This window comes from Panthera onca, chromosome A2 (genome assembly GCF_046562875.1).
Source record: "Panthera onca isolate mPanOnc1 chromosome A2, mPanOnc1 haplotype 2, whole genome shotgun sequence".
Taxonomy (NCBI): Eukaryota; Metazoa; Chordata; class Mammalia; order Carnivora; family Felidae; genus Panthera; species Panthera onca.
The window spans coordinates 14330063-14435518 of NC_138340.1; the positions used below are offsets into that span (position 1 = coordinate 14330063).

Consider the following 105456-nt stretch of genomic DNA (forward strand, 5'->3'; position numbering starts at 1 on the left):
TTTTGAATATACACCTAAGTAATAAGGGGGTGATTTGGAGGGAAGGCCTCTGCCCCCACAGCTCCAGTGTTCTCCCCTGGGCTCCTGGCCAGCCTTCCTCCAGCTGCAGGCTTCTGTGGGGAGGCATGGCTCTAGCTTATCAGTCCTTCACACCTTAGTCTGAGAAAATGGGTTTTGTCAGTGGGTGTGGCTCAGGGTCTGTTTGGACCCAGGGTGGGTAGGCATATCACTGAGGTTGGGTTCCAGGCTCTGCTCTGCCACCTGAGGTGAACCTCAACGTCCTCTCCTGAAAATGGGTTAAGTGTGTTGCTACACAGGGCCACAGCTCCCAGCAAGGCACACAGCCCCTCTCTAAGGAGTGCTTGCCATCCTTGTTGACTGACATTGAAACCAGGGCTGAGGAGGAAACTACTGCAAAGGAGGGGCCAGTATACTCAGGCAATGACCCTACTGCTGTGTGCTCAGTATAGCTGAGCTGTGGCCCAGCCTCTCTGAGCCTCTGGGAGGCTGAGTGAAACTGCCTTGAAACCAGTTGGGTTTCACTGTCAACACTGCTACATTCAGCAGGTGTCCCTCCAGCCAGAGGAGGACCCAGGGTCCTGGGTTATAAACACATCTTTGAGGGGCAAGGCCTATGAACCCCATTTTCCAGATGAGAAATAGGCTCCTTGGCATTTGAGGGGCCACAGTGGGATGAGAACCCAGCTTGGCCTGCCTCCACGCTCCTCCTCTTGCCGGCGTTGCTAACCTGACCTTGGGCAAATGGCTCTCTGGCCTCGGTTGATTAAGCCCTGTCACTATGCCCAGGCCTGGCTCACAGCCATCGTGTCAGATGATTCCTGGGATCCCCGTGAGGCAGAGGAGACTGGGGGGCAGAGAGACAGTGTCCTGCCCAGAGCCAGCCAGGCTGACACGGAAGAGTTAGGATCCCAGGCACCCTGGCCAGGCACAGCTGAAGTGCCCATAGTGGGGGTGTCAGTTGCTAATGCCAAGGGGCATTACTGGCCATTGTTGGAAGGCAGAAGGGAGGTTGGCCGGCGCCAGCATGCTGACAAGCAGACAGAAGCCAGAACCCAGGCATTGCCTTTGGCACCCTCTGGAGAGGCAGCCTAGTGCTGGGCTGCTGCCTGACCCTTGTCTCAGTTGGCATTGTACCTAGGGGTACCGTGGGACCTTCCAGGAGCTCGCTGCCTTCCTCCCAGGGCCTGACAGGTAGGTGCTGTGAGCAGGGACTCTTGTAGAATAAATATCTCCCTCTTTGGGTGGTAAACCCCACCCATAGTTGGTCTATGTCCACATTCCATGAAGCGCTATTTACAGAAAGGGAACAGGCCCCGAGAACAGTTTATCCATCACCAACACTCAGCAAGTCCTGGCTGTGGACCAATAAAGCTGTCAGTGTTTCACTTCCATTCATTTTGTTAGTGCTGCCATTAACCCTGGGAGGTAGTTGGAGAAACTGAGGCAGAGAGTTTGAGTCACTTGCTGAAGGTCTGGTAGCCAGCAAGTAAAAAAGAGCAGGGACTCAAACCCAGCCTCAGGCCCTTCCAGCAAGGAATACCTGTAATGTGAGGATCAGTTTTCTCATCTGCAAAGTGGGTGCTGTCTCCCTCCTTGCCCCCTGCCCCCAACCATCTGGAAATCAGGTCACGAGATGGTGTTAGGGAAGCACCCAGCCCAGTAAGGACCTGATACCCATTAGGTGTTCAGCAGACCTCAGAGCCCTCCTCTTATCCAGAGAGCAGAATGGAGACCAGGGTCTGGAAGTTGCTGGAAAGCAAACCACAGCTGGGAGGTATGGAGAGAGGCCCAGGTGGGAATATCATGAATCAGATGGTGGCCTCAGGCTAGTGACATCCACAGTGTGAGCCTTGATGTTTTCCCCCTCCTCCATACTAGGAGGCCTTTGTGCTGTTGTGGATTAAGCACCTAGCAGGGGGCTTGCACAGCCCTGAAATGTGAACCCTTATTAAGGCCATCCTCAGGTTTGCTCCCTCCCAGGATTCTTTGGTTATGAACTTGATCTCCACCAACTATACCCTGCACCTCGAGGAAATAAGAGCCAGTATCTGGGAACATTTATAACCCTCTCCACCCTGGCCCTGGAGATTAAGGGAGTGCACTTAGTGAGTCAGGAAACTGGGTGGGCTTGGGCGAAGTGCCAGTGACCCAATGGAGCACTGGATGGCAGGTGTCTTCTCTAACTGCTGGCGTCTATCTGCAGAGAATCCCATGAACCGCACCTCACAGAGAAGCTGAGGCCCATAGGCCAGACAGACCTGCTGAGGGTCAAATGCTTTCACCAGAATAAGACAAAGGCTGGGATAGAAGTTCTCACAGGGAAGCCACCCAAAAAAGGAAAGATTGAGGTGTAGCAATCATCGTCCCCTGAGGAAACAGATCCACAAGCACCTTGACCAAGGTTGTGTGGTGGGCGTGTAGCTGGACACGGATTCGACCCAGACCGCTCAGGCCTCTGGTGGTTCTTCTCTGATACTGCCTTACCCCACTTGCAAAGAGCAGGTTGCTCTAAATTCACCCCCAGATTTAGCCACTTGAAGCGCCGTGGGCATGGAGCTTGACCTCTCTGCCAATGGTGGCTTTGACCTCCTAGGATCAGGATTAGTTTTCAGTTAATTCACAAAAGGCTTATCCGGGAGAAGGCCTAATGGGGTATCATGAACTCAGAGAAGTCAAACACTTCCAGAAAACCACAAAGCTCGTAGGTAGGATTCCACCTGTTTCCACATCTTCACAACAACCTGGAGCTGCAGAGGACAAGCCTGAGTGACCTCAGAGAGTCTGCCCTCCGTGTCTTTAGCAGAGAAATAATGGAGAGTGAAAGAATGGAGAATTATCCCAGGAATCTTTCAACCGCGATGGCTCATGTTCACAGCCAGAGTTGGAGGTCTTGCTTCTGTGCTGTGTGGTCAGAAGGACAACCTCTTTGACGTAGCCTCAGGGGACCCTGCATGGGGCGTCCGAGGCCATCTACGGCAGCCGCCCTCCGGGCCAAACTCTGCACCTTGCACACGCCAGCCGGCTCGGAGGTGCACCGCCCACTGCCCCTGCGACCGGCCTTTGGGCCTGCCTGTCTTCGGCTTTGTAGCCAATCCTCATCGCCCTCCAGGCTACGCCCTCCGTTCTTCTCGAGCCAGCCGCGCCAGCCACTTCTCTTGCCCCCCAGGGATTGGTCGTCAGGGCTGCTCGTCTTCCGCCAGAGTTCCAATCTTCGCCCTCCTCCAGGCCCTCACCTCCCAGCACCTCGCACCCTGAGGGACCACCTCTGGGACCAAAAACCTCACCCAATAGCCCGCCTTTGCCCCTCAGTGATTGGCCCTAGGGGCTGCCTGTCTGTTTCGGGCTAACCAATCCCTGTCTTTCCAAACGCTGATTGGCCAACGCGCAGCCAATCGGAGCGTGGCGTGGACCCCTCCCGCGGCGCGCGCTGAGGGTGCGCGAGGCGGGGCCGTGGTGGCCGGAGGCGGCGGCGGCGGCGGCGGTGGTGAAGGCGACGCGTCCCAGACGGTGAGGGGGAGCAGGGGGCGCGGGGTGGCGCAAGCGTCGGAGGGTCCGCTGCCTTGGGCCGAGCGAGGGCGAGGCACGGTCCTGTCATGTGTCCTGGGGCGGGGGCGAAAGAGGCAGGGCGTGACAGCAGCGTCAAAGGGGCAGGGAGAGGTTAAACCCCCCCATCCCTGCACCCCGCATCTGGTGCTCCCTGGGGACCCTCCCAGCCGAATCTGAACCTTCACGGTCAGTCCGCGCACACCTGACACCACGTCCCTTCTTGTTGACAACCCCCCCCCCCCATACACCTGATACTGCCCACTTCTCTGACATTCCCCACACCTCTAGAGCCATGCCCCCAGGAGCTCTGCACAGTTGAGGCTTCACACCCACAGACATCTGAGTCTGTACCCCCACTGATATTCTCTCACACACACCTGACATTGCACACCCCCACATCACCGAAGATCGTCCCTCTTGGTGACATCTCCACACCCAGATCCGTGCACCCCCACCTCTGCAACAGGGCCTACATCCCCTACTATACCCATGCCTGAGCCTGTGATGCTAAACTCTGGCCCCGCACTCACACCTGGTCCGGGTCATATCCCCTCACTGACTTTGCTCACATCCAGGTCTGTGCCCTTCTCACTTGCCCCCTCCCTTCAGCAACTCGGGTCAGGGTCCTCAGGTACCCTCCCCCTACCCCTGCGTCTGCCCTGTGCCTTTACGGTTCCTCTCTCCATCACACACCCTCAGTCTGTGTGCCCACCGTACCTTCTTACAGGTGCACCCATGTTTGTGCCCCTCTCTGTAATCCTTGAACCCTTCCCCCACCCTAGGTCCTCTACCCTCCCCCACCCAAAAGAAAAGCCCACCCAGATGTTATATTTTCATTTATGAGAGTCTATAAAGTAACTTCTAGGCTTAGAATAATCCCTTTGGCCAGATGAAATTACAATTATCTCCATTTTACCAACAACAAACCTAAAGGGACTTCAGTTGGGGAGGCAGAGCCCATCCCTCCCTGAGCATTGCTGACTCTTCTCTGTAGACCTTCCCTGTTTTTGCCCATCCGTTGTGCTTATCTCTGAGGGATTGGCAGGGGAAGGGACCCCTACCTTCCCTGCAACTGTTCCTCAGGAGTCATGAGTCCAGAAAGACTGAGCTGGAAGGGGTGGCCCCTGATTGTTGCTGTAGCACGTGTCTCCGAGTCCTGGGGCTGGGTGGGGGTGGGGACCTTGCAGGAGTGGGACGTCAACACCTGGGGTGCCACCAGAGGCTAGGTCACCTGGGAGGGAGCTGCTGGCCTCCCGCCTCTGGCTCCAGCTCTTGCAGACTGAGGCCCCTCACTGACCCTCAAGACCTCCTTGGGCCCTTAAAGCTGATAAACCTGGAGAGTAAGGAAACACTCTTCAGAGTGAGGCGAGCTAATGTTACAGCCACTTAGAGCCAAACTGTAAAACTGGAGCCTGGTGTGGTGCTGGGATTAATGATTTTTCTGGAACTTTTCAAGTTCCCTGGAGTGTAATTTGCAAGTGTGCAGCGTAGAAGGAGCGGGTGGCTTTGTTGTTGAAAAGTAGTAGTGTGGTGTGGTTTCCTGTAAGGTTTGCATAGTGCCTCTTACCCCTCTTCGGTCTCTCCCTGCAAAGATGGTGCCAGAATATTCTGGAGGGTCACCTTCAGCTTCTCCTGGACAAACTGAAGCCATTGGGGTTTTCTGTCCAAATTCAAAAGGAGTCATTTAAAACGTGTGTGTTTATGTATGTGTATGTATATGCTTATAAGTAGATATACGCATGTATGTACATCACACTCACATATGCATAGACACACATTTTATAAATACAGATGTATACACATTTCTTATATGTACATACGCAAATCTATAAAATTTGACAAGGTAATTGATGTACGTGGTAAAAAACAACAACAACAAAAAGTCCAAAAGGGCATCCAGTGAAAATTAAGCACGTCTCCCCTTATCTGCACTCTGCCCTTCTAGAGGCATCCATTGTTAATTGCCCTGTTTCCTTCCAGAGATAGGCTATGGCGTGGGGGAAAGATGTATATCCCCCACCTCTTCTAAACCCCTGATACATTTGCATGAGCTTTTTATCAAATGGGTGTGCCAGTGTAATAGCCAGTCCCTCGCTGATGACTGTTCAGGTTGTCACTCGTAGCTTCTCTTGCAAACTGAGCTTCAGTGAATAGATGGAACCATGCATGAGCAAATATGGAATGAATGTGTGTGGGGCTCCAGCACAGACCCTTCGAAACCTCCCTGTCTTCCTGGAACTCCCATGCCAAAGGGCATGTCCATTTAAATGGTTAATGTTCCTCCAGAGAGGCTGTGCTGCCATCAGTTGTCTCTCGGCTGTGAAGGTGGAATTCTTGTTTTCTCTCCCAGCATCCAGAATAGATATTACCAAGTGTTTTGGTCTCTCCAGTCTGATAGGTAGAGCACAGCCTACGAGATCCTTTTGAACACCACTTCTGTGCTTTCTATCCGTCTCTTTGGCGTTCTAGCCCGGGTGGTGGTGATTAAACATTATACTTCTGTTTCTCTTCCACAGTTAGACTAACGTTCAGTCCAAGAACTATTTGAATCCCTTCTCTGTGGAGCTCTGGAGGAAACCTTGGGTGTGTGTGTGGGGCGGGGGGGGGGGGGGGGTCCCTGCAAGACAGAGACGTGGGTATTGGCCACAGTCCTGGGAGGGGAGGTCTTAAGATGTCTAAAAATTTTTTTAAGAGGTGTAAATGTTTTTTTCCCACTTGGATCCGGCAAAATCACTTGGGTGTCAGATGAAATTGAGATAAGTCAGATGTAAATCTTTTGGGGAAGCTGTCTTGAGATTCTCTCGAGTCGTCGGCTGTTGCCCACTCTTGGTGCCAGGTGGAGAGCACCTTTTGACTGAGGCCAGGCCTTTTCGCACCTGTCATCCTGTTTTTTTGTGCTTCTGTTTTGGCAATTAGACAATACAGGAATACTGAAATGGTCAGAACTTTCAGCTTGGTTAGGTTTTGCAAACCAGCTCTTTTTAAAAACACATATATTCTTTATTTTTATTGTGAAACACTTAATAAAAAGTATATGATGTGCACATGAAAAGAAAGTATAAAGGATAACGAAGCGGACACTCAGTTGAAGAAGTAGAACATTGCCTCCGGCGGCCCTTCCTTCATCACTGCACTATTTTTAAAATATGCTTGTCAACGTGTGTTTTCTTCACTGAGTACCTTTTGCTGCAGCTGAATGCTTGGATTCTAGGGTCTTAACAAAGATCAGCAGGAGCCAAGTTTTCTATCAAAGCTGTGTCAATAGGATGACCTGAGAGGTCCACGGAGGGAAGCAGTGACCTCAGGTTCATGGGCAGGTCACCAGCCAGTACCAGGAGCTTTGATCTTAGAAGACTCCTGTCTTGTTAGTGTCCTGGGCCTGCTGTGACAAATTACCACAAGCTGGGTGGCTTAAGACAAGAGAAAGTTATTCTGTCATAGCTGTGGAGAGCAGAAGGCCAAAATCAAGGTGTTGGCAGATGCTGTAGATGGAATGCTTCTGTCTCCCTAAAATTCATATTTTGACTCTTTTTTAATGTTTATTTATTTTTGAGCGCGAGTTGGGGAACGGCAGAGAGAGGGAGACACAGAATCCAAGGCAGGCTCCAGGCTCTGAGCTGTCAGCACAGAACCTGATGCGGGGCTAGAATTCATGAGCTGCAGGATCATGACCTGAGCCGAAGTCGGACGCTTAACCAACTTTGCCACCCAGGCACCCTAAAATTCATATTTTTTTTTTTTTTTTTTTTTTTTAAATTTTTTTTTTTTTCAACGTTTTTTATTTATTTTTGGGACAGAGAGAGACAGAGCATGAACGGGGGAGGGGCAGAGAGAGAGAGACACAGAATCGGAAACAGGCTCCAGGCTCCGAGCCATCAGCCCAGAGCCTGACGCGGGGCTCGAACTCACGGACCGCGAGATCGTGACCTGGCTGAAGTCGGACGCTTAACCGACTGCGCCACCCAGGCGCCCCCTAAAATTCATATTTTGAAACCTAATCCACAACGTGATGGCATTAGGAGGTGGGGCCTTAAGGAGGTGAGTAGGTCATGAGGGTGGAGGCCTCATGAATGGGATTAATGCCCTTATAAAAGAGGCCCTGCCCCTTCTGTTTTATGAGGCACAGCAATACATCAGCTGTCTGTGAACCCGGAAAAGTGCTGTCACCAGACAGTCTGCTGGCACCTTGATTCTTGGACTTTCTAGCCTCCAGAACTGTGAGAAATACATTTCTGTTGTCCATAAGCCACCCAGTTTATGGTCTTCTGTTACCAGCCCAAACAGACTGAGACAGCAGGTCGGTTTCTACTGAGGGATCTAAGGGAGAATCTTACCAGCCTCTCTCCTGGCTGTGGTAGTTGTTGATAATCTTTGGGGTTTTGGCTTGGAGCCACATCATCCCAATCTCTGCCTCCATCTCCACGCAGCCTTCTTCCCTGCGTGTGTGTCATCTTTTTTTTTTTAATGTTTATTTATTTTTAGAGTGGGGAGAGAGAGAGCGGGAGTGGAGGAGGGACAGAGAGAGAAGGAGACACAGAATCTGAAGCAGGCTCCAGGCTCTGAGCTGTCAGCACAGAGCCCGACGCAGGGCTCGAACTCACGGACCGCGAGATCATGACCTGAGCCAAAGTCAGGTGCTCAACTGATTGAGCCACCCAGGCACCCCCTGTGTGTGTGTGTGTGTGTGTGTGTGTGTGTGTGTGCGCGCGCGCGCACGCGCGTGTGTGTGTATCTTCTTACAAGGACACCCATCATTGGATTTAGGACCCACCATAAATTCAGTACGATCTCATCTCAGTGTCCTTAACTAATTTCACCTGCAGAGACCCTATTTCCAAATAGGGTCACCTTCTGAGGTTCTGGTGGGACATGAACTTTAGGGGACACCATTTAATCCCTGTAGCTGCAAAACCAGAATTTCTGTCAGGATGTTATGCAAAGAAATGCTTGTCTAGTGGCGTCTACTGCTTCAGGCAGAAGGGGGCTGGTAGGGTTGGAGCACACGGCCCCTCACTCACCTGCCTCCCTACTGGAAGGTGGAGGCATCTGCCCAGAGCTAGCAAGGACCTGGGCAAGTAAGCATGTATTTGCTAGCCCTTGGCGCATGCTTACAGGACTGTGAGCTTGGTCCTAGATCATCCCAGTTTATAGAAGGGTCATCAAGACTTAGGGGCCTTTGCCCCACCTGCAGGGAGAACAGAAGGGAAGCCAAGATGAGCCTAGGTCAGCCCAAATCCAGACCCCTGTCCTTTAAGCAGTCACCCGTGGCATGCATGCTTTCTGCCGCTGCTAGACACTGATGTCTGTAAGCTGTACTGAAACACCACAGGCAGCCTACCTCCAGGAATGGAACAAACTTGAAGCCTGACCACCCCCATTGTTTTCCAGTCTGTAAAAATCTATGCACCGGGGACAGGAACAGGTGCAGAGGAAGCAGAAATACTGGGGCTCTGAAGGGTAGGGGACACAGATGTGGATCCCCAAGTGGTTGGGGCTCTGTAGTTGATCAATTCTAGCAGAGGATTGAGGTGCTAACTCAGGGAGGGGAAGGTTCTCGGAGATCTGAAAGCCAGCAAGGAGTCAGCCAGATGGCGAAGCGTTGTAAGCAAAGGGAACAAGTGAGCCTGGATGTTGTGGGACCCAAGGCATGGAATTTGAGAGAGGATTGAGGGACCTGGTCCATGGAGCCGGTGACAGGCACAAGAGGGGACTTAACCTTGAGGCCACTTCAGGCAAGGCATCGCCAGCCTACCTTAGCTGAGAGCCTCTAGCAGCCTGTGCTTTCCCAGCCGTGAGATGAGACCACCTTGTGAGTAGTTGCAAGCCTTCCCTGATCAAATGTGCCAGTGAAGGGCTCCCAAAAGACGTCAGTGCTGTTCTGTCCGCAGGTCGCATGCCTTTGCCATGGGATGAGTTGAAAAAGCGAGTATGTATGTTTCAGTTAAGTCTTAATTAGCCACGCAGACCCAAGCCCCACCCAGGCTGCGGTATTTGTCCCGGCCCTGTCTAAGGGGTAGGCTCCCAGGAATCCTGCACAAGTGTCCTGGAGATTCTGGGACAGGTGTTCCTGGAAACACCTGGTGTAGCAGCTCAGAGCTGGAGGAAGATGCTAGACCCTGCCTCTCCCCTGTGGTGGTGGGCAGGTCCCCGCAGCCAGAAGAGGGGAGGGAGCTTGGCTTACAGCACAAAGGGGAGACAGGACCCCTTACTGGCCAGGCCTTAGCCAGTGGCTAGTCTAGCCTTGGGCTGGCAAGGCGATGTATAAGAGCCAGGCCTTGAAGAAGGGACAGGTTTGGGGGCTGTGAACAGCCCCTTTGGCCTGGAGCACACCGGTCAGAGCCAAGTGTCGGCCAGCCCTGAACGTGAGAGTCACAGACTGCCCCACCTGTTGTGCCGGACAGCGGCACCGGCGTGGTAGAGTGTTTGGACGGGGAGCACGTGCTTCCTAAACCATTGTCACCTGGTGGGCAGTGGGGGCGCCACTTTCCAACTTCTATTTAACTCTTTGGGGAGATGAACCTGGAAAAAGCGGGGAGCGGCGCTGGAGACCAGGGACCAATGCTCAACTCTTTTAGAGACCCTGGCATGGGGAATGCAGGCTGAATGGTGAGATCTAGGAACTGGTGAGGCCTGCTCAGTAGGGCCCTTAGTAGGGCCTGTGATGGGCTCCATCCCAGGTCCATCTGACTCCTTATTAGGCAGAATGATACTTACCAATACTTAACCAGTACCCATGACCCACTTGAGCAGCAGGACCCTGGAAAGATGGTGATGGATGGAAACTGAGCCCTGAGGAGGTTTAGTAACACGTCCAAGGTCACACGCTGGACCCCATCTTCCCAAAACACCAGCATGGTGTAACTGGGAGCCTGTACACGTTCCTACTTAGGGAATGAGGCGGACAGTGATAGAAAAGGTACATTTCTGCTGCCACATGAAGGATGTCTGAAGGGCAGGAAGATGGACAGAAAAACCACCTGTGTGTAGGTATATGCTTCTGACTTCTTGCTAAGCATGGACACTGAGCGCAGCCCAGGCCATTGCCTTCCACAGACACCCCCCACCCCAAGCCTAGCAGAGGAAGCTAATGGAAAGTGACCCCTCCTGGTGCAGCAGGGAACCACGGGGTGCTCAATGTAGGGCAGAGCAGCTAACTTTTGGGAGGCGAGGCTGGGACATTTAGAGAGGGCTTTGAAGGGTGCAGAGGAGTTTGCTAGGCATGGGGTGGGGAGAGTGCAGCCAAAGCAGAACTTGGTGTGTCCTGAAAGTTAATTGTCTTATCCGGCAAATAACTGAGTGGATACAAGCACTGTGCTAGGCTCCACGTGGCGAGTGAGAAAACAAGACTTTTGGGGTGAGGGCTTTACACAAGTGCACCCTCTTATTAGAGGGACCTGAGTACCACCACGTGCCTCGGTTTGTTGTAGATCACTACGGTGCAGTTGGTGACAGGTGTTGGCAACACTTTCTTGCAAGGGCCGAGGCCAGTGATTGACAATAGGATGTTCTGTATCTTTTAGGACTTGGATGCCTGAGTGTCTGACCCAGAGAGACTGCAACACAAGGTCGTGGTGACCAGTTTGTCTGAAAGGCACGAATAGAAGGGAATGCAGCAGGGAGAGATGGGCAGCAGCTGGTGGGGTCTGGGTTAACAGGGAACAGCCATTATGTAAGATGCTACCGCTCTCTTAGGCAGAAGTTAATGCCCATTAACTGGAAAAGAAAACAGCCTTTATCAACAGGCAGATAGGATGTTAATTGGCTTCCGTTTACTGAGAGATTACAGGATCTGTCCACGACTGCTTGTAAACTCCATCAGCCGAGAACCACCCCCCGGCCCTCGCTCTATGTAAACATTTCCTTGGCCCCATGGGGTGGCGCACACAAACGCTCATGAACATGAATGGTGGCCTTGGTCAGGGAGCTTCTGAGGGAATCGGGCACAAATGTGTGTGTGCAGGTGCGTGTATTAGGACGGACGCACACGTGGAGAGGCTGCTGCGTGGGGCTCATAGCCTGGGCTACCTAAGATCCCAAAGCACCTGGTTCGCATTTCCTAGACAGTGCTGTTCAGTATGTTATATTGCTGAATTGCCTCCCGACCCTGCTTTGCTTTGTTTTTTGATGAGTGGAACAGAAACATGGTACAAAAAATGAATTTTTGTTGATTGGGGCTGGTCTGTGAATGCTGCCTGCCCATGGCATGTGGGGGGTGAGCCCCATCTCACTCCACTTTTAGCAGAGACTCTGACACTTGAATCCCAGGCCGTGGGTACCTGTTAGAGGTATGCCCAGAGAACATACGGAGGCTGGGCGCACCGGGGCCGCAGGATGCCATTGTCCATGGTTGGAAATGCAGCACGGGCCCGGAAGAGTATAAGGGAAATACACAGATCAGGGCTCTGGAAGGCTGTGCAAGGGACAGAGACCCATCCCAAACTGGCTGAACTAGAAAGGGAGCTTTGTGGGCTCCAGGGTGAAAAAGTCTAAGTGCTCCTAGCACCTGCCAGGTTCTTCGTGAGCTCCCAAGTTCTTCTAGAACCATTGGGCCCCAGGGCATCCCAAGTCATGAAGACATATGTCCACCTCCCTCCCTGGCCTTGGCTCTGTCAGCTGCCCTTGGGGCCTACCTGTTTCCCCTCCTGAGAGAAAGAGGACTTCTCCGGCCCAGTGGTTCCCTCAGAAATCCCAGTCTTTGGGTCTGGTGCTCCAAACTGAGGGTCACCCTGGAGTCAAGGGGAGGGTCAGCCCCGCCTTTCTCCCAGGTGACAGAGACAGAGTGGGTGGCTGCCCAGTGTGCTGTCTCCAGAAGGGGGGCAGACATCCCTTGTACATGTGGCCTTCCTTCTAGGAGCTTAGGCATCTCCTCGGACTTTCAGTCATTGCCAAAATCATCAGCAGGCGTTCTCCACAGGTGAGGGGAAAGGTGAGCATCAGTGAGCAATGCAGATCAGCCCTCTGCTGCCATCAGAGTCCCCTCAGAGTTAAGAACACAGTACCCAGGGGCGCCTGGGTAGCTCAGTCAGTTAAGCGGCCGACTTCGGCTCAGGTCATGATCTCGCGGTCTGTGAGTTCGAGCCCCGCGTCGTTCTCTGTGCTGACAGCTCAGAGCCTGGAGCCTGTTTCAGATTCTATGTCTCCCTCTCTCTGACCCTCCCCCATTCATGCTCTGTCTCTCTCTGTCTCAAAAATAAATAAATGTTAAAAAAAAAAATTTAAAAGAACACAGTGCCCAGGTTCAGGGTCAGGTGGTCTGGGAGAGGCTGGCCACGTTTGGGGATTCTCTTCTTTAATGTTTAATTTTTTTCTTGTGGTATAACTGACACACAGGAAAGTGAGTAGCTTCTGTCCACAGCTCAAGGAAGTTTTACATGTGTGTTCACCTGTGAAATCTGATCAACATGCAGAACGTTTCAAGCCCCCCACTCTGGCTCCTCCAATGGCCCTTCCCTGTCCTACCTCCCACAGCAAACCCCATTCTGATCTTTATCACTGCTGACGCTTTATTGTCGTGCTTGATCTATTTTATTTTACTTAATTTTTATTTATTTATTTTTTTTATTTTTTTTTTAATGTTTTTATTTATTTTTGAGACAGAGAGAGACCGAGCATGAGCAGGGGAGGGGCAGAGAGAGGGGGAGACACAGAATCTGAAGCAGGCTCCAGGCTCTGAGCTGTCAGCACAGAGCCCGACGCGGGGCTCGAACTCACGGTGCGTGAGATCATGACCTGAGCTGAAGTCAGACGCTCAACCGACTGAGCCACCCAGGTGCCCCTGATTTTTTAAATTGTGATGAAATGTGTACAACTTAAAATATACTGCCCCCACCTTTGCTTTGCATATAGTTCACTGACATGAAGTGCGTCCTCATTGCCGTGCAGCCATGACCAACCAGCTCCAGAACTTTTCCATCTTCCCAAACTGAAACTCTGTCCCCATTAAACACGAACCCCCCATTCCCCTCCCTCGGCCCCTGGCACCCACCATTGTACTTTCTGCCTCTATGAATTTAGGGACTCTAGAGACCTCACAGAAGTGGATTTAAATCTTTGTCCTTTTGTGACTCTTTTATTTCACTTAGCGTGATGTCCTCAAGGTTCCTCCATCCCGTAGCCTGTGTCAGAATTTCGTTGCTCTTTAAAGCTGAATAATGTTCAGGTCACCTGGGTGGCTCAGTCGGTTAAGCAGCCGACTTCAGCTCAGGTCATGATCTTGCAGTTCGTGGGTTCCAGCTCCATGTCGGGCTCTAATCCTGACAGCTCAGAGCCTGGAGCCTCCTTCGGATTCTGTGTCTCCTCTCTCTGCCCCTCCCCTACATGTGTTCTGTCTCTCAAAATTAAATAAACATTTAAAAAAATTTTTGTAAAAGCTCAATAACATTCCACTTGTACAGAAGGCCACTTTGTGTCACTGTGCTTGGATGTGACTTAGACTCACTTGGTGCACAGTGTTTTGTGTTGGCTTCTCTTTCTCCACTGCTTTGTCTGAGATTTGTGCCTGTCAGTTGCGTGTGGCAGCAGCCGGCCCTTCTGTCTTGTCGTGTGGACCGGCTGTGTGACCCTGCCACCTGCGAGAACTTGCTCTCTTGTGGGTGGCTGTCTGGGTTGTGTTCCCAGAGGGTGCTCGTCATCACTGTGAGATATGACAGGCTACCACACAGGTGTTCGGAGCTCCCAAATGGCATCTTAGGGGCTCAAACACTGAGGAGAGGCACTGGGGGAGGGATTTGGGGGATCATCCTGGCTGGGGTCCAACAGGGATGTTGTGGGATGGGGGTGTTTTGTGCTCTCCCACTAGCAGAGCCTTCCATTGCCCGCATGCGCTCGCCTGCCTTTATTTCCCCGATCAGCCTGAGCTGGCTCCAGCCTTGGGGGAGCCCCGCTTTTTACTGCTCTGGCTACACGGGGTGCTCCTTCCCAGACCCCAGGACTTACCCTGCCCTGCACCTCTCCCACCACAGAGCCCCGCTCACCAGCACCCCTGGGGGTCCTCTGCCCACACTCCCTGCCCCCCACCACTGTGGTGCCGTTTCCCCCAGAGTGTGTACTTGGCAGGCACACAGTTAATCAGACTCAAAGGAACCCCAGAGGGGTAGTGTATATTGGACCAGAGCAGGGCAGTCCTTAAGGCTCCCCTTTCCAGGACCATCCCTTCAAGGATCAGGACAAGAGGATTCTAGAACCTTCAAGCCCCCACTCACAAGCTCCCAGACTGGCCAGGCCCTGGCCCTGCCCAGTGGCACCTTTCCTCCTTGTCTGGGTTCCTCTTACTGGGAACAAAGGAGTGAATTCCCTTTGGTGCCCACTGCCCAGCCACCGGGCAACCCAGAGGGCCCTGTGGAAAGCTGGGGTCACACGAGCCAGAGGAGCACAGTGAGCAAGTGGGGTGGAGGGAAGACATGGGAGCAGCAAGGACCAGGATGATGAGAAGCAGAGCTGGGCCTCAGACAGGAGCTTGCACCCTGCCCTGCACCACCCTGCCTCACCTCTGTATCTACAGAATCAGGCTTGGGGCCCACAGGCACACGTCAACATCTGTCCCTTGAGCACACTTAGTCCAACTCCTGCAGCTACTTTGGACCACCCCTTGTCATCTGCGTCATGTTGATCCCCCCACTGCCCTCCACCCCCACCACCCTCCTGCCAAACCTGCTCCTCCACCTCCAGTGGGTGTAAGACATCTTGGCCTGTGGCCAGCATTAGAAGATCAAAGCAGCCAATGAGTAACAGATCATCTTGTTTTAACCCAGAGCATGAAGTGGTCATCTACAAGGTCATACTGATATATATATTTTTAAATGTTTATTCATTTTTGAGAGAGAGGGAGAGAGAGAGAGACAGAGCGTGAGTGGGGGAGGGGCAGAGAGAGGGAGACCCGGAATTGGAAGCAGGCTCCAGGCTGTGAGCTGTCAGCACAGAGCCTGACGTGGGGCCCGAACCCACGAACTCTGAGATCATGACCTGAGCTGAAGTCGGACGTTTAACCAACTGAGCCACCAAGCACCCCAAGGTCATACTGATCTGAATAAATGACAGAAAAAGTAAATTAGTTGGGGAGAAGAGGCCACAGTTCCTGTGTAAGAATACCCAGTCACGTATTCTCCCCCTCCAGGAAGAGAGCTTAACTCCCCCGACCCCCAAAGGTGGGCTGGTTCCAAGGAGAAGAGTCTGGAAAAGTGTCACTCAGCAGGGGGACAGACATCTGGCAGACCCCACCTTAACCAAGTCAGTCTCACCTGGATTAAGTCTGTGTTCTCAGGTATAATGTCATGAGGAGGGCTCACCTCCAAGGTCCTCCCAAGACCACACAACCCAGGCTCATGGTGAAAAAACACATCAGACAAACCCAGATGGGCTGGGGCATGAGGGAGTGGGATTCTGGGGCAGAAAAGGGAGATTAGGGGAATAACTGGAAAGCCTGGAGTTCTGTGGACAGTCATGTTAGAACAGGAGGAGTAGTAGGCTCACTGACCTACTCCCAGGTCAGAGCCCAGGTCCTCTCTTCACGGCCAACACCTCAGGCTGGGCTCCCTTTCGTGGTCACCCTTCTCGAATCTGTGGGCTGTGACACTTGAGGGTCTCAAGAGGCCTCTGCTTCTTATTTTTCTGTTTTATCAGATACCACCATGTGTCACTGTCCACTGTCCCTAATTCACCTCTACTGCCAGGGGACCAGGGCCTCGGAGGCACTGAGCAATGTTTCATGTGGGGCCCCACGTCCGGAAGGTAGGGCAGCTGGGGTTCTTCCCAATCAGACGTTCTGTGTTTTCAAATGTCTGTGTTTCAAAATATGTTTCAGATGCCCAGCCTGCCCATGTGCCTCATTATCTTAGGTTTAAATTTTTTAAGTCAGGCAAGGCCCAGGGTATCATCTCCCAGACATGATTTCTGCTGACTTCTTCCAGGCTTGTGGGAGCCAGCAGGCCAAGGCTATCCTCCAAGTTCAAGACTGGAAGTTCTCAGGCCCCCAGACACCAGGCCTTGGTCCCTCAGGGATCTCCTCCCACACCTTCCTTCTGCCAGGTGCCAGCCCATAACAGGGACTACTTACCCAGAGCCCCACCTTGGTGATACAGACTCTGACTTCTGTCCCGGTGGCGTGCCAAGCCAGCCCTTGACTGCCTCTTCCAGGATCATGTCCTAGGGACAGAGCCTTGGGCACCTCCGATCCATCACAGCCCAGGAACCCATGGTGTCCCTTTAGCTCTGTGAACAGGTTGTTTGTGTTCTGCTGGGCTTTGCAAGTTGCCTTCAGGGGACTACTGAGTACAGCCAGATCCTCTTCCATGCTTCCCTTAAGCCGTTGTTCCTTCAGGTTAAACAAAGTCTTAAGAGGCACATGGTTCTCCAGGAGAATCATTTGGGATGAAATGGTGTTGAGGCTGGCCTAGGGGCCATGGTTTCTTGGAGAAGGATATGGCCATGACTTTTGGAGTCCTATGTCAAGGTTGGAGTTCCCTCTGCCGTTGGTCTGACCAGGTTTTTCCATGTCTCATCAGCAAAATGGAGAGAGAAACCAGTGACCGTGACACCCCTAATTGTTAGTGACAGTGATTGTCACCTTTAGTGGTCTCTAGCAGGGAACGCATGCTGCCTTAACTTCCCCATTGGTAAAGCAGCACCTATACCCAGTGGTGAAGGCTGGCCAGATGAAAGAACACAGGAACAAAGGGATTTAATAAACAATAGCTGCCATTGTGTCATTGTGTTTATCGCCTGCCTTCACTCCCAGTTCTCATCCCACACTCCCAGTTCTCATCCCACACTTAGAGCCAGAGGTGACCTTGAGCAAAGGCCGTGGCCTGGGGCCCTGCAGCTGCTGACCTCTAACACCCTGCTCCAAAGAGAGATCAGGATCAGGGGGTGCCTGGGTGGCTCAGTCGGTTAAGCGTCTGACTTCAGCTCAGGTCATGATCTCATGGTTCGTGGGTTCAAGCCCCTCGTTGGGCTCTGTGCTGACAGCTGAGTCTGGAGCCTGCTTTGGATTCTGTGTCTCCCTCTCTCTCTGCCCCTCCCCTGCTCATGTTCTGTCTGTCTCTCTCTTAAAAATAAAATAAAAACATTAAAAAAATTTTTTTAAGAGAGGCCAGGGTCAGGCTATGCCTGCCAAGAAGAGCATCGGTCTCCCCACAAACCAGGCAGCAGCCTCAATCCCTCTCACGGGGCTCCCGTGGCTGCCAGAGCCCTTCCCCAGCCCAAGATACTAAGCTGCTGACTTGGAGGCACCAACTGGACAAGGAGGGGCCAGACCAGCCAGCCAGCCCCTCAGCAGCCGCAGACCTCTGAAATTTGTTTCTCCGAAACCTCTAGCAAATCCAGAAGGTCATGGTTGCCTTAAGGCATTTTTTTTTTTTTAGCTTTTTATTTTGAAATAATTTCAGCCTTACAGAAAAGTGACAAAAAATAACCAGAGTTCTGGTAGACCCTTCATCCAGCTGCCAATGTTAGCATCATACAGGATATTAGCATCATACAGGATACAGCTGCCTGAACCAGAAAATACCATCGAGGCAACTTTGGAGCTCACCTCCAGCCTGAATTCAGATCTCCCCAGCATTTCCCCTAACATTCTCCAGCCTCCCACATTGCATTTCGTCATCCAATCTGCCTGGTCCCCCCTGATCTGTGATGTGCCCCAGTCTTTCCTCATCATCCACAAGCTCCACACCTTTTTTTTTTTTTTTTTTTTTTTTTTTGCAGTGTCCTTTGGTGTGGACTGTGTGCTGTTTACTCATGGTTAGCCTGTGGGGTCCATCTTTGGTAGGAATCTCACTGCAGCAGTGTCGTGTGTCCCTCCTATGGCATCATGTGGGGGATGCAGGCTGTCTATAGGCCCTGTCACCGGTGGTGTTGACCTTGCTCACTTAGTCAAGGTGGGCTGTGCTCATTAGTGACAGGCTGAGTGGCTTCTCCCCATGGGGATGTGAGTTACACATTCCCTCTGTCACCTCCCTCTGCGGCGCTTCCCTTCCAGGCCTTTGCTGGGACCAGCAGCTGACGGTGGCCTTAGGGCCAGTGAGTCCTCAGGCTCATGTATTGGGATAGCACACATTCCAAAGTGTTTGCCAGACCACCTGCAAAGAGGTGTGCCCCCCCGCCACCGCCCCTCCTTGTCCACCCCCATCTCCTGGCACAGTTGTAATACTTGTAAACAGCCCTTCAGTGAGGGGTCAGCCTGACTTTCTCCGTTATCGGTCTTTTTTGTTTTGTCATATATTTTTTTAAGTTATTTGTTTCTTTCCTGGTGACCTGGTGTTTCTTTGTTACTTTGCCTTTTTTTTTTTTTTTTTTCCCTTGGGCTGTTTTTTGTTTGTTTACTGATTTTATAATAGCAAGGAGCTCTTTATTTCTTAGAGAGATTAACCTTTGGCCTGAGGGACAAAATCTTGAGATCTTACCCCCTTCATTCCCCCAGGGTAAGGATCTCCTCTTCATCCCATGATCCTTGGTGAGTTGCCAGGAGGCTCTGGACCCTGGTGAACAGCTGGCAGCCTGAGACCTTTCACTCTGCTGGGGTGGGGGTGCCTGGAGCCCCCCCCCCCCCCCCGTCTCTTCCCTAAAAAGGGCTCTTAGTCTTAGTTTCCTGTGGCTGCCATAACAAATCACCACAAACTGGTGATTTTTATTCTCTCATAATTCTGGAAGTTAAAAGTTCAAAACTAAGGTGGTGACCGTGCACTCTGAAGGCTCCAGGGCAAGATCTGGTCTCTGCCAGCTTCTGGGGACTCCAGCAGTGGCCAGCTTGTGGCCACGTCATTCAAATCTCTGCCTCTGTGGTCACATGGCCTTCCTGCCTATGTGTCCTCTTCTGTCTTATCAGATCACATTGGATGTAGGGATGATCCAGGATGATCTCATCTCAAGATCCCTACCTTAATTACATCTGCAAAGACCCTTTTTCTAATCATATCACATTCACAAATTCCAGGTGGAGATGTCTCTTGGGAGCTACCCGTCAGCCCTCTGTCCCAGCATGCCTTATGACTTGCTTTGGGCGCTCTGTCACCTGCAGCGACACACTCTTATAGGTCTGCATGGGTTTGTTTCTGTCTGCATCCACCACACCCGGGCCCCTTAATGAATTCTCTGCGCTGAGTTCCTGCAGCAGGTCCTGGAGCCAGGCAACCGAGGGAAAAAAGATCCAGGGGGCTCCACGGGCCGCCCCCACCTGAGCTTGTACATCCCGTCTGTGCAGAGCACCACCTGCCTGCCTCCAAAGCAGCTATGGCAGGAGTTGGAGGGAGGGAGGACTGGAAGGAGGGTGAGGCCACAGATCAGAGCCTCATGTGGCTGGGACCAAAGGGCTGGATGCTGTCTCGGGAAGACACTTTTGCAGAATGTGTCCACACTTAACATGCCCATGCCTCGACACAGCCCTAAGAAAGGCTGCACCACCCATCCGAGTGCCCAGATGTGGGGACCATCCCCTGGAATCCGTAGCGTCAGGGATGGTGCTGAGCCACAGCCATACACGCTAGGGGGTGAGGGGACGAGACAGTCTCGGTGCACCCTATAGGCCGGTACCCCAGCAGCTGGCTTGAAAAGGTCCCTAGAGCCTAGCTTCTCGTTGTTGGTTTGGAAAAGTTTTGGATTTATATAAAAATTGGGAAAGACAACAGTTCCCCTATACCCCACACACCTAGTTTCCCCTCTTAATAACATTTTACATTACTTTGGTACATTTTTTACAAATGTATAAATACTGATAGCTTACTATTAATTAAAGGCCATAGTTTATTCACGTTTCCTCAGTTTCCCCTAATATCATTTTCTTGTCCCCAAATCTCACCTGACATCTAATCCTCACATCTCCTTAGGCTCTTCTGGGCTGAGACAGTTTTTTGGACTTTCTTGTTTTTTTGATGACCTTGACAATTAAAAAAAATTTTTTTTAATGTTTATTTATTTGAGAGAGAGAGAGAGACAGAGCATGAACGGGGGAGGGGCAGAGAGAGAGGGAGACACAGAATCAGAAGCAGGCTCCAGGCTCTGGGCCATCAGCCCAGAGCCCGACGCGGGGCTCGAACTCATGGACCGCGAGATCGTGACCTGAGCTGAAGTCGGACGCTTAACCGACTGAGCCACCCAGGCGCCCCCAGCATGACTCATTTGATATTGACCTTGATCACCTGGCTGAGGTGGGACCCGTCAGGTGTCCCGTCCTTGGAAGGAAATCACCACATGCAGCCCACACCTGAGGGGTGGGGAGCCACGCACCCATGCCCCCTCAAGAGTGGAGTTTCTGCACAAAGTATTTGCCTGGGGAATTTGTCTCTTCTTCCCATTTATTTCTGTATTCAATCATTTCTTTCTTTTTTTAATGTTTATTTATTTATTTTGAGGGAGAGAGAGCAGGGGAGGGGCAGAGAGAGAGAGAATCCCAAGCAGGCTCTGCGTTGTCAGCACAGACAACGGGCTTGATCTCACAAACCACAAGATCATGACTTGGGCTGAAATCAAGAGTCAGACACTTAACCAACTGAGCCACCCAGGTACCCCTATTTCTTTCTTTTTTTTTTTTTTTAAGATTTTCTTTTTAAGTAACCTCTACACTCAACGTGAGACTCAAACCCACAACCCCAAGATCAAGAGTCATATGCTCCATTGACTGAGCCTGCCAGGCACCCCTCATCATTTATTTCTATCTGCGGACTTGTGGATATTTAATTTATATGTTGGATGATAATCCAGTACTCGTTGCTCAGAGAGTTCGAGCTGTGGGCCACTGGGAGCTCTTTGACTCCCCTGCCTGTCTCACTGTCACACCGCCATTGGCTTTGGTTCCTCCCTGGCACCTTAGGGTGCTCTGGGCTCATTTTTATGCTTCCTGCCATCTTGGAAGCAGCCATGCTTCCTGGAGCCAGGGCCCGTTTTAGGTAGGAAACAGCAGCAGAGGACAAGTGGAGGGGAATCCTGTTTGTGCTGTCTAGGACCTTCTGCCCTGGGATTGACCTGGGAGGGCCTGGGAAGGCCTAGAGGGCAGGAGAGGCTTTAACAGTCTGCATTATTTTGTGGGAAAGTGTATTGATTTATTAGATGATTTTTTAAAATTTATTTATTTATTTTGAGAGAGAGAGAGAGGGAGAGAGAATGCGTGCGCACACACATGGGTGAGGGGCAGAGAGAGAAAACCCCAAGCAGGCTCTGCACTGTCGGTGCAGAGTCCAACGCGAGGCCTCAAACCCACGAACTGCGAGGTCATGACCTGAGCTGAAGTCAGACTCTTGACCAGCTGGGCCACTCAGGCGCCCCAATTTATTGGCTGATTTTAAAGCATGGGACCCGAGCACCCCCGCTCCCCCCCATCCCCCAAACACCAATGCACAGTCGGCATCTTGGTGGCACTAGTCTTTCCTTCTTTTTTCCTTCTGTTCCTGTCACTGTGGTTTGCTGGGCTTTGCATGCACTTCCACTCAGAGGTTAGATATAGGTTCCAGGGAGGAATCCTCAAGTATTAGGACCCTTTACTGTAAGCTTGGCCAGAAACATCAGGCAAACTTACAGTAGGAAAACGATTAATTTTCTAAGTGTTTCTGTTGATAGATACTCAGGTCCAAGCTGACAAAAGCCCAGTGGGTGCTTGGGTCCAGGCAGGTGGGACCCCCCCCCCCCCCCCTCGGCCTCCACAGCCGGCCACACCTCTGCCTCCTGCTGTGTGACCTTGCAGGGGTGGCTTAACCTCTCTGAGCCCATCTGCTGCCTGGGGTTGTTACTCGGTTCAAAAAAAAACCAGACAACTCAGAGGCTTGTTTGTGATGAGCAAATCAAAGATGAGAAGGGCTTTTGTAAATGATTAAGCCAATGCCGGGGACTGGCATTCAGATGCAGGTGCCAGAGTCCTTTCCCTGCAGGGAGACAAGCCAGGCTGCAAAGAGCACCCAGCTAGGGCAGTTCTCGCTTCAGGTGACTCAGGGATGAGTCACAGGCCTAAGGCTCGTGGGGGAGGTCTTCCTCTCACTGGGTCTCACCCTGCCTCCCTCTCCCAGGACCAAGTCTCCTGCTGCCTGGAGCTGGCCTGGAATGGGTAATGGTGTGAAGGAAAGTGCGGTGCGTGTGCGTGAGGATGCCGAGGCCGTCCTGCCCTCACCTGTTAATTCCAAGGCAAGTACCCCGCCTCCCCGATGGGCGTTTTCACGAGCTCTCTCTCTTCTGTGTTCCTGCACCCCATTACAAATCACACACACACGCACACACAGTCCTTTCAGAGCTGTGTTTTTGGGAGGCCATGAGGGGCAGGCGGTGCGGGCTGGCCACCTTCTGTTCCATTTAAAGTCCCGTTTGCCATGTGGTTCCAACCTGCCCGGACGCTTAGTAAGAAGCCAGAACCTCGCCCAGATTTGGCTAGAATGTCAGAAAGTGTCCTTTTTTCTCACTCAGATTCTAGAATTAATCACGGCCAGGGCCAGCTGTGGGGGAGGGGGCTCGCATGTGGGGTGTGCTCTCAGCTGCCAGTTTTCCTCTCTGAAGCTCATCTCGGATTCCACCCTTCAATTGAAGAAAAGGTATGTTCCCCTTTAAAGAAATTGGATCGGCTCCATCCTTGTTCACCATAGAAGCCAGTAGAAGTTCTTCCAGTGGAACCTGGAACACAGACTGCCCCAGCCCACATAGAAACCCAGCTCCAGGGCACGTGGGCCATTCTCAAAGTCCACAGCATCAAAGGCCGAAGCAGCATCCTCTGGCCCTCCCAACCTCTCCTCAAATTCTAGGTCCCCCTTGGAGCACCAGGTGGGAGGGAGGACGGCCACACTGGGGGTGGATGCAGGGAGAGTGAGGCCAGACCCCAGAGCAGGCACACCCATCCCTCGCAGGTTAGTGAACTTCCCCACAGAACAAGAGGGAGATGTCACCCCCCTGCCTCTGGCTGGCTGCCTGAATCCCACCAAGTGGACGTGCCCAGCAAAAGGACCAGCGCCCGTTGTGTGCCAAGCCACGTGCAGTGCTGGTTCTCCGTGCTAGCCAGCCACTGCCACCAGTCTTGGTTCACTTGACCAGTCAGCGGTGGGGAGCTTCCTCTGTAAAGCCGTTTCTTTGGTTAAGGAGCTGAGCATCTTCTTGTGGTGTTCGCAGCCCGTGTGCATCCTGTCTGGATTGCCCACTTTCTCTCTACTAGGCCGTCCGCCTCGTTCTTCATTCGCAGGTGTTCTCCATATGCTACATACAGAGACTGACAGCTCCCTGGTGCCTGGGCCGAGCTCTTTCAAGAATAAGCCAGGCATGGTCGTTTAAGGGTCACCGGGAGCATTGGCCACAGGCGGCAGCGGCCTCATCCGCCGAGCATGTGAACTGGGCTCCCAGCACATCCCCGGAGCACCACATCCTGAGTCAGGGCTGACAGCCGTGTGTTCCCGACGTGCAGAAGTAGCTTTATGACCGTGAGAACTGCAGGCTGCGCAGGAAGTTGCCTAGTGAAGGGCGTGGAAGGGACGCGTTGGCTCCACCTCTAGGACCAGGAGGGCACGTGGCCTGTCCACAGGGGACTCCCTCTGCTCTCAGCGGCCCGCGAGACGAACGGTCATCACACTGATTCAGAGAGGAAATTGGGAGCCACTTGGGCCTTGGAGCTGCTGCCAGGAACACCACTGAACCTCACGGCTTCTGCCGTCTACGCTTCTCAAGGTGGTGGAACCAGACCTCCAGAACCTTCTGTGTGATCCAGAAAAGGCACGGGGGCCCAGTGACAGGCTTCTGTAAAGGGAGGAGAATATGGAAGCCCACGGTGAAGCTCTGCCACAGAAACTGAGAAGGGAAAACACTGCCATGAGAGGTTGTTTCTTCAGGGAAGAGAGGGCCAAGCTGGTGGGGGAGGTACTGGGGGCATTAAGGAACAGGAGGTGAAGCCCTCCAGAGACAGGGCCAGATCACAGGGCACCACGGCCCCTGGAGGCACCCAGACCTGGCCAGGAGACAACACATCAGTGTCAGAGATGAGAAAAGGGACATCAGAAAGGCCATGGTCAGTGCAGGCAGTTAGGACAGAGCCCAGGTGCAGGCCAGGTGTGCAGACAGACTTGGAATCCAGCCCTTCACCCTTGATCTACCCACTGAGCTGAGCAAACGCGGGGAGTGACCCTGGACTCCACCATGCCCACTCAGACCCAGGCTGCCAGTTGTACCCCCCCCCCCAGATGCCTCTTATCCATCCCCTGGGCCTAGCCTCCGTCTCTCCACCCTGAGTTTCTGCAGGCGCTGTCTCCTCTCTGGTTACGGTTACAAGCAGCCCCTGTCTGCTTGCTGGGCCCCCAGGCTCCCTGGAGTCCAGCCCCCACTTGCCTTCGATCTCTTCTCCCCTCCCTGCGCCCCCTCCTTTTCCCTGTGTCGACCACCCTGCCTGTCTTGTGGTCCCTCAGGACCCCCCACTTCTCATCAGGGCCTCTGGGTGTTCCATTCCTCCCCCTGTAATACTATCTCACATACACACGCATCCCCAGTTAGCTGTGCCTCATCCTTCAACCTCAGCCCCTCACCACCCACCCCATGTTCTCCCGGGACCCTAAGCCCCCTCATCACAGCCATCCAAGATGGGTGACTCAACACATTTGTCTAAAGATTTAGTTCCTGTCTGGCTCTCCCCGTGGACTGGCAGCCCCAAGGGGAGGGGGAGCTTGTACATATCCCCCCATACGCACTGTGTGTCCCAAGGATCCTCAGGGCACCTGGTTCCTGTCAGGCTCCAGGGACTCCTGGGATCACCGAATGGCCTGCCCCTCCCCCGTCCTTCCTCATTGTGGAGCCAGGAAAGATGGGAGCACCGCCAGGCCCTAGTGCTCCCCTTGGTGGCGAGAGTTCTGTGGCCGAGTCAGCTGAGGGAATGGAGGCTCTAGCAACATGGTAAGCAGGTGACTTCTTGTGTAACTCCTCACAGGGAGCTTTGAGAAGACTCGGGAACAGTGCTGGCTCTGAGGCTAGCCGCGTGATGCAGGCCAGCACCGTCACTGTCACCCTCACCTTGGCTGGAAAAAGAACCACAAATGCTGGCCTCTGGCAGTCCTGATGGAAAGTCGTGGAAAGGGGCCACACTGACCCAGAGGGTCTGCTTGCCTCACACCACTGCCTGATCTCCAGCCCACAAGGGCCCTGGTGACTTTGCTCTAACCACTGCAGCACAGGAGCCCAGGGCACACACACGGTGGACACAGCCAGGGTTTGCACTTGGGGTGCGGTGACTCTTCTCTTTGGGGTCGGTCCTATTTTGGCTGTCTCTGAGAAGTTGGAAAGTCATGGGACAGCCCAGCCAGTGGGTCGCCTCTCACGTGGATGGTCTCTATCACCCAAAAAGTTGTCACCGTGTCCCACACAGGCTCTGTGGCCACTGGACTCATGACGGCTTGCCCTGTGCCCCACTGTGCCCAGGGCCCAGCAGGGCTGTGACACTTGGACAGCTGTGCAGGTTACAGCCCTCCACCAGGAATAGAAGGAAGATGTTCCTCCTGGGTGAGGTCCCCAGCGGAGCAGACCCCTTTCTCTCTCTCTCTCTCTCTCTCTCTCTCTCTCTCTCTCTCATGACAGACTGTGTCCATGTGTTTTCTTGCAGAGCGACCACAGGCAAGTTCTCAGCTCCCTCCTGTCTGGGGCCCTGGCTGGTGCTCTGGCCAAAACGGCGGTAGCTCCCCTGGACCGAACCAAAATCATCTTCCAAGGTAAATGCTCTCTGTCCGCCTGTCGTATACGATAGAGATGCTTCCAGGTGCTTGCCCTCCTCTGCAGCCCCCCAAACTGCACTGCAAACTGGCTTTAAAATGCCTTTTTAGGGGCACCTCAGTGACTCAGTCGGTTAAGCAGCCAACTGCTTGATTTCGGCTCTGGTCGTGATCTCACGGTTCATGGGATCAAGCCCTGCATCGGGCTCTTGTGCAGAGCCTGCTTGGGATTCTCTCCCCCTCTCCCTCTGGCCCCCTGTCCCTACTGCTCATTCTCTCTCTCTCTCTCTCTCTCTCTCTCAATAAATAAATAAATAAATAAATAAACTTAAAAAAATGCCTCTTAAAAATCCACTTAGAAACCCTGTTAGCCCCCCAGGGCTGCCATCACAAAGTACCATATACGACTCAGCTCACCCTCCAGAAGCCAGAGGTCTGGAATCAGGGTGTCATCCCCGGTCGGTTCCTTTTGTGGACTCTAGGGGAGGAGCCTTCCAGCTCCCGGGACTCCAGGCATCCTTGGCTTCTGGTCTCATCTCCCCAGACTCTGCTTTGCCCTCTGCGTCTGTGTCCGCTCCTCTCATAAGGACACTTGTCATTGGATATAGGGCCCACCCGACTCCAGTAAGCTGTCATCCTAATGTAATTACATCTGCAAAGACCCTGTTTCCAAATGAAGTCCCATTCACTTCTACTCGGCATGAGGACATGGACAGTCCTTTTGGGGAGGCCCAGTTCAAAAAACCTTCACCCTCTCCTTGGGGTCAAGCAGCCACAGGGTCCCCTGAAGAGGAGGCCTTTCCGTCCCATAGACCGTGACCAGTGCCTACAACAGGGCAGTCACAAGCGGGGACCCCTGCCCCTCAACTGTTTGGGAGGAAGGGACTGCAGAGTCAAGCCAGGTCCTCCTCGAGCTGGTCCCCGAGCCTCCCTGTGCCTCAGTTTCCTCATCCACAAAACAGGACGCTGATATCGGCCTCCTACCAAAGGAGTGAGCTGACGTGGGAAAGAGCGTGCTGTTACCTGGAGCGTAGTGCCCTGCGGGGAGCTGGGTTTAGCTCTGAGGGCCAGTAGGTGTGCACACCTGTCCGCACAGATGAGACCGTGACGGTGTCCTGGGAACACGGTAGACGCTCGGAAAGTGAGGAGAGGGAGGCTGCGAGACCCCTTGTGGCGCAGGCGCCCGAGGGCAGAGCACACTGTGGAATTGGGGAGCGAGGCGGCAGCCATCAAGGGTCGGGAGGCCGGCTGGGGTGGCCGCCTGCACCTGTGAGAAGACAGGGTCGGCTCTGGGCAGGGGACACCTCCCAGGACTTGTTCTGAGAGGACCAAGCCCCTTGGCTGCTCTGCACAGCTGGAGGCAGGGAGGCCTTTCCCAAAGGGGTTTGGTTGAATTGGAGTCCAGCTGGGTGGGCCGAGCTGTCAACCCCAAGGGGCAGAAGCCCCTGCAGAGACCCTCGCTTTTCTGGGGAGTGAGGCGGCAGCTCCCTTCCCTGGGGAAAAGTTCACAGGCAGGGGGCCCTGAGCCAGTGAGGAAGTTCCCTGGAGGAGACTGACCCTGCTCAGAGCGCTGCCCCCCCCCCCCCCGCCCCCCACCTCAGCCCTTGGCAGGGAAGCATCCTCCGGGGCTGTTCTCACTCCCCATGCTCAGACCTGAGCCCAGCAGTGGGGTCCCACAGACCGAGGTCCTGTCCTTCACATCTAATGGTCTCTATTGTGTTTTTGTTTTCTTCCAGTGTCTTCAAAAAGATTTTCTGCCAAGGTGAGCCACTGGGTCACTGACTCCTGGCTCTGGGGCCATCACCGTCTGCCCTGCTGAGCTGGCAGGAGGTGGTGGCATGTGGCCAGGGGTGAAGGAAGATGCTTTTCAAAGTGTTTTTTCCCTTTCATCTCCCCAACAAGCCAGTTCCCAGGCTGCCAGGTGACCTGAGGCCTCCCCCACCAGCCCCAGGGCCGCCTGTCCTAGTGCCCCGACCTCTGCCTGGATGCAGCCCACCCCAGGAACTGACAGGAGACACTCATCCTTGGGGCGGTGGGGAGAAGACTTGAAGTTCTAAACCCACAATTTCACACTTGATTCATTTTTAAACAGAGAGCAGGCATCACCTTTGTAATACAGGAAGAGATAAAGAACATCTTTGAAAGCTAGACTACTGGCCAGACCCTCTGTGTGGGGCTCTTATCTGCAAACCTTGTTTCCCCTGGCTCGTGACTATTCCTCGGGTCAGAGGAGTAGGGAGAGAGGGGTCCCTGCGCGGGGCCCAGAGAATGTGGGGGGTAAGGTGGGGTGGGTCCGATAATGTGGCCCCAGTCACAGTGCTGGACAAAACAGGGTGTTCTCCATGGATGGAGCACAGGGCAGGCGAGGGTGTTGACCTTGCCCCCCTCTCCAGGAGGCCTTCCGGCTCCTCTACTTCACCTACCTCAACGAGGGCTTCCTCAGCCTGTGGCGCGGGAACTCGGCCACCATGGTGCGCGTGGTGCCCTACGCCGCCATCCAGTTCAGCGCCCACGAGGAGTACAAGCGCATCCTGGGCCACTACTATGGCTTCCGCGGAGAGTGAGTGGCCGCCCCCCGCCGCCCCCAAAACCCCTCTCAACCCTGTCCTCCTGTCTCTGCACGCTCACCACGGCAGAACTCTCGTTTGCCCACGCTCCCCTCAGAACCTAAGTCCAGGGAGGGCCCCCGATCCCCACTGCGCCCCAGTGTCCGCAGGGAAGGAACACTTCATGACTGCATACAAGCAGATGCCAAGGAAAGGCAGCTGTGGGAACCTCAGAATGATGTCCGCCCAGGAGACCCATCGCTCCGCCGTAAGGCGGCCAGGCCCCGCCCATTCCTTGCTTCTCCCCCCTGGCTGAGACCTGTGGGCACCCCAAGTCTTGGGGCGGTCCTCATTTTCTCTCGTCTCCTCCCCCTCTTTCAGAGCCCTGCCCCCTTGGCCCCGCCTCCTGGCAGGCGCACTAGCTGGAACAACAGCTGCTTCGCTGACCTACCCCCTGGACCTGGTCAGAGCAAGGATGGCCGTGACCCCAAAGGAAATGTGAGTTCCTGGGCCATGTGTTCTGTTCTGCCGCTACTCTCCACACAGGCAGTAATTGGTTCTCTTAGCCGATACTAGACTAGTATTGGCTCTCGTTTGTACTTAAACGGGAAGTCTTCATTTTTATTTTTTTTTAATGTTCGTTTATTTTTGAGAGAGGAAGAGAGAGCACGAGTCGGGGAGGGGCCGAGAGAGAGAGAGAGAGAGAGACACACACACACACAATCCAAAGCAGGCTTCGAGCTGTCAGTGCAAAGCCCAACGTGGGGCTTGAACCCACGAACCGTGAGCCAAAGTCAGATGCTCAACTGACTGAGCCCCCAAGTGTCCCCCAAAGTCTCTATTTTGGATTGGCACGGTGAAAAGACAAGGGCTATGCTGGGCATAGCAGAGTGACCTGGGAGGTGAAGGTGGGGTACAGCCTTAGGCACGCATTTCCCCCTCCAATGCCAAAGCTTTTGCAATGCGGTTGTGTTCCTTAAAGAAGGAAGGCATCAACATCCAGACCCTGGCCCGCCCGTCTTCGGGAGGAGCAGAGAATTAGTCAAGGCCAGCGGCCCCTCTGCGTGCCCATAGCCCACGCACTCTGTCACCCTGTCCTGCAGGTACAGCAACATCTTTCACGTCTTCATCCGCATCTCCCGAGAAGAGGGCCTGAAGACCCTCTACCACGGGTTCACGCCCACCGTGCTGGGGGTCATTCCCTACGCCGGCCTGAGTTTCTTCACCTATGAGACGCTCAAGAGCCTGCACAGAGGTAAGGAGACGGAAGCCGGGGCAGCACCTCCCAGGGTCACACACACTCCGAGGCGGGACCCTAAGATCCCTCCCACCGGGCCCGGTCAAGGTCCGAGTCAGAACAAGACCCATATCAAGCCACCACTGAGGCTGCTAGACTCCCAGCCTTTCGTGCCGCATTTTGAGACCAGCTTTGTGAAATCCAGAGTGTCAGTGGAGCAGTGGCAGCCACTTGTGCACAGAGCATCCCGGGTACGGTCTAGACGGCAGAGGGAGTGCCCTCTCGTGTTTAGGTAATTTTGAGAAATTCAAAAAGTGCAGAAAAACAGAGAACGATATGCCACCACCCATACCTGCTACCCGCCCCCGCCCGGTGCAAACAGGTGGTGACGTCGCTCCAAGACGTTTTCTGTTAAAGAAAATGTTCCAGGTGAAGCTGAGGTCCTGTGTTCCCCACCCCCAGCCCCGCTCCCCCCTGAGGCCTCTTTACAAGAACTGCGTCCCTCACGCTGGCTGCTGATGCTTCCACACGCATTTCTATGTGTAGCAGGAGCAATACCTTGTAATGTTGTAAACAGTGACCACAGTTGAGTTACCTACACCTGCAACGAGTGCAGCTGGGCCCCAGCTCTGAGTCCATCCTGCCGGATCTGAGGCTCTGCCGTGCCTTTTAGCAGTGTAGTCGGCCTCCCCTGCCGGGGGCTGCTGGGTGTTCCCAGGTTTTCAGTGATCAGACACCCAGGGTGTGAGCCCCCAGTTTGGGGACGTACTCCGCTTGCCCCCCAGCCCTGTCTCCATGCACTCACCCAAATGGGTGCCAGCGGATTCCTTCCTGTCCGGCCAGCGTGCTAACTGAATAGCGGTGTCCCACTGTTTGTAATTCCTAGTTTACCTTTACAACCACACCGTTTTTGTTTTGTTTTGTTTTGTTTTGTTTTTTTTAATTTAAAAAAAATTTTTTAATTTTTTTTAATGTTTATTCATTTTTTGATAGAGACAGAGCCTGAGTGGGGGAGGGGCAGAGAGGGAAGGAGTTCAAGAAGGGGCTCGAACTCACGGACCGTGAGATCATGACCTGAGCTGAAGGCGGACGCTTAACCGACTGAGCCGCCCAGGCGCCCCTTAATTTTTTTTTTTTTAATGTTTGTTTAGTTTTGAGAGAGAGAGACAGAGTGTGAGTGGGGGAGGGGCAGAGAGAGAGGAAGACACAGAATCTGAAGCAGGTTCCAGGCTCTGAGCTGTCAGCACAGAGCCCGACGCGGGGCTCGAACTCACGGGCCATTAGATCATGACCTGAGTCGAAGTCGGATGCTTAACCAACTGAGCCACAAGGCACCCCTACAACCACACAGTTTTAAAGAACCCCTCTTGTTTGGCTGCTGCCCCTTCCTGTGTCCCACATGTCCCGTCCACCCAGCTGCTCACCTCACCGCATCCCTGCAGCTCTGTGGAGGGTACCCACGGAGCGGGCTGGGTGGTGGAGAGGGTCGCGGTCGCCCCTATCACTTTCCTTCTTTGCTTGATGGGAAAACAAGAGTGATCAGATGGGAGTTCATTCTGGGTCGTAGGACTTGGTTAAAGGGATTATTTGTGAGTTTCTGCCTTTTTAGAAACTTTTCTTCTCAAATTTGATTAAAAGGAATGGTCGGGAGGTGAGGAGGCCAGGGTGGGAAGGCCCAACGGAGCCAGGGGAGTCCTGAGCCACGGCAGGGACAGAGCATGGGCCTGTGTGAGTGCCGGCTGTGGGGGTGCACCCACCACGGACCGGGCCGTGTGCCCCCTTGTGACGCCCTCACACAGCCCCTCTGTCCCTCGTCCACAGAGTACAGCGGCCGCCCACAGCCCTACCCCTTTGAGCGCATGATATTCGGGGCCTGCGCTGGCCTCATCGGGCAGTCAGCCTCGTACCCCCTGGACGTGGTGCGGCGGCGCATGCAGACAGCCGGGGTCACGGGTCACCCGCACGCATCCATCGCGCACACGCTGCGTGCCATCGTGCGGGAGGAGGGCGCCGTGCGTGGCCTCTACAAGGGCCTGAGCATGAACTGGCTCAAGGGCCCCATCGCCGTGGGCATCAGCTTCACCACCTTCGACCTCATGCAGATCCTGCTACGGCACCTGCAGAGCTAGGGAGCCCGTGGGCCGGCTGCTCTCGAGACGGGGAGCCGAGCTTCCACATGCAGCGGACCATTGACCCCTTTCGTTTCTGAGCCCGTGGAGTGAGGGTGCGCACGGTTCCACTCTGGGAGCCACGTCGGGAGCACCTTGTAGAATAAGCTGGGGGACCTGGCCTCGGTCCCACCAGCCGGCAGCCCTTGAAGTGCAATGTTGAGGCTGGTGGGCGGGGGCTACCACCCTCTCCCCATCCCTCCTCCCTGGGGCTGGTACTGTCTCTTGGAGGCGTCGCCCTAAATGCCCTGAGCCGGGAGTGACCAGCACTGCCTCCTGGCACCCTGTGACCTTGGACATGCTCCTGGTTCTAGTGACCCCATGCCCACTGGGCTCAGAGCCAGACTCCACCTGCCCCTGCGCCCACAGAGGGGAGTCCCAGAGTGTTCGGAGAAGCCTGTCCAGGCCCTGGTGAGGTGGGGCCAGACTTCTGCTCAGCTGGGGCTACAAATACAGCCTCTTGCCCTGCCCCGCCCCACCTGTCCCACCTTTGCCATTACTTCCCAGGTGACATGACTCCTCTGTCACCAGAGCCTCCTGCTTTGGAACAGCCTTCTCCCAAGAGGATTATTTGGATCCTGGACTCCGTGGCCAAGTAGGGCACCAGGAGTGGCTAGTTTGTAATGTTTCCAGGAGGGTCACATCTCCTCCACACAGCAGGGTTTGAGGAATTGCCACGGGTTTGGGTCTGAGTCCTAGCTGGAGGGCACCTGCTGGAAACTGGGCACCCAGGTCACCTTCTGTGGGCCTGGAAGCTCCCACCCCTATCGCTATCCCACAGGCCGCACCAGTAGAGGCCTGGCCTTAGGCCCTAGCCCTCTGCCCCTAGGCACAGCGGCTCCTGTGGGGATGTGTGGCATCTGGCATGTCCCTGGCTCCCCACCTGAGCAGGCACTTGGCCAAGACACAGGGCAGTTTAAGACCCACAGGGTTGTCGGATTTCCATGAATAGAGCGCATGGAGGCAACTTGCAGCCTTGATCTTCCCAAAATGGGGGCCCCTGAGACCGTGTGTAGCCCAGGGGGGGATTCTCGGAGAAACTGGGGAACCCCAGGGTACCTCCAGGGAGCTGGTCTCATGGAGAAGTCCCCTAGGGTCTGCTCGGTGTCACATTTCAGAATGACTTTGGGAGTTTCTTGATTTCTTTTGGTTTTGTTCTTCAATCTGGCTGACCCTGGGTCTAGTCACAGTAAACCCCGACCCGTGTGATCTGGTTCCAGGCAGAGGTGACCAGAGGGTCGGTTTTCACAGAGAGCTCCTCAGCCACGATGTGTGAAAGGGTCTAAGAGGGCGTGTTTGCCCCATGCACATTTCCAGTCGTGACCTTCATTTCTCCCCTTTGTTCTGTCCCGTTGGTGTCCTTGCCTGGGACCCCTGCAGGTATGAAGACCCCTCTCTCTGTCCTTCCTTGCATGTGTCTGCCGGCCAGCCTGACTCTCATCCCCAGGGTCTCAAGGCTGTTTTGTTGGGTGGACTTCGCTCCTCCTGTCCTCGCCCTGCCCAGCGCCCAGGCTCGGCAGGAGAGGCAGGGACCCCTCACAGGGAGACGGGCTGGGGACCCAAGGGCCACCAGGCAGGAGAAAGCAGCAGGGGCTGGGGGGTCCACCGCAGGCAGGTGAGACCAAACGAATGGCTCTCTGAGCCTCAGGCTGGGTGGCAGAGGGGAGGGGCCCCCAGGTCCCGCCAGCCCCACTGCGCCTCCCCAAGGTGGCTCCCAGTCGAGTGGGCCCCAGCCACACACACAGCTGGGCTGGTGCCCTCCGTGGTCACACCCCTCCCACCGGTGTCCATCTTGATCTGGAGTTACATTTTGATGCCATGAAGACACTTTGTTTATATATAATGTTTATATATTTTAAAAGATTTGTGCCAAGAGAGTATATTTAATAAAAATTAAAATGACTTTTTTTTCTGCCCATGTCTCTTCTCTTCGGCTCTAACCCCCAACCCTCCCTCCCTTTCAAACCAAAAACAGGGTTGAGGTTATTTTGACAGATTTTTAAATATATTCTTGAATAACCCCCCACCCACCCGTTTTTTTTTTAAGTAGGCTCCATGCCCAATGTGGGGCTTGAACTCAGGACCCTGAGATTTGGGGAGGACATTACCAGCTCTACCAACTGAGCCAGCCAAGCATCCCTTGAATAAACCTTTTTAATGTAATAATTGTTTCAATTATTAATACCTAGCATGGTCTTCTAGAAAACTCAGACTGTAAAAGAGTTACGGTGAGAAGTAGGTCGGCCTGCCCATTCCCTCCGCCAGGGTGTCTTCTGTTACCAGTTTCTCATGTGTCCTTCTGGAGCCATCCTGTGCATAAACACTCGTCCCTTTTGTTGTTGTTGTTTGTTTGTTTTTACATTTATTTATTTTTGAGAGACAGAGAGAGACAGCGTGAGCAGGGGAGGGGCAGAGAGAGAGGGAGACACAATCCGAAGCAGGCTCCAGGCTCCGAGCTGTCAGCACAGAGCCCAACGTGGGGCTCGATCTCACGAACCGTGAGATCCTGACCTGAGCCAAAGTCGGACGCTTAACCGACTGAGTCACCCAGGCGCCCCAACACTCGTCTCTTTTGAGGACACGCATGGCGAGCCACATCATCAGTCAGGATGGGTTGCATCCTGCTGCAGCCAGCATGGCCGCAAAGTCCTGTGGTTTCTCTCCCATGCCCTGCCTGTCTGCCATGTGCTGGGGACTCCGCTCCCTGGCCACTCGAGGCTTTAGGAGTGAGTGTGGCTGTCAGCAGGGGCACGAGGATGAGGAGGCCACCAGAGGTCTCAGTGGCCATTGAGACTGCAGCCCATCCATTACCTGGACCAACTTGTAGGGCTCACCTGAGCAGAGGTGGGGAGTGGCAGCCTCCACACGCCAGGGGAGGAGGGGCGACTGGATGTGCGCGCTCGTGTGGGGGTGTGATTCGCGTGCATTCTACCTTGCTGACCCTGAACTGCTCTGCGAGCTGCTTTCAATCCACCATATTTCTTGCACGTTGGTCTCTACCGTGTACTGTTTGTCTCAGTTTAGCCACAGGTTGGCGTTTCCCTGGGGTGGTGGCCTGTGACGACATCCCTTATTGATGGTCATTGAGGTTGTTCGTGATCTGTTGCCATGACAACGAGGTAGTGGCTCCTGGGGACTGCTGAGCTTGCCTCTCACGTCCTACTGATTTCCGGTCAGTCCCACCTCTTGTACCAGCCCCTAAACCTGGGAGGGTCTGGGTCAACTCCCCACTTTCCCCCAACCACTGTGGCATCCCCTAAAATATAGAGGTGGGCACGTGACTCCATCTGCACCCATGACAGCAGAGAAGATATTTACTAACCACTTCCAGATAGAACTTCTGGAAGCACCCTTTGTCTCTCCCACTGGCCCTGTGGGAAGAAACACCAGCCCAGGCAGTTGTTGGGACTATCCTGTGATCACAAGGTAGAAAGCAATCCCAGGGTGAAACTGACACTGCAGAAAATGGAGCAGAGATGAACAGAGGGGTTGGCGTATTTGTGACATTGTCTGGGCTGCTGGATCCAGCCTTGCCTGAAGCTCTCAACTGCCTCTCAACTTCTGGCAAAATGAGTCACGTTATCCTGTTTATTGAAGACAGCGTTGAGCTTCTTGGCACTCTCTGAAGCAAGTCTGTTATGTGCCTCTTTGTGTTCATGCACTAGTGTGTCTGTGGGTTTCCAGGAACGAAATTGCTAGGTAGGGATCAAGGGATATGTTAACTGATGCTGCCAGTGCCCATTCCTAAGTCCAGCAGTCACGGCTGCCAGCAACTGCTTTTGGCTGTAAGCCGCTGCAACCCAGTCTGGGGGCTTCCCCGTAGGAGCATGACTCAACACCCCAGGAGCAGCCCTCGGCCAATGATTGTGGACAGTCCTTCACCACTGGGGTGGGTTCACTCGGGTCAGATCTAACTGTCCCCCCAGGTCCCCAGCAGGACCAAGCCCGGGGTTGCCCGCTTAGTCACCTGTTCATTGGCACCCCCACAGGGCTCCTCCCTCCCTGTTGCATTTCTCCATCCCCAGGGAGTCTCCCTGGGGTGACCTCCCAGGTAAACCATGGGCCCTGAGTCCTCGTGACAGGGTCATCTTTTGGGGAAATCTATCCAGAGATGAACAGAAATGCCAGATACTCCTGCAAGGAGATGATAGCCATTTATATCACATACCCTCACTGTCTTGAGTTTCCTGGGGCCGCCTTAACAAAGTACCCCAGACCGGGGGGCTTAAAAACCCAAATGTATTCTCTTACAGTTCTGGAGACCAGAAGTCCAAAATCAACGTGTCAGCGGGTTTGATTCCTTCCGAGGTCATGAGGGAAGGATGTGTCCAGGCCTTTTCTTGGCTGCCGGATGTCTTCCTATCGTCTTCCCTCTGTGCTTTTCTGTATCTAAATTTCATTGTAATGGAAAAAAGAAAAAAAGCAAATTTCCTCTTCTCAGGACCCACCTTCATGGCCTCGTTTTAACGTAATCATCTCTTTAAAGCCCTGGTATCCAAATCCGGCCCCACTCTGAGGTCCTAGAGGTTAGGGCTTCTGTGAATTTGGGGAGGATGTCATTCAGCGCCTATCCTCACCAAGGCCAGTCACCAGCCTTGCAGATCCTCACTATTCTGACGGGGGAAAGCAGCAGGACATCCAGGGCGTGGGCGGTGACCAGGCGGTGACAGGGGAAGAGACAGCAAGGTCAGGAGGAGGCCTGAGGACTGGACAAGGTGGAGGTCCCAGGGACCCGGACAGGAGTGGTTTCAAGGTGCATCTTGGGTCCTGCTTCCAGTTTGCTTTGTGCCTTTTCTTTCCGCTGTTTTTCTCCTTTGCTCGTTTCTCTGGAGTCATTGAAAGTTTGACTTGCCATTGGGTTTTCCTTTTTCTTTTTCTTTTATTTTTTTATTTTTATTTTTTTTTTAATTTTTTTTTAAATTTATTTTTGACAGAGAGAGAGAGAGTGTTTGAGCTGGAGAGGGGCAGAGAGAGGGGGAGACACAGAATCTGAAGCAGGCTCCAGGCTCTGAGCTGTCAGCACAGACCCCGACACGGGGCTTGAACTCACAAACCATGAGATCATGACCTGGGCCGAAGTCGGATACTTAACCAACTGAGCCACCCAGGCGCCCCTTTTTTTCTTTTTCTTTTAAATCCTCTTTTCTTCAGCCGGTTTAGAAACGACACATTGCGTTTCTTGTAACATAGGGCTGCTGGGCCGGGGCATTGCGGACTTCCGGGGTGGGGCCGTCCTGGGCACCTCAGGTTGTTGAGCAGCACCCTTGGCCTCCGCCCACCAGATGCAGCAGTGTCCCTGTCCCCTCTCAACCATGACAACCAAAAATGTCTCCAGAAAATAATGCCTCCAGACATTGACCAGTAACCCTGTGGGGCAGAATCATCCCTCCTGTGAGAAGCCCTGAGGTGTGGTGACTACCACTGACATGGCAGTTAACAAGGTAATACTTCCCCTCCTGAAAACACAGGGTCCTGACCACCCCCTTCTGTCTTCCCTATTTTTCTCTGTGGCTCCACCTTGTTTCTCTCAGTCTTTTTTTTTTTTTTTTTTTAATTGTGAAATGTGTCCCAAAAAGAGTCTGTAAGACCACTGTGGTTTAACGCACGGCAGTGAGAGCCTGTGACCGTCATGGGTTCTTCCTGCCTTGGCTGGCCCATGTGCGCCTCGTGCCGGTCACTCTCTTGCTTTTCTTTAGGTGTTTTCAACTTCCTGTGTGTCCCTAAACCACGTGGTGTTGAGCTCTGAGAGCAGAGAGCACGCAGAGCCCTGGCTGAGCAAGGGAAGGGCCAGGTGGCCAGAGGCACCACCGCCGGGGGTCTGTGCCAGTGGGCTCAGGGCACCGGTTTCGGGGGCTCCCGGGGTGTCGGCCATAGCGCGGGACCAGCAGAACGAGGAGACCACACTCCATCATCTCAGAGTCCTGGGCCAGTAGGTGTGGCCTGTTCTGTCCTGGCTGGGACTTCATTCTGGAACTTCCCGGACACATGCCTAGGGATGGGGTTCTCATCCCGCAGCACCCGGAACCGTGCGGTCCTGGGGAGTTCCCATTGCCTGGCTCCATCAGCGTCTTCCTCTGCTCGGATGTCTCTTTCCAGAGCTCTGTTTCTTTGGAAGATTCTTCTGGGTCAGTCCTCTGATTTCCTTTGTCCCCTCCCTTGTTTTCCATTATCTTTTATGTCCCTGTTCCTCCTGCAAGATCTCTACAACTTTGCCACCTCCATTTCCCTCCCTTCTCTTCCTCTGTATCCACTCCCGCTCCCGGCCGCTTCTGCCCTCTCCTCCCTCTTGCCCACCCCCAGCCCTGACTGCCTTTCTTCCTTCTCCAGCCCCTGTCTTTCTCTTCTCCCCTGACTTGTCGCCTCCTGACCCATTGGAACCGGAAGTTTTACAACACTTGCGTTTCTTCTCCCCACCTTTCCTCCTCTCTTCACTTCCTGCTCCCAGGCCTTTGCTCTGGGTGGCCCTTCGCTCAGCACGGAGGCTCATCCCCCAGAAGCCCCCACAGGTACCCAGGTGGCCTGAGCCACACCAACATGCAGAGAGCCGCCTCCCAAACCACTCCAATCCTCTTTGTAAAAGCAGTCTGCTCTTTTATTCAGAAGAATGAACCCCCACTTCTGCCTCAAATGGGGGAGGGGGGCGTGCCATCTGGGAACAATGGCCCTGGGATCCTCTGCCACTGGGCCCAGGGCAACAGTTTTGAGGCAGAAACCTGGGATCCAAGGGGGCCACAGCTCAGGCACTGCGGTGAAGTGGACCCGCACAGCAGGCGCTGCGGGGACTCCCAGGCCCGTCTTGCACCTGAGGACACTGAGGCACACACGGAGGAGGCGGCCGGGAACCGCGAGCTCGGCCCGGACCTCGGGGCCCCAGCAGCGTCTTCTGCGGGCGGCTAGGAGCCCGCCAGGTACCGGTGGAAGTACAGGCCGAAGAGGCTGGAGAGCAGTTGGCAGGCGGCGGTCCACCAGATGAGGAAGGTGAGGACGCCGCGGAGGAAGAGGGGCGTGAGCAGGCTGCCCAGGGCCCCTGCGATCCGGGCCGCCGTCTGCTGGGCCTCATCGTCCTCGGGGCCCACCAGGCGATCGTGGGCTGAGGACGGGGGAGGGGACAGCATGGGAACCGGGCCCAGGCCCCAGGAGTAGCCGCCTGTGAAGGTGAAGGCACAGGCGGGGTTTGACCGCTGGGACCCCCACCCATCGCCACCATCCCAAACTCTGACTCCTGGCCCCTCCCCCGACTTCGGGCCCCTCCTCCCCTCTCCGCGTCCCCAGGCCCTCCGGGCTCCACCCCCACTCTACCCCCACCCTACCCCCACGTACCACCAGGTCGGGTCTCCGGCTCCACCTCCTCCACCTAGCTCAGCTCTAACACCAGCGGCGGCCCGCCCCGCCCCGCCCCTGGCCCCGCCCCGCCCGCCCCTGGCCCCGCCCCGGCCCCGCCCCGGCCCCGCCCAGGCCCCTTCTCACCCAGCGTCTTGAGCAGCAGCGTGCAGTTGAAAGTGAGGATGAGGGGCGTCAGGTACTGCAGGCTCACCACTGTCACGTAGCAGTAGACCCGCACCACCTAGTGGGCAGGTAGCAGTGGCTACGGGGCGGGGGGAGGTGGCAGGGGGCAGCCTTCTGGGCTTGGGGTGACCCTACGCCCCAGGGATCGGGATCCTGCCCGGAGCCCCGTGTTCCCTCCCAACCTCGGGAGCCCGTACCCGCCTCTGGATCTCACGGGCCTCTATGCGGCCGGCCTCCCGCCGCAGCTGCTCCACGCGGGCCTTGGCCAGGCACAGGTAGGCCTGCAGGTGGGGCCGGGTCACAGCCAGCCTTAGCAGGCACAACGCCACCAGCACCCAGAGGCGCAGTGAGTCGAAGGCTGAGTCCGACAGCCTGTGGGGAGGGGAATGAGGGGGTTGGGAGGCCGCCCCTGCCCCGGGATTTTCCCCCAGGACCCAAGGCTCTTCCCTGAGGCTCAGAGACTGGGGTACACAGAGGGGCCCCCAGCTGCCCTCCCTCCCAACCCCACCAGATTCGCACAGGGAGAAGGTCATCTCCCCAGCAGGTGCCTGGTGCAGGAAGTCCCGTGCAATGGGCTTGGTCCAGAGCCCCAGGATGATCAGAGGGGACAGGAAGCTCATCTGCAGAAGGAACCTACGGGGCAAGGGCGCAGAGGAGTGAGTCCTGGGCACCCACCATCCCCCCAGCCCCTCCTTTAGATTCCCAGCCGCCCTCCCATCTGGCACTCCGCATAACTGCAGCATGGGCCGGTCTTCCGACATGGTCAGCGCATCCAGGTGTGTCTGGGCCAGCCGCAGGCCTGGAAAGGTGAGGAAGGCCCCCAGCATGGATCCCACGAATGCCAGGCCCATGCGGATAGCCAGCTTGGCCAGAGGGAGCCTGAGGAGAAGAGGAGGGTCAGGAGGCTCTGAAGCCTGTCAGTACCCCACCTGCAGGTCACAGCCTGCCCTTGCCCCACCTCACTTCCCAGGACTCACGCCCAGTCCCAGCCCTGCGTCTTCAGAAGTGGCTCCAAGTTCTGGGTCATACTGGCGAGGCCTAGGGAAGACAAGGAGAGGGCAGTGTCTAATAACCGCTGGAGCCTCAGAGTGTGCTTCTACTCCCCAGAGAGGAACGAACCAGTGGGAGCCAGGCCCGGTGCCAGGCAAAAGGACTACTTTGTGCTCTGGATATGGGCGATTTTTTTTTTTTTTTTCAACGAATAGGAAGCTGTACCAGGCAGACACCCTTGATTGGACTAGGGGAGATGGGGGTGGGGTAGACTACTGAGTCTGAGCTTCCTGGATTATACCAGGAATCCAGAGGGGCATGAAGGACTCCCATAGGAGAAAACCAAAGTTTTGGGAAGAATCCTCAGTGAAGGCCCTTGGATTTTCCATAGAGTAAAAGCAAATAAAAATGAGCTCACAACCAAAATCATCAAACACACCAGGGAATAAATCATGATAAAGGAGAGTCAGCAGAAAGAAAAAAAGAAAAAAGAAAGAAGGAAAGACAAGTTTATACCCTGCAGACTACAGAAATTTTGTAGGTGTTATCATGTGTGAAACGATTGAGGAAAATAAAAGTTGGAGTCACAGAAAGGTGACACGAGGCTACCTCAGATGACCAGGTATATTTGCAAAGGAACCAATTAAGCTCACCCAAAGGGAAAATACAATTATTGGAATGATAGGTTGTTAAATGGCATATTCAAATCAGCCAAAGGAGGAATGAATGAATTGGATCCGAAGATCACTCAGATTCCAACTCAGAAAGATAAAAAGGTAGGAAATATGAAGGGAGATTAAGAGCATAGAAATTGCAGCATCAGTCAAAAAGGAGGCCGAGAGAGAGAAGTGAAGAGAGAATGGAGGAGGAGAGATCTTGGAAAAGAATGACTGAAAAGTCTGCAGAATGAATGACACACACAAAGTATATCAAACTGGATAAATACAATGAAATCCATACCTAGACACTGTAGTGAAACTGGAATACCAAAAACAAAGAGATCGCAAAGCAGCCAGGGATTTAAGACAGATCACCTATAGAGGAAAGACAATTAGATTGGCAGCCAATGTCGACAGCAATCACAGAAAAAGAACAAATAGAAAGTGAAAAGGCAAGATGGCAGAAACGATGTCAAATATGTCAGTAATCATAATAAATGTAAGCAGGTTAAACTTTAAAGTTAAATGACACAGACTGTCAGACTTGATTGAAAATACCCAGCTATATGTTTTTAAAAAAAATTTTTTTAATGTTTATTTGTTTTTGAGAGACAGAGTGTGAGTGGGGGAGGGGCAGAGAGAGAGAGAGAAAGACACAGAATCTGAAGAGGCTCCAGGCTCTGAGCTGTCAGCACAGAGCCCGCCCGATGTGGGGGCTCTAACTCACAAGCCATGAGATCATGACCTGAGCCGAAGTCAGACACTTAATGGACTGAGCCACCCAGGCGCCCCGCGGCTCTATGTTTTTTAAAGGAGACATACCTCGACATAAGGTTCCTGTAAGGTTGAAAGAAAAGGGATGTTAAAAAGTCATGACAAATACTAATCAAAAGAAAGGTGGTATTGTGTATTTGAGAGTTGCTAAGGGAGTAGATCATCACAAGAACAAAAAAAGTTATAACTGTATGGTGATGAATGTTAACCAGATTAATCCTAGGGATCATTTTGTAATGTATACAAATATTAAATCTTGATGTTATATACCTGAAACTAACAATGTTACATGTCAATTATATGTCAACTAAAGAAAAGAAAGATGGAAAGGCTACATTTTTGCCACACAAACTACAGTAAGACAGAATGTATTATTAGAATCAGAATACATCCTAATAAAATGGTTGATTCACCAGGAATATGTAGCAATTCTAAACTTGTAAACACCTTGTCAGTTAGCCACAAAACATATAAAGAAAACACTGATAGGGGCGCCTGGGTGGCTCAGTCGGTTAAGTGGCCGACTTCGGCTCAGGTCATGATCTCACGGTCTGTGAGTTCTAGCCCCGCATCGGGCTCTGTGGTGATAGCTCAGAGCCTGGAGCCTGCTTCGGATTCTGTGTCTCCCTCTCTCTCTGCCCCTCCCCCGTTCACACTCTCTCTCTGCCTTTAAAAAATGAATAAATGTTTTAAAAAATTGTAAAAATGTAAAAAATGTAAAAAAAAATGTAAAAAAACAAAACAAAACACTGACAGAATAATCTGGAGAAATTGAGGATTCCACCATCTCCAAGGGAGATTAACCCTTTAATGACTGACCAAAAGTTAGGAAGGAAGGAGATTTGAATTTATTGGGTAGAGTCAGGGAATAAATGTTCTTCAAAAAAGTCACTAAAACTGATCATATTCAAGGCCATGATGCAAGTCTTAACAAATTTTAAAGGATTTACTTCAGGTAGACCATCTTCCGTAAGCATACTGCAGTTAAGCTAGAAAAATTTTTTTAACAATTTAAAGTTCCACATTCAACGGGCACCTCCTAGCTCAGTCCATGGAGCTTGCAACTCTTGAGTTCCAGGTTGTGAATTCGAGCCCCATGCTGGATGGAGAGATTACTTAAAAAACATAAAATCTTAAAAAAATAAAGTTCCACGTTCGAAGTTTCTTAAAAAGGTTAAAAAAGAAATCACAATGGAAACTTTAAAATACCCAGAACTGCCTGATGATGAAAATTACAAGTCAAAACTTATGGGGTGGACTAAAGTGGGACTTAGTAAAATATTTACAGCCGTATATGTGATAAATGCTAGAAACAGAAGAAGCTAAAAATTAATGACGTCAGTAGCTAACTAAGAAATTGGAAACAAGAGAAAGAAGCCGACCAGAGGAGTGCTATATAATACAAAAGCCAGAGGTCCTAGCCACACAAAAGGGAAAAGTTGGACAAGGCGAAAGGAAACCACAAGAACCCACAATTCACTAAAAATACAATTGTATAGCAAGGTTATCCCATGGAAAACACTCAGTTTGATCCCTATCTCATAACACAGTAGTGAACTACCAGGAGTTTAAGGGTTTATGTGAAAGGTAAAACTTGGAGTATATACGTATATAGTATTTGAGAGAGGGAGAGCACAAGTGCAAGTGGGAGAGAGGGGCACTTGGAGAGAGAGAGAGAGAGAGAGAGAGAGAATCTTAATCAGGCTCCACACTTAGCTCAAAGCCCGACCCAAGGCTCGATCCCACGACCCTGGGATCACGATCTGAGCCAAAATCAAGAGAAGGATGCTCAACTGACTGAGCTACGCAGGCACCCCCAAAACTTGAAATATTGTGTTGGAAAATATAAAAGTCTTTCTGATTGTAGCGAAAGGAAGGAAATTTCTTCAAGACAAAAATCAACTAAAATAATGAATTGCTTGCTGTCCATCAAAAGACACCAGAGGTGGGGCGCCTGGGTGGCGCAGTCGGTTAAGCGTCCGACTTCAGCCAGGTCACGATCTCGCGGTCTGTGAGTTCGAGCCCCACGTCAGGCTCTGGGCTGATGGCTCGGAGCCTGGAGCCTGTTTCCGATTCTGTGTCTCCCTCTCTCTCTGCCCCTCCCCCGTTCATGCTCTGTCTCTCTCTGTCCCAAAAATAAATAAAAAACGTTGAAAAAAAAACTTAAAAAAAAAAAAAAAGACACCAGAGGTGAAGGTTACAGCTGTATTCAATGGCTCAGCCCAAAAAAGTGTGGTGTGTGTGCGTGTGGAGAAAAGATAATGCAAACATGGCCAAAGGAAGCTAGGTCAAGGGCGTGTGGAGTGTCATTAGTGGAGTCTTTGAACTGTTCTGTACGTTTGAAATTTTTCAAAATACAGCATTTGGGGACAATTTTTTTCAAGAGGAAAACACACCACAAAGAAAGTGAAAAGCTGCACCACAAATTAGAGGATACAGTTCTCCCCCGCTCACACCCACATTTTAACTTCTTTAAAATCGGGATACATAGGACCATTGATGGCATATAATACTTTAAGTAACAGTGTTTTTTATCTTCTTTCTGCAGTTCATGAAATAATGGTGTGTCAGATTTGATAGGAGGAAGTATGTGCAATACATGTAACGAAGGTTTAGTTTCCAGAATATATAAAGAAACTCTGAAAACCAACAAGAAAAAAAAAAATAAAGATATAAAGCCCAAGAAAAGCTTCATAACATTGGATTTGACAATGATGTCTTGGATATGATACCAAAGGTACACACAACAAAAAAAAAGTAGATAATTTGGACTCATGAGAATTAAACATTTTTGTACATCAAAAGATACGACTGGGGTGCCTGGGTGCCTCAGTCAGTTAAGCGTCAACTCTTGATTTCGGCTCAGGTCATAATCTCAGAGTTCATGGGTTTGAGCCGTGGGTCGGGCTCCACACTGACGGTGTGGAGCCTGCTTGGGATTCTCTTTCTCCCTCTCTCTCTGCCTTTCCCATGCTCGCTCTCTCTCTCTCTCTCTCTCTCTCTCAAAATGGATAGATAAACTTAAACACACACACACACACACACACACACACACACACACACAATCGAGTGAAAAGGCAACCCACATCACTGGAGAAAATATTTGTAAATCATACATATGATAAGGGATTCATATCCCGAATATAGAATAGAGAGAGAGAACTCTGAAAACTGATCACCAAAAAAATAGGTTCAAACAAAAGGCAAAGCGGGGGGCGGGGTGGTGCCTGGCTGGCTTAGTTGGTAGAGAGTACAACTCTTGATCTCAAGCTTGTGAGTTCAAGTCTCATGTTGGATGTAGAGATAACTTAAAAATAAACTCTTTGTGGGGTGCCTGGGTGGCTTAGTTGGTTAAGCATCCGACTCGATCTTGGCTCAGGTCATGATCTCACGGTTCGTGAGATTGAGCCCCACAACAGGATTCGCTCTCTCCCTCTCTGCCCCTCCACTGCTTGCACTCTTGCTCTCTCAAAATAAATAAAATAAACTTAAAAAAATTAACAGAATTACCATATAATCCAGCAATTCCACCTCTGGTCTATACCCAGGGTGGCACAAAACCAGACACTAAGATCAATGGAACAGAATAGAGAACCCAGAAATGGACCCACAAACGTATGGCCAACTAATCTTTGACAAAGCAGAAAAGAACAGCCAATGGAAAAAGACAGTCTCCTCAGCAAGTGGTGCTGGGAGAATTGGACAGCGACATGCAGAACAATGAACCTGGACCACTTTCTTACACCAGACACAAAAATAAACTCAAAATGGATGAAAGACCTCAATGTAAGACAGGAAGCCATCAACATCCTCGAGGAGAAAGCAGGCAAAAACCTCTTTGATCTTGGCCGCAGCAACTTCTTACTCAACACATCTCCGGAGGCAAGGGAAACAAAAGCAAAAATGAACTATTGGGACCTCATCAAAATAAAAAGCTTCTGCACAGCGAAGGAAACAATCAGCAAAACTAAAAGGCAACTGACAGAATGGGAGAAGATATTTGCAAACAACATATCAGATAAGGGGTTAGTATCCAAAATCCATAAAGAACTTATCAGACAAATCACCCAAAAAACAAATAATCCAGTGAAGAAATGGGCAAAAGACATGAAGAGAACTTCTCCAAAGAAGACATCCAGATGGCCAACCGACACATGAAAAGATGCTCAACCTCACTCATCATCAGGGAAAGACAAATCAAAACCACAATGAGATACCACCTTATACCTGTCAGAATAGCTAACAACTCAGGCAACAACAGATGTTGGCGAGGATGCGGAGAAAGAGGATCTCTTTTGCACTGCTGGTAGAAATGCAAACTGGTGTGGCCACTCTGGAAAAGAGTATGGAGGATCTTCAAAAAATTAAAAATAGAACTACCCTACAACCCAGCAATTGCACTACTAGGCATTTATCCAAGGGATACGGGTATGCTGTTTCAAAGGGGCACATACACCCCAGTGTTTATAGCAGCACTATCAACAACAGCCAAAGTATGGAAAGAACCCAAATGTCCATCGATGGCTGAATGGATAAAGAAGATGTGGTATCTATATACAATGGAGTATTACTCGGCAACCAAAAAGAATGAAATCTTGCCATTTGCAACTATGTGGATGGAACCGGAGGGTATTATGCTAGGCGAAATCAGTCAGTCAGAGAAAGACAAATATCGTATGACTTCACTCATATGAGGACTTTAAGACACAGAACAGATGAACACGAGGGAAGGGAAGAAAAAATAATATAAAAACAGAGAGGGGGACAAAACAGAAGGGACTCTTAAATACGGAGAACAAACAGAGGCTTACGGGAGGGGTTGTGGGAGGGGGGAGGGGCTAAATGGGGAAGGGGCATTAAGGAATCTACTCATGAAATCGTTGTTGCACTATATGCTAACTAACTTGGATGTAAATTTAGAAAAAACAAAAATAATTTAAAAAAAAAGAAGAAAACCCAGGGTTTTGAAGAGATGGTTGTACACCCATGTTCAGAGCAACACTGTTCACAATAGCTAAAACATAAGGCAACATAAATGTCCATCGATACCTGAATGGATGAGCAAAATGGGGTATATTCATGCGATGGAATATTATTGAGCCTTAAAAAGGAAGGAGATTTGGACATTGGTTACAACATGGATGAACTTTAAGGACATTACACTGAGTGAAATAAGCCAGCCACTAAAAGACAGATGCTGCATGATTCCCCTCATATAAAGCACCAAGAGTGGTCAGACTCATAGAGACAGAAAGTAGGATGGAAGGAGCCCAGGGCTGGGGCTGGGGGATGGAGAGTCAGTGTTTAATGGGGACAGAGTTTCAGATTCGCAAGGCGAAAAGGCAGGAAATGGATGGTGATGATGTTCGCACAATAATGTGAATGTACTTAATGCCATTGAAGTGTATGCTTAAAAATGGTTAAAAGGGGGGCGCCTGGGTGGCTTGGTCGGTTGAGCGTCCGACTTCGGCTCAGGTCATGATCTCATGGTCCGTGGGTTCGGGCCCCGCGTCGGGCTCTGTGCTGACAGCTCAGAGCCTGGAGCCTGTTTCAGATTCTGTGTCTCCCTCTCTCTCTGCCCCTCCCCTGTTCATGCTCTGTCTCTCTCTGTCTCAAAAATAAATAAACATTAAAAAAAAATTTTTTTTAATAAAAAAAAATGGTTAAAAGGGTAACTTTTAGGGGTGCCTGGGTGGCTCAGTCAGTTGGGCGTCTGACTTCGGCTCAGGTCATGATCTCGCAGAGTGTGAGTTCAAGCCCCGCGTTAGGCTCTGTGCTGACAGCCTAGAGCCCGGAGCCTGCTTCAGATTCTGTGTCTCCATCTCTCTCTGCCCCTCCCCTGCTCGCTCTCTCTCTCTCTCCGCCCCCCAAAATAAAATTTTTAAAAATGCTAAAAAAAATTTTTTTTAAAGAATATTCCCCGCAGCGACTGTGAAAAGCTAAAATCTGGAAACCACCTAAATGTCCATCAACAGGAGAAAGAAAAAGATAAGTGGTCTCATGAGAGAACATCATTCATCCGTGAGAAGAGACGAACTAAAGCCACCCAGACCAACGTGGCCTAGTTTTGCAAACAATACCACCGAAGACAGAAAAGTACCAGCGGGCAGACTGCACACTGGCGGACACCATCCGAGACGGTGAGCAAAACTGTATGATGAATTCTTCAGGGACAGAAGCATGAGTGATGAAACTTTTTTTGTTTGTTTTTTAAGGCAAAGGAATGATAAACACAAAGTTTGAGAGACTGGTTGGGGCTGTGAGTAGGGGAGGAAGGTTGGTGGGATTGGGAAGCAGCACCAGAATCACGCAGGAACGTTGGGAGTGTTCTAGTATTCATTTGAGAGGTGAGCTCATTACATTGTTCTTTTGCTTTGTAATTTACATATACATATTCATCGATATGTGCGTGTTTATATATATAAAACATTATATAATTTTAAAAATCAAAAAGCAGGGAGAATTGGTGAAGATGAAGCTCAAGGAGCAGGCAGAGAGGTGTGCGGACCATGGTGAGTATTTTGATCTTTATCCAAAGACACTAGAGTCTGGTATTAGGCAGAGAGGTGATGTGATCCAAATTATATTTTTGAAAGATCATCCAAAGAGTAAGTCAAAAGAAAAATGAGCAACTAAGAAAAAATATTTGCAGCTACTATCACACACAAAGGCTACTGTCTTTAATATACAAAGAGCTCCTACAAATCAATAAAAGAGCCAACAACCCAGTAGAAAACTGGGCAAAAGAACAGAACTTTTCTGGAAGGAAGATAGAAATGACTCTTCAACATATGAAAAGGTACTCAACCTCGCTTATATTTTCATCCATCAGGTTACCCAAGACAAAAAAAGTCTGAGGAAACACATCGGAGAGAATTTAAGGAAACAGGAACTTCATTCATCTTTTCCTAAATGGTAAGTTGCAACATTATCAAAATTACAAATGCACTTTCTCGCACAGGGCCACATGCGTAAGGCTATTCCCATATAACACTGTTTTATAACGCAATGTTGTATAACATTGTTTAATAGTGAGAGAGTTACATGTCTGTAAGTAGCAGACTGGTTAAATAATCATGGGACACCCATTAAATGAAATACTATGTGGGTACTACCAAAAAAACCACACCGTATGTAGCATCAAGGGACAAACTCCAAATTGATGTTTTTAAGGGGAAACGGTGGTGGAAGAGCCATAAACTCTACCACTTCATGGGAGCAAAGGAAAGTGGCCCCCCAGGTTTCCTCTCGGAAGGAGAGTCAGTGTGGGTGATTTTTCCTCGATACGTATCCTCTTGCACTTTATGAATTTCGTGCCATTTACCCATTTCCTTCACCAGATTAAATTCGACTAGGTAGATATTAAATCGCAATGGCTGCCAGGGAGAGGACAGATGAGGGGAACAGAAGTGCCCTGTGGAGAAGTGCCCAGCTGCAGGCACCCATCAGAGACAGTGAGACAGGATATCCTCTTGCCCCCAAAGCCCCGGGGGGTGCCCAGGGTAGCCAGCATCCATAGAGACACTCAGGCCCAAGAAGTCCCCTCCTTCACCTGTTCCGTGCCGCTTAAACCCCACCCTCACCAGCTTCCGGGAGGGAGTGATGGGCGTGGGGACCCCATGCCCCAAAGACTGCACGTACCTGGCTCCAGGCCCAGCTCGAGCGTCTCCTCCCGCACCACCTGCACCAGCATGGCCAGGAGCAGGAAGAGGAAGGCAAAGGTGAGGCAGACAGAGCGCTCACCCCCCTCCTCTGCGCTGAAATACAACCGGGTCACTGTCAGGAACATCTTGCTGGGGGCAGGGCTAAGGAAGCCGTGAGCAGCTCTAGTGCCCCCTCCCCCACTCCCAGCCGGTGATCCCCCAGCTCTAGAACCCGAACACCACAGCTGGGGTTTGGAGTCTCGGGGGGCAGGGCAGTGACCGAGGAGGAGAGTAAGTAAGCTGCTGGACAAGCCCAGGACACAAGGTCCGGTGCTGCTCATGCCTGTGTCAGCTGGGTTGGGGTGTATGGGTGGAGGGCAGGCCTGGGCCTCCAGCTCAGCCTCATCACACTACCTGTGGCCATTTCTGACTAAAATGGCCAGCAAGTCTGTCTCTTTAGGAGGTCTGGCCTCCCGGCTGCATTCACAGCAGGTGAATTTTCCCTTTCCTCTGAGAAGCCAAGAGATCAGAGATCCAAGGGCTGTATCTCCAATCTGCTCTGAAAGAGACCCATGGGGCTTTCCAGAACCAGTGTGGGCTTCAAGATGGACTTCTCTTCTTCACATGCCCATTCCACAAGGGCATTTTGTCAGACTTGGGTCCTCGGTGTCACAGGTTTGCCTCTGTTCTCTGGGCACTTTCATTAAAAAACAAAACAAAAAACAAAACAACATAGCAGAGGGGCATCTCTTTTCCTGCCCCTGCGTCTGCTCTGGTGAGTTGCTTTGGCCAAGACAAGGGACAGGGATGGGGGTGGGGGCTCAGGAGGCCTGCGGCACCCCTTCTCCCCGCACCCCTTCTCCCTCGCTGGTGTTTCTGCTACCCCCAGGAAGCTTGGCTTAGCCTGCCGGAAGGTGGGACCCCTTTGGCGCAGAGATGAGGCGGCCCAGCTGAGCCCAGCCCAGGAGGAGAGCGAATAAAATAATGACTGCTTTATACGACCCAGTCCTGGGAAGTTTTGTGGCAGGGCGGCCCATGACAGACCAATTGGGGGCAGGGGGAAACGGGGGGGGGTGGGGGGGGTGGGGGGGGTGGGGAAGGAAAGCTCAAGTCCAGCTCCCACCTGCCTCCCTCCTCCCTGAGCGACTGGGGCGCCTGAGGAAGGATACATGGAGAAGGCGACGGTGAGCAAGCACCAGAACACGGCGATGTTGGTCTCCTTGGCCGGGCCCAGCGCATAGTAGTAGGCCTCTGTGAAGACATACACGCCACCCGAGTACACGGCGAAGTCCACGAACCACTGGTACTCCAGGAAGAAGCGCAGGACTGCGGGGAGCGCGCAGCTCAGCCCTCCGCCCAGCGCCAGCGCGGGACGCTCCCCTCACCAATCCCGCCAGGGTGTGGGCTCAGGTTGGGGAGTTGGGGACTCAGCTGGACTGTTACCAAGGGCATCAACCGCTGTGAGGGGGCAGGTCTCCAGCTGGAAAGGGGCGTCTCGGGGCACAGACAAGGGCTTCTCTTCACTATAGCCATTGGCCCACCTGGGTGGGGGGAGCCATAAAGGGGGAGAATCAAAGCAGGATCCTCTGCTCTCTCCTCCCCGGTCAGCCATGGCGGCCCACCCCACACCATCCCGGGAGGCTGCCCGGTGCCAGGCTCAGAGCACAGGAGGAGCTGGCTTGGGAGTTACCTTCCCCCCAGGCCTCCTGTCTCCTACACACCAGGGCGAGGACACCACCCGCCCCCTGCTCACAGGGCTGGTCCAGAGCAAACTTCCAATAAGCATTAGACACCCAGATGGATGACAGTGATAGCTTCTCAGCCTGGGGTGTCCCCTACTCTCCTCGATGCCCAGAGCTGCACCTGGAAGGAGAGCCGCTCACCTAAGGCTGGGGGGGCTCACTCACCGCTCCTTCCTGCCTCTGGGCTTAGGCTTTCCCTCCAGGGCCCGAAGCTCTTCCTCAGAAGGGTGCTTGTATCGGAAGAGACTGAGAGCAAAGACGGGAAGTCAGGAAAACTCGGGCACAGAGGGATCAAGGCAGTGAATCCTCAAACCCAGGACTGGAGTCAGGAGGAGAGCTGGACCCAAAATACATGGGGACAGGATGGGCAGGGGCCATGCAAGGTCAGGAGAAGGCCCGGGACGTGGGCTGGGAGGTTTGCTGGGGGGGAGGGGGGGGGAGTGTAGTGAGAAGCTCTGGGGAAACGGCAGGGTGGCGGGGATGGGGGGGGGGCGGTCCTGGACACCCCTGAAATCTGCTGACTATCTCTTCTGGCAGAGAAGGCATGTGCGTTGTCCGGGAGAAAAAGTTCACAGTTTCCACCCGATCTCAGAAAGTGTCCGAGATCCAAACAGGGACAAAAAGCATTGCAGGAAACAGATCTCCAGCGAGAGCAGTGTGGAAGAAGGGGTTGGACTGCGGCAAGGCAGGAGTGGGGGGAAGCAGCTACTCTTCCACGTGTGGAGATGTGGTCTCATGGGTGTGGACATCTGTCAAAATGGACCCAACTGTGTGCTTCAGACATTTGCAGTTTATTGTACGTCAAGCACAACTCAAGACTGTTGTTTTAAAAAAACCCAGAAACACTGCAGAACGTGAGGCGGGTGGAGGCGGGGCACAGGGGGCGGGGCCCGGTGGGGCTCCTCCCACCACCTGGGCGGGGCGGGGCTGTGGCTCACCTGCCATTGCAGAGCAGCCAGCGTGCGAAGGAGCAGTGCGGTGCCAGCCTATGCATGAGGGTGGCGGTGAGCAGGGTCACCACCAGCTGCACTCCCAGGACCGCCTGGGGGGAGGGGACATGAAGGGCAGTGCCTGCCAGAAGGTCACAAGCTCACTCCCTCAGAACTCAGGCTATTTATAGAGACTGGGGCCAGGTTGGGGAGGGTGCGCCCCCCAGACTCCAGCTGCATCTTGGAGGGCCTGCAGTGGGCTCAGACTCAACCCTGGGAGCTCCTGCTGTGTGTGGATCCCCCCACTCCCTAACACCGCCACCTAGCTGGCCTGTAAGGTGGTGGAGAGCACACGCTTGAGTAGAGACTGGGGTTCCCTTCTGGCCTCTGCTGTGGGTTTTTCAGGTATTCGTCTCCCTGAGGCCTCGGTTTCCGCATCTGGAAATGGGATGCTGCCTATTTTGTTTCATGTGCTGTGAAGACCACCTTCCGGACCTACAGCGAGCCTGGCACAGCCAGGAGAGAGGTTCGTCTCCCACACATCCCAGTTCACCGTGGCAGTCCTGTCCCCGTCTTTCCCACCTTAAATTATCCTGATGATTCCATCGCCCTCTCCTTCTCCCTCCCTTTGTAATCAACCTCTTTGGAAAGCCTATTTCCTGGCCACTACCAGTTTCAGGACAAAGACTATACATTTGAGTGGGATGACTTTTTCAATTAGGAATTTCTCATCAAGTTCTACATAACAAACTCTCTAACAATTCATAACACGTTTTCAGCTATTAATCTGTAAAACGTTTTAGAAGAAACGCTTTTGGTAATCAGTCTGATGCTGGGTTTTCCTGCTTGAATGCAGTAAATACCAATTTGGTATCAGTAATTATGTAATTATATAAAATTATGTGCTCAGGAGAGCTGTCGGCTAGTATTATCATATGATAATTAACAACAAAAGTGAACTAAAGATTACTTTAATATTAAAACTAATATTTTAGATTTTATTATAATATAATATTAAATTTTAATTTTAACATTAAAGTAATATTAAAATTAATTATTAAAATTACCTATTAATCAGGCAAAAACATGCTAACTTTAATAGGAAAAGCTCTAGTGTGATGGGATAGCACAGGAATTCAGAATGACTGCTGAGAAATCCATCATTAAAATAACTAACAGGGTATTTTCTCTATGCCTATAACTTGTTTTTTTATTTTATTTTATTTTTTAATTTGAGAGAGACAGAGAGAGAGTGCAAGCAGGGGAGAAGGGCAGAGGGAGAGTGAGAATTTGAAGCAGGCTCCACGCTTAGTGGACCCCAATTGGGGGAGGGCGGGGATCGATCCCATAACCCTGGGATTATGACCTGAGCTGAAATCAAGAGTAGGTTGCTAAACTGACTTAGCCACCCAGGCACCCCTCTAGGCCTGTAACTTGTAAACTGAAACCAGAAACATTTGCTCAGTAATAAGGTCAGGTCTCTAAATCACACTAATCTCCTATTCTCACTGCTCACCCTCCCTAACCTGCAAGTGCCGACTGGCTAACGGTCACAAAAGACCCTGTGCACGGTCAGGGTCAGGAGGCTCCCTTCCAAGCCCAGTGAGGAGGGCCCGCCCCTCCTCCTAGGATCCTCTTCCGCCCCTCCCTGTGTCCAGAACCTCCCATCCACGCCTCCTCAGACATCAGATCCTGGGGCTCCCCTGCCGACTTTTCTCTTCCCTCTGCGGCCTCTACTTTGGTACTCAATCCTCTGTTAGGCTTTTAACCACGTACCGCTCAGCACGAGCGGCACCAGCAGAGTGCCAGCAGAGCAGCGACCCAGCAGAGCAGCACCTCTAGCCTGGACCTCTCTGTGGAGCTCGCGGATCATCTCGGGAGGCCCCAGTACCCGCGCATCACTGCCGCGGACACAGCACTCTGCTCTTCCGGGCGACCCAGGATGTCAGTGAACATCCAACTCCTTTTCGCAGCCCGCAGGGCCTGGCGGGCCCAGCTCAAGACACCCTGCCTCACTGCCTGTAACTGCCCGGTTCTCTCAGCAGCCCTCCCAGCGTCCAACCACTGAGGTCTCAGAGGCCCTCCCAGACCTCCGGGCTTTCCACTGCAGACCCCATCACCCTCTGATACCTCCCAGGGAGGGGACTCATTATTCTAACTTCGGTTCCAGCACCTAGGACAGGTCGAGCGGAAGGAAGGAGAGAGTAAGAGGGAGGGAAGAAGGAGAAAGGGAAGGGAAGGAGAGGGAGGCATCCCTCCACCTGAGGCTCCCGAGGTCGATCCAGGGATGTTTCTCAAGGCCCGCCCCCCAGCAGCCTCCGGTCTTGGGGTTTTGGCTCTGCTGATCTCCAAAGATATCTGGAGCCTCCCATCAGCCTATGTCCCTCTCCTGCTCAAAGCCTTTCCCTGGATCTACAATCCGAGAATACAAGAATCCTACTACCTGCTAACACCAATGAGACTTTCCTCCATCCTGTTCCTGAGAACCCCTCCGCTCACCTCCCACAACTTCCTGCACCTGGGCCTGGAACCACGTCCACTTTTCACGTTCAGGCGCACCTCCAAACCCCCCTGGTTGGGGATTCTCCCAGGCAGGCTCGGGTCATGTTCCAGGGCCCCTCCTTCTGCCGGTCTGAACACCTAAGTGTTGGGAGTTCCCGCTCTCGCCCCGCATCAGCCTAACCCACAAGTGGCCAGGCTAAATTTTAAGGATAAAGTCAATAGGTTGGACCCAGAGCCACGTGAGACCTGAAGGTTCCAACTGTGCTGTCTCCAACTCTGAGACCCTGCCTCGCCCTGCGGCCACCCAGATACCTTCGACTTGGCTCCTCCTCCCAGGGCTCTCCCTGGCCCTTTCACACACCCCAACACACGCAGCGGCCCCCATGTTTCTGCAGGACCCACGTCGCCAGCGTGGGCTCCAGGAGGACCCCAGACCTCCCTAGCGAGGATCCGTACGTTCTCGGCTCCCCAGTCCCCTTCGCAGGGCTGCGACCCTCCACATGATTCCAGGCCCCTGGAGGGTCCCCGGAGATCTTCCAGAATTCCCGAACGCTGAGGGGCCTCCAGTCCCATAGGCAGAACCCTCAACCCCCACATAGGTCTGGCAGCGAGACTCTGAACCCAGAGAGGGACACAAGGCCCTCAGCGCAACCCAGAGTCCCTCAGAGCTCCCAGTCCCCACAAAGAGATCCCCGTCCTCTCGGTGTCTCCCTGGACCCCGTCAGAGGGTCTCCCACCCCTCAGGGAGCCCCATGCAGCGGGCAGCCGGCTCACCATGTCGCCCGCGGGAGCGCGGTCCGCTGACCTGCGGCTCTGAGCACCTCGAGGGAATCCAACCAATCAGGATCCGACTCCGTTCTGACAAACAGCCCGAAAGACCAATCGTCAGGCTTGGAGCTGGAGCAAACCAAGAGGGAAAGGGGGGGGGTCGCTCGCGTTGCATGCCGGAAGTTGTAGTTTGAGGACGCTCGGTAAGCTCAGACTCGGTCGAGTCAGGACTGTCTCTGGGACCTTGTGTGGTGGCTGTCCTCTCTGAGATTCAGTCTTCTAGCGTCTGGACCTATCTCTCAGGTCGGAGGCAAATACATTAATTTATCCACGCACTGCCTCCCGCTGGAGAGTTCTGAGCGTGGAACTCCCCTGATCTAGAAAAATCGATGGCTCCCAATTGACTAGATTCCCAAGTGTCCAGACTGAATTCGTACACTTCTACCTGACTTCAATCGGCTGCCGACACTATTGTACACACTATGGTACAGCTTGCCACTGGCCATGCTGCTATTTCATACCTCCAGGTCCCTGTAAATTTTATCACTCATCTCGGAATATCTCCTTTCTCAATCTTTTTCATTTGGCAAAGCCTTATTCATTTCTATTAGCCAGGACTCTGATTGTGACACACACACACACACACACACACACACACACACCAACCCCCCCCCCACACACACTCCAACTCAAATGAGCTCCAGCAAATAATAATAATAATAATAATAATAATAATAATAATTAAAAAGGAAAATTTTTTATAACAACAACAAAAACTCTAAAAGCATAGTCAGCTTCAGGCATGGCTGGATCAAGGATCAAAAAAAATGTCAGTTTCAAGAATCTGGTATTTTAGGGGCGCCTGGATGGCTCAGTGGGTTGAGTGTTGGACTCTTGATTTCTGCTCAGGTCATGATCCTAGGGTCATGAGATCAAGCCCATCACCAGGCCCAGTGTTGATTGTGGAGCCTGCTTGAGAGTCTCTCTCTCTCTCTCTCTCAAAGAATCTGATGCTTTGTGTTTCAAGGCTTGGAGGAAAAGGCTGATAGCCTGGGAACCTAAGTTTTGCATCTGTGTTTTTATGGATACGTGTGTCTGCCTGACATACATGGGGGTGTGATTAGATGTCTGAGGGTTTTTATGAGGCCCGTGAGTGGGACCTGTATAGTTGATTACCTTGTCCCTGGATGTTTTTGTCTTTGTTTATGAGCATGTATGGATGTCTGTTTGGAGGGGATTCACTGTGGCTTCAGTCCTCTGGACACAGAGGGGCCTCTTGAGAAAGGATGGGTGACAGTGGTGGTGAGGGTCACAGGGCTTCCCTGGACCGACATGGGGGCCATGAGCTGATTTATGAATCCACGAAGGATGCAGGAAAGCTGGGACTTAGGGAGGGTGTGAGGAGAGGGGGAGAGGAGGGAGGGGTATTTCATGCAGGTGGGCTGCACGCCAGGCTGGGGAGGTGGGGTGGTTTACTCATGTGCCCCCTCTAGTAGGCTGAGGTGGCAGGACAATTGTCTCCATTTTATTGATGAAGATACCGAGGCTCTGGGAGGCCCAAATCTCTACGTCACACCTTGTCCTCTCCCCTTATGAGTTTAGGTGTCACAGCGCCCCCTAGGCGGTGAACTACAGGAAATTCCCACACATCCTGGACCTCATCTTCCATCCACCATCCTCCACCTCACCCCCAACAGTCTATTTGTCCCTGAGCAGCTTGAGAGTGCCTCTTAACACTAGAGCCAGATAACGTCCCTCCTCTGTCCTAAAACAGACACTACTGGGGCGCCTCGGTGGCTCAGTCAGTTGAGCGTCCAACTTCGGCTCAGGTCACGGTCTCACGGCTTGTGGGGTTGAACCCCACATCGGACTCTGTGCTGACAGCTTAGAGCCTGGAGCCTGCTTCAGATTCTGTGTCTCCCTCTCTCTCTGCCCCTCCCCAACTCACACTCTGTCTCTCTCAAAAATAAATAAAACATTTAAAAATGAAAATGAAACAGACACTCCTCACTCTTTATTCTACGTTGGATGCACATGTGGTCTGTTCACCATTGGATGTTCCTTGTTCTCTGTTCTCCATTAGGTGAATCCACGTTCTCTAGGCCACAATTCCCATGATGCTTTCAACCAGTGACTGAGCTCCTGAGAGATTCAGTGACCCTCTGATGGTGACAGTGGCCCTGACTGACGTCACCACGGTGTCTTTACAAAGGCTGGCAGAAGACGTTCCACACAACCCTCCCTGTACCCTCCTGCACAGAGCCAGCAGGTGCAGAGCTGGAGTCTGGATGCAAAGGTGTTTCCAGAAGCCGGTAGCCTGCTCACTGACATTTCGTGGCCCAGGTCACCCCAAGCTGTACATGTAAAATCACACATGTGCACACGACGTGTGACACAGCCCTTCTGAGTCCCCAGGCTCAGAGCCTGAAAACATGGGGTGGAACCCCTGGAAGCCAAGAGGGATTTTATTTATTTTTTTAAAGTTTATTTTATTTATTTTGAGAGAGAGAGAGAGAGACCATAGAAGAGGGGCAGAGAGACAGGGACAGAGAGAGAATCTCAAGCAGGCTCCATGCTGTCAGCACAGAACCCAATGAGGGGCTCAAACTCACAAACCGTGAGATCGTGATCTGAGCCGAAGCCAAGAGTCAGACACTTAACCGACTGAGCCCCCTAGGTGTCCCGGAATTTTATTTTTTTTTATTGCTATTTCTATTTTATTTTTTATTTTTGAGTAGGGAGCACAGAATTGAAAGCATACTATTGGGTGCCACCTGATGGAAAATGAAGAAAGTGCAGCCTCCTGGGATGGGTATACAGAACCCCACCCACCGGCCTCACCACTCAGTCTTTGAAAGCTGCCCACATTTTAATGAACCCCACACTGGGCACTTAACCTGTGGGCGCTGACTTCAGGGACAGGTCTGACTTCTTGTCCACAGTGAGGGTGAGATCCAGAGGCTTAGAAGGGACCCTCTCCAGCCTTGCCTCCATTTCACCCAACCAAGTCTTGGGACTGGAGTATTACTAGGGGGGCTCAGGGCAGGGGACACAGTGGGCGACAGGGGTAGACGGAGTAGAGTGGGTGGGGGCAGTCCAGGAACTCGGGAAGGTCAGGGATCAAATCTGCATGTTATAAACATCCCACTGAGACCACCTCGGGGTGCCTGGACTGGAGAAGCAAACGGAGCCCCCTCTGGTCCCTGGACACCCAAGTCTGCCCTCAGGAGACCGGCCAAAATGGGGGGGGGGGAGATTGTGGGCCCCAAAAGTGGGTTGGTAAACGCCCGGCTCCCTCCTTCCTCTAGTGGGTCGAAATTGCTGGGTCAAGGGATCAAGGGACATTTAAAAGATGAATAATGTATCGACCGCTGCCAGCCGGCAGGTAGCACATCCAGGATTCCCAAGTGCTTCTTGCTGTAACCCAGCCTAGGGGCTTCCCCTTGTGCACAAGGCCCGACATCCAAATGAGGTGAGGGTAAATAGCCCAGTCTCTCGCCCCTGGAGTGGAACCACATTAGGTGCGCGCTCTGAGCGGTTCCCCGGGGTCCTCAGGGGGAGGGGGAGGGGGGCGGTGCTGCTCTCGAAATCACCTGCTCCCTGGCGCCCCTGCAGGGCTCTTCCCCGCCACGCCCCTCCCCCTCAATGGCCTTCCTCCGGGATACCCATCCTCGAATCCTTGTCTCAGGGTAGGGTTCTCATCTCCCAAACCGAGACAAGGCAAGGCTGAAGTCTCTTGGGAAAAGATGGGAGGACCCGGGAGTGGTGGTGGCTCTGAGCAGCGACAGACAGATAGTTTCGTCCACGGACACCAGAAGTGTTTTATTGGTGGATACACACACAGGAAAGGGAGAAAGGAGCCCCTCCGCCCCCACCTCCGACCGTGGATCCGAACGCCAGGCCCTCACTTCGGAGGGTCGTAACTGCTGGGTCTTCTCTAAGGACGCGGAGAAGGATGCGGGGAAGGGACCCCACGTGCCCTAGCCCAGCCCCGCGTGGGAAGAAGGACCGGTGCCACCCCTGGGTCCACTACCGGGCCCAGCCGTCCGCAGTGGGCAGCCGGCGCAGGGGGGGGCCTGGCCGTAGGGGCTCTGCCAGGGGCCGGGACAGGAGCAAGGGGTAGGGGAAAGTCTTGGGAAAGTCGCCGGGGCCCCCGGGGGCTGGCGAGAGGCGCTCGGACTTGATGTTGACTGGGGGGGCCGGCGGGGAGGCGCCGCGGGTGGGGGGACCCTCTTCACCCAGGCTTCGACCCCCACTGCAGGGAGAGAGAGAGAGGAGAGCCATGAGCTCAGCGGGGAAGGGAGGAAAGCCAGGGAGGTGGCACGGCGTGGGCAAAGGCTCGGCAGGAGGACCTTGGGAAAGGAGTGGGTGGCGATCCCTCTTGGGGCTTCCAAAATAGCCACCCATCCTGAGCAAGAACAGTCGGGCGGGGTTGAGTGTAGAACCAGAAGTGGCCACCAGGGGTCAGCTTTGGCCAGGGGCTTCAGAAGACGGAGGGACCCCCCCACAGCGACCCGAATTGGGGAGGGAAGAGAGGAGAGGTAGTTAGGGTACTTACCTGGGCTGGGGAGGAGCGGCTGGGGGCCCATCACCCCTCGAGTGCTGCCAGGGAGCCAGGGTGGGGGGCTGCAGCAGGCCAGGGGGCGGCGGGGGGTCTCCCAGGCTATATTCTAGGGGGTAGGAGGAATAAACTGAGGCCCTGACCTCAGGGAGCCCTTGCCCAGCCAAGTCTGACCTACCCCACCCACCAGTTCAGAGTTCTGGCGGCTGGGGAAATGTTGACACCCACCCCCAGCGGGGGTAAGGATGTCTCCCACGGCAGGGCAAGCGGAGGGTGCATACCTGGGGGGCCTGCGGGGAGAAAGGGGAAACTCCCCAGTGGGGGTCCCGGAGCTGTGGCAGAGCATGGACTCTGTAGGCTACCATAGAGGCCTCTCTGTGGAGAGACAGGGAAAAGGGGAAACTGAGGCCCACACCCCAGGCCATCCTGTCTTCCCCCATCAGCCCTGCCATACCTTCCCCTCACTCACTGAGGTGCTCAGTCCCCCTCGGGCCCCCGCCAGGCCACCAGGCAGGTCCGGCCTCCGCCCATCTGCTGCCAGGTACAGGGGTGGTGGCGTCTTGTTGGCAAGGTGGCTTGGTGAGAAGAGAGGGTGTGCCAGGCCTGAAGAGCAGGAGACCCCAGAGAGAGGGCACGTGGCCTGTCATCTAATGAAGTCTGAGGTCCAGAGGTGATACACACAGACAAGCAGTGCCAGAGCCAAGATCCCCCCCTACAAGCCTCCCTGGGACTCCCACCTCCTTCTCCCCCAGGGCCTATGCCCCATGCTCACCTGGGGGCCCAGCTTTGGGGGCTGCTGGCCGGAAAGGGGATGGGCGGCTCTGGGCCGGCAGGGCCTCCCCAAGCCCACTGGGGTCACAGCCTGGTGGGGGCAGGGCCCCATATACCATGTCCGGGCTGGGCATAGTAGGGGCTGCTGGCTGAGGGCAGAGAGGACGGGATTGGTTGGAGGCACGTGGAGATGAGGGCATTAAGTCCGAGACAGAAAATCAGGGGCCAGCCTCCACCTCTGGAAGCCTTGCTCCTCCTCCCTCTGGCCTATCCCCGTATGGCTGAAGGAGACTGTGTCTGGGGCCGTCACTTCTTGACAGGCCCAGAGCTGAAGCTTCTTTTTTTTTTTTTTTTTTTTTTTTAAATTTTATTAATGTTTATTTATTTTTGAGAGAGACAGAGCATGAGCAGGGTAGGGGCAGAGAGAGACGGAGACACAGAATCCAAAGCGGGGTCCAGGCTCCGAGCTGTCAGCACAGAGACCATTGTGGGGCTCGAACTCACGAACCGTGAGATCATGGCCTGAGCTGAAGTCAGCCACTTAACCGACTGAGCCACCCAGGCGCCCCTGGAGCTGAAGCTTCTTACTCAGCACAGACTTGGCACTGAGGAGGCTTCCCAGAGTGTTTGATGAATCAAATAAATACAGTAGGAAGGAAATGGTTGTCCATTGAACTCTTATTCATCCTTCAAAGCTGCAGCTATAATGCCTACTCCTCCAGGAAGCCTTCCCTTTCCACCTAGGCAGAGATCTGCTTCCAGACTCTAGGCTTCTTGGCCTTAGGTCCCTGTCTTAGTCTCAGCCCTAACCACTTGGGCCTAGGAGGTGAGGGAGGGCCCCTTCATAGTGGCACAGGGAGTCACTTACATAGAGCCGGGGCCGGGGCAAGGCTGGGTCACCCCCATCACCTGCCAACCTCCGCACCTTCTCTCCTGGCCCCTCAGGCCCCTCATCTGGCTCCAGCTCTGGTCCATCGAGGCCCACACCTCTCCGCTTCAGTGTCTGTGGAAAGAGGAGACAATAGGGTGACTCTCCCTCCAGCCTAGCCAGGGAACCTGGTTCTAGAGGAGAGGGGAGAGCCCTACCCATCCAGCTCTGTGGGTGGACAGGAGTGCAGGCACAGCCTGTTCCAGCCAGATCCAATTGACCAAAGCCCGAGTGCATGATCACCCAGTCAATTCCAGAGAGGCCCAGGTTACACGGTGGGGGCTGAGATCCACCAGGACCTGCTGGCACTGTCCTAACACTCCTCCTGAATATGACCCTGGTGCTTCTGTTCTGCCCTCACGTGCAGCGTCAGGGCCTGGAGTGCAGTAGGTGTTTAATAAATGCTGGCAGACTGAGCACCTGAGGACAACTTTATAGGCCTTCCTGAGCTGCTTCCTCCTGGACCTGCCCATTCCTGGACCCCTGCCTCTCCTTTGACAGCTTCTCCTCACCCTCCTGAAACATTAGGGGTCCCCAGGCGCCGTCCTAGGCCTGCTGGTCTCTCCAGCTCTGTGGCTTTAGCTTCCCAACTTGCATACAAATTCCCATATCCAAAGGGACAGTGATCTTGACCATCCGCTAGTGCACAGGCTGCTTCTGCCTCTTCCTCCTGAGGACCCAGCAGCTCAGACAAAAACACTCCTGGACTTGAGTGAGGTGGGCTTGCTCACTGGGACACTGGGACACTCAATGTGGCCTTTCAGTTCTGTTTCTGGACACCCCAAACAGGCGACAGGATTAAATGAGATGATGTGCGAAAGAGACACAGCGCAGCCCTCGATGCACAGTGACTGATGTTTTTATTTCTACTCTTCAGGCAGCTGACCCTGGGAGGGACCCTACATTACCCTGCACCCGCTTTTACCAGCAGTGAAGCCAATCTGCAACACTCATCTTTCGTGCAAACCAAGAGTCCCCAGGCTCCAAGCGAGCACAGTGAGCTGGACCTCAGGGCGCTGGGGAGGAGGGCGCCAAGGGTACCTCGAGGATATCGGTGTTGGTGCGGCTCTCGTGGGGCTCACTGTACTCCGTGTACTTCAGGAGCACGCGGTCCATGTCTGTGCTGGCATACTGGAAGAGGCGATTGGCGCTGTTGAAGATGATGAGGGCGATTTCGCAGTCGCAGAGCACGCTCAGCTCATAGGCCTTCTTCATCAGCCCAAACTTCCGCTTGGTAAATGTCACCTGGACCCAGGACCCACAGGCAGAAGACATGGATTTGGGGTGGCATGGGGGAGACAGAGGGGCCTCACTACTCCCTGAGCAGGCCTTATGATCCCGTGCCTGGCACCTGCTCCCTCTTTCACACTTCTCAACCTGACAAACTCCTAGTTTTTAACATTTTTATTTACGGGGCGCCTGGGTGGCTCAGTCGGTGAAGCGGCCGACTTCGGCTCAGGTCACGATCTCGCGGTCCGCGAGTTCGAGCCCCGCGTCGGGCTCTGTGCTGACGGCTCAGAGCCTGGAGCCTGTTTCGGATTCTGTGTCTCCCTCTCTCTGACCCTCCCCCGTTCATGCTCTGTCTCTCTCTCTCTCTCAAAAATAAATAAACGTTAAAAAAATTTAAAAAAAAATAAGATAAAAAAAATAACATTTTTATTTACTTATTTATTTATTCATAGAGAGAGCACACGAGTTGGGGACAGGGGCAGTGGGAGAGAGAGAGAACTTAATAAGCAGTCTCCAGGCTCAGTGCAGAGCTCGATCGGTGCAGGGCTCGATTCCATGACCCTGGGATCATGACCTGAGCTGAAATCAAGAGTCAGAAGCTCACCCGACTGAGCCACCCAGGCGCCCCTCAACCTGGCAAACTCCTACTGGTGCTTCAAAGACCCAGCCCAAATGTCCTTTCCTTTGGGGAAGTTTTCCTTGGTCTCTAGGACAGAACCTACACTCTCTCTCTGAGCTTCCTCAGGTCTGTGCCTCCCTCTGGATCAGCCCTGTGAGTTGGGTGTGTTTGTGTCCAGCTCCATCTCTCCTATGACTGGGGCTTCAGTCATCAGGGAGAATAAATGAATAAACCATCATGAAAATGAGCAAATGCTACATTTCAAACTGCGGACACCACATCAAGTTTCCCCGATCCCCTGTAGCCCCCGCTTTGCCCAGGCTGTATCCACTGCCAAGAACGCCTTTCCCCTGACCACTGTTGTACCCACTGAACTCACCTGCCGATTCCTTTGGTCCAGAATGCGTGAGATCTGGATTTTTTTCCTCCCCATTGTCCCAGGCTTGGTGGAGAGAACTTGGCCTTGGGGGGAAGGAAAAGAGGACAGAGTGGGTACAGGAGAGAGTGAGACCAGGCATCCAGCCTCCCCTCTGTCTTCCACCTGCATCCGCCAAGCACTGAGGGGAAGACATTGGGGGAAATCAAGGCAGGCTGGGTCACCTCCACAGCCCCCCCCCCCCCAACCAGCCCAGGATAGAGTACATGCTCAGTGAACACCTTTGGATCAACTCCACACGAAGAGAAGGCTGACCAAGGGCAAAAGATAGAGGCACAGGGGCACCTGGGTGGGTCAGTTGGTTGAGCGTCTGACTTTGGCTCAAGTCATGATCTCATAGTTCATGAGTTCGAGCCCCACATCGGGCTCTCTGCTGTCAGCAAGGAGCCCGCTTTGGATCCTCTGTCCCCCTGTCTCTCTCTGTCTTTCCCCCACCTGCGCACATGCTCTCTCTCTGTCAAAAAAGAATAAATATTTTAAAAATTAAAAAAGAGAAAGTTATCCCTCTTTAAAAAAAAAACAACTTTGAAGTTTATTTATTTAGAGAGAGACAGAGTCAGCACAAGTAGGGGAGGGACAGAGAGAGAGGGAGACAGAGAATCCCAAGCAGCCTCCACACCATCAGCACGGATCCTGACACGGGGCTCAAACTCACAAAATTGTGAGATCCTACCCGAGCCGAAATCAAGAGTTGGACACTTAACCAACTGAGACACCCAGGCGCCCTGAAAGTTATCCCTCTTAAAAAACAAAAACAAAAACAAAAAAAGAGAGAGAGAGAGAGAGAGAGAGAGAGAGAAGAGTTACAGATGCCCCGCCCCTACCTCTAAAACACAACAAGCTGGTAATTGTAGGACCTCCAGGGAGCCTGACCTCCCTACGCCCCCCTGTGTGTGCAGTGGGGATAACAGTGTCATGATCAGCCCAGTGTTGTCAGGAAATAAAATAAAGTAGCCCATGTGAGGCATTTAGATCTGCCCGACACACAGGTGCCACATAAGCACCGCTATTACGAATACTGGCAACAGCCTAAAAGCCCTTGACAGGCCAGGTTGGAGGGACCTCCGATGCTGATATCTGGCGGCTCTAAGGATACATTGTTCACTGAATCACTAACCCTGAGCCACTGGAAGAAAGCCTGGTCCCCACGTTGGACACCTTTAACCCATTCAATCCTATAACAGCTCCCCAACAAGCAAGATTGAGGGCTGTGGTTACAAGTAAACACATATTTAAAAATTGCATTGAGAGTAGAAAAAAGACTAGAAGGAAATACACAAGATAGGAGTCACTGCTGGGTGGAAATTTATGGGTGAATTTTCCCTCCTTTTTAAAAAGTTGACATGCGATCACACAACCTAAAATTAACCATTTTAAAGTGTGCAATTCAGGGGCACCTGGGTGGCTTGGTTAAGCATCTGACTCTTGATCTTGGCTCAGGTCATGATGTCACCATTCGTGAGTTCAAGGCCCCCTTTGGGCTCTGCACTGAGCATGGAGCCTTCTTGGGATTCTCTCTCTCTCTCTCTCTCTCTCTCTCTCTCTCTCTCTCTCTTTCCCTCTTTCTCTGCCCCTCCCACACTTGTGCGTGCTCTCTCTCTCTGTCTCTCTCGCTCTCAAAATAAATAAATAAATTTTAAAAAAAGTTCCTTCTAGGGGCACCTGGGTGGCTCACTCGGTTGAGCATCCAACTTCAGCTCAGGTCATGATCTCATGGTTTGTGAGTTTGAACCCTGCATCAGGCTCGCTGCTGTCAGAGAAGAGCCTGCTTCGGATCCTCTGTCCCCCTCTCTCTGCCCCTCCCTTGCTCATGCTCTCTCTCTCTCTCTCTCTCTCTCTCAAAAATAAACATTGAAAGAAAAATACCTTCTAAAGTGTGCAATTCAGTGGCATTTAGTGCATTCACAGTGTTGCACAACCACCACCTCCAGGTGGTTCCAGAAATTTTTGATCCCCCAAAAGGAGGCCCCATGCCTATTAGCACTCATTCCCCATGTCCCTCCCCCAGCCCCTGTCAAGCACTAATCTACTTTCTGTCTGTATGGATTTGCCTGTTCTGGACATTTCATGTAAATGGAATCATACAATGTGTGGCCTTTGGTGTCTTTTTTCTTCCCTTTTTGATTTTCTGAATTTTCTAACTTTCCCCTCTCTTATTCTTAAAAGAATAACAGGTTGGGGTGCCTGGGTGACTTAGTCGGTTAAGTGCCCAATTTTTTATTTCAGCCCACGTCATGATCTCATGGTTGTGAAACTGAGCCCTACATCCTGGGCATAGAATCTGCTTAAGATTCTCTCTTTCTCCTTCTCCCTCTGCCCCTTTGCTGCTGCTGTCTCTCTCACTCTCTCTCTTTCTTAAAAAAAAAAAAAATTATTTATTTATTCATTGATTTATATGTAACAGGTGGGAGGAGGTCTGGACAACCAGAAAAGACGTCAAGTTTGGAGCCCAGACAAGGGTTTGGACCCGAGTTCTGCTTGAGAGAAACCTTGGAACGTTCTCATGAGGACCTTGGATCTCCCTGGAGGGGTGCTCAAGGGTGAGAATGGGTAGGCCTTCCCCAGTGCTCCCCATTCAGCAGGGGTGCTGGGAACAAAGGAGTCACATTGCCCGTAGTGGGGCACTCACCCCACTCTACAGCCACCCCACGGCGTCCAAGACCCCCTCCACCAACTCTATGACCACATGACCTCCCAGCCCCTCTCATGTCACGGGTGACTGAGGCTTCGGGTGAGTGGCGTGCCCAGGGTCAGGTGAGCCTTGCTCAGGTCCCAGATGGCCTCTGACCCACTTGGCAGATCTCAGCAAGGGAGGCCTCTCCCTAGGCCTCAGTTTGCTGTTCTGTGGTTGGGCTGGGTATAAAATGCTGAGCACCTGAAACAAGGCCTGGGAATGAGCTCTTGGGAAGTGGAGGAAAATGTGGGTCCATCTCCAGGAGCAGCCATACCTGCTTCCCAGACTCCAGTCTCAGGAGTTTGGGCAGGACCCTCAGAGTCCCAGGGCCCAGGAGTGTTAGACACTGTCATATGCGGCCTGCTGTGTGACCCTAGGTGTGCCCTCCACTCTCTCTGGTCTGTGTCTCTGAGTAGTCACAACTATGCAGAGCCAGGACCCATGGGAGCCCCAGCCCCGGCCCCCTAGCTCCAACTTGACTTGCTAAATTTAACTTCCCAGGCTAATTTTAATCCCCGGCCGGAATCGGGTGCGTTCCCACGACTGGGACATGTTGCCCCCGCCCTGACAGGTCCCTGGGGACCGGAGGGGGGCACTGGTCCGGAGGTCCTGGTGCCAAGGTGGCTCCGGAAATGCCCCCGTGCCTGGGGTCCCATGGGAACAAGGGACTTAGACGTGAGTCTCCGGGCCTGGAAGATTCGAATCTTGACCCTTTTCAAACTGGACCCTTTCCTCTCCGTCCCCAGTTTAGACAAGGACGTCCTGGCCAGGGCAAAGTTCACATGACGAGGGAGCCCCAAGAGCCAGAAGGCCGGGGTTGGCGGTGGCGGGGGGGGGGGGGGTGGTCTCTTTGCACTGAGACTCAAAAGCAGAGACAGGAAGTGAGTTCCATTTAGAAGCAAGAGCAGGTACGAAGGCCCTGAAGGACACACTAACAAGGAGGCCAGGAGGAGAGGCCATAGATGCAGGGCCTCTCTGGGTCCTCTGAGCTGTGAGGAGGACTGTGGGTTTTGGTCTAAGAGTGACAGAGGGCCCTCAGAGGGTTCCGAGCAAAAAGGGATGGAGGTTTGATTTATCATTTAAAAACTTTAGCCACAGCTGCCATGGAGAGCAGGACTGTTGGAAGCCGGGCTAGAGACGGCAGGAGACTTGAGGAGTAGACCAGGGCTGTGTCCATCTGGCCAGAGGCAGGGGGTGAGGCCCCCTCTGTCCTAGGCTGGCATCATACGCTTTAAGTCACTGCGCTCCAGGGGTCTTTGGTTCCTCTGCTGGCATGCCACCAGACCCTCTGCCATCTCTGGGGCCAGGCCTGACAGATGCCGGTGGGCTTATGCAGGGCTTTGACTCTTCTGAGTCTTGTGATCCTGAAACCCCCAATCCTCACCCAAGAACCAAAGTCATCTCCATTCTGGCCCTTAAGGGATCTACCCAACACACAGCTCTGATCATACCCCTTCCTGCTCACACACTCTCCGTGGCTCCCCTCTGCCCTCAGGGGAAAGTGCTAGTCCCCAGCCTGGCATTTGAGGCCCTGCCCCAATCAACCCCTGCCCATCTTAATCTACCTTCAATGAAATGACTCTGCTTGGAAAGCCCTTTTTTCACTTGGCCAACTCCTATTCACACTTCAAAACCCAGCTCAAAACATTTATTCCTCCACGAAGCCCTCCCTGCCCTCACTCTGGATTCCTACAGCTCCCGAAGTTTCCCTCCGGTTTTGACCCCATGGAACTAGGGGTACGTATATCCGGCTCTGTCTCCCTCAGACTGGAAGCCCCTCATAACCAGATTTAGTGAATGGAGCAGGTCAAGAGAGACTCTGAACTCCCCCCCAGCTTCCCTCAACAACTTCCTCTCAGACTCCCCCAGCTGACTCCCTACCCAGAAATACATGGGCATGCAAATCCAGTCACTCAGCGTTGACCTGTCTCAAGCCCAGGTGTGAAGGGCCAGCCAAGGAATGCGGAGGCGGAAGGCCCAGGGTGTGCATATATATTTGTACTCACATGCAAATCCCCACTGAGCCGCAGACAGACCCAGCGGCCTGGTCTCCAGATGTTGGCGTGATCGGAACTGCTGGGGGGAGGTGGCAGCACATGCTGAATGTGCCAGGCACGAGGGGGGAGGCCTCTTCTGTGCACACATTCCCCACCCCCACCCCCAAAAAAATATCCAGCCAGAAAGCAGAGAGCTTGTAGCAGCTGCCCAGCAGAGAAGCCGAGAAATGGACCCATTGACCTGGGAATGGAGCAGCGAAGGAGGGTCAGGAGAAACCCAAGAAGGCATCTCAGAGGAGGAAGCATGTAGTTGGGCCTTGGTGGACAGGCTGGATGGGGGCCTGAGCAGATGGGCAGGGGGTGGGCATTTGAAGCCGAGGGTCCAGCACCTCCCTCCCTTTTTCTGCACATCCTCATGCTTAGCAGGTATGAAGTATCAACCATGTGCCAACCATTGTAATAAGCTGACCGCAAAGGAAGTAGAAAGTTTAAGTAAACCAATGACCATAGAAGATTAGAAAAGTGACACGAGACCTACCATTAAAAGGACAACAGGAAAAAAAAAAGGACAACAGGACCAGATGGCCTTAAAGGTTCTTTTATCAAACCTCAAGGAAGAGGCAAGCGCAATGTTATTTAAACTAACTCAGACCTTTGCAAACAATGGGAATCGCCCCCAGTCATTTTGATGAAACTATCGCATGTCAGAACCCGACTAAGTCCAAATCAAGAGAAGTATTGACCATGAGAGGGGTGAGCCAGGCATTTCAGAAAAGACCTCTCCGAAGAGGTGAGATTGGAGCCAAGACCTGAAGCACGAGAAAGAGACAGCCAAGCAAGGGAAGAGCCAGTAGCGGGAAGATCGAGGGGGAAGGGTGTTCCTGGCAGGGGGGAACTCCGAGGGCAAAAGTCTGCAGCGATCATGAGTTTGGCATTTTAAAGAAATCATGGAAGACTGTATGGCTGGACAGCATGGCGGTGGGGAGAGGGAGAGAGGTGGCGGTGGGGAAGACTGCAGGGGTCGGATCACATAAGGCCACAGTGAAGACCGTGGGCTTTACTCCGAGGTCAACGAAGAGCCATGGAGAGTTTGGGGGCACAGGATGTAATTTTACAGTTTTAAAAATCCCCGTGCATTCTCTTACATTGCTGGTGGGAAGGGACAGAGGTAGAGCCACTCTGGAAAGCTATCTGGCATCTGCTAAAGCTGAATATACATCTTCCCTATGACCCAGCAATCTCTCTCCTCAGTATTCACCCAAGAGAAATGGATCCATATTTTACCAAAGGACAACACCGACAAGAGTGTTTTCAGTAGCTTCGTTCATCATGGCCCCAAGCTGGAACCCACCAAATGCCCTCAATGGGAGAATCAGTTAGCACTTTCTGGTAGATTCTATGATGGACGGTAAAAGGATGCACTCCAGATCCACGCAACCACACAGGTGAATCTCTCAGACCACACGTTGATTCAACAATGCTGGACAGAGGGGACACACTGTATAATTCCATTTACGTGCAGTTCTAGAGTAGGCAAAGCTCACAGTGATGAACGTCACACAGTGGCCATCCCAGGCAGGGTGCCATGACAGAGCAGTGGGAGTTTCAGGGGTTCCTCCCCGGTCCAGAGTCTGGGTACACAGACGTGTTTAGTTTGTGCCAATGTATTAACCCTACTCCAATGATTTGTGCATCTTTCTCTCTATGATTTATCTCAACCAAAAGATTTTTTTTTCTAAAGCTTCTCCTGCTCATGACTGCTGTGGGGAGTAGCGTCTAATAAGGAGGACAAGGAAAGGCCCGGACAGGTGTCCAGTGGGAGACATGAGGCCTGAACTAGGACGGGGGCAGAAGTGGAAGAATTGCTTGGCAATCAAAGGGCCAGGATGCACTGGTGGCACGCTTGTGGGGGGAGGGGGAGGAGCCCAGGGTCCCAGGCCTGAGCACTGTGCAGGGGAGGGCGGAGAGGACAAAGGAAGATTCTATGAGTGCCTGGTGGTCACTAAGTCAATCAACAAACACCTCTGGGGTCCTTTGGGCCATAGACTGTCACCTCCCAGGCCTGGCAAGATTATTTAGCACTTTGGTGATAGAGATATGGGGCTGAGGAAGAATGCCACCCTCCCACGATGGTTCACCCGTGTCAGTCTCCCCAGCGGGGGGCTCAGTTTTCTCACCTGTAAATGGGGGTGAGAATCCTTCTCCCACCAGTTGGGGAGAAGCGGGTGGTGGATGGCTCTGCTGACCTTATCTTCTGGCCTTCCAGAAGCCAGAAGGAAAAAGGGCCGGGCCTTGGAACTGGGGGCGCTGAGTCAGCATGCCATCTTGCAAGACCACAGCAACACTCACACAGTGACACGCTGGGTGACATCGAGCCCCCATTTCCTCCCCCCCATAAAATGGGTCACAGAATTCTGACCTCAAAGGCCTTGAAGCAAGGGTTTGAGAGAACAGATCAGGGGTCCATCAAGTTCCCCTTCTTGGTTCCCAGTGGGGCTTTAACGAGGGGACGAGTGGCGAGCCACACTGCCAGACCCCTGAGCCCAGAGGCCACAGCTTGGTGGGGCACCCGCACCGGGAAAGGAGGGGAGGAAAGGAGAAGTGAGAGGCAGGTGGGTGGCGGGGGGGGGAGGTGAGGGCCCGCGGGGACGCGGCGAAGCGGGGAGGGGGCGCTGCTCCTGGGTGGCTGCAGCGAATCAGGCCTGCGGCCCCGCCTCACGCAACCCAGGCGGTGGTTTCATCACCTGCTCCCCAAGTACCTCATTACAGGCAACAGGAAGAGCCCCTTGGAAATCCGGGACACCCCCCCCCATCTCTTGAGGGCTCAAGCAGTTCTGACCCCAGCTGCCAGCGACCCTCCCCTCCCCAGCAGGGGCCCTGGGTCCGCCTCCTACCCTGGGGGCCTAGGGAGATGGTGCCCCAAGTGGGGGGCCTCTGTGGGTGACCTAGAGGCTGGCTCAGCCCACAGTGGTCCCTGAGGGTAGGTGGGTTCTTGCAGTGACTCTGGTGTGGCCAAACTTCTGTGGGCCTCAGTTTCCTCCACCAGAAAATGGGGAGAGTCAGAGCCAGTGAGCTCAGGGACAAGGCTTCACAGTAGGGGGTCTGTACATGCCCTTCCCTCCTACCCTGCCCAGGGAGCTTTTCTGGTCACTGGGCCCTGACCTTCGGTCATCTCTACTCAGCCCTGGGAGGTGCCCAGATCAGAGCAAGGGTCCTAGGCAGATCCAGGCAGGAGCACTGAGGAACAGGGACGCAGGGATAAAGCCCATTCCTCAAATGGACAGATGAGCGTAGGGAGATTCCATACATAAGGAGACCCCCCAAACACATGCAGAGCCCCCTCAAAACCCACAGATGCTTAAAACATATACAGATCTGGGGGCGCCTGGGTGGCTCAGTCGGTTGAGTGTCCAACCAGCTCAGGTCATGATCTCACCATTCGTGAGTTCGGACCAGGCATTGGGCTCACGGCTGTCGGCGCAGAGCCCGCTTTGGATCCTCTGTCCCCCTCTCTCTCTCTGCTCCTCCCCCGCTCACACTCTCTCAGAAAGTAAACATTAAAAATAAAACATATACACATCTCCTGGACACACACATCACCTTCAAACACATGTGGATCACTCCATGCAAAAGGCCCCCGAAACGCACGCAGTCCATAATACATGCAGACCCCCCCCGCCAAACCCATACAGCTATCCAAACACACATATTCCCAAAAGACACCCAGATCACCGTGTATATGCAGACCCCCAAATACACACACTGAGACCACAACACATTCCAGGTCTCCAAGTGCACACAGACTCCCAAATATGCACAGACACCCCCAAACATACCATGCCCCCCCTCCAGTACAGGCATGCTTGTCGTCCATTTCCCATAGATGCCAGACACACGTAGGGCCCCCATACCCGCGGTGGTATTGCCCAACCTTCTGGCTTCTTGAGGAAGAGTGGTCAGCAGCTCCAGGGGAGAGATGGGGGTTGGGGAGTCTGTGGGAAGTGAGCGTCTGTGGGGGGCACGTACATGGACGCTTCATGGGAGTCACAAGCTATATTGGTGCAGGAGGCAGGTGACTGTATGGATCTTCGTGGTGTTCCTGGGAACTGTGGGGGGGTCTAGGGGTGTGGTATGTCACCCACAGGTGGCTCTGAATCCCAGAAACTGAGAATGTTCCAGTTGGAGAAGGCCCCTTATGGTCCTTTGTCCATAGGTCCCTTTGGCACCCATAGGGGAACTGAGGCCCAGCGGCGTCCCTCAGACCTCGCCTCCCCCAGTCTTCTCCTTAAGGGGCCCACTGTGGCCATGTGCTGAGAGGGTTGTGGCTGTAGGCCTGGCCAGATGAGGGTTCAATTCCTGGCTCCACGCATACTCACTGCCTGACATATTCTGAGCCTTAGTTTCCCCATTTGTACTACGAGTCCCTGGGAGCTCCCCAGGTGCCCACTACCTGTCCTTCCTCTTTAGAAAGGCCTCATCTACCAGCAAATACCCAGTACACCTTCTGTCCCTTTTCGGGCACCTGACACCAGCCCCAAACAGACCTGCTACATTCCCATCACTAGGCCTTTGCCCAGGCTGGGCCTTCCCCACCCCGGAAAGCCCTTGTCAGGTTTGAGGACATACCTCATATCCTTTGAAACCAGGCAAAAATCCCTTTTTCTGGAGGAGCCAATTTTCCCAGGAGAGATTCATCTCTCCCTGAGGCACTTAGCCCCACCAGATACTTTTTGCGCTTCGTTGTTACTTTCTGTGATGATCATGTTACCCTAGCATGTTCACTCAGTGAGGGCAGGGTGGAGCCTTCCCAGGGCCCTGCACACAGTAGGCCCCCCAGTCACCCTTCCTTGAATGGACGAGCCAACTGCTTAACAAATGGAAGAAACCCGTTCAGGTTTTTTTTCAAACACCTTGTGGCCCACAAGACAAATTTGAGCCCCACCCCCTCCCAGTTTGAGACCCTTGCTCTAACGGCCAACAGCACAACCCCCCACTGGAGGTGCTCAAGTGCCTCTCAGGCCAAGGTACGACTATCCATTTGGGAAGGAAATCACGTCCTTCATCTGCCAAGAAGGCCAGTTTCTCTGTCACCGTCACTGCAAATGGAAGCCCACCACTCCCTCTTACCTCCCCGAGGGGGTTGGGTCCCTAAACCCCTGGAGCCGAGAGAGACTCTACATTCAGAACCCAACTTCCTGTCCCAGATTGGAGTCCAGGGTCACCCAAAGCACCCTGTGATGTTCCCAAGCCATAGGAGCAACTGCAGGGAGAGCCCAAGATTTCTCTCTTTGTTCCAGAGAAAGAGCTCCCCATGGGAACCCCAGAAATTCATCCCCTGCGGCCAAGGCCTCCCTGCTTGGGAAATTAACACATCTGTCAGCTCTGAGCGGAAGGGACTCAGCCTACAGACTGACAGACCTGAGATGTAGTCATCAAGGACCCAAAGATGGGGTCTTGGGGCATCCCTGGTCTCCACTCTCTTCCCCCAGAAATGTCTGAGAGCCCACCAGGTGCACGGGACACAGGGGTAGGGAGTGAACAGACCCAGCCTGACTTCCTCCATTGCCCAGTCCTGTGGGAGAAGTGACAACAGACACATAATCCTTTCAGAGACAGAGGCCTTCAAGGAAGAAATTCAACAGGGGGAAGGAGTAGGGGTAGGTGGCAGGGGAGGGAACTGTGTTGGGCCTTTCTGAAATGGGAGTCCTCAAGGACGAGAGGACATCAGCCATGTCAGGATGTGGGGGAGGGACTGCCTGGTGGAAGAAATGGCAGGTGCAAAGGACCTGAGGTGGGAGCATGCTGGTCAGGTTCCAGGTGCAGGGGAAGTCAGTGTGACTAAAGCACAGTGAATGAGGGGCACTACATGGGGCCTCAAGGGTGGGGATGAGAGGGTGGACTGCAGAGCAATGGGGAGTCATGGAGGGTGCATGAGCAGGCGAGGGCTGTGGTCTGATTCAGGATTTTCAGAAGACCCCATGGCTGCTGTGGGGAGAAGTCCCGTCAGGGCAGGAGACCAGGACAGCAATTGGTTGGAGACAGTGGGTGCTGTGGGTGTGGAAAGTGGACAGAAGCAGGCCTGTGCCCATGGCAGTGACTCCTTGTGCCAACCCTCCTCAGTTGCTCCCTTCTGAGGGCCCTGCCTTGACCCCAGGCAAACCTGGACCTGGAGGAGATCAGGCCAGGAAAGCTGACAGGCCTGAGGCCTCCTTGGCCCTGGTAGAGGGTGGGGTGATGGTGGGGGGCCTTGATGGGGCTCACAGGTACCTCCACTTGTCACAGTTCAGATGTCACCTCCTATTATTGAGCGCCTACTGTCTGCCCAGGCCCACATGCCACCTCATTTACACACAGGACCTGCCTGACCCACAGACAGCCCAGTGAAGCGGAGATTGCTATCCCCGTTTCACAGAGGAGGAGCCCGTCTTTCCCGGGCCACACAGAGAGACCCCCAGATTCTCACTCCAGCCTGGGCTTGAGCCCTGGGGCTATCTGGCTGTAGCCCAAACTCGCCACCCCTGCACGGTCTGGGAGGTGAGCCTAGACACTCATTCCTCAGCCTGAAGATGACCGGGAATCCTCACAAGCTCCCAGGGCATGGGCCCAGGAAGACCCTTTTGGGGGTTGAGAAATGGGACCCAACCTCTGTGTGTACCTCACAGGGATTCAAGGGCCAGGGTTGGGGTGAGCTCTCTGACCCCAAATGGGATCTCAGTGTATGATAAATCCTCTCTGAAAAATGACATCTGTGCATATGTGCCTCAAATCTTCTGGAAGGCCAGACCCCTAACATTTCTACACTCCTTGCATCTGAGTTGGGGGTCCCTTTCCCCTCTTAATTTGCATCTTCCATATGTCTGCCCGGTTGGGTAATGATTTCATGAAATAAATCATTAGTTGGAGATAGGATGTAAAACTGAGCTCAACTTGCTCAGGTCACAGGGGCAGCCACAGAGCTCAGAGAGGGGCAGTGATCTGTCTGAAGTCACAAAGAGAGGAGTGAGAGAAGGCTGGGCCCCTCGCTCCTGGATTTTATTCTTTGGCAGTGGCCCAGGAATAGCATTGAGCCTATGTTTTTTCTGAGGGGCCTGAATGTCTCCATCTGGCCTCAGTCTTCCCTCCCTGCAAAATGGGGGCTTCAGACCAAATAAGCAGCTTCCGACTCTTGAAGGTGAGGCCCTGGGCCCTAAATGTTCTGAAATTCCATTCCCTGGAATCCAAGATTCACTCCTTGACTCAGACAGGCAGTGGTAGGCAGACAGGGGGACAGGATGGAGCAAGGCTGACTTCTCCCAAAGTCCCTTTGACCTTTGTAATCAAACCCCACACGCTTGTCTTTCCAACTCTAAATACTGTTTTGAATCCACTTTCTTTTACCCCAATAGTCTGAAAATTCTTATCACTGGATGCCAAATGTCCAGAGGTCCTGACCTTCCCGAGTGGGGATTCTAGGCCAGGACAAGCATGAGGCCTCAGCTATTTCTGACTTCTCAAGTCAGCAACAAAGGGACTGGAGATAGCCAGGTGGATCGGTCGGCCCTGTCTGCAGCCCTGGACCCTGAGAGAGGCGGAGGGGGGTGGGAGGAGCATAACTGCAAAAGTACCACTTTCATGTCAGCTTGTCATGTGCTGACAGTCTCGCAGGGCTGTGACTATCGTTCCTGTACCCATTTCCCAGATGGGACAACTGAGGCACAGGAAAGAGGGTGACCCAGGCAGCTGTGATCCCCCACCCAGGGCTCCACACCCCCTATCCTGCCCCCAGCCATACAGGCACCCCATGGGCCCAGCTGAGGCCCCGCATTCTCCTCGTGAAGCTCAAATCCCACGGGGCAGGCAAGGGTCATGGCAGTCACAGGCACACATGGATGGTTATGCCACACGCAGGTCTGGGGCAGTGACACAAAAGGGCACAGCCGTAGCAGGAAGGCACCGGGCTGTGTACAGGGGCTTGGAGGGCATGCAAAGGAGTGCATCCCAGGAGAGGAGGACACCCCAGCTCACAGACCAGACATACAGCTCACAGACACATCCAGGGGCTCATGGCCCCCCAGTTCCCCAAATGACATCAAAACCCTCAGACACAGGCCCCTTGGGCATACAACCTCTCAGAAACATAGCCCTTGGACTCACAATCCTTTGGACACACCCTCCCCCTCGAACACACCCCTCCGACTCACACCCTTTGGACACATAGCCTCTCAGGACACACAACCTCTCAGACTCACATCCTAGGACGCACATCTCTTAGACACACAACTCTCCAGCACACAGCAGCACACTTGGACCTCCAAACCCAACCCAAACCACAGATGCCGTTCTAAAGACACCACACAAACCTTGGCCCGACGCGACACGCACCTGCTGGGCCTGGGCCCTCTGGACGCTCAAGTACCAGCCAGGCAGCAGCAGCAGCACAGAGCTCGGAGCGCAGGGCGGCCACAGGTGCCTTCGGGACGGGCGGCCCCGCCCCCTCGGGAGCTGATTGGGTGGGGTGGGGATCATTTGTATATAGGGCGCGTTCATGAGCCGTGATGGGCGGGCACTTGGGCGCGTCCCCGCCCCGGGAGTTCTGGGCACTCGGATTCAGACCCCGGAAGACGCGGAAATGGGGAGGGAGTGTAATGAAGGAAGGAGACCGGAGAGGGGGCTGGATCAGACCCGCCAGACTTCCCCAACCCTCACTAGGCGCCTGTGACCTTACTACTGTGACCCTGGCGCTAATTCGGACCTTGTCTCTAATTTGGACCACGGCTAGCCCCAACTCTAGACTTACTCTAAACTGAGTGAAATACAACTCTGACCCAAGACCCTGAAGGCCCCAGAGACGGAGCCCTTCTCGAAGCTAACATTGATCCTTGCTCTCGCCCAAATGGAGGGATTGCAGAAAGCTGGCTCTGGGATCGCCTGTGCGGGCTCGCTCATCTGTGCCTCCTGTAGCTAGATGTGTGCCTCACATCTAGCTCCTGTGTGCCTCCTGTAGCTAGATGTGTGTCTTGACAGGAAGGCAACAGACCCCTCGGCTTCTAGGCGCCGTCCTCCAGTTTAAAGGTCAGCTGTGTGTAGGGGGACTGGCTTCCAGAACTAGACTCCAGCCGAGACCTCTGCATCCACTCCCTCCATGGGATCCCAGCACCACCCAGCACACATCTAGGCCCAGAGGGGAAATCAGAGCAGAATTAGTGAGTGAATCAATGTGAAAAGAATTACAGAATGAAGATGATTTTTGGATTGTGTAAGCCAGGAGAAACTCCTAGCCTGGCGAAGACAGAGCTGCCACACACTGCCCTGGCTCTGGGGAGTCAGGACTGGGCTAGAAGGGTTGGGGAGGGCTTCCCAGAAGAGGGGGCATTTTACTGGGCTTTGCGGCATGAACAGGAGTTTGCCACTGAAGAAGGGTTTTCCAAGAGGCAACAGCACTCGCAAAGGTGCGGAGGCAGAGTGCGGAGCATTTTTTGGTGGAGGAGACGAGGCAGATGAAGCCAGAGAAGTGGGCAGAAGTAGATTGGGCTGGGCACTTGAAGGGAGGCTCGGAGAAAGAGAGGAGGGGGTCAGTTTGGGGCAGATAAAATGGGAGATCAAGTGGGTTGCAATGGCTGTCTGTTTTCCACCTTCTTGGAAGACAACAGGGGATGGCTAGACTCTTGGATTCTGTGGGGAACATGTAGAGATATCAATGTGTGGGGGACACTGAGGCAGGGAACTGGGGTTCTGGGAGGCCTCTCCTCAAACCTCAATCTACCCATCCGTGACATGGGCAGTTTGGATCCCTAGTCTGGGCAAAGCTTTCATCTTTGGACATATGCTAGGGTTCACGCTGTCATAAGAAGGTCCAGGGGTCCTGCCTCTGACCCCACTGCGCTGTCCCTCAGTGCCCAACACCAAACCTCTGGTGTCCCAAGGACACACCAGAAGCCAGACTAGGATGGGGGTGTCTGCCTTGGCTCCAAGGCACAGGATGAGGCTTGGGGAGCGTGGAGGTGGCTGGGGAGCCCCGGGCCCCCCGAGGGCTGCTCTGTTTACCCGTGGCTGCCCGCCCGTCTCTGATGCAACAGGCAGGCTCTGGTTACGTGAGGGCAGCAGCTGGAGCAGCTCTGGGAGCAGCCAGGGTGTGTAGGGAAGGGTCTGCCTGATCTGAGCTGGCTGGGCCTGCCCCCCCACGCATCCTCCTCCCTGCCCTTTCCCACCACTAGGGCTCCCTCCCTTGTTCCTGCCACTCCGTCCCCGCCCCCACTCATACTCCATGCCTCTTTCCCATTCTGGCCAGTTCCATCTTCTATCATTTGCACTCTGTTTCCTATAACAGCCCCTCTTTTTTGTCTCTACCCCAATTCCTGTCCTATACCCTCCCCCTTCAATGGCTATGTCACCCCATGTGAACCTTCATCCCCCACCAGGGCAGTCAAAGTCTCCACCTCGGTCTTTTCAGTTGAGGGGACACCCTTAGTTGCTAGAATAAGAGGCTGGAGAGTAGAAGGGAGGGTTGGGGGGCAGGGGAGAAGAGAGTGGAAAGGGCCACAGAAGGGGATCTGGGAAGGGGGCCTAGAGGATGGGGTAGTTGGGGGTGGGTGGAGGCAGGAGTGCGAAGGTAAGGAGGTGGAAAAGCTGCTGCTTCTCCCAAGTCCCCGTCCTCCAGATCCTTTCCCACAGTATCAGAAGGGGAAGGCTTTGACGGAGGTTTCATGGCAAGTGCAGTGTGGTCCAGCAGGCAGGGCCTCAGGGTTGGAGAGCCTGGGTCCCCATCCCAGCTCTGGTTCCCACTCACTGCATGACCTCAAGCTGGTCACTGCACCACTGTGAGCCTGTTTGCTCATGTGAAAGTGGGGCAAACAGCAGCCCCTCCTCCTGGAGGCTAGAATCATTTCAAGGGCCACCTTCAAAGCCCCCTCCTCCCATTTGGGGCTTCTCTACCCCCATCCCTCCTTCCAGCCCAGCGCTGACCCAGGAGGTTGGAGATGTCTGTGTCTGACTCTGTCTCCCCCATATTGGAGGCTCCTCTGCCTCATGTGTAGTGGCACCAAAGGGGTATCTCTGAGGGTTTCTTGAAGAACTGGAGAGCCCCGGAGAGGGTCTGAGTGATGGCGGGGCATGGGGACCAAGCTGGAGGCATTCAGAGACCTTTCTGGGGGATGTGGCAGGGCTAGGAAGGGGTTTCCCAGCGGTAGTACCCCTCTGGGAGTGTACAGCAGGCCTGAAATAAAAGCCAGAACTTAGATTTGGGCTAAGGACAAAAAGCCAAAAGTGAAGTCTGATTCCCATTTTGACCACTGTGGACCAACTGGGGGCAAGCCACTGCCCTTTTGGGCCTCCTTTTACCCCATCCACAGATTTGAAAGAGACTGGGGTGGTCCACAAGATCCCTTCCAGGTCATCCCCACCCTCATGGGTGCTAGGCTCCAGCTTGAACGCCCCATGGCACAAGGGAGCTCATTGCCTCTCTCCAAGCTTCCCCCACCTCCTGTCTCTGGGGCTCTCCTGGGAGCAGATCCTACTGAGTCAGGTCTGGGAGTGCCCACACCTCCACCCTGGCAAGGAAGGGAGGCTGCCAGAACAGCCCAGGAGCACATGGGGGCAGGTGCAAGGTCCTGCTGGGTAATCCTGCCTCATGGAATCTTAGTTCACTCTCTGAAAAATGGGAGCGAGGGCGTATGGGGTGAAAAAGGATAGAGGATCACAATGCACCTACCAGGACCGGCCAGGAAAGCGGACAATGATCACTTCCGAGGCCTGACCAAGGGTTTGCCTCTTGCGCCCCCTGGTGGCCCAGGGGGTGTGGGCGTTCTCTAGGTGGGAAGTGCAGGAATGGACATGCAAATGAAATGCAAATAAACCAGCCAAGTTCGGAGCCCTCTGACTTGGGAGTCGTGAGGGGTCTTCAGTCTAAAGACCCGATCTTTGAATGGAGAAGGCTGTTAGTCACTAGTTGAGATCGCACCCAGGGACTGTGGGTGATGGGGAGCCCTGGGAGGGTCTGGGGCACCCCAAGACTGCACCCTACTAGCTCACAGCACAGGAACAGTCCAAGGCAGCCCCTGGAAAATATGCAGTTCCCTCACTTAGCCGCCTGTTTCTCCTGCCGGTCTGACCCCTAGGTCTGACAGGGCTGGCCTGTCTTGCTCACCAGGGCGTTCCCTGGGCAGGGCCTGGCCAACAGAGGGCAGTCAATGACTGCTGGATGAATGACTGTTTGATGGACAGGTAGAAGGACAGACGGACGAGTGCCTTCTGAGTAGGCAAACGGTGACAGTGACTTGGTGGGGGGCTACACACCAGTCAGGGCCTCTAATCAGGTGGACCAGAGGATTCTCCCTCCCCACAACCTGGGCTGGGGCACGTGGGGAGCCAGGATGGGGCACAGAGGCCCCTAATACACCCTAGAAAGGGGAAAGAGAATGGACTCCTATTTCCTGGCAGTGGGAGGTGGTCCTTCTTCCATATCTCCTGTGTCCATGAACCCCTTCCTAGGACCTCAGGCCCCTCCACAACACTGACACCCCACCAGGACCCTCCCTCTCTCCCGTAGGGTACCCCTGACCCTTGCCGCCTCTCTTCCAACCACTCACAACACCTAGGGAAGTGTGGGGAGATCCTCTCAGAGCAGTCGGCCTGGGACTCACCCGGACTATACTTCAAACAACTCCATTCTGATCTTCCTGATGTCTGGTGCTGGATACCGCACTGGCAGCCAGCGGGCCTTGGAGGTGTACAAACTGCGGACCATGATCTTCCAGGCTTGAAATTCACAGTGGTCAGTGTGGGCTTTTCTGCAGTCAGCAGAAATGGACTCAAAGCAATTTTGGCAAATAGTGAAGTTAGAGACCAACGAAACTGAATAATCAAGGTTTACTGGCGTCAGGTACAGTTGGATCCAGGACTCCATGCAGTGTTCTTGGGTCTCCCCTTCCACCTGCCTAGTTCAACAACCCTAGTGGGAAGACAGTGACTTTCCCAGGCTCCCCAGCAAAATTCTTGAGTGAGACCTCTCACAAGGTCACACGCTCATTTCTACCCAATCACTGTGACTTGGGAGGTGGTGGCTCTGATTGGCCAGGCCAGTGTCCCACATCCACACCTGGAATTAAAGATGGCTTTTCCATATGGCCTGAGCCTGGGGTGGGCATTTCTGCTCAAGACAGAATGCAGACCGGGCAGGCAGATACACAAATGTCCACCTCAGCCTGTAGAGAAGGTCCAATCCAGGCTTCTTTGTCCAGATGGAGAAAAGGAGGACCAGGGGTGCCTGGGTGGCTCAGTTGGTTAAACATCTGACTTTGGCTCAGGTCTTTATCTCATGGTTTGTGGGTTCGAGCCCTGTGTCAGGCTCTGTGCTGACAGCTCAGAGCCTGGAGCCTGCTTCAGATTCTCTCTCTCTCTACCCCTCCCCCACTCGTGCTCTGTCTCTCAAAAACAAATAAACATTAAAAAAAACAGAAGAGAAAGAAAGAAAGAAAGAAAGAAAGAAAGAAAGAAAGAAAGAAAGAAAGAAAAAGAAAGAAAAGGAAGAAAGACCAGACCAGAGAGGCCCAGCTCTAGGCCCCATGTTATACAGCAGGAAGCACAGTAGGACTAAGTCTCTGGAGTCTGCTGTGTGACCTTGTACAGGTCATGCCACCTCTCGTAGGCTCTCTTTCCCCATATGTATTTGGGGGTAACACCTGCCTTACCAGGCTGAGGATGAAAGATGAAAAGATAAGCCTTGAAAAGCCCCCAGTGTAGTTCCAGGCACACAGTGGGTGGTTGTTCAGGATTAACAGAGTGGCAATTACCGGTTGGGGGGGCCGTGGCCATGACTGTGTCCGTGATCAATGGGGGGCAGGTAGGAGTCCACAGGCAGCAAAGCCTTGTCTCCGGACATTCACAGAGGGGCCCAGAGGTGGCGCTGAGCAGAAGCAAGAGGAATGTGCTGGCCACACCTGCTTGGTCTTCAGTCCCTGCCAGATTCCACAAAGTTGTGTCCAAAGGCCCCAGCTTTAGTGGGGCTAGGGGATGGAGGGACAAGGGTCAGGGAGAGGTCTGAGAGACCCTCAGGGTGGCAAGGTCACCCTGATGAGGTGGCACCTGAGGCAGGAGGTACTAGGTGGGATGGGGGAAGAGGTGAAACCCCGGGGTAGGACTCCCAGCACTTCTGGTCAAGGACAGTGACTGCGCCTGGCCTCTCTGAGCCTGCTTTCTCTTCTATAAAAGGGAACTGTGCTAGAGGCCCTGGACTGGAGAGGCAGGTGAAGTCAGACGCCAGGGGAGACTGTGACTTGACCCTAGAAAGGTTACCAATCACCCTGTAGGGAACAGTTTGGGGGGAAAGTGCGGGGTGGAAGGCTCTGAGAGGGGCAATGGGGCAACAATTCTGAAGAGGAAGCGGGCAGGGCCTGTAGGGATAAAGGCAGGATCAGGAGAAGCCACAGAGAATTTTATTCCAAGGGGGCGCAGCAGCAGAGGGACAGCAGATGACAACAGGGTGTGGGGAGGGCAGCAGGGCGGTGTCCTTGAGGCTGGATGGTGGGAGTGACGAGGGCAAGGAGAAGGGAGTGGAGAGATGGTGGGGTGTAGGCCCAGGGCTGGTGGGCAACACTGCGTGGGCCACTGGGGTGAGCTGCTGGCCCTCTTGGTAGCCCCTCCTGCCCCAAGTCCTCCCAGATGCTCCCTAGGCAATCCCACAGCCAGCGGGATTCCTCACTACCCCCAGCCGGAGAGCTAAGCCTGGCACACAGTAGGTGCTCAAAAAGTACTTCAACTGCACACACATGAATTCTGCTGCCTCTTGTCTCTGGACACTGTGGCTCTGGGGCTGTGGAGGCCCCATCCCACTCATGCCTCCCAAGCCCTCTGAGAGGGCCTCTGTGGCACAGAGCGCCATCGCAGTGCCTGGCAAATGGGCGGGGCTTTGAGAACTACAACAGCCAGAGCTCAGGAAGTCCCTCAGATGCCGCCGATCTGCCGGGGTCTGCCCTACATGGGCGCCGAGTAACAACGTGCCAGGCCTTTCTTGGCACCATGCTCTCCTCGCACAGTCGATCACACCTCCCGGTATTGAGGCCTTCCTGCAGTCCTCTCCCATCGGGTTCTTGGCCTGGCCACGTGGCTGGCCTTGACCAATGGAGCATCCGCAGTGTGAAGCAAGAAGAGGTCGGATGGGCACAGGCACACGGGGGCTGCCCTCTGGGCACCCGGTCACCAGGAGAAGCCTAGGCCGGCCTGCTGGGGAGGCCACGCGGAGGGGAACGGACCCCCTGCTGCTGACGGCACGGGTCCAGATCCAGATGTGTGAGCGAGGCCACCTCTGACTATGAGCCCCTTTGAATTCTGATGAGTGCCAGATAGTTGTGAAGTCCAGAAAAACTGCCCAGCTGAGCCCAGCCCAAATCGCAGGACTGTAAGCAGCCAAATGACTAGGGTTGTCAACCACTAAGTTTGGGGACAGTTGGTCATGCAGCAGTAGCTGATTGCTACAACACACATCACTATGCAGCAGCACCCTCTGCTGCCTGCTGAACCACTCTGACGGAAGGGAAAAGCAGAGACCAGAGAGGGGAGGGACTTTCTCAGGGTCACACAGCTGGCCAGCAGTGCAGCGAAGATTCCTGAGCTGGGTGGGTAGCCATCATGCTGGGCTCTGCCTGAGAGAACGCGTGTGAGTAAAACAACCAAACGTGGGCTCCCCTTTCTGTCTTGGCAGGGGGAACACGGGATCGAGACAGGGCCTGCGGCCTGGAGAAGGGGCAGGGAGTTGGCACAGAGAGCACGAGGGAGATGAGGGCTGACCACGTCCTGAGTAGCAGAGGGCTGAAGGTCCCTACCACCCGGAAGCCTCCCACTGATGCAAGTATCCTACAAGCCCAGGGAGAAAGCCCAAGAGGTTAGACGAGCAGGTCCCTTCTTGGACACCGAGAGGGTGGGTTAGTTCAGAGCATGGAGTACAGAGGCTCACGACCCCACTTGACACTGACCTGAGCCAGAGGGGCCAAAGCACCTCCAAGTCTCTTCCGGGATCAAGCTGAGGAGGGCAGGGGTGGTTCGTCAGGGCTGGAACAAAACATGGGCAGCGTCCTTGAGGCCAATGTCAGAGGCCATCGGGCATGCTCAGTTAGGCTGGAGATGGGTTTGGGTTACCTTCTAGTCCCCTAAGACCCCCGGCCTCAGCCTTCAGGGCATCCTCTGTAAAAATGGGACCAGCCACCCACTTCAGAGGTCGTGGTTGGGACTCATGCAGGACTGGGCACTTCAAACCCGCAGGGCTTGCCAAGAGAAGTGTTAAGCAGCACTTTAAGCTGCTAGAAGCATCTTTCAGAAGCAGGCACAAGCAAGGCACCTAAAGCACTTGGGAAACCATGAATTAAAAATAAATGGTATGGGGGGGGCGCCTGGGTGGCTCAGTGGGTTAAGCGCCCCACTTCAGCTCAGGTCATGATCTCACAGGTCGTGGGTTCGAGCCCCACATCAGGCTCTGTGCTGATAGCTCAGAGCCTGGAGCCTGCTTCCGAGTCTGTGTCTCCCTCTCTCTCTGCCCTTCCCCAGCTCACGCTGTCTCCCTCTCTCAAAAATAAACATTAGGGGCGCCTGGGTGGCTCAGTCGGTTAAGCATCCGACTTCAGCTCAGGTCACGATCTCGCGGTCCGTGAGTTCGAGCCCCGCGTTGGCCTCTGGGCTGATGTCTCAGAGCCTGGAGCCTGCTTCCGATTCTGTGTCTCCCTCTCTCTCTGCCCCTCCCCTGTTCATGCTCTGTCTCTCTCTGTCCCAAAAATAAATAAACGTTAAAAAAAAAAAAAAAATTAAAAAAAAAACATTAAAAAAAACTTAAATAAACAACACATAAATAAATAAATAGATAGATAGATAGATAGATAGATAAATAAATAAATAAATAAGGTATGGGGGAGCCTGGGCGGCTCAGTCGTTTAAGCATTCGACTCTTGATATCAGCTCAGGTCATCATCTTGCGGTCATGGGATCAAGCCCCACGTCAGGCTCCACACCGAGAGGAGCCTGTTTGGGATTCTCTCTCTCCCTCTCTCTGCCTCTGTCAAAATAAATAAATAAACTTAAAAAAAAAAAAAAAAAAAAAAAAGGTAAAAGCTATGGCTTTTTGAGGCCCTACCGTGCGGGGGGCGCTGTGCACACCACACAGCAAGCTCTGGCCCCAATGGCTTGCACCAACCTACAGCCGGGCAGCCCAAGGCAGACAGTTCTTTAAAGCAAAGGAGCCCAGATCAACCCATGTCATGCTACCCTCTGTGAGACGATGGCTGCACGTCCATTCTTACACATTCACCAGGCTTTTTTGTTTTTGACAATTCCTGCGTCTCAGTTTTCAGAACAGTAACACAGATTTTTTTTTTTTTTCTTTCTAAATGTCTGGTGGGGGACAGGCATGCCAGACCCAGTCCCAAACTGCAGGAGCCGGACATATATCAAAGTAGAGTTACAGCTGACAGCACGTGCACATGTGCCCAAGTGCATGTTTATTAAGTTATAATGACGATATGACAAAAACTCTCTCCCCAGGGTGCGAGGACTGTAAGTGCTTTTCATTTTTAGGCCATCTGGTCCTTGGCTTGAAGCCTCCTTCAGCTCCAGGCAACCTCCCCTGAAAGCCTCGCGGGCTCTGTCTCCCTCTTGCTCACCCACTCCAGCCACACTCGCCTCCTAGATGTTCCTCCAACACACCCAGATCACCATCCCCAGGGCCTCTGTCCTCACCGCTGTCCAACCCGGAACCCCCGCCCCGGGCCACCTCCCATCTGCATGGTGCTCAGGCCTCTGCTCCCACCCCCTCAGAGAGGCTCCCACCTCCCTTTTCTTCCTTTGCACATCTGAAATGCTCGTCTGTTCCACGTTTACCTGGCTGCCATACGCCTCCCTGTGAGACCACGAGTACATGCGTATTGGCCACCGCTGCATCCCCGGTGCCCAGCCCAGGGCCGGGCACACAGCAGAGCTCAGGACCTGGGTGCTGGGCGGCTGAACTCTCCCGTTACAGATGCCAAAGGACGAGAGGAAGCCACCAGGCACCACGAGATGAGGAAAGGGAGCTGTCTAAGGAGTGAGGAACAGCAGTTCCTGGCTGAGAAGCAAAGGTCCTTACAGCGAGGAGGCTGAGAGCAGGAGCGGGTGGTCCCGGAGCTACCTGTGGCTCTGGGCGGCAGCATTCATGTGGTCCCGGATGCTGATGGCCTGTTTCAGAAGACCCTCCACGCTGCGGAAGTAGACGCTGCTGTCAACAAGGTTCTTCACAGCACTGAAATGGGAGGATGGACCCAGTCGGTGCCACCCCGCCTTACCCTCCCCTCCCTGCGCCTGCCCATGTAGCCTCCCAACCAGAGGTTGGTGGGGGCGCCTGCACGGGCTCAGTGCTCAACAGGCACCCCAGGGATTCTGTGGGCTTATCCGGGGTTTAAAGTTTTGATTTCCCTGCCACACCTCGATGACATCTATGCGACAGAGCGCACGATGGCCAGAAGCAGCTATTTTTTTGAAAGTTTTTATTTATTTATTTATTCATTTAAGTAATCTCTACACCTGACGTGGGGCTTGAACTCACGACCCCAAGATCGAGAGCGAGTCACATGCTCTTCCGAATGAGCCAGCCAGGCGCCCCGGTTGCAACTTTTACATCCTGCTGCTAGACCACCTGATGTTTTGAAGAAGCGATAAACATGTAAAAATGGCCTTTTAGATAACCTATTCCTGCCTCTGAAGGAAGCTTATCAACTCAACTGTGAAGAGCTCTGGAGGTGAGCTTAGAGGGAACCAGAATAACTCACTACTAATTAAGGGGACACCACTGCCAAGCTGTGCTAGCCTCTGGTGTTGGTGCCAGACTAACAAACATCTAATGAAAATGCCCCTTCCAACAGCACAACAGGAAAATATTCACCAGGCCACGCAGGGCCCTGCTAATGCCAGCAACTCACCTGCATAGCATCTGCAGTAAAAATAAAAGTGTCATTTTAAAGCTGTTCTGTTAAAGACAAAAAACTCACTCCTATTTATTATCAGTCAGGGACCGGCTGGAAAACGGCCATGAGATCAAAGCGGGGATTGGGGGGCTATCGCCTGCTCTGTTAGCTTGTTCATTTTAGCACTACCAAAATGCAGTCAGCTTTTCTAGTGTTTGCCCACCTGGATGAAAAGCTTGTTTTTATGGGAATGCAAACTGGTGCAGCCACTCTGGAAAACAGTATGGAGGTTCCGCAAAAAATTAACAATAGAACTACCCTACGACCCAGCAATTACCCCACTAGGTATTTATCCAAGGGATACAGGTGTGCTGTTTCGAAGGGACACATGCACCCCCGTGTTTATAGCAGTACCATCAATAATAGCCAAAGTATGGGAAGAGCCCAAATGTCCATCGATGGATGAACGGATAAAGAAGATGTGGTATGTATATACAATGGAGTATTACTCGGCAGTCAAAAAGAATGAATTCTTGCCATTTGCAACTACGTGGGTGGAACTGGAGGGTATTATGATAAGTGAAATTAGTCAGAGAAAGGCAAATATCATATGACTTCACTCATATGAGGAATTTAAGATACTAAACAGATGACTAAAGGGGAGGGAAGCAAAAAGAATATAAAAACAGGGAGGGGGACAAAAACAAAGAGACTCTTAAATATGGAGAACAAACAGAGGGTTACTGGAGGGGTTGTGGGAGGGGGGATGGGCTAAATGGGTAAAGGGCTTAAGGAATCTCCTCTTGAAATCATTGTTGCACAATGTGCTAACTAACTTGGATGTAAACTATGAAAAATAAATAAACTATAGGGGGAAAAAAGCTTGCTTTTATAAGTTCCCTCTTGAATAGTTTATCCAATTTAGTATCTATAAATTCTGCATCAACTACGTACAGCATTGTCAACAACCAAAAGGGCTTTTTCATGTCCATAAAGGAAACATGGTCCCTTAGCATAGAGAAATTCACATCTCCCTAGCGAGAAGTGCTCAGAGCTCAGAATACACTGGCCTCATGCTTACCTCAGCATGGCCCGGTGGAACTTTCTGGAACATGACGGACACATTCTTTATCCGCTGACATGGCTGCTAAGCCCTTGAAATATGGCTAGTGAGACAGAGGAGCTGAATCTTTTATTTCATTTTAATGCATTAAAATTTAAGTGTCACCCGCAGCCCGGACTCCTTCACTGAATGGGGCAGCTAGAGGAACCGGGACAAAGTATAGACTCTGACATGTTCTTCCTTTGACCTGGGCCTTGCTGGTGAGCCCACAGCTGCGCAGGAGCTGTCTGGCAGACGTGAGAGAGAAACTCCCATTTGTTTTCTACTCTTTACTTGAGCTAATGAGGGTGTTGGAGGCCACCATCCTCAAGAAAATGCCATCCGTCTGGAATGCCTTCTGTCCCAGTGGAGGGGCCAAGGCGGCTGATGGTAGAGCACTCAGCTCAGTACCCTCAGCAGCAGGACCTCCTGTCAAAGAACCTTCGTTCACACAACAGAAACAGGCAAGCAAACCCCATGGTTCCACAGATTGTACTGCTGGGGTGTGTCCAGCCTCCATGAAAATGACTTAGTCCACGCAAAGGGCAAATGGCACTTCTAAATAAAATTGCCAAACTCGCGAGGCAAACAGAACAAGCCAGGACATTAAGTATAGTCAGGGGAACCAACTGAAGAGGGGGAGGCAAGGCCAGGAAAGGTGCGATGATGAAAAGAAACACTGGCTACTACTTTTTACTCTGACATACATCTTTCCCTTGGGACTGGGAGGTGGGGAGGGGGGGGGGGGATCTGAAGACTTAGAAAAAGCTAAACACAAAATAATAATAATAATAATAATAATAATAATAATAATAATAATAATAATTAAATGGTACCCTCACATTCACAGCAGCATTATCCACAGTAGCTAAAATGTGGAAGCAACCGAAATGTTCATCAACAGATGGATAAACTGAGGTGGGTCTACACAATGGAATACTACTCAACCTTAAAAAGGAAGGATAATCCAACACAGGCTACAGCATGGGAAGACCTGGAGGACAGCATGCCGAGTGAAAAGAGATGGACAGAAAAGACAAATACTGTCCGACTCCATTTATGTGAGGTCCCCAGATTCATACACAGAACATAGAATGGTGGGTGCCAGGGGTCAGGAGAAAGGGAAGGGGGGGGTTAGTGTCTGACAGGGAGAGTTTCAGATTTGCAAGATGAAAAAAATGCTGGCAATGGAGGGTGGGGATGGCTGCACGTGAATGTATTTAATACCACTGAGCCGTATACTTAAAAATAGTTAAGGTGGCAAATTTTATGCGTCTGTTATACACTAAAAAAAAAAATTGGAAAGAAATAAAAATTTAAAAATAATCAGCTGTATTTGTTCTGTGGCCCTCCTCTCAGCTGCCGTCCACCCCACTGGCCAGTCTGTGGTCCTGGATGTGGGAAGGAAAAGTCCCTTGAGGCACCACTGGCTCCCTTCCCAGATGGCATCTCCCCTAAACCTTTCCACCCCTTCCTATGACACATGGGGAGGGGCTCCACTCGGGAAGAAGCCTGCCTGAGGCACATGGGGGATGGGCAAATGGTGAGAAGCGCAGGCCTGCATTGGAACCTGCTGTGTGGCCAAGTAAGTCGAGATCCACATGCCTCAACTCAGATGCGTTTGGCAGGAGAAGGTTCACTGGAGAGCTGGCTGAGATGCCCGAGTGCCCAAGAGGTGACCCTGGGGCATACGGGGACAACCCCGGCAGTGGGGAGGGTACAGAGCTTACCTGCAGGCATACTCCACTGTGTAAATGGCTCCCTGGCTCTGCTCCTCCCATCGCTGCATGTCAGCCTGTGGGAGACAGGAAGCTGTTAGCAGGAGGGCTGCTACCTCCACCCTCTCAGTTCCTGGGATGGAGCACCTGATCACCCATCACCATGGCGACAGAGACCAGCCCCCTCCATCCTGATCTTTCCTCCTGAAAATCCCCTCCCTCACCGGTCTGGGCTTTCCGCCAACACGTGGCTACCATGCCTCAGGGCCTTTGCACCGGCAGTTCCCTCGGCCTGGCACATCGGTCCCTCGGGTCCTCATGCGGCTGCTTCCTTCTCGCCATACAAGTGACAACAAATGCACATCCGGCCACCCCCTTCTTCCAAATCTGCCCCCAAATCTGTCCACCCATGGCCTCAACCTGTCTCCGTGACCTCGTGCCTCCTTGCTGCTGTCCCAGCCTTGACTCCTCCCCCAACAGCCCCTGTCCCACGTAGCAGGCCCCAGATCACGAGGTGAGGACTCTGGGGGAGGTCAGTGGCAGGGGTAAGCGGGGCTCACCTTATGCTGGGCCAGCTCAGGCAGAGAGCGGCGCACGTGCTCCTGCAGCCGGTACAGGGCCACGGATGGCTCATTGGCCAGGACATAGACACTCTCAGTGAACTTGTCTGTGACTGGGCCGAGCAAATCAAAAGTTGGGGGCCGGGGTGGGGGGTGGCAGAGCAAGGGAAGGGCGGCAGAGACACAAAGAGACAAAGCATAAGACTCTTGACTGCTTAATCCGCGAGTCCAGCCAGAGCAGCGAGGGGTGTCCAGTGTCCACTCAGGAGCTGGGTCACCTGTGGTCCCAGTGATGGGTTGAAGGAGATAATCAAGAAAGGCTTCGCTCATCATGATGTTAACACATCCAGTGAACTCATGGTTTTTCCCCTCCCAAGCCCACTTGTAGTAGACACTGCTTCTGTCCACTTGGACCCTCTCACATTCCCTTTATCCCAAGGAATGAATCTGAGACTCTTCTTCGAGGGTCCTACCAGTTACTGGACCTAAAAATGCCTGGAAGCTTAGATCGCTGGGTGGCCTTCAGCCATGACTGACCATCAAGGGGTATTAAAGGCCACATCTCCTGCTGTCTGTTGGGACAACGTGGAGGTGTAAATCATCCTTCTGAGTTCTCCTGAAGCATCAGGCTGAGGGTTTGCCCTCAGATCACTCCTTGCTCAGCTTCCCCTATCTCCCCTGTGAAGTTCTCCTGTCCTGGTAAGTTAATTACACAGAAATCCTTACCCCACGTCTGCTTCGACAAATGACATTCCCAGCCAGTCAGTCATCTACACCCTCCCATCCATGACAGATCCTGCTGGTTCTGCCTGAAAACAAAGTCTAAATCTCACCTATTCTTACCACTACACTGCCCACACTGGTCCAGGCATGGCCACCTCTCACCAGGACGCCAGATTCAGCTCCTTCCTGGTCTCCCTGCTTCCGCTCTGCCAACAGTCCAATCTCCAAACAACAGATGGAGTGATCTCCTAATGAACATATCAGATATGTCTCTCCCTTATTTGAAACCCTCTTATGGCTCCCATCAGCCAGAGTGTAAAATCCACCTAACTTACTACGGCCCATAAGGCCCTGTATGTTCTTCCTGCTGTTAACTTCCCTGCCTTCCTCACCATCCAAGGCACAGTGGCCTCCTGGCTGCTCCTTGGACACTCCCAGTACTGTCCAAAAGAACTTTCTGAGATGACCGAAAGGTTCTATAATCTATAGTGTCCAATAATGTAGCCACTAGGCACATACGGCTGGCTACTGAGCACGTGGCTGAAATGTGAAATACGACTCACAAATTGAATTTTATTTTTTTGTTTAAATTTTAATTCCAATAGAGTTAACATACAGTGTTATGTTAGTTTCAGGTGTACAATATAGTAATTCAATGATTCTACACATTACTCAGTGCTCACCATAAGAATTTTAAGTTTTACCTAATTTTAATTAACTTAAATACCTATAAATACTGTGATCAGTAGCTGCTGTATTGCTGCACAGCTTGTTCTGCCACTGACCCTCTCCTTCCCCCATGGGCTTCTCTTTATCCCTCATGTCTCAGCTCCTGGGCAAGGCCTTCCCTGATCACCACGCTTAACCGGATGTCACTTCCATCTCATTCTCAACCTCAGCACCTTGTTCATTTCTCTTATAAATTCTCATTCTTTATTACATTACATTTTTACAAAAAAAAACAAAAACAAAAAAAGTTAAAGCTTGGATTCTTGAGGGCAGGGGCTTCTGGGAGCCTCAGTTTCCTTAGCTGTAAAAATGGAATAATAGTACCCACCTCAAGGTTTGCTACAGAGATGGACCCCATGCTATGCCCAGTGGAGTGTAGTTAACAAGACAGAGAACTCTGGCGCATCTGGGAGTCAAGGGAGGCTGTGCATGAGTCTGGCTAGTGTCAGTATGTCTAGCTCACTGCAACGCCCTCAGTAGGGTAGAGCCCATCCTGCCACCTCCAAACTGAGTGTACTCTTATCCCTCTTAGTCCTCCTGGTTTGGAAAATGAGCATAAGAGCTTACCCTTCAGTGCTGCTGCAAAAAAGATGGAATGAACTATACTTGCGCCTTCTAAATAATTAACTAGAGGGGTGCCTGGGTGACTCAGTCGGTTAAGCAACCAACTCTTGATTTCCGCTCAGGTCATGACCTCACAGTTGGTGAGTTCAGCCCAGCATGGGGCTCTGCGCTGACAGTGGGAAGCCTGCTTGGGATCCTCTCTACGTCTCTCTGCCCCTCTCCCACTTGTGTTCTCGCTCTTTCTCAAAAATAAACTTAAAAATAATAACTAGAAATAACGTGTGTCATAACAAAAACCTTTATGATTTAACAAGTCTGTGGCGTTTGGTAATTTGTAACTATGTGACTTACAAATATTCGATGTTAACGAAAACCTAAACAAATACGTAACCGCATACGGAAGTAACACGCACAGCGATTGCCACGTCACAGGCGTTCTTTCAATGCATTACAAATAGCAGGTCACTGAATTCTCACAACAAACCTATGGGGGCAGGGAGAGACTATTATACTTCCCATTTTACAGATGACAAAATCGAGGCACGGAGACACTCTATAAAGGTTTTTAAACTAGTCAGCGGCCGAACCAGGATGCAATGGTGGTCCAATTAGTTCCCCCGCATGCTCCCTCCAAGCCTTTGCCCCCTCCTGCACTCTGTCAGGTCACCCTTCTGTCCAGCCCGGGGCTCAACACAACCTTTCTTTCCCTTGAGTTGCATCTCCGGTTCCTCCATAACGACCGCGTACAGATTCCGAGGACCGGAAGCGGAAGTCCGGCTATGGGGAAGGCTTCTCAAACCTTCCCCTACGAAACCAGACGCCGTGGTGCTCCAGTTCCGGTGCCAATTGGCCTGCCCTCCTCACTACTTCGTGTACCTTGACTGGAGAGGAACCATGAGTGAGAGACTGGGGAAGGAGGCACACCAGTAGACGGGTGAGGAAGGGGCGGAGACCCCCTGAAGCTCCAGGAGGGACACCCAAGCAGGAAGGGGCAAGGGCACCCTCCCTTCACGAACTCCCTTTTCCGGGAGCAGACGAATTAGGGAAACGCTCCAAACATTGTCCACTGCGGGCCACATAAACGGCCTCTTTGTACCCTCCTATTGCCATCAGATTCTTGCACATGCTCACACGCCCCCAGGACCGCAAAGAAGACATTGTTGTGAACGGGGGCGACAGTAGTGTTGCCCCTTTAAGTCCCGACACCTCGACTTTTCCCCGCCCACCACCTTCGTACAGGAGAGAGCCCCGCCCGCCCTGGAGCAACTGGAGCCTAGCGTCTCCCTCAGGAAAAACTTATGGGTGGAGCTGGGGGGTAGTGACGCAAGACTGTCTCAATGAAATCCTCTGAGCCCTCTGAGGCTCCACCCATCCCTTCAGACCCTGCCGGGCTCCCTCCAGAGCTGCCTGGACAAGAACGCGCAGGCGCAACAGCATTGCTTGGGCCCCAGCGGAAACCACGCCCCTCCCCCAAGTCTTAAAGGGCCAGTAGCAGCTTCTATTGCTCTTGCCTTTCGGCACTTTTGGGGAGGCAGGGTGCGCAGGCGCAGTGGGGTGCTCTGAGGTGGGGGTAGCGGTCGCGTATCAAGTTGCTCTCTGTCCCGGCAGAAGAAACCAGGGCGCTGAGGATCCAGGTTCCAGCTTGCTCCCTCGTATATCAATTGAAGGAGAAAAGTTTGTGAATTGGGCCCCCAAGTTTTGGGGGACCCGGACTCGCGGAGTGGGGTGACAGACGAGGCTCGTTTGAGGTGAGTGGACCTTTCGGATCTGTTTGGGAGGGGCCGGTGGGATGGGACCGATCACACTTTGTTGAGCAGTCACTTATTCCGGGGACCCCCCCCCCCCCACCACACAAGAAAAAAATAACTACAGTGAACGTTTTTTAAGCTCTGCCCGTGTATCAGGCCCCCAGCTTTGCTATGTACAGGCACGGTGCTAAGACCTCATTTCCCCATTTGATTAATGAGGAAACTGAGGCTCAAAGAAGTTAAGTCATGTGCCCAGGTGCTCACAGCTTATAAATGATGGGATTCGAACCCAGATAGCTGAACCCATTTTAAGTAAAGCATGTTGTATGTGCCCTGGTAGTGGGGGGAGTAATGAGCCTGAAAAGCAGTTGGACTGTGGTTTTAACTTCCCGCTGAGCTTGAGTTTACCCACCCTTACTGTGAAAGGCCGGGTATGCTGTTGGTGCCTACTTAATAGGAGTTGTTGATAATTAGCTGTTATCTTTTGGCGCTTCTGCCAGCTTCCCCCATGGAGCCCACCCAGCCGGCAGAGGACCTCAGTCTGACCCAACAGCTCCCCATCCCAGAATTTGGGGACCCTGAGGACCCCAGCGATGAGGCCCCTGATGGCTCAGACACTGTGGTGCTCAGTCTCTTCCCCTGCACTCTGGAGCCTGGGAATCCTGAACCGGATGCTGGTGCCTCCTCACCGCAGGGTAGGTAGGATATTTCCCCTGGACTCCTGCCTCTGGGATGCAAGGACAATGGAATGTCAGGCTCAAGACAGGACCTCTGTCTTTATGTTCCATTACCCAGAATGTGTCTTCCCTCTCCACCCAGTGAGGAATTGCTTTATCTGTATATATATGATGGCTAGATCCCCATAACATAAAAGTTGCTATTTTAACCAGACTTGCATACAATTCAGTGGCGGTAAGTACATTCACATTGTGCATAAGCCCCCCACCCCCACTCTCTCTGTTGTTCCAGAGCATTTCCGTCACCCCAGAAGGAAACCCAGTCCCCATGAGTAATCATTCTCCATCCCTCCTCCCCTAGCCCCTGTCAATCACTAATCTTTCTGTCTCTATGGATTTCCCTGTTCTGGATATTTCATATAAACGAATCCTACAACATGTGGCCTTTTGTGTCTGCCTTCTTTCATTCAGCATGATGGGTTTTTTTCATTGTTTTAAGTTTGCTTTATTAAGTTTGATTATTAAGTAATCTCTACACCCCATGTGGGGCTTGAACACATGACCCTGAGAACAAGAGTTGCATGCCCCTCTGACTGAGCCAGCCAGGCGCCCCTCGGCATGATGGTTTGGAGGTTTGTCTGCATTTGCAGCATGTGTTGGTGCTTCATTCCTTTTATGACCCAATAATATTCCATTCCAGACCACATTTCTTTTATCCATTCATCCATCGATGGACCCTTGGGTTCTTCCTCTTTAGGTGATTGTGACTAGTGTTGCTGGTACATTTGTGTACCGGTGTTTGTCTGAACAGTTGATTTCAACTTTTGGGGGTAGATACCTAGGAGTGGATTGCTGGGTCAGATGGTGATTCTGTTAACCCTATTAAGGATCCAAGGATTTCTTTTTGTTTTGTTTTTTTTTTTTTTTTTTTTGAGAGAGAGAGAGAGAGAGAGAGAGCATGAGCAGGGGAGGGGCAGACTGAGGGAGAGAGAGAATCCCAGGCAGGCCCTGCACTCTCAGCGCAGAGCCTGATGTGGGGCTCAAACTCACGAACTATGAGATCATGACTTGAGCTGAAATAGACCAACTGAGCTACCCAGGTGCCCCTCAAGGATTTCTTTTGACTGGAGTCCTTGAACACGTCTAATTCAGTCCCTCCTGGGGCCTTGGTCCCTGCTGTTCCCTCTGTGTGGAACATTCTACCTCTTCCCAGGGCTGGTTTCTTCATCTGGCCAAGCTCTCAGTTGGTATCACCTCCTCAGAGTGGCCCTCCCTGACCATCGTGTCTGAAATGGACTCACCCCTGGCCCTCCCCTCTTTCCATTCTCTTCTACCTCCTTCTTTTTTTTTTTTTTTTTGTTTTAAGGATACTCTTTTTTTTCTTAAGTTGTTTTTATATATATTTTTAATGTTTTTATTTATTTTTGAGACAGAGAGACAGAGCATGAGCAGGGGAGGGGCAGAGAGAGAGACCCAGAATCCAAAGCAGGCTCCAGGCTCTTAGCTGTCAGCACAGAGCCCGACGCGGGGCTCGAACTCACAGACTGTGAGATCATGACCTGAGCTGAAGTTGGACGCTTAACCGACGGAGCCGCCCAGACGCCCCATTTTCTTAAATTTTTTTTAACATTTGTTTATTATTGCGAGACAGAGAGACACAGAGCGTGGGCAGGGGAGGGGCAGAGAGAGGGGGAGACACAGAATCTGAATTAGGCTCCAGGCTCTGAGCTGTCAGCACAGAGCCCGACGCAGGGCTCAAACTCACAAACTGCGAGATCGTGACCTGAGCTAAAGTCAGTCGCTCAACCAACTGAGCCACCCAGGTGCCCCTCTTCTACCTCCTTCTTATTTCTCCTGCTTATTTCTCTCCTTCTGTCTGACTCCCCCCTCTTGTCGATGTACCCCTTGAGGGCAGGGACTATGTATCGTTTGCCCAGAACATCGCCAGGTGTAGAGGAGAAAGGTGCACCCAGGTATCCAGGAGGGCAGAGTGAGTGAATGGTGCAGTGAGGCACTGTCTTTGGTAGCTCCGAACCCCGAGGGTCTGGTCTGAAGCCTCAGAGACATACTAGGAGCAAACTGAGGCCCTTCCTCTCTCTTCCAGGAGGCAGCTCCCTGAAGCACTCCACAACCCTCACCAACCGGCAGCGGGGGAACGAGGTTTCGGCCCTGCCAGCCACCCTCGACTGTAAGTGGGCCTCCAGTCCCTAAGGCGGGGAGAGGTAACGGGTGCTAGTAGGTAGCAGGGGCCGGGAGGAGCAACTCTGGATGGGGTAAACTGAGGCATGGAGCAGGGATGGGACAGGTGAGGACTCTGCCTCTCTCTGGCCCCTAGCCCTGTCCATCCACCAGCTCGCGGCCCAGGGGGAGCTGAGCCAGCTGAAGGAGCATCTGAGGAAAGGTGTGTGTCCACACCTGTGGTGTGTCCGAATGTGTCTGACCACACGCGCTGGTGTGTGCATGTGGGTATTGAAATGACCGGAGTCTCCACAAATGGGCCTGTGTCCACCCGTGTGCTCCCCCTCATGTCTGACCCCAGCCACCTGCCCTGTCCCTGCTCCCACAGCGCTGGGGAGAGTGGGCAGGGGTGCATCCCAGTGGTACCACCCCCCTCCTGCCAGGCGACAACCTCATCAACAAGCCGGACGAGCATGGCTTCACCCCCCTCATCTGGGCCTCCGCCTTTGGAGAAATCGAGACTGTCCGCTTCTTGCTCGAGTGGGTGCGTCCCAGCCCAGCTGAGGGCTTCCCAGGAACTTGAGGGTGGGCTGGGGTCTCGTCCGAGTCTGCTGGTGCCATGTCTTTAAGAAGGGGCTGCCATGGGTACCCCAGGATTCCAGGGGATGCCCCCACCCATCCCATCACCTCTGTCTCTATTCCCCCTACCACAGGGTGCTGACCCCCACATCCTGGCCAAGGAACGGGAAAGCGCCCTGTCCCTGGCCAGCATGGGCGGCTACACAGACATTGTAGGGCTGTTACTTGAGCGTGATGTGGACATCAACATCTACGACTGGGTGAGGCACCACCCACTGGCCCTGGGCACCTTGCAGGGTACCAGGCCTGCTGTGGGTGCTGAGAACACAAGACAGCCTTCTCTGAGCCTTACAGAGCTCCTAGTTTGCGGGGAGGGCAGCCGACACAGAAACAGCTGAAATGTAGTGAATAGCACTGTAACGGCAGACACACAGGCAGCGGCAAGAGCCCGGAAAGTGGCCTCCAGAGTCCAGGGAAGTCGAGGAGGGTTTCCTGGAAGAAGGAGTACCTAAGCTAAGACCCAAAGGGGGAACGAGGCCAGGTGTTGAGCAGGAGGAAGAACCACATTAAATTGGAGGGCTGGGGGTGTTGTGAGAATTTGGAAAAGACAGAATGTCGGTTGCCCTTGCCCCTGCCTTTGACAGAATGGAGGGACGCCACTGCTGTACGCCGTGCGTGGGAACCACGTGAAGTGCGTAGAAGCCTTGTTGGGTAAGTGGGAGTAGCAGCTGGCCCTGGGGGCCTCAGAGCCCCAGCTGGCCCCACAGGAACCCTGAGGGCCAGGGAGGGGTCCAAACTCTGCTCGAACAGCTCTTGGGATGAACGGTCACTACCTGAGTTTCCCAGAGGATTGATCTGGGGACAGGAGATGGTACCCTGGTGATTGAACACCCATACCCTTCATGCCTCAGGGACCCTGGAGGTGGGGATTCTATTGGCCACATTCTTCAGAGAGCTCAGGTTCTCATCCAAGCCTATAAGGGCAACCAGCAGACCTGTGGCTATACCGTGAGGGATCACTGGATCTCCCAAGTCTCCATGCCCCATTCTGGGCTCCCAGCCCCGCTGCCTCTCCAGTAACACCTGCTTTGCTCTGCAGCCCGAGGAGCCGATCTCACCACTGAGGCTGACTCCGGCTATACCCCAATGGACCTTGCCGTGGCCCTGGGATATCGGAAAGGTCAGCCTGAGACACATAGGGCAGGGACAGTGTGCCGTAAGCAGGTGACCACAGAGGGGTACACAGGACATCCCTCTCAGATGTCACATGCTAGCGTTGAGAGGGTTCACATTAGCAAACACGTGATGCCACTGTGTACTCACCTGGGCGTGTGCGGGAGGCTGACGTGTGTCAGTGACTGGGTTCATGATGAGATACACAGGCACTGGGAGGCCCAAAGGGAGGGAGGTTGGGATTCAGGCTGGAGGAACCAGGCTGGAGGATGGGATCCTTGCAGAGGCCTTGCAGGATAAGGATGCCAAGAAGGAGGGGCCAGGCCACAGAGGGTCACTGAAGCCAGCCCTCTCCATGGCAGGACGTGGGTGTAAGTAGGGACCATAGGCTGACCCCAGTTTGTTCCCCACTTCCCCCTTCGGCTTCCCCATCCACAAAATGGGGAGATCCTAATAGAACTGACCCCTTGGGGTCATGGAGAGATTGAGGGCCTGGGAGATTTCTCCTCCTTCCTTCAAGTTTTATTCCATTTGGGACAGAAGTCATTCCTCACAGCCCCTCTTATCCTTTCATAAAAGTCACCAGTCGAGAATTTTGTTTGGTAAAGATTTTTTTTTTTCTTTTTTTTACTCTAAAAAGCCTCCAAAAATGCATTTTTACAGACTTAGGGGAAATTGAGTTTCCTGGCGTGGGGGCCTCAGTCTTCTCAGCTGTACTCTGGGAAGGGTGTGGATTTCCCCACATATGAATTAGGTCCTCCAGGACTTGGAGATCCCCGTTCGTTCCCTGAGAGGCGGGTGCAGTTCTCATGCTGGGACACCCTGGCTCATCCCCCAAAAGAGGTGTACAAATGGCCTCTGTCTCTGCATTCTGCATTCGATTCATGGCCCACCTTTTCCCTTTCCTGTTTCCAGTGCAACAGGTGATCGAGAACCACATCCTCAAACTCTTCCAGAGCAACCTGGTGCCCGCAGATCCTGAGTGAAGGCTGCCTGCTGGGGACTCAGATACTCAGGGAACAAAACAGTTGACACAGAGCTGGGGGAACCCAGAACTGGCTTCAAAGGCAGCTCCTGGACAGACAGTGGGAGGGGATCCTTCCCAAGAGGAACCAATAAACCTTCTGTGCATAACCTGAAGGACTTCACTGTGCTTCCCCAAGGGCTTCCTGGAGGAGTTAGTTAGTACCCAGTGGCCTCACGCCCTCTCCCCCAGCACGCGCAGGTGGTAGATGACAATTCGGCCAAAAAAGTCAGCGGCGTCCTCAAATGTCACCTTCAGCCGGTCCACCTCGGCAACTGGCACAGGGAAGGTGTGAGCATAGGCAGTCAAGGGAAATAGGTAGTTCATCATTTCCCATCTGGCAGCCCCAGCTTAGACACCACCAATGTGCTGGGTGACCGGGCACACTGTGAGCCCTTCTGAGGCTCTCACACAGAACCGGTTACCATCAGCTCATTTTACAGATGGAACAATGGAGGTCCAGAGCCCACTTGCTCAAGGTCACATACCAGGGCCCACGGTTTTCAGAGGCACAGACCACCACCCCCGCCCCTCCCCAGAGGCCCAGGAAGGATATCTGAAGTGAGTTGTTGTCCTCAGGGTAGAAGTCCACAATCTTGCTAAGAGCCTCATTCCCCTGGGAACCTGCAACAGAGAAAGGGGCAGGTTGTGAGGCTGGGGTGCCCTCTCCAAACCCCCACCTTCCAGAGCCCTCCAGTACCTTCCAGGTGACCCCGGCGACTGGAGAAACCCCCCTGGAACTGGATCTGCAGCTGGGAGACACGGACGCGCTGAGGAAACTCTAGTATCACCCACTGGGAGGGGCCCTGGAGACAGGGAAACTGAGGCTCACAATCTGTCCAGGCTCAGACAGAGCCTGCTATGTGTGTCTTATTCCCACAGTCGACGGGGGGAGAGGTGGTGCGAGGGGCAGTTGGCACACGTTCCCTCCGTGACCAACTCTACTGTGCCCAGCTGGAGTGCTCCTTAGTTCTCAAGGCACCCTGGACTCCTGAATCTGATTCACAGGATGGGTGGAGGGTCCAGGGAGAGGTGCCTCACCTGGTCCGAGTTCCAGCACGTTTCCTCATTCTGATCGAACAGATGCTTCTTTCCAAACTGCCGAGTGTTGCGATTCAGCACTGAACTCACCCTGGAGGCACCAGAATAAGAGCGAAAAGACTGGCTAAACCCAGCGCCGAGGTCCCGCCCACCGGTGGGCCCGCCCCCTCCTCGCCTCCAGCTTACCCCGGCACCCCCAGCTCGGTTAACCCCGGGCTCAAGGGCCACGCCCGCCACTGCCCGTCCCCAGGGTCTCACCTGCTCACTGTCTCTGGACAAACCAAAGAGTGGGTCATCCCGGCTCCACAAAGCCTCGCAGGGCTCAGCCGGTGTAGCCGGTGTGCGTATGCCGACGCCAACGCAGCCACAGCCGTTCGACCTTGACCACGCCTCAGACTCTACAAAGGTTTCAAAGAAACTGCAGTGACCCGCGGCTAGATTCTCACAGCAGGTTCAAGTAAGGGAAACAGGTTTCCTGTGGGTTTCCGGGGGTCGCTCGGACTCCGAGCTTCAGTCTCTGCGAACAGCGCCGAGAACCAGAGCAGGACCCAGAACCACGAGGACACCGCGCAAGCGCACTGTGACTCAGACCTGCCCCTCCCATGCTCTCAGGGCAGGCTGCAATTTGAACCCCGCCCCGCCGCGCCCGCCTCTTAAAGGGCCTTCATCCAGTACTGAGTTTTCTTTTAGAGCTGGAGGAAGAAGGGAGGCACCTGAAAGAATTGTTTGCCAAGTTGTGTGCGGGGCGCCGTCTTCTGGTGCCTGCGGGTATAGAGCAGAGTATAGGGTATGGGAAGTCTGAGAGACTTCCTATAACGATATCTCCCTACCTGGGGAAGTCAGCCAAAACCCATTCCGTAACTGCTAATGCTGCCGAGCGCTTCATTGCCTCCCAGGGACCAAAGGAAGAGTTGAGAAAGAGGCCACGATGAGCGAGTCTTCGTCAGCCTCGTGTATCCCAGCTGCAACACAAGAGGCTTAGCCTCCAAATCTTTCTTCTTAGTAAATGCTGCCTGGGACAGGCTTCATGGAGGAGGGGGCGTGGGAAGTGGGTTTTGAAGGATGAACTGGGGGGAAGGAGGGGGTTGGCCATACCAGATTGCACAAAGGCTAAAGATTTGGTTCACTGATTCACTAAACAAGAATTCACTCCCTGCTGCCCAGCCCTGTGCTGGGTGGTGCTGGGGACTGTGAGAAGCCTCAGTGAGAAGCCTCCTCCATACCTGAGGAGCCCTCAATTTTGGTAAGACAGAGCTACACACACACACACACACACACACACACACACACACACCCATGCAGTCAGGGCTGAGCCAGACATAGGGCTGGGAGACCAGAGGCTCTACCTGGAGGAAGGGCTTCCTGGGATAGGGGATCTTGTGTCTGTACCTTAGTGGGTGGGCAGGAATTCATCAGGGTAAGAAAAATGGGGGGAGATTTGTCCGGCAGGGAAAACAGCATAAGTAAAGGCCTGGTTGGGTGAAAGACCATGAATCTGAATAAAATATGTGGAGCAAAATCCTGCTGAGCCTGAAGGTGTTTGAGAAAGGGCAAGACACCATCCCATCGGCATGAATGGAGGGTTCTGAGACAAACAGCTACTGGCAGAAGGCTGCAGGTTCCTGGCTTTAGCTGAATGGTCTAGAATCCAGCCCCTTTCTTCAAGGGCTAGGGGAATGGTTCTCCTGGCATCCTGCTAGCATCTTCCCAAGCCCACTCCAGTAAGGGGGTGGGGGTGGGCTGGCTGGGAAACTGGGACACCACCGGAAGGGCTGCCCCATCAGCCCCTGCCTGCCAGGACTTCCTGCATTCAGCCATGGCCTGGTGCCATCTAGACCTGGCTCTGCTGGTCTCAGTGCTGGGGCCAGGACTGCGGATGGCAGAAAAGACCTCTTTACCCCCAGAGGAAGGTGGGAAAAGCATGGACCCTGGAGGGTCCAGATCCAGTTTAAATCCTGGCTGGGTCACTCACTTACTGGCCATGTGATCTTGGACAAGCATGTTGACCTTTCTGGGCCTCAATTCCTTCATCTGCGAAATGGAGGGAATTCTGTTTATAGGACTGCTGGAGAATTTGGTGGGCTCTTTGGGCTGACACATAACAACAGTGGCTTACCTTTGTTGAGAGCCCACCTTGTGTTTGACTTGAAACCACATTTTGCTGGTTGTTCATCCACTGGTTCATTGAACTTGCTGTGCTGGTCCATGTCACTTCCATTTTATAGCTGAGGATATATATACCCAATGGCCCCCAGGGAGGATATTCATGGCCTTAGCCACCCCCGCCCCCACCAGCGCCACTCCTGGTCTTGGCATGGAGCCACCTTGCCCACTGGTATGAGGCCAGCTCAATACCCTCTTCCCGCCTCCTCACCCCACTGGCGCCTGGGCATGAAAGAGCCTCCTGTTTCTCCAGGGAATTAGCAGCTCTAAGCTCCCAGCAGGGCAGCCAAAAGTGGTCCATTCATTTGCCTGAGTGAGGAAAGACCAGGCACTCCCTCCCCCCCCCCCCCACCCAGAGGATGGAGCAGAGGAAGCTCTGGAAGAGCCAGGAGCTGCAACCCTGGTTCACTGAGGGAAACCGAGGCACAGAAAAGCAAAATCATTTGGCTAAGTTCATCCAGGGGGAGAAGGATTCAAATCCCAATCTGACTCTGGCGTTCTCTCCACGGGCTGAGTTTTGCATTTGTCAAAAGAGGCAATAGAGGCTCAGAGAGAGTCAGGTATTTGCTGAAGTCACACAGCAAGTATGGGTCAGCAGGGACTCTCCCTGGGGATGCAGCCCCACCCATGGCAAAAACCAGATCCCACTTCTCATGTGTTTGTTATGCTGGAGCAGGGCAGGGAAAGGCCTTCAGATAGCTTCAAGCCTTGGTTCCCTCTGGGGGATCAGTGTAATGATTGCCTCAAGGCTCCAGCCTGGAGAGTATGTGGGGGTGGAGGTGACAGTTCCGTGACTCGCAGCCCCCAGTGGGGCAGGTCCAGGCCTGATTTTTCTGCCAGGGTCTGCCTGGGTTCAACAGGGCCCACCTCAGAGTAGATGGATGCCAGCTGGACTTGTCAGTCCTGGGAGGGTGCAAACCTGGGAGCCTGGGCAAGTGGAGGTGACAGAAGTAGGGGTGGTGGCGGTGGCCAGGCATCCTGGAGGTGATCTCATCAGGGGACCGCCCCCCCGCCCAGGGCCACTACAGGGGGAGTGATGAATGGTGAGCATGAGTGGCTGTGTTGTGAGGTTGGACCCAGGAGGACTATATGTCTCCGTGTTGGTGCCCGTGTGCTTAGCGATCATAGTTGGGTGCTAGCGATCATAGTTGGGTGCTAGCGATCATAGATGGGTGCTAGATGTGCCCACAGCTGTAAACATGGTTGAGTGTGAACAATGTGGGGCATATGTGGGCTTGTTTGTGACTACCAGGAAGGCTAAGGTACTGCAGGGCATGTATTCGACCGTGAAGGGACTAGAGGTGCGGTTTGAATCACAGCTGTGAGTTTGGTTGTGCAAGAGGCATGACGTGTGTGCAGCCACATGAGGTCTTATGTGGTCTGTGTGACTTACGTGTGGCCTTGTCTCATGTGGTTGTGTATAAACCACCTGTGCGCTCACTGTGTGCCTGGGGTGTGACTGTGGGTTAGTGGTTTGTTGGGGTCGTCGTGGGACACACGTGAATGCGGTTGCGTGTGTCATGTCCGTGTGTCACCTTGAGTATGTTAAGAGGCGCTTTGGAGGGACACTGTCCACCCTTGAGATCCAGCTCTCCTGGTGGGTCCAGCGTCCCTGCTCCTGCTCTGGCCCACTAGCCCCCTCCCTTGCTCCATCCCCCAACTTGCTTCTCAGCCCCTGGCCTGGGCCCCAGTGTGGG

At 53.3% G+C, this 105456-nt stretch overlaps 6 protein-coding genes and 1 long non-coding RNA gene across 18 annotated transcripts; 3 read left to right on the top strand and 4 right to left on the bottom strand.

Annotated features, from left to right (window-relative positions):
- Window positions 1–3420: 3420 nt before the first annotated feature.
- On the top strand, window positions 3421–34070 carry SLC25A42 (solute carrier family 25 member 42). 2 transcript variants are annotated; one of them, XM_060630729.3, is made up of 9 exons: window positions 3484–3528; window positions 19496–19595; window positions 22554–22668; window positions 26102–26207; window positions 27944–27969; window positions 28601–28767; window positions 29135–29251; window positions 29857–30008; window positions 31812–34070. In XM_060630729.3, exons 3-9 carry the CDS (start codon window positions 22588–22590, stop codon window positions 32117–32119), a joined length of 957 nt encoding a protein of 318 aa, XP_060486712.1. In that variant the 5' UTR covers window positions 3484–3528; window positions 19496–19595; window positions 22554–22587; the 3' UTR covers window positions 32120–34070. The 2 variants fall into 2 exon arrangements, with proteins under 2 accessions (XP_060486711.1, XP_060486712.1); XM_060630728.3 differs by lacking the exon at window positions 19496–19595 and having other exon boundaries at window positions 3421–3528.
- Window positions 34071–38726: 4656 nt separating this feature from the next.
- TMEM161A (transmembrane protein 161A) lies at window positions 38727–55766 on the bottom strand. Of its 2 annotated transcripts, none has more exons than XM_060630731.3 (12): window positions 55678–55766; window positions 52411–52514; window positions 51638–51718; window positions 51174–51271; window positions 50900–50981; window positions 49729–49880; window positions 40642–40702; window positions 40400–40543; window positions 40184–40297; window positions 39862–40036; window positions 39626–39722; window positions 38727–39305 (listed from the first exon to the last, which is right to left on the bottom strand). In XM_060630731.3, exons 1-12 carry the CDS (start codon window positions 55678–55680, stop codon window positions 39052–39054), a joined length of 1365 nt encoding a protein of 454 aa, XP_060486714.3. In that variant the 5' UTR covers window positions 55681–55766; the 3' UTR covers window positions 38727–39051. The 2 variants fall into 2 exon arrangements, with proteins under 2 accessions (XP_060486714.3, XP_060486713.3); XM_060630730.3 differs by having other exon boundaries at window positions 50900–51056.
- On the top strand, window positions 45839–50805 carry LOC144615719 (uncharacterized). Its single transcript, XR_013554269.2, has 5 exons — window positions 45839–47526; window positions 47770–48227; window positions 48542–48599; window positions 48920–49002; window positions 50249–50805. It is a non-coding gene; the product is annotated as an uncharacterized LOC144615719 (long non-coding RNA).
- A 3242-nt stretch (window positions 55767–59008) lies between the features above and the next one.
- MEF2B (myocyte enhancer factor 2B) lies at window positions 59009–82994 on the bottom strand. Of its 4 annotated transcripts, none has more exons than XM_060630735.3 (9): window positions 81505–82994; window positions 64160–64242; window positions 62973–63176; window positions 61872–62006; window positions 61005–61152; window positions 60702–60835; window positions 60514–60607; window positions 60230–60341; window positions 59009–59926 (listed from the first exon to the last, which is right to left on the bottom strand). In XM_060630735.3, exons 2-9 carry the CDS (start codon window positions 64211–64213, stop codon window positions 59701–59703), a joined length of 1107 nt encoding a protein of 368 aa, XP_060486718.1. In that variant the 5' UTR covers window positions 64214–64242; window positions 81505–82994; the 3' UTR covers window positions 59009–59700. The 4 variants fall into 4 exon arrangements, with proteins under 4 accessions (XP_060486718.1, XP_060486717.1, XP_060486719.1 ...); XM_060630734.3 differs by lacking the exon at window positions 81505–82994 and adding an exon at window positions 77227–81498; XM_060630736.2 differs by lacking the exon at window positions 81505–82994 and adding an exon at window positions 77249–77352.
- A 279-nt stretch (window positions 82995–83273) lies between these two features.
- On the bottom strand, window positions 83274–93995 carry BORCS8 (BLOC-1 related complex subunit 8). 6 transcript variants are annotated; one of them, XR_013554267.2, is made up of 7 exons: window positions 93874–93961; window positions 91994–92131; window positions 91161–91273; window positions 90613–90677; window positions 86967–87119; window positions 84832–84907; window positions 83274–84501 (listed from the first exon to the last, which is right to left on the bottom strand). XR_013554267.2 is itself a non-coding variant. In XM_078443195.2 (7 exons), exons 1-6 carry the CDS (start codon window positions 93908–93910, stop codon window positions 84874–84876), a joined length of 498 nt encoding a protein of 165 aa, XP_078299321.1. In that variant the 5' UTR covers window positions 93911–93961; the 3' UTR covers window positions 83274–84497; window positions 84832–84873. The 6 variants fall into 6 exon arrangements, 5 of the variants coding, with proteins under 5 accessions (XP_078299321.1, XP_078299319.1, XP_078299320.1 ...); XM_078443195.2 differs by having other exon boundaries at window positions 83274–84497; window positions 87009–87119; XM_078443193.2 differs by having other exon boundaries at window positions 87009–87119.
- Window positions 93981–100671, top strand: RFXANK (regulatory factor X associated ankyrin containing protein). 2 transcript variants are annotated; one of them, XM_060630737.3, is made up of 10 exons: window positions 93981–94110; window positions 94785–94924; window positions 95425–95619; window positions 97706–97789; window positions 97937–98002; window positions 98223–98323; window positions 98493–98618; window positions 99003–99069; window positions 99458–99538; window positions 100447–100671. In XM_060630737.3, exons 3-10 carry the CDS (start codon window positions 95433–95435, stop codon window positions 100515–100517), a joined length of 783 nt encoding a protein of 260 aa, XP_060486720.1. In that variant the 5' UTR covers window positions 93981–94110; window positions 94785–94924; window positions 95425–95432; the 3' UTR covers window positions 100518–100671. The 2 variants fall into 2 exon arrangements, with proteins under 2 accessions (XP_060486720.1, XP_060486721.1); XM_060630738.3 differs by having other exon boundaries at window positions 94056–94074.
- Window positions 100446–102184, bottom strand: NR2C2AP (nuclear receptor 2C2 associated protein). Its single transcript, XM_081792350.1, has 5 exons — window positions 101855–102184; window positions 101597–101687; window positions 101256–101361; window positions 101111–101179; window positions 100446–100845 (listed from the first exon to the last, which is right to left on the bottom strand). The coding sequence occupies exons 1-5, from the start codon at window positions 101890–101892 to the stop codon at window positions 100730–100732; spliced, it is 420 nt and encodes a 139-aa protein (XP_081648476.1). The 5' UTR covers window positions 101893–102184; the 3' UTR covers window positions 100446–100729.
- Window positions 102185–105456: the final 3272 nt, after the last annotated feature.

Coding starts and splice junctions, on each gene's coding strand:
- RFXANK (XM_060630737.3), top strand. CDS start 95,433: ATGGAGCCCACCCAGCCGGCAGAGGACCTCAGTCTGACCCAACAGCTC. Junction 97,790..97,936: donor CCTGCCAGCCACCCTCGACT/GTAAGTGGGCCT, acceptor TCTGGCCCCTAG/CCCTGTCCATCCACCAGCTC. Junction 98,619..99,002: donor ACATCAACATCTACGACTGG/GTGAGGCACCAC, acceptor TGCCTTTGACAG/AATGGAGGGACGCCACTGCT.
- NR2C2AP (XM_081792350.1), bottom strand. CDS start 101,892: ATGACCCACTCTTTGGTTTGTCCAGAGACAGTGAGCAG. Junction 101,688..101,854: donor TGTCCAGAGACAGTGAGCAG/GTGAGACCCTGG, acceptor TGGTGCCTCCAG/GGTGAGTTCAGTGCTGAATC. Junction 101,180..101,255: donor TCGCCGGGGTCACCTGGAAG/GTACTGGAGGGC, acceptor TCTCTGTTGCAG/GTTCCCAGGGGAATGAGGCT.
- MEF2B (XM_060630732.3), bottom strand. CDS start 69,176: ATGCCTTCTTGGGTTTCTCCTGACCCTCCTTCGCTGCTCCATTCCCAG. Junction 62,007..62,972: donor CCAACACCGATATCCTCGAG/GTACCCTTGGCG, acceptor CTCTTTCCACAG/ACACTGAAGCGGAGAGGTGT. Junction 60,608..60,701: donor GAGGGGGACTGAGCACCTCA/GTGAGTGAGGGG, acceptor GTCTCTCCACAG/AGAGGCCTCTATGGTAGCCT.
- TMEM161A (XM_060630730.3), bottom strand. Junction 39,723..39,861: donor CCCGTGAGATCCAGAGGCGG/GTACGGGCTCCC, acceptor CCTGCCCACTAG/GTGGTGCGGGTCTACTGCTA. Junction 39,306..39,625: donor GCTGCTGCTCAAGACGCTGG/GTGAGAAGGGGC, acceptor TCACCTTCACAG/GCGGCTACTCCTGGGGCCTG.
- BORCS8 (XM_078443195.2), bottom strand. CDS start 93,910: ATGGAGGAACCGGAGATGCAACTCAAGGGAAAGAAAG. Junction 91,274..91,993: donor CAGTGTAGTGGTAAGAATAG/GTGAGATTTAGA, acceptor TGCTCGGCCCAG/TCACAGACAAGTTCACTGAG. Junction 90,678..91,160: donor CTGAGCTGGCCCAGCATAAG/GTGAGCCCCGCT, acceptor TGTCTCCCACAG/GCTGACATGCAGCGATGGGA.
- SLC25A42 (XM_060630728.3), top strand. CDS start 22,588: ATGGGTAATGGTGTGAAGGAAAGTGCGGTGCGTGTGCGTGAGGATGCC. Junction 22,669..26,101: donor CCTCACCTGTTAATTCCAAG/GCAAGTACCCCG, acceptor GTTTTCTTGCAG/AGCGACCACAGGCAAGTTCT. Junction 30,009..31,811: donor GCTCAAGAGCCTGCACAGAG/GTAAGGAGACGG, acceptor CCTCGTCCACAG/AGTACAGCGGCCGCCCACAG.